The sequence below is a fragment of the Sardina pilchardus genome, chromosome 18 (assembly GCF_963854185.1).
Source record: "Sardina pilchardus chromosome 18, fSarPil1.1, whole genome shotgun sequence".
In the NCBI taxonomy this organism is placed as follows: Eukaryota; Metazoa; Chordata; class Actinopteri; order Clupeiformes; family Clupeidae; genus Sardina; species Sardina pilchardus.
Window position 1 is genome coordinate 12,719,460 of NC_085011.1, and position 144,179 is coordinate 12,863,638.

At 44.6% G+C, this 144,179-nt stretch overlaps 4 protein-coding genes across 4 annotated transcripts in view; 2 read left to right on the forward strand and 2 right to left on the reverse strand.

The window, feature by feature from the left end:
* Positions 1–466: 466 nt before the first annotated feature.
* Positions 467–59,577, forward strand: chrm3a (cholinergic receptor, muscarinic 3a). Its single transcript, XM_062520111.1, has 3 exons — positions 467–502; positions 18,469–18,586; positions 57,696–59,577. Exon 3 carries the CDS (start codon positions 57,715–57,717, stop codon positions 59,575–59,577), a length of 1,863 nt encoding a protein of 620 aa, XP_062376095.1. The 5' UTR covers positions 467–502; positions 18,469–18,586; positions 57,696–57,714.
* A 5,101-nt stretch (positions 59,578–64,678) lies between these two features.
* Positions 64,679–111,877, forward strand: fmn2a (formin 2a). The gene is made up of 20 exons (XM_062520376.1): positions 64,679–64,960; positions 65,195–66,899; positions 70,327–70,437; positions 71,287–71,450; positions 74,082–74,201; positions 77,509–77,845; positions 78,242–78,413; positions 79,907–80,051; positions 82,488–82,575; positions 91,546–91,607; positions 94,470–94,561; positions 95,121–95,250; positions 95,747–95,893; positions 96,349–96,408; positions 96,972–97,092; positions 102,209–102,301; positions 106,679–106,730; positions 107,782–107,931; positions 110,498–110,579; positions 110,822–111,877. Exons 1-20 carry the CDS (start codon positions 64,679–64,681, stop codon positions 110,846–110,848), a joined length of 4,140 nt encoding a protein of 1,379 aa, XP_062376360.1. The 3' UTR covers positions 110,849–111,877.
* A 1,040-nt stretch (positions 111,878–112,917) lies between these two features.
* Positions 112,918–118,202, reverse strand: grem2a (gremlin 2, DAN family BMP antagonist a). Its single transcript, XM_062520112.1, has 2 exons — positions 117,634–118,202; positions 112,918–113,540 (listed from the first exon to the last, which is right to left on the reverse strand). Exon 2 carries the CDS (start codon positions 113,537–113,539, stop codon positions 112,934–112,936), a length of 606 nt encoding a protein of 201 aa, XP_062376096.1. The 5' UTR covers position 113,540; positions 117,634–118,202; the 3' UTR covers positions 112,918–112,933.
* A 2,052-nt stretch (positions 118,203–120,254) lies between these two features.
* The window catches only part of rgs7a (regulator of G protein signaling 7a), a 40,069-nt gene continuing 16,144 nt past the window's right edge, over positions 120,255–144,179 (reverse strand). The window contains exons 3-18 of the mRNA XM_062520113.1: positions 138,933–139,029; positions 136,030–136,080; positions 131,630–131,736; positions 131,010–131,061; positions 129,769–129,833; positions 129,126–129,202; positions 128,839–128,920; positions 127,308–127,382; positions 126,944–127,042; positions 126,461–126,522; positions 125,818–125,928; positions 124,518–124,643; positions 123,948–124,134; positions 123,497–123,586; positions 121,698–121,735; positions 120,255–120,979 (exon numbers count right to left, since the gene is read on the reverse strand). Of these exons, the coding sequence (XP_062376097.1) occupies positions 121,715–121,735; positions 123,497–123,586; positions 123,948–124,134; positions 124,518–124,643; positions 125,818–125,928; positions 126,461–126,522; positions 126,944–127,042; positions 127,308–127,382; positions 128,839–128,920; positions 129,126–129,202; positions 129,769–129,833; positions 131,010–131,061; positions 131,630–131,736; positions 136,030–136,080; positions 138,933–139,029 (1,302 nt within the window). The 3' untranslated portion in view covers positions 120,255–120,979; positions 121,698–121,714. The remainder of the gene's footprint in view (positions 120,980–121,697; positions 121,736–123,496; positions 123,587–123,947; positions 124,135–124,517; positions 124,644–125,817; positions 125,929–126,460; positions 126,523–126,943; positions 127,043–127,307; positions 127,383–128,838; positions 128,921–129,125; positions 129,203–129,768; positions 129,834–131,009; positions 131,062–131,629; positions 131,737–136,029; positions 136,081–138,932; positions 139,030–144,179) is intronic.

Below are 144,179 nucleotides of genomic sequence, written 5' to 3' on the forward strand. Positions count from 1 at the left end.
AAAATGTTGATATAACACATGGCTAACTTTGATCACTTAAAACCACAAGGCTACTAGTCCCTATAAATGCGCTATTTAAAAGGACATATCAAAAGGTTTTAATCTCTTGTTAGGCATAGCGCTGCCAAGGTGGCATTTCGCGTGAATATAGCAGGCATGCCACCTGGTGGTTCGTCATTGACACCTTAACCAATCACAGTAATGCACCGGGAGTGGAGCTTCCTCTTGCGCGCACTGGGAGATTCCATCAGTCTGGTAATTAGTGCTCGGTAGCGGAACGGGGGTTCTGACCGACCCAATAACCCGACAGGCCATAGAGCAGCATACAGACAAATCAGCCCACCGCTGCCTAATTCATGCAAAATCTGTTACAGTAACCGGCGTGAAGGGACAGTTTGCGCATGGACTGGAACTGGCGAACGCGAGAAAACTGCTTTGACAGTACATATTCCCTGTGCAGAAGCTTCGCTCTTGAATAACTCGTCTCCAACAGTTTCCACGGGTAAGAATATACAGTTTTCCCATTGCTCTTGGAATGTTATGTTTTCTTTTCGTTTGTTATGTTCTATATCAGGTTTGTTTAAGCGATTACAGAGTCAGAAATAATTAACTTATTTTTTGTCCTGCGTAAAGGAACCGCAACCCACATTTCATCCATATAGCCACTTTGCTTATTAAAACTATGGCATGTGTGTCTATGTATTAGAATATCCAGTGTTCTCTATCTTCGGAAGTCACTTATTCTATACACTTCTGTGTTTGCCCCAAGTAGCCTACACTATTTTTTATGAACATTGTTTACGCAAATAGCAATAAGAATATTTTGTGTGCAATGCTTTCTTCAATGTGACAAAAGAAATTCACGAGAGTTGTAACGATCCGACTTTTTCAGAAATAGACTGAATAATCATTCAATATCTTCCTCCACGAGCTCTTGCAAACGTCTATTTTATCACGGTCAAATTTCATCAGTGACTAAACCTTTTTGACGGATACATTAATAATATGAAATTACTTTGCTATGTAATAGTTTTGTATTGTTATAAGCGGTAATATTCCACTTTTAGTCATGTCGGTCATAGTCAGAGCAGGAATTTGAACCCATGTGATTAATGAATTCTTATTGCTAGGAGATATTTCCTTCCTTGGTAGTTTGACAACACTGCTGCTGTGACAGTATGTGCGTGAATGTTTTAAGGTGGCTGCCGATTCTGAGACAGTTCAAGGCCGATTCAGGGCCAGTATTCCAAGACTGGTATTTAAACCTTTAAAGAGGTGTACAATAGCTTTGCTGTGTGTGAGGTAACGTGACTCTGTGACTGGCTGTGGAAGAAACCCCTCTCTCCAGCGGTTTGATCATGGCTCATGGGAGGGGGCATATATTAGATGTCTGTGTGTGGGTTCAGTCTTTGATTTGTGGTTGCTCCTGAGTGTTGTTTTCATCATAGCCTACACATGGAGGATACTTTCGCCTGGTATTTTTTTTTTTTATGTCATCATTGCCTTCAAACATGGTCTCAGAAGAAGCTATGGTGTGAGCTGTGAGGGTCTTCATAGGGATGTGCTGGTGTGTGTGTGTGTGTGTGTGTGTGTGTGTGTGTGTGTGTGTGTGTGTGTGTTTATATAAAGTGATTGAGTTGAGGGTGTATGGTAGCTGAGTAGAAGCAAAACATGTCACCAGAAATGTCAGCACATCTGAAGCATTTATCGTCAGTTATAGTAACAAAGAGTCCAAAAATCACCAGTCATATTGGTTTGTCAATGTCCACTCCAATAAATGAAATTGCATAGTATGGGATTCATCGTGTCAACGTGTAGATGATTGATGGTGATTCCCTTTGGTGTATTTACATTTGACTGTTAATCGTGGATGGAAGTGACATATTTCCAAACATCAGCACCTTTTGTCTATGGCCCAAACACAGCTTTTAGTTTGATTTTATAAATGTATTTATTTTATATATTCAGAATTTACTATATTATTTATTACCAGCCTCACTTATACTCATGTCATATTGTGTGTCATACATGGAGAGTACATTGCCATAACTGTATGGCTGGAGGCTAACTGAACTGTGACGTGTGTATAAGGGATGGATGACAGTTGGTCAAATGGTTAATCAACCTGTTGCCTTATGAAACGGAAGAGTAGTAGGACAAGTGGAAACCATCGGAGAAATAAGCTTCACATTTTATTGTTATTGTGCCAACGTAGCTCTTGGTTTGTGATTTAAACTGTCACCATGGAGAACCTAAAACAATGCAGGGAATGAAATGCTACCTCTGATGGTTGCAGAAGGGAGTAGGCTACATTTAATAACTGAACGAGTCTTCTGGTGAATTTATCAAATCCTCCTGATGTCACATATTTCAGAATTTGTTTTATTCATAAATAATTGGCTCGTACACAGAATTCATCCCCAGTAAAGCACAGAATGAGACAGTGTGCCTTTAGGAGTGCAGCAGTTGTAGATTAGAGAAATCTCTCTTCACTTACTGCAAATCCTAATGGATCTAGCCAGTCGCACAAACATTTGGCACACCAATCTTGTTGACATAAAGCAACTTCTAAACTCGAGTACGCTAAGCCATCTTTGAAGCAAACCACAGTATTTCAAATTAAGATAGTTAGTTGCCAGAGTTTTGACCTGAGAAGTCTCTGGATCAATCCCTTGGATTTTGTGGAAGATGACTGAATCTCTGGTCACTTCCTAGGGACATCTGAAGGGTTTTACTGGAAGACTTGACTGTTCTCCTTTTTCTCTCTGAGATTGATTAACTGAGTCTGACTGACAAGGGCTTTGGTGTGGTGGTGTTATGTAGCCTCGACTTTATTATAGGGAGATGGGTTTGGATATGTAAACAGCAAGGAAAAGCCAATATGACTGAATGTGAGTTACTGTTGCTCCATGGCTATACTAATGTGTAAATAGCCAGCAGCTACAGTGTAGGAAATTAAGAAATCTATGTGTAGTTTTCCAGTTTCACAACTCAGTTACTGTGATGACAATGCACCAATTCTCACCTCAACAGTTTCTCATCACACCTTCAAATTAGGCACATCATGGTAATGCAATTGGCCAACTGCTTGCCCTCTCTTGACACATAAATGTAGTTAAGTTCTGGCAGAGAAGCTCGTGACATCACTATCACCTGAGATAGCCTATGTAATCTATGCATCATGCAGTTAATCATAACCCCAGTGGCAACCTCTCATTTGCACAACCAATCATTTGGAAAGCAAGCTGCATCTGATCTTAACAAAGCATCAATGCAAGATGACAGGGGGATTGCCTTAAACTCTGTACATATTGCTCACAAATGGGCTCTTTATTTCAAAGCATTTTCCCACCATGTTCATTATTGCTTCAGCACCCTATCATCAGAGTTCCAGAACTGTTTATCATGCAGTATTTATGTGGATAGCACATTATACCATTCACTCTCTAATCTAGCGAGGGTGCTGCTTCACAGTCAGTGCCACAGCCGGATCCACACGCAGCCTCTTCTGCGTGCTGAGAGAGAGAGGGCATTGGACTAGTCGTGTGATCACCAGGCTTTACGTACAGCATTTAAATGATTTGAATTTTGTTTTTACGGGCAGAAAGGAGCTAGATGGTGTTATATTTGTGGTTGTTATGGTTGGCCTGGAACCAAGACAGAGAGAGAGAGAGAGAGAGAGAAAGAGATAGATAGAGAGAGAGAGACAGACAGAGAGACAGAGAAAGAGAGATAGATGCTTTTCATAGCTTTCGGCACTGTTGTGTTCTGGTCATTGTGAATGATTTAAGCTTAAAGGTTTCTGTATAAAAAGTTAACAGGTGAAATGAGTGTTTTGGGTTTGGTCTAACTCTATTCATTTAGTTTCTGTAATCAGGGAAAGGATTGATTTTTTGAAGTGGTTTACATAGTACATATTCCTTTAAACAACTGTGAACAGTTCTGTTTGTGTTGAAGAGAATGCTGCCAGGGAATACACATTTGGAATGATACGAATAAACATTTGAATTAGAGGTAAAACATAGACAGACAATTTACACAACTTCAATAAATTGGGTACGATAGTATTTATAAAATCTTTATTTATAATTTATACTTCTTTTTAACTTTACGTGATTGAGAATGTGCTTCGACTTGAGAGTGAAATACAAACTCTCAGACAAGAGGAAATGACATAGGAACTGTTATCAATCCATAATTGATGTGAAATGATAGCTGATTATGCTACTTCATTTTCAGTCTGTCTCTCCTGATACCGCTCTGTCTCTCTGACATACCTCATTAAGCACGTCACTGGGATCCCAAACATGATTTAAACCATCATGCTATAATGCAATAGTGTTCCGTCAGCTGTGCCATTGGTCCATTCAGAGATTCTTGGACTAAAAGGGGCTGATAGAATTGTTAATAGAATAATATGTCCCACATGTGCAGTATCAAGACAAATGCACCCTTCCATTACTTCCTGAAGAATGTTTTTGGCCATTTTTGATTTTACATGTTTTAAATGCAAAATTACAAAAAATGTTTGTCCGGAGAGCTTTCTCATGGCTATTGTATCATCATTTATGTGAACATGAAGCCAACTGTATTCATGTGTTTGTAGCATGTGGAAACTTGTAGGAAATGGCTTTGGGGGGTTTGAAGGTAGAGGTACTGTAGATGAGAGGATATTGTTCACAGTCTGACGATAGTGTTGGTGTATTTCCAAGCTTCCCTGCCTCTAATGGCCCGACCTCTGTGATTTGTTGAGGTACGGCCGCATGCTCCTGATTTTTGCCAATGTTTCGGCTTTCTCTGAAAATAAATTACCCAATCACTCAATTTCACAACACAGTTCACAGTTTATTATTACAAGTTTGAGATTTTTCACAGACTGCTTGTGTTTGACCATCTTACTGGGAAATGTGGGTGTCGATTATCTAGCGATTTTTTTTGCCTCACTAATGTTACAGGCATATTGTCAGCGACTGGATTACTAATGCGATGAGGTATTGTGGAGTAAATTTGGGTGGACCGTGTCAGACAGTCTGATGTAATTGTTGCTGTCTGTACTGTAGATGTACGCAGCACTGACAGGGTCCTACATCTGGTAATCACCTTCCTTTTAGTCAAACTGTAATGTGGCTTGCTTTCATCCAAATGTCTGCATGACGTATCTAAGCTTGGTGTTATGGTAAAACTAACACAGCCAGGGATAAGTTATCCTGCATACCCCTGTCACGTTCACATACTGGAAATACTCGTAACTCTCTCCCCACTGAGCATGGATCAGGTGCCTGTTGTGCACTTCCCTGTCTCAGGGGGAGAGGGGCCAGATGACTCCACTGGCACACTGGAAACTGATGGCCTTCTGCTGGGGAACTTCCAGAGGGAGTTGCAGGGCATGAACTGGGCCAGGGTGGCACACTCCCTGGGCTTACCCACGGAGTTCACGGAGAAAGCTGAGAGTGTACCGCCACACCGGTGTGTTTGGAATATCTGGGTTCATTGAATTCTACATAGAATTTTAGAACGTTGAATTGTTGCGGAATGGAATCTTGTGTTAGAATGTTCAAAACCCACCCTTTTAAAGGTTAAAATAACTTGTCACCACTGCCATACCTTGGAGCAGTGATTGTATGCTACTGCTATACTTACCACGTCACATGTGCACAGTTTGAGCAATCAGTGAAGTAAATATTATCAGCTAGCTGTCACATTCGAAAAGCATGTTTAAAAAGGGATGGTTCTGGATCATGGTTTGTCCCGAAGTGATCGTCATCCCCTGAGGATTCTGCGGCGCTCAAGTCGTGCACCAGTAACCATTGATGTTAGTTACGCGCACACTTTGGTTTTTTTGACAGAAGTTAGGATGAAGCTTTTCAGGTTCTGAGTATTTCCAGTGAAATATGCAAAGTTAGGCGAGGATTGTGGTGATGTGCAGACTGGACTATTGTATCCAAAAAGAGGAAGTGAAGGGAACATATCCTCTTATCTACCCAAATGTACCAAATGTACCAAAACCTTGTTGCTGTAAACGTGGATATACAAATACTTTTTCTCTGACCAAAAAGCTATTTTGTTGTCAAACCTAGAGTGGCTCAATCTAGCTCAATCTAGGAGGGAAGTTCTTATAAGGTGGGTGAATCAGCAAGTAGGCTAGTAGTTGTGAAAGAGCTCAAGATTGCCCTGAGCAGTGGCTCATTTCATGAAAAAGATAATTTTCTAGACACTTACACCATTCTAAATGATTAAGATAGGTAGATTGCCATCTTAATAATTTCATAAATCATTTCAAGATAATAATTGCTTTTCAAGGTATTACAGAAGCTTTCTAGCTGTCCTGATTGCCCATCCAAACTCTAATAATAGCCCAGGTGCCACTGACAAAAAGCTAAACTTGCTGACTGAGGTTACATATTTTTGACATACTTTGTAAGAAATATGTTTAAACAATATGATATGAGTGGAAGAGGAGTTGGTAAAGGATATCCTCATAGCCGTAGTAGGAACAGTTTATTTATACTTTTTGACAACTTACTTGTCTCTCTATGTACCGGCAGCTTGTTCTACTGTCCCCAGCCAGCCAGGAGCAAAGCCATCGATATCTCAAAGTTGCGACAGCCGTTGACTTCCATGTTAAAGCCAGATTAGAGCGGTCACGTGGTTAGTGGGTAGACTCAGTAGTTCCCTCGGTCCCTGGTTTACTACGGGATTGACAGCAGCGATCGCATTAATATTTACGGTAAATACTCGATGAAAATTACTATAAACTGCATTTCCACATACATATATTACTCAATGAAAATGAATTATTGTGCACACGACTATAAGTCATGTAGAAAAGTCTTATTAGATATTCATTCATTCTCAATGGAATAGTTCCCACACCAGTCCAGCCTTCAGACACTGTCCATTAATTAGGTTTCTCTGTTCATAAATGATCCTTTCCCCTGCACATTAAAAGCTCCACGTTTCCGTAGCCATTTATGTTTGATGTGATGTTTAAGGTTTAATTTCCATTAACTTGATGCCTTTTCAACTGGCTGAACTGCCATGCATAAACAGGCAACAGATCTGAAAAAATAAATAAATAAATAGTTTGCCTCCAGGCTGTATGATGAAGAAGCGGCACTAAGCATCCATAAGCGCACTCTGGGCTGGGCTTCTGAGCTCAATGCTCTCACTGGCCCCATGGTCTCATCTACATATGATATATGGTTGGAGTTCAGTGTGTCCATTAGTGAGATGGAATTAAGGAAATGAGAGCGACTGTCTCATGGAATTATAGTTTGATTAAATGACTCCTTTTCACTGCTTGCCATCTCTTACATCCTAAACATACTGTACTGTATATCCCCGTGCCTTACCTCTTGAGGACACCCTATGGTTCCACTCCATTTGTCAGGTTTTGCTTAAGCTATATCTGTGCCCAACCTCTCAAGGTGAAGTGAGGCACATCGTGACAGATTTAAAACACTCAGCAAGTGATACTAATCTGGGTCTTATCCCAGGAATGTGTATATCTGGCGCAACATGAAAGTGATTTTAGCACAGACGTAAGCCTTCTGAGTGGCTTACTCAATTTTTCTCCGAGCCATTATCCCTTTCATTAACAGCTCTTCTGTCAAATACAATGAGTTTTTCAAAATTACTAAAGTTTGCCAACAGGGCAATTTATTTCTTATTGTTCTGAATCACCTCACTAATTATTCTTCCTTTAGGGGAGGGGGGGTTGAAAATATTCCAAAGTTTTAGGATGCACAAAGGTATGATTGGCTGATGCACTTTTGACTCTCCCTGTTCTTTTGGAAGTCAGTGATGGAAGCTTTGGGACTCTGGGGTTCGGTCTTGGACAGTTTATCAGCTGCAATATTAAATTCTGGAAGTTCTCAAATGAGCAAAAAAAGACTCGCCTTACAACTTTCCAAAGTATCCAAATAAATGAATGATAAGAAGTATGGCGTGATGCATAGTTCATCTCAGGACAATACTGTAATATCTTTCATATATCCAGTGTGTAGAACAATCCAGAAGGTTTGAAGGTGATTTATCAGTCTTAATTATGACCAGTAGCCTACTTTGGAGCTCCTCACAGGGTGAAAAGGTTGTGGATGTAGGCTGTTATATCCTGTGAGACCAGTGAGAATAGTGTCAGTTACTTCAAACATATGTTGAATTTGTATTGATTCATTTTTCAGGAGATTGACTTCGAAGTGCATTTTGAAGATTAAAATTCATGAGCAGTATTTGGAGAATTATTTGTCACAGACCAAGAATAATGGCCCACTATTAGATGACCGTGAAGAGCCCGCCCTCAGTCAATTCCACTCTCCTTTAAAACTATTAAAAGCATTCAACTTGTCTAACTTTGACAGATAAAGACCCATTACAGTGGCAGTGCTGCCCTAGAGGTTTTAAACAATAACTTTCTAGTGCCTAGAATTTTAACTTCCAAGTGAAACCTAGGCTCTTTGAAAAATGGCCATTCTTCTGAGTTCTGAGAAACACATCACAGATATTGCGCGGAGAGCATTCATGGAAAGAAATGGAATATTCCACATCTCTGTGATGTTATCTGTGACTCATGAGATGAATCAGTAGTGTGGATCCTAGGTTTTTCGCCTCATGTTACAGTTGACATAAGAGACTTTAATGGTGATGTAAGGTCTTTTTTTAACTGTACATTTTGTAATGCACCCCGTGGTGACTTCTTTTAAACCTCGGCCCTATAACAGGAAAGGATCATTTATAACCTGACAGTAAAACTTGTTGTCTTCTCTTTCAAAAAGGAGCCGTATAAAATCCCTCTGACACAGCACAGTATTATTGTGGCCATTTACAAAATGTCAACAGTTCTTAACCTTCACAGGAACTTGCACAAATAGTGATAATCAATCTGTCATTGGCATCCTCCTTCGTGTAGAGAAAGCTATTCGCATCTGCTGATTTTGTTACAGACTGACAAGGATGTGTTAGGCTGACTTTGTTTACACCACAATACAGCTGACAGAAAAAAGGCACATGGAAAATATTTTGGGGAAGGTGGAAGAATTAGCACAGTGACTTTGAGCATCTAATTTGGCACCTATAATATTGGTGAGATAAATCAAGGTCTTACAGTGAGCTCTGTCTTATGTCATGAGTATTTAGATATTGTATTTTTGCTTTGTCAAAAAATTTATCTGAAAAACAAAGAATATACTGTAAAGCTTTCATAGATGGGCTGCCAGCCTACTTTTATTGATTTCTGAATTGTTGATCAGATTCAGATTAATATGCATTTAAGTAGCTATGGAAGGTATGCACACTTTCCCTTCCCTGGTCTTTCTTTATCATATTTTCATAGAGCATTTATGTCACAGCTTGTGTGGTGTCTTAAAACAGGGTCAATTGATCTATTCAGTGGCTCTGTCCATCTTTCAGATAAATGTGTCTCGGTGTCAGATACTATCTCTCTGTTTAAGTCAACTAGACTGGGTCACCCCTGAATACCCCCTCAGAAAAAAAGGACACTTCTTGAAGTCGCCAAAACATTTCCCCCTAAATGAGTGACTACAAATCAACTGGAAAGTTCATTTGGTAAAAGGTCTCCCACGTGTACTAAGTGGTTGGCTCCTTCAGAATACCGGTTGCTCCTTGAGTTATGAGGTAGTCTGCTTCTATTATTTTTGCTGGAGAGCATGGTCGGTGTATCTGCACCATACATCTGTGGGCTTCAGTTTCCAGCACGTTGAATGCGACTCTTTCTTGAATGGCGCAAGCGCATAAGTCAACCCCCCCCCCCTCCCCCCCAACCCCCCCACCCCTCCCGTCAGCGCAGAGCACAGTGATTTTGTTCAGTTTTTCATGGTGATGTTATGTCTGGCACGACCCCTCCAAAATTCATTTTCCACCATCAGAGGCTCTGAGAGTGCTTACACTGGGCGTAATGAGCCATTAATCCTGCGCTGTCTCCAGCCCACCACAGCCATCTCAAGGCAAATTAGCCCTGTGCCCAATGGAGAAAAAAAACACAGCCAGACTCGTGAGATGGGGTTTATGGCTTGCGTTATGCAGTTGTTCTAGGAAATAATATCTACCGGTATTCATTTAGATGTGGGGGGGAAAAAATCCTTACAAATATTAAGGCTACTTAGCAGAGCGCCTAATGAATGCTGAGGCTGTGGAATTCTATTCCACTTAAAACTCTTAAGTCTTCCCATTCATAAATAGTTCTCTATCCTTCTCTTGCTTTTATTGAGGCTATGCTAAATAGCTGACATTTGAGACGTCCATTATCATTCTGAAGATAATGACTTTGTTTCGATATTTTGCCCCCTCTTTCTCGCACGCACACATGCACGCACGCACGCACGCACGCACGCACGCACGCACGCACGCACGCACGCACGCACCTGATAATTTGCCCACTCGCAGCACTCAAAACAGTAAACAAGCGCACATGCCTGCATCCCATCTCTATCTCTGTCCTCATATGAGTGTGTGTGTGTGTGTGTGTGTGTGTGTGTGTGTGTGTGATCCTGGCCTGGGTGAGACGTCTTTCCGGCGCTGATCCTTGTCTGTTCCCTGTCTGTGGTCCTGAGCAGGAAACTGCCGCTAATAACGCCGTCCACTCTGTCATGTGAGGTAACAGGACCCAGCTGCTGCCCAGCACACCGGCTCGCCCCGTGCAAAGCAGCCGGCCTAATTAGGACCTCTGCTCACCCGTCACAACCCAACCCCAACCAAAATACAGGAACACGGATCGCCCTGGCCTGCGCTCACTCACTCACGCTCTCTCTCTCCATCACACACACAGTCTCGCGTCATCTCTCTCTCTCCATCTCTCTCTCTCTCTCTCTCTCTCTCTCTCTCTCTCTCTCTCTCTCCATCTCTCGCGTCCAAGAGAGCAATGGTGTGACAAATGATTGAAATAACATTCTAATTTGACCATTCAAGGGGAGAAATGTTGTTTCCAACAGATTCATTTCCTCTACGAGTTTCAAAAAACAGACGTGAAGTCTACTTTTCCATGTTTTTTATAAATGCTGTTCTGGCAGCCTGAATATAGGTTTTACGCTATTCCAAAAGGAACATGTAATGTGATACTGAATTAGGATCTGAAGATGCAACAATGTTTACGTTTCGAGGTTTTTGCAACACATAATGGTTAAATTGAACAAATAATTTGGACGTAATTGAACTGTACACTAAATGCTGTTCCCATGGTTGTCTAGGCCTAGACTCAAAAGCCCATCTAAACACAGGCTTGTGTCAGAGGACATGCTCTGAATACACAAACAGCATGTTGAGGCTCCACTGTCTTAGTCAAGGTATGGAATGCATATTATATGGGAAAAGGCGGCTAGGGAGCCGTGAGAAAATGTTGTCTGGCGACCGTTTTGTGTCGTCTGAGTTGTTTGTTTGAGTGACTGATGAGTGCAGAGAGAGGGCACTAAATGTAATCATTAGTTCTCGTCGCCCCGACTCAGCCTTTTGCTTCTCCACTCTTTTGGCCCCCTCCAGAATTCCAAAGTAAATGGCTGAGATTCCTATTTTGAAACCGTTTATCAAAAGGTTATCAGGCAATTAGAAATAACAAATTGATTTCCAATTTGGTATTCCTGTTAGTAATGCCACTGCTGCATGAAAAGGAAATGCTTTCAGAGGATTTTTTTTTTTTTTGTGCTGGATATTATTTCCTGTTCAAACCAAAATATTACTGAAAGGCTCACTCATTAAACTTAGTCACATTTTAGAACATTTTCACACTTCATAATTATGTCACATCATATAGCTACAATTTGGTATGCAAAGCCTTTGTGTGAATGTGTCAGTCTGACATTGTTTACAATACTCAAGCAGGACATGACAGAAACAGTCAGGCTGTGCAGTTTGTATGGGGGCCACTTATTGGAGACTTCAGTAAACTCAGCCAGACGTTCCTTTGTCACACTATCCAGATCATTTTTTGCTAATCATCAACACATACAAACACATACACGTAATGAGTCAGTCAGGGTGAGTGAGTCATCCAAACTGCACATGGTCACAACACCATGATGAAAGATTCAACGGCTCAGTAGAGGGTCAATGATCACACACACACACACACACACACACAACCATTTTCACAGTCACAGCCCAAGTAATGGGGCATGTAAAGTACAACCACATTTGTATCAAACCACTCTTTCTCTCTTTTTCTTGCAGGTCCAGTATAGCCTGGCAAGCCAAACTATACAGAAATGTATACAGAACCGGTGTCTTTCAAACTACTCTGCACGTAATAGGCCAGCACTTGTGACCAAATACTGTACATCCTTCTTTAAAACTAATGACTTGAGTGCTTCTTTCTGCTCAACCTTCAAAGAAAAGCCCAAGTCTAACTCTTCCAAAGCCGATTCAAACGAGCTCGCTTCGTTAGCCTCATCCATCTTTTGTTGTTCTCTATGGTTGTTGCAACACGGTCTCACACCCAACTCGTCGAATGAGGACGCATGGTCAAGCCCCTTGGCGTCAATATCGGAAGCCGAAGGTCTTCACCGTGCTAAGGCGGGCTCAAGGACTCTGTACACAGATACAGCTACAGTACACAGCGTTCTGATTGGACAGGCTGGCCTGGTGTCGAACGCAGGCTTGGCCTTAACAGTGCGACCCTAGACCATCCCGCTAGGCAAAAATATGTTTGGCCGCTAGGGTGCGTCTAGATTTCTAGGCTAGGTCCAGTACCTTCTTCAACACCATACATCTCTCTAGTACATACAGTACAGTATATGGTTTGCTTACACATTTTTTTTTTTTGTATTTGAGTATTCTGGAGAGACATGACAGAGAAACAAAGAAGACGGAATGATCCTAAGATCACACCACATGAGAGTTGGGATGGCAATTGGATTCCCAATCAATACTCCATCAGATGTAATGGCTGCTGCCCTGACAATTACACTTTGTCATGATCTTTCACATGACCCATTCTAATGCTCTCCCAGCTCTCTCTCTCTCTCTCTCTCTCTCTCTCTCTCTCTCTCGGAGCACTCAGATCTGTAGGTCCTCATTCAGATTCAGAGCGGGTCTCAAGTGAAGTCCAAACCGCAGTGTGAAAGGGGTCAAGGTGGCAAGTCTGTTTGGTGTCTTGAACAGCACTAATGCTCGGGTCAGAGAGGAGGCACGTGGTTCAGCATCTGTGCAAATCAAGGGGCTGATTTGTGTTTAGTCTCAAGGCTAAAGGGTGGCTTTGAAGCGTGGTGCATTAGCTAACTTTTGTTGTTTTTTTGTTTTGTTCTTTGTAACCAGTGCAGGACTGATACAATTAAATGAAGAAAAGAACACGATTACTTCTTTTAGAATTGACTTCTACTTATTGTCTTGAAAAAAAGACTTAACTTTTGACACAAACAACTGTAAAACTCCCATTGAAAAAAAGCCAAAAGCCCATCGCTCTTTGACATTCTGTGGCATTATTTACATTTTGCTGGAATGTGAGGTTTGCTGTGAGATAGCCTACGAGTGATTGTGAGTAGGGTTTTGGAATATACTGTGCATCTGTGAGTGTGATGTTAACTAAGGTCCAAATGCTTCATTGAAATATTCACTTTGGCTCTGCTCTGGTTTCCTTTCCCCCCATGAACTGCTGAAATAGCATGTTGCAGTTTTCTGTCTTTTCCATTAACCTTGGGACAGTGTGAAAAGAGTGAACACTGCTAATGATGACTTAACCCCTCTAATGACAGATTGCATTACATATTTTGGTTTTTATTCCATTCAGCTGAAATAGCTTAAAACAGAACATTACATTAAGCTGCACAAACAGACAGACACACAGATGCACACACACAGATGCACACAGACACACAGACACACACAGACACACAGACACACAGACACACAGACACACACAGACACACACACAGACACACACAGACACACAGACACACACACACACACACACACACACACACACACACACACACACACACACACACACACACACACACACACACACACACAACCATCCTAACTGCTAATGGATTTTGTCTGGACCCAGACCAGAATTAAAACCATTACATTTTTGTGCCTGGCCCTAACAGATCACCATAAACACTGAAATAGACTCGGGCTCAGAGGACACAATCAGATTTTCACATTTATACCAGCCAGGCCAGCGGTCACATTTACAGCAGTCAGACTTGACCCAGCTGTCAATCCAAAGGGTCCTCCTGGGTCCATTGGCTACTATGACTACAGTAATACAGGATACCCCAAAACTAGAAGCATTGATTTTTAAGGTCATATAGTGCTTGCCTTAATATATAGCTCAGTATTTAGAAACCACAAATCTGACCTGTAAATAGTTGAACGGCAACATTTCCATCTGTTGAATTTCGTTTTTGTCTCCATCTCTGTGCAAAAAAAGTGAACAGAAGAGTAACAGAAGAGTAATAGATCTTAACCTTCTCTAATCCTTTCTCTTTCCAAAAAAGGTATGAAGGACAAATATGGAATACTAAGTTATATGCTATAGTACAGTCTACTACTGTAAATAGTAATACAGTATGTAATAACTATATTGTCCTTTATATCTAATACAGAGAGCAAATGTCTCATTATGTAATTTAAAAAAATTACAAATGTAGGTCTCAAATATTAAATAAACTGGGATGCTAGAGTTTACCTTCAGAATAAAATAAGCTAGTGCTGAATAGGCATTTATCTTGTGATTCTGTAGCTCTCCTCTGAGACAGAAGTTTAAACAGTTATTGCATAATGTTAAACAACCCTGGACAATGGCGTCGGCTCCGTGAGTGAGAGGGGGGCTTCACTCCAGAGTCCGGAACACCCAGCAGAGAAGCCTAGCATCCCAAGACCCACATATCTGCATTTCATTTCATTACTGGATCATGGAAGTAGATAATAAAAAAGATAAAAAATAAAAAATACAATTCTAAATTTACTGGAAGACACAAAATGATGCTCTGATGAGGAGATGTGAACTGAAGTAAGTGGAATATTACCTTCCCTGCTGAGGGGAAGAGTGTTACATGGCTGCAGCTGTGTGGATAGGCACGGTTTCGTTCCACTTCAGAGCATACGATGCTATAATAATATCAAGATGATAATTACCGTTATCCTGCCATTTAGGTTTTGGTCTTACCACAGTTTTTCCCAAATGTTCCCTACTTGGAGTAGGCCCATCACAAAACCCCCACAAAAATTCTAAATCACATTTTCTCTAAAAACATTTAGCCTCTCTCTTTAGGCATAGACAGGCAGGAATCCGCTCGATAAAGATCTTGTAAATGGATTTGGATTATTAACTTTGGCTATTTGGATGGTAGAGAGCTTGATGGGATTAATTTGTCGTGTAAGGACTAGCCATTGACTGGAAGAACATTGCAGTGAATTATTTCTGCTTTTGCCTCTTTTTCTGCTGCTCTCCTTAACTATTAGATAACACATTTGTTGCCATAATAACATTTTAAACTGAAAGAAAAATAACTCAAACACAACAGAGTGATTAACTGAATAGAATTGAGTCAAATGGGTATCAGCCCATGCAAACTTACATGTCTATAATACTGCTTTAAATCATGTGTTGCGCAAAGCATGCTCCTTCGGCCGAAAAGTCATTTAAACCCCAATGATATTATCTAATTTTATAAAAGCTTTCAAGGGAACACAATTTGAAGAGGTAACTTAATTCATGTCATCAATTATTTCGTGATGATTCTATACTCAGTGCATGATCCATAATTAGAGTATATGTTATGTACTGTACCTGGCATGGTTCTCAGTTGCTGACATTGGGCTCTTGGGCTGATGCATACTTATGTGACATCTCCAGAAATAGTGTGTCCCGAATGATCAATCACAAGTGCTCCCATACATTTGCCACCTCATGGATTTTTTTCCCTGAGAAGAAGATAAGCAATGTTTGAAAGGGGATGTGACTGCGGGTGTCAGGCGCAAAGACATGACCAGACAGGTTTACATTAGCCTATGGGCCGTATAGATTGGAGTATGTTCACCCGGGGTGAAGGAATGCTGAGGTTAAATAAATAAATCTGCCGGGCCCTCCTTACACTCTCGGCCCAGCCCGAGAGGCATGGCCAGGCGAATGAACTGCCGTTTAACTGCTCGAGCTTCATTAAAACCAAGGTCCTGTCCCCCAATTTTCTCTGTGTGGGTCTGCCTGTGTGTGTGTGTGTGTGTGTGTGTGTGTGTGTGTGTGCACGGAGTGCCTACTGCGTGTCACTGAATGCTATTAACTTGAAGTCCGCGGTGCTTTGATGAGAGAGTGAAATCCTTTGAGAGCTGCATGGCGAGATCACATTGCACTCAGAAGAGAGGTGACAAGAAAACATGGCTGTGCCCTGCTGCTCACTTAGCAAAGCTGGTTTTGTGTACGCTTTTGGTTTATGTAGGGGTCAGCAACACAGACATCAGCACTTCACCAACTTCCCTAATAACTCCTTAAATACCCTAAAAAATGACACACACAAGAAAAATAGATTACCATTTTTCACATTGAGATTATGATTTTATTCAACATCCTCAGTAAGCACAGGTTGTGTTCCTGCGTTACCAAACTACCTGCAAAGAATGCTGCACAGAAATCTTCTTTATAACCTCATGAATTCTAAGGCAAAGATGTCTCATCAAATAAAATAATCGCTGCCAGAGAACAAGAAAGAACTAAACAATAATTAACGAGCTGAATGTTAGATAAGTACTTGCAATGAGTGACATTACCGTAAAAATGTAAGCGTAAAAGCATTTTGAAATACAGGGCAGGCGATGTATACTAAAATATGCAACCTTGTGCTCATCTAAGATGCATTATTCATTCATATATGCATCCATATGTCCATGACGATCTACATGGCTGTGCCTCTGTGTAAGCCTCTTAGCCAGAATAGAAGGAGACTTCAATGTCATGTTCCCCTTTATGGGAGGGCTGCCTACCACCACTATTGAGCCTTATACAATGCCATTATAAAATAACTGTACATGCTTTCTGTAGAGTGATAAGGGGGAGTACTGACAAAAGCAGGATCCATCCATTCTTCCATTAATTATCTCTGAGTTTCTGAATGTATTAGCTCTTTGTTATGGTGTGACGTGATGTCAGAAGCGGCCACTTTAGACTCTTTTGACCTTCACACACAAAATCTGTCACAAGGGAAGGAGATGGGGGGTGGAGGCATTGTTAGGTGGGTTTTCAGCAGGAGGTAGAGACATTAGATGAGTTTTTAGGGCTACCTGTTGCCTGGTGTTGACAGAGCTGTAAAATCTGCTCATTTTCCAACCCTTCCGCTGACCATTCTTACATACTTGCGTGGCAGCGGCACTCTTCTGCTGACTGGAAGTGAGGTCATACCTCGCCACAACTCATATTTTAGCAGACAGCAACACACTAGCAATACAAGAGTAAAAAAGCCAAATAGACCTGAGATGTGATCTAAAAATATGCCGGCGCAATATCATCCTGGAAATAGGCAAAGATAGCATCAGAGTTAAGGTGAGCAGTGAGAGTAGGCTACGTAACTTGAGTCTGATGTGCTGCTGTTTCCTGCCTCAGAATTCCAGCAGTAATGAGTTTCCTTTGATTCTGGCCTATAGCGCCATTAGCAATCCATGTGCATGAGGACACTGTGTTTGAAAACATTATATTTAGCTTGGGAACACATCATGGGGGGGGCAGGGCTCATATCCTCTGTCGGAGATTTTGGGAGGCAGTAATGAGCTTTGGTAACCTCTCGGTGACTTTGCCCATGCCATGGTACGGAGAGAGGGAAGGACGACCAGAGGCCTATATATGGAAAGAGGGGATTTTCTGTGGGGGTGACCGGTCGGATGTCCCTATATTCGTCAGTAGCCTCGTCTTGTTTGAGCTGCGTGGAACCTTTTAGGGTGAGCTACACAGGACAAAATGGCCCATTCATGCATCTAGTGATTATCCTTGGTGCTGGAATGTTGGCCTTTTCTTGGCTTGTCTTTTGTTTGTTTTTTTAATGAAACGAAAAACAGAACAGGAACGACCCGCTTGCCTATGAGCCCTGATCCAGTTGGGCCAAGGGTTGTTCACCTTGTGAAGATACACACACACACATATACAGTATATATATATATATATATATATATATATTAGGGATGCAACGGTACAGTTTTGCTACGGTTCGGTTTGTATCATGGTTTTTGGGCCACGGTAACGGTTCGGTTTCAATATAATATTATCTTGGCTCTAGCATACAGGAGGTTATATTTCTATTTCAAATCAACAATGTGCTCCTACTTACACTTGCAGAGAAAATATTAAATGCATATAATATATAATAGGAAGTGTCATTGAAGATGATCCTATGGATAATATATTACAGTGATGATTGCTGTACCATCAGGGTATAAATTTGCCACACATGTTACAGTAGGTGCTACTTATGTGTGTTTTATCAGAGACCCTCAAGGTGACATTAATGGTGTTTGTAATGGGTCCCTTTCCAGGCTCCCAAGGCATCATGACTCATCGCGAGGACCTGGTCTCACAGTTGCAGCATGCAGACACAGACCTGCGCTCTGCTACGAGGTGACTTTGATAACTTCCACCTCCACGCACCTGATGGTAAGTGTCCCGCATGGTTGCTTGCCCATATACAGCAACGACAAACTGCTTGGGTGGAGGGCAGGACTTGGTTATTATTGCAGCCTTGCAACAGGGTCGTATGTATCAGTCAGACTTGCGAGTATTAAAAAATACAGTGCTGAGCAGAGCTCTGCAAATCTGAGATTTGGGAGTGAGAAGGTTATCTGTCGTTTTGGCAAATCGAGATGAAGTTGTTATGCGGGCGGATTTATACCAAACTCCAGATTGAAAATACAAAAAGTGACACCAGCTTTGACCGAGTGGTAGACTTTTGGAGGCCTTATCAGCAGTGTATCCTGTCAAAACTTCAACATATTCTACATCTTCATCATGAACTACATACAAGGCCTATCTGTCATAAACAAGGCTAGTTTCAGTTTTCCTCTGAAATCTTCATGAATATTTGTAAATGTGAAATGATTGGTTGAAAAGTGATTGGCTCCCAATAATGAAACTAATATGGTGTCTACTTATTCAGGCCATACAGTATACAGAAAACCGGAAGTGAAAGAAATACCTTTTAATGCTTTTTTAAATAGCTTTTCAAAAAGAAACACCACAGTGATTTTCAATGGAGAAACCCTTCTTTTTGAAGCAGTTATTGTAAAATATTGATCAGATATTAACGTCTTTGGGTCCTTTTTGGAGGCAAATCCTCCGTGTTCACAAACATCATCGGCCTACACACTAATTTCAAGATGACTTTGGGTGTGCTTTAACAATGTGGCAGTGAAAGTTATTACGTCACCGCTGATATATTAGACTAGCCTACAGATAAAGTGAACATTTTGGGGTGTCGATGTTTGGATGTTTGGGTTCAAATTAATTACGAATTGCAATGCCTCATTAAATCATGATTATTACATCTGAATACCTTTTAATGGCCTTATTATTTGCCACGTTAATGGTGGGCATTGTTGTTTCCCAGAATTCACTGGGGCAGAACTGGGCCACACCTACAACATCCGTCATGGATCTACGTAACGAACGCGATTTGGCCTCCAAACACATCGGTACAGAATTGGTCTGGTTTCTGATTGACGGATCTGGTGCCAATAAGGGCCAGCACTGGCCTAGCTCTGTATGATAGCCTACTCTACTGTACACAGACATGGTCCGGATCTGCTTATCATATGCAATAGCCTATGGGTTCGCTTATTAAATGTGGTAGCCTACGGACCCGTTTATCAGATCTCAACCGGCCTCCCTTGCAGCAACACAGGAGAGGAATCTCACTGTCATTACAAATAGGCAAAGTCATTTATCACTAAATTAGCACCACAGATAGAATCAGGTTGCCAGAGACATTTTCCTTCTTGCTTAACCATAGTAAGCCATTCTATTAATGTAATTTATGCATTTCCTGTATAGCTTTCTGAGCTGATCTCATGAACACACTTTTTTTCGGAGGTCAGGATTTTTAAAGTCGGGTCCTGCAAGATCATGGTGAAGTAAAGTCAGGCACCCTGGGGCACAAGAGTTCTGCATCAGTCCCCAAGCAAAAAATCCCACCCGACTTTATGTTCAAGTAATTTTTCCTCTGTTGGAGGTCGGAATTTCCGAATATCCGATGTGGCATAAAGGCGCTAGAAGTCATTACTAGCCTACCTGGGCCTGCTGTGACAAAATGCTAGTATTCGTAATATTCGAATAAAATGCTATTCTGGTTTATTGCTGGTTTTGACCAAATCAGTGCTTTGTATTTAAAACACAACTCCTGACTTCGGATCTGGGACCAATCTGTAAACCGGTGAAAAAAACAACATTGATAGTAGAGCTGAAACCTTTATCTAGTGCAGATCTGGCCCACAGTCAGCTACGATATGTCCACTACAGATGGATCTAAAAGCTTTCATGTAGATCCGGCCCACAGGAAATTGCTACATGGGTTGTCAATAAGTTTTGTGTTGTTTAAATAGTTAAGTTGGTAAATTGGTTTGCAGCCAAATTGTGCCACTATGATAGTTTGATCTGAGTTCTGCATCTTGGTACAAACAGGAAATTAGTTTGTCTTCTGTTTGTTTCATCCTTTTACTTTTTTCTGTATATCTGATTGAACAGGGCACGTTCTCAAAACATTCAATTTTAATTGTCAGATACAATCACAGAGCTAAACCCACATCAAGATTACAACAGTCTGCTGCTGCTTCCAAAACCCCTTCACACTTCAAAGAGATCTTTATTACTTTGGTAGCAGAGACATACAAATATATAACGCAAAATATCACAAAACATGTAAAATCGTTATGTCTGAAGGTCCAAAGGCTTTAAAGCTGATTCACAGACATGCTACATACTTCTCTAAATAAGTATTCAGCTTGTTTTTTCATCAAACATTCCATGCCTCCTGTATCAACACTTGAGCAATTTAGTCCTTGCCCAGAAATGCATTCTGATTGGTTCAAGGTAAAAGTAATGCATTTGTATTGGATGTGCAGAGGCCTAGACTAAACTATGCTTGTCAGCTGTAATCCTCTGGATCTCTATCTCCCATCACATTCTTTGTCTCTTCACTGGACTCTGGCTGTAATTGAAATGTACCTTCTGTCCAGTTTTCTTATCACAGATCAGTGGACAAGGACAGAGTGAATATGAGAAAGTGAAAAGGAAATAGGTGAGAGAGAGAAAGAAAGACATAATCTCTGAAAAAGAGTTTGTGTTTTTTGGAATTTGTGAATAATTCTGTCTCAGGCTCCCCTGACCGCCCTGAGATTTAACATGGGACAGAGTGGACGTTTGATTTAACACGGGCCTGAGTGTATCAGGTCCCACATTGTCCGACACCCCACTGCCAGTGGAGACAAACGACAAGGCAGGACGGACTGCTTGTGGCAGCTTCAATTTTGATCCAGTTATCTGCTGCTTTGCTATTGCTGGTTAACCGGGAAACCAATAACAGCAAACACAAATAGAAATGCAGGGCAGCCTTTGAAGCAATTTATTGCCTTCTTTGGCCGTGAGAACTTTACTATCGATCGCCACTTGGTGAAACTGATGCATTATAAGATTTCTTCAGGGCATGGGTGTGGTGTGTACATCGCTTGAAAACGTGGAAAATATACCCCAAATGAAATGTTGTCAAGCTCTGTTGTTCCCATTCAGCTTGTGTGACTCTTGTTAACTGCCTGCTCCCACACCGTGTGGATGGGGTTAAGGGATGTAGCCCTGATTTCTGCTCATTTAAACACACTAAATTGATTTCTATTCCCTTTGCAGAAACTGCTTTTTCCTCCTTGAATGTCATGGTTGGTAAACACATCATGAGAAAATCTTTAGAACTTAATTAAGAGCTTGTCTTGAAGATGGGAGTACAAGTGACAGAGAGACAGACATTTCAAAGTCACCAGATGCATACATCATAATCGATTGTTTATCTCGCCAGATGTGTCAGCGGGAGTTTAAAACATGTCAATCTCTCATGTTTGTGTGTGTTTGTCTGTGTGTTTAAGACAACGCCTTATAGATGGGTGTCGATTAGACACGCTCTGCATTAATGTGGTCTGTTTATCATCTGTTTTTCTAGATCTAATGTAATGGCTATCATGGGGATTTGGTTCATGTTTGTCTCTCCAAGTTTGTCAACAATGCTTTTGGCTAGTGCTGTATTTTCCCCTTTTAATTGGGGTACTCTTGTAAATGAGCTTACTTTTAAAACCAAATTAAACCTACTTTATTTTACGAAATTGTATTGGAAAACTGGCCTAATATTTTGGGGGCAACTTTGCACATGGCACTAATATACTACCGTAATGCAAAAAGACACAGCTCTCTTTATGTTTGAGAACTGTACATTCAATATATAATAGTTACTGTTTAAGACCAGCCACGCTCCTTTTTTTAATAAGTGATTCCATTTTGATTCATTTGCTTTATTAGTTTAATTGTTATTTACAATCTGGGCAGGGATCAGAAAGCCGGGCCAGGGGTGATTTGTGAGTTCATGTGTGTTTACAGTGAAGAGAGCACAAGTGGCAGGCCAAACCCAATCATTGCCCTGGCACTCTGAAGTCATGCTCAGGAGAGGAAGAGCTGCAGCTTATGACAACTGACACCCAAAACCAGCACTGGGCTGAAATCCTATTCCAACCCACTGAAAAGTATGTCAGCAGGAGTAGAGAGAAATGCGATCTGACTCAAGTCCACTTGATGTCCCAAGACTAAAACCCGATTGTCTACATTGCCGAATAAACCTTATTGTTTGAATTCATCAGTTCCCTCGATTCTCCAAAGGCTATGTTGTTCGAATGTGCAATCGGCAGGCGGTGTTGTCATTATTGAGACATTCTGGAATAGTAGATGCACTGGACTGAAGCACTACACAGTCATGCCTGATTGCGCTGGTTGAAAGCACTGATCTGCTTCACAGTACTCTTCTGCAGTGTCTGTTTGTGTAAGTTCATCTTGTTTGAGGTTGCAGTTAATGACAGTCTTATTAATTAGTTTGTTGAGTTAATTGAAAGAAGGCCTGAGCAAGCAGGAATGACGGTGGACAAGGAAAATAGGCCCCCTTGAAGTGATAAGGGAAAGGTTCAGAAAAAATGGAAGAGAGAGAGAAACAGAAAGAGATGGAGGAAGAGAGAAAGTGAGAGAGAGTGAATATCTCTGGGATAGCTTTTTAATTGGCTCCTTGTGAAGGCTGCAGGGAAGCAGTCACCCAGTCGGAAAAGGCCACCAGAAATTCCTGAGGCATTCAACACAGATACATAGAGCAATTTGTCAAAGATCCCTTTTGTAGTCGTAAACCTGGGATTAAAATAGGAATGGATTACACAGCCACAGCTATTTTAGAGGTTGCACTCTGTGATTTAAGACAGCAAACCTGTGAGATTGTTGAAATGTTACAGAGCACACTACGTGTCAGTAATAAATAGGTCTGAAATTACAGTATATGGAAATTTCATTTAGGTTTCCCATTTCCCATACTACATCCCTGGATTTCAGTCAATACTGATAACTTAAGAAAGTGGTGATTTTGCCCAAAGTCATTACCATGAAATGATGTGCAGCGCAATTATGGCAAAAAGGAAATAAGTTGTGCAGCACTTATCTCATGCCAGCCATGGCACTGCTGCATATACAGGCCATGGTTTGCAGAGGGAATAACTAAACAGTGAGTATCCCTATCTCCTTCCCCTTCACATACAGTATGCTTTGCTTACATCAAGAGAAAATGTCTGTATGGTTACCCAGGGAAAGGTCTGTTGTCACTGTGTCAAGCTTGTACCAAGTTGTGGTAAAATAGGTTTCTTATTATGTCTACAATTTCCCAGCCTCGTTAATAAGTTTGCTGCTGCTTTTCAGCTCGTGCCAAGTGGAAAGGGTGTGCTCAGGCAGGGCTTAACTGGAATTTTAATTTTATGCACCCTGCCTTCTTTCCCTTGTATCTTCACGTTTCCAGAACGTTCTCAGGAACCGTATTAGAATGAACAATCCCGTTCCAGCATGTCCCAAGACTAACACAACCATGAAGTGAGGGCACAAGAAAAAATACAATAACTTTTTCAATTACAGAACTTTGTGGCTCTCCTCTGACAGGATAATATATTGTCCGAGGTTCTGGAAAATTAAATTTAATGAAATCTTGCATACCATCAAGATCGGGAACAATACCTTGTTGACCACCAAGTGGTTTGAAGTGGCCTCGAATACCCCAAGATTTCTCCTGCCTCTACAGTCTTTTCATGGCAAACAAGTATAGCGTATCGCTGGTGAAAGGCTATACAGGCCCCTTCTGGCTTGTTAGTGTGTGTGTGTGTGTGTGTGTGTGTGTGAGTGTGTGAGAGAGAGTATTGGTGGATTTTGCTTGTTCCCTCCAAGGCTTGATACCCTAGCAGTCTATTCATAGCTTCAAAGTGCATTTATAATGCCGGAAACTCTACAATAAACCATACATTGTTGAACTCTTTCACACCAAATTATGTCTGCTACTCCATGTCATATAGTATTGCCGTATATTCACACTACCATCAATAATACAGCACATAATAACATATCTGATTTTGTTTCCCCAACCCATATTGGGATGTGGTTTGAGCTCTTTTTAGGAGATCAGTCTGAGATCGACAGATGAGTATTCTTTCACTTTACCATCTTTGTTTAAATTATATTGTACCTTAATAATAAAAAGGAGGTCTTCCTATGCCATTACATAAATATTCAGTTGTTTTTGCTACCTTCCACCACATCAACCCTCCTGAAAGGAGTAGCAGCTACTGTCATTGGTGGGGTGAAAGAGGGATCAATGGTGTTTACAGCTGGTTTCCTTGTAATAAACCAACAAAGGTCAAATTCATATGGCATGTAGTAGAAGGGCAACGTGTTCTTGCAGATAGGTCTCTGAACTGCCTGTCTGGTTTTCATTTATTTGCCCGCTGCACTGCAGGGAACTGAAAAGCATCTGTAGGAATTGGTGACTGATTGTGACGCGAGGCAGAGGCCAAGCTGTTCATTTCCCCAGAGTACATGCACAAAGTGCTGACGGCCTTATCGGAAATGACTGATGAATGGGTAGCCAGTGCACACTCTCATACTTTGCATACTTCCATACTCTCTCTCTCTCTCTCTCTCTCTCACACACACACACACACACACACACACACACACACACACACACACACACACACACACACACACACACCTTGTGTGCACGGAGAGGATAGACGTTTAGGAAGGCAAGAACACTAGGTAATGGCTGACTACAGATTGAGTGGCAGATGAGCCCAATTTTGTGAGCAGTATCCCTTCTTCAACATGGATACAATACCTCTTAGACAATCTTAGACAAAATATTTAGTCTGTGAAATCAAGATGGTTTTAATGATAGAGGCTTTCAATCCGAATTGGTGAAGTGTGTAGACAGTGCCTGGTAAGAATACCTGAAGCCAGTATTCTAAAGATAGAAAACGTTAATGAGGCAGATATTTTTTTTAGAGTTTTCTGATGTTTCCACTTAACAAAAGCAGACACTTTATAAACGTATAACAGACAGTGCAGCCACCAAAACATGTACTGGATAGGATACACTATACATTAAACCTTGAGCTTATGATTAACTTTACTGTTCTATTCGCAAATCTGCGATGTGACAATATTCATGAAAACAAAAGAAGAGATATAATAATTGGTAAAAGAAAGATCCATATTCTGCCAGTAAATATACTGATATACAACCTGATTTTGAAGCATTTAAAAGTGCAAATGTACACTACCAGTCAAAAGACACACACAGCTACATTGGGTCCTGTCATAGCCTACTGTGTCTTCAGTTGTTAAAAGTCCTGTATGAATATGTAGCCTACAGTACATACATGTTTCATATTTTATATTCCTCATCATTTGCCTTTATGACTTTACATAGCCTACTTTTGGCATCAATAAAGGCAACTTCAACTGAATTAGGTGGAAGAAAAACAGCCAAAAAGTGATCAAAATGTATGGGAATTCCTTCAAGACTGTTGGAAACCCATTTCAGGTAATCAGGTATGTCAAGTTGGTTGAGAGACTGAGCACTGACTGAGACTGAGTGTCTACTATACTGTATGTAACGTTAAAAGTAAATTAAAATGGGCTTTGTTTGCTTAATGCATCATTTCATAGGAGCTACTGTATGTGTGCTTCATATCTTTCTGTTTTGTTTAAGTAAAGACAAAACTGGCTGGTAGTGTATGTATGTATTGTTAACAAATTCATATTGGGCTGGATAGCAAAAACAATGATGTAATTATGACGGAGACAATAAAGTGACATTTACATGTTGTAGCCTAGTTCTTAGACAGATGAAAGTGATGAGATGAGAAAGCACTGGGATGCCTCATGGGAAATATAGGTAGAAATGTTCTTGGTAGCTTGGGAGAGGAAAGAACACCAGACAAAACAGGAGGAATATCACTTTTAAAAGTGAACATGATGAAAGTGACTTTTCGAAAGTGGTATCCCTCCTGTTTTGTCTGCCGGTTTCCCTCTCTCCCAAGCTATTACGAACCTTTTCACACACACACACACACACACACACACACACACACACACACACACACACACACACACACACACACACACACACACACACACACACACACACACACACACACACACACACACACACACACACACACACACACACACAGGAATACTGTATGTCACTAGCATGTCTTGTAAGGTGTCAGAAGAAAGGTTTCCATACATACAATACCCCCGCTGGTTATCACTAAAAGAATAAAAGAAGATAAATACAAACCTTTGTATGACCGTTTATACTTTACCTAAAAATTAATTTAGAAGACCTCTTTCCCAGAATGTTTATCATGCCAGCAGGGAAGTGTCATTCTTGTAATCTATGTTGTAGTCTAACATGCTGGGCTCATATCTGCAAAGCATCAATCACTAGACTATCCACTCACAAGCTCATCAAACAGCGACATTTTCCTACCCTTTTTTCGATCAATGTTCTGTAGACATTTGAGCATCACAGTACAACCACAGCATCTACGAGAAACTGTTTTCTCTTATTGAACCCCCCCCCCCCCCCCCCCACATTTTTGATGGGCATCCTAAGGCAAAAACTCAATGCTTTTGCATCTATCTAGAACATTTCCCTGATGGAAATTGCTAGACTTCGAGTAAATACAAAATGTAGACAGTGATCGTTTCAGTGACGGAGAGCTGTGGTGAATTATCACCTTTATGTTTTGCAGCCAGAAAATCAAAGCTCTTCCAAGACACATTAAGATCACTTAAAGACAGCCAGAAAATCAACAGGCCTCATCTAGGAAGAGTTTGTAGTAAGAGAAACGTTTTCTTTTTTTTCCCATCTTGACTCATTTTCATCTAGTCCAAGAGTGCGTTGGTGGCCACATTTTAGAGTCATAAAAGACTTGACTGAAACCCAGCTGTGAGATACAATCTCGGCTTTTCCTAAACCCCTTCTGCAATCTGCAATGGCCCCACTGATTGAAGAACATTTGAGGGTTGATAAATTCTACTAATACACATCATGAACATATGTATGCTCATAACACCAGCTCCCAGTCTCACATTTCTTGCCAAATGTGTAACCAACGCCAAGAACACAAACACAATTGATTAGATGGTCCCATTTGGATTAATCTGTGTGTGTGTGTGTGTGTGTGTGCGTGCGTGCATGCGTGTGTGTGTGTGTGTGTGTGTGTGTGTGTGTGTGAACTATGACTTAAATGTGCATGAGTGTGCTTGTGTATATTGGTCTTTCTCTAGACTCATTGAATGAGCTTTAATATTTTATGGAAGGAGATCAACTGGCAGGTGGGGTGAGCATGATGCAAGAAAATGGAAATTTTTGCTTTGAACATGAGGTGTAAATTTGGCCCAAGGAGTGGAGAGAAAAGTCATTTATACATAGATGTATAGCCTCATCTGTCTGAAAGGAAAACAATAGCACCATAGCTGTGAGACATTTTCTTTGATGGTACGATACGAGCCATGAGGAAAAAGACTCAATTTACCCAGTCAAAATTTGAAGTTTCTTCTTCCAGTTTTGATATATCTGGTGTCATGCTGTGACATTGACCTTGTTTTCAGTAGTACTGTAGACATGCCTATGACTGTTGCAAAGCCTCAGATCTCTGCCGATGATAATGAAATGCATTCCAGACATCTGTCATTGACATTCTTTGATGATACATTATTATCTGTACAGGCTGTACTACGTGGAATTTCACATGCATTTGCTAAGGTATTTGTATTGTATTGCCTTGTGTAAAAAATGGCAATAAAAATACAGTTGCTTTGCTATGCAATCATTGACAGCTTTATGTTATAAAATGAAGTATAAAAGAAAGGAACAGTATTTGTTTGTATGTTTAGCATAGAATATGTTTGTAATATAAAAATGAATCAACTTTGTTATAAGTATATCCGTATCAAGTATGAATACTGTATATTATAATCCAAGTCTGGCAAGCACAAAACCAGATATATGGCAGTATATTCTGAATGATTCAACGACACTACCAGCACAGGTCGCACTCCCTGTTTTTTGTCAGGCCCATCATTGAGGCAGCTTGGCAGAAAGTGTCAGGTTAGGTCTCCCTAACTCACGGAGGACGCTGGCCAGGTGTGCTCTCGCCAGACCTGACCTGAGGCGGCAGCAGCAGCATCCTGGGAGAGCCGCAGCCGCATCCTCAGACTCACCCACAACTGGAGCTCCGCACTCCATTAGCCAAGTCCTGATTTATCCCCTTCTCCTACTCTCCTTATCGGCGTCCTCAGCCCGATGCGTAAAGTGAGCCCAGGTAGTCGTCGCCTGTCTCTGGCTGGTTGCAGACTGCCTGGGAGCCTTCGCTGCTGGGGGCCAGCTGGAGACTGGGATTAGGTGATGTATGTTAGCGGGAGTAATTCACTGTTGTGACATTAGCCTGATTAAGTGTCCTTTGGCAAAGAGCAGAGCCTTCAAGGGCGTTTGTCATTTAAATGCGGTCAGGAGAGGTCGAGCTTACATTGTGTGCATGTTCAGCGTGTTACGTGTTTGATACGTGGACTGTGATTTGCCAGATACGAGTATAATGAAATTCAGATATAATTTCATTTACAAACTTTCTGTTTATCTCATTTGCAACATATCAGGAAGATGCCAAAATACATTTTTATTATGTTCGCTGTCCTTCTGTCTCACATTAATGCCTACTGATGCTAACACAAAACCCTTCATTTGCAGAGGAACTACGTTTGGGAGAAACTAAAAATCAGAAGATTGGAATTGATGATTCTGGCTTTAATTAGTATAGCCTGTTTTAGTGATCACTTCAGTTCTTTACAGGCTATGCTAATCTATGCCAGAATCAGCAATGCATGTTGGAGCAACAATTTCCCAAGGTCATTGGACTTTTATGTTAATCTTATGTGGCTTTTCAGAACCACTGTATACTTGTCGTGTCTGCCACATTGTGTAATCACTGTAAATAGCAGCAGTATCACAGCAACCATATATAGTGTCGTGGTGCCAGACCCACAAAGTGTTGATGTCCTACAGTATGCACAAACCAGTTATGATGATGCTATCATATGAAACTCAATCTCTTTTTAACTTTGTCCAAAGTCACCACAGAGATAAAGCCAAGAAGAGGGAACACATTGCTGATCTCTCTGAAAGGTCAGGCTATTACCCAAGCTATTTCAGGATAGCATTTTGCACGGTTTTCCCTATCATACATCTACTTCCAATACACATCTCCCATCAGACCAGCTTTACAAGATCAGGATGGAATCCTTAGGGTAGTGTTTTGTCTTCATTTGTCGGATTTGCCAGGAACCATTTTGTGTTATGGGAAGAGATGGGAATGTCAGAGTGTTGATGCATGGCTCAGGTATTGAGAAGCTGATCTTGGGTCTCTCTCTATTAACCTGTGGGGTTAAAGGGCGGAGTGGTTGTATGTAACCTGTGGAAAGTAATTTAACAGCAGGGTGCGCCAATGACAACATTATTAACCACGTACAAGTTATTTCCAGGCGACCTGTTTGGGGAATAGAATGCCGTCTTCCCTACTTGAGCCCTAGAATTCTGGAGAAGCTTTGCATGGAAGCCTGTGCATGCACGTTTGCTGTTTGCCATATTTGACCAACTTTTATGAAGTGGGTCTAAGGTTATGCTGTAAGTAAAAAAAAAAAGATTTAATCTCTGAGGAACTCGAGATGAGAAAAGCAAGACAGTCACACAAACAAGCAAGGACCAAAACAGAAACAAAACCCCACAGTCTGAGATCCATTACAGACTATATTTCAAAGCAATTGGAGTTTCAGCGTCTCTTCTCTTCTGTGTGATTTGTGTTGACAAATGCACCTGGCACTGGGGGACTGACATTCTGGCGTAGCCTTTGAGTGGCAAGGGGAAAGGACAGGAATGTCTCTGGGCAACCAGTGGGCGCCCTCCACACCCTGAATCAGAATCTTAATGCGCCTCCTGATACCCACTAGCTCCAGCAGGTGCCTTCAAACCCAGGAGGGGGGCAGAGAGACGATTACCATAACCTGTCCATCACTTACCAACTTGTATCCCTCTCCCTACTGAACAAAAGAGTCTGTTCACAGTGGAAGATAGATGTGAGATATGCATAAATACAGCACATATCTTCAAGTATGTTTGGAAGAATGCTCTAATTTATTGATGAGTATTTGATTACTCTGTGGATATGGCCACAGGCTTACGCTGACATGAGAGAAGAGAACAAGTGTAGTGAAAGGGAGATAAATTCCAAATCCTAGGCAGTTGTCACCTTGAAATATACATTGAAATACATAAATATCTATGAAATACATCCTCTCATAATAAAAACGGTACTTAGATTCTCATTTTACAATGTTTGCCCTTAGAGTAAACTCCTCCTTGACCATAAGAGGACTTTGCGTCTGTATGAAGCACACTGGCAGGCGTACTGACTTACAGCCACACTAGAGCGCGTTGTAAACAATTGTCCTGCCCTCTCATGGTTGGTGTCAGAGAGGCGAGTAGAAGGAGGATGGAGGGTTTCCTAAGGTCACATGTTTTATGGTGTAATATCCCTGAGCTGCAGCAGCCAACAATCTAATTTAGTGAGATTACTGATTAGTGTCATCGCAAGATGGATAGGAGCTCGTTGCTAAAGACTTCGGCCTTATAAGGAATTGAACATGTATCCGACGCTCTTTCTAAATCTCCCGTCTCTTATGCCTATTTCTCTTCTTCCTCTCGCGCTCGCTCGCTATCTATCTCTCTCTCTCTCTCTCTTGCTGTCTTGCTTACTCTGCTGATAAGCTTGCGGTGTAAATTACAACATTCTGCACCTCTGCCATGAACAGAACAAATAATCACAAATTCCAACTCATATTTTCATATTTTCATAACTGGATGGAATCAGGAGTGTTTTGTGATGGTTGGCTTCTCCAATTATGCTGTTCCTCGTGTAAAATGAATAATCAGGATAATTGCATTTTTTACACTCTCTCTCTGCCTTTTCCTGTGCTTTACTTTTCCACTGTGGCTGAGGTGAATGTTTTGCACTTGACTGTGGTAAGCCATATTACATTACATTCAACAGTGATTAAAGTAATTATTTCTCTATCCAATCGCATGTTGAGACATGACACTGCAATAATCAAAGTTATATAAACGGGGCTAAATTTCATAATAAAACCATACCAGTATATGATCGATGTCTTGGGTAACGATTACTGAAAAACAGGTCATCGTCTCTCCTATGTTTTAATAGTAAATATATAACTTAATAACTTGCGTGTCCCAACCTGGAGACCAATTGAGTTGAATAATGAGTTCATTTGAATGGGTCTGATTGAGGCAGGTCCTGTTGCTCTAATTCTAATTCTAATGGAAGCCTACAGGATAAGCATTCTATTGTTCCCTCCTCTGCTCTCTCTTTTCATCCCCCATCTTTGCTTGAGTGATTCCGCTCCATCTGCTAAAATAAGTCATGGCACAATTTGTGGGGTGTATAAGCTGCAATAACATTAACCTCTGGTTCCTCTGTCAATTATTCAAACCATGAATCCCATTTCACCCCACAATTAAACAGGAGCCATCTACTTTCTCTTGAGAAGATTTTGCAGGCGTTCTGTACACTCGCTTCTCTTTAAACTCCATTAAGTTATCTTTACTATAGAGCCATCATCCAATGGCAGGCTGTGACTCTTAAACTTCATGCTTAAGAGGATAATTGCAGTGAAGAATGACCCGTCGTTGGCAGAAATGAATGAGCTGTCATGCTGCCAGGGAAGTGACTGGTCAGAAAGCGACACTGTGCAGCGCTGTAGCTGTTGTCCTTAATGACTGAATTTCCTTCCTTCCTGTATATTGTTGTTAGGGAACTTTCTTCTAAGCATTCATGTTTTTTTTTCTTCTTTCATTTCAACCTGTGGGCCTTCATCCTGTTAACCACTTTTATTTTGTCCATAAATCCAAAGAGAGACAATACGACACCCTGATAACTAGATAACTGAGCGCTACATTTGATTCACCTTCATTTCCCTGTCAGCAGTAAACCATGATCATGCCGACCTCTACTCGTGAGCGTCTGCTTGAAGTTCGCATCTCTTCTCAAGAAGGGCTTGAATAATAATTCAAGGGAAGTAGTCGGATCACTCTTTTGCTTTTGTTTTTCTCCCAACTTCCCATCAGCCTCCGTCATGTCGTGGCATTTCTGTCTTCTTTGGGGTGGGTCTACTCATCATCGGCGTCAAACACGGCTCTCTTTATGCAGTTTAGGCATTCAGGCAGTTGAAGTCAGCAAAGCAGGGGACAGATCAGCGCATGCTGTAGCCAAGCAGACAGCCTCTTCTCCTTGATTCACACCCGTCCTGCTCTGTGGCACTGCTCAAGGCTTTCTGAAGGTTGGACTCTCACTCTCAATAGGTGAGGGTGTGTGTGTGTGTGTGTGTGTGTGTGAGTGTGTGAATGAGTGAGTGAGTGAAAGAGAGGAAGAGAGAATAAAAAGTTAGAGAGGGCATAGCATGTATGTGTGTGTGTGCGCACATGTGTGACTGTGAGAAAAAAAAAGAGCTTGAATAAATGAGTGTGTGTGTGTGTGTGTGTGTGTGTGTGTGTGTGTGTGTGTGTGTCTGTGTGTCTGTGTGTGTCTGTGTGTATGTTTGTGTGTGTACCATGTAATGCAGAGTAGAACACATTAGTTCCAAGATATTTCACCTTCTAAATGGACCACTTAACCTCAATTGGACTGAAACCAGGAAACCCATTGACTTCATTTTGGAGCTGGCCTAATATGTGAAGACATACAGTACAATAAAGTATCTTAGTATGTACCACTTAGTCAACACCGATGCCACTTTGGTGGCTCGTTAACTATAAAGGCTTCTTTGGAAGTAATTCTGGATAATGGGTGGCGGGAATATGTGTGCCTGTTAAATGTCAAGGTTTTCATTTTCCTGCTCTGTTCGACCTACAGTACACCCATTCCTGTCATCCCAGCCCTAAATGAAAGTAATACGATACACAGTTGAGGATACATAATTTCTGCTTAACAAGTAATGTCTTTTAGTGTTTCTTTTGTTGGGGTAGATATGTCTCTTAAGGAACTGTAGCTGTGAATATTTAGATATATTACCTCTTACAGCCAAGACAAGCTTTCTCTTCATTTTCTCTCTCCAGAACAACACAATGGCTTTTTACTGTCCTCTCACTGTATTTAATGCTTCAGGAAAGTGAAGCTCATGTCTTGCGTGAACATAACCAAGAGCTCTACCTCAGTCCTTTCCAAAATGTCAAACCATATATTGCCTGACTGCCTGTTTTCTTTTCCTCCATTGCAGTTCAAACATGGCGAAAGAAAACACAGCTGTTCAATGTCAGGCGTTCTCATTTGAAAGAGTTTGATTAATACTTATTGCCAGGTTGAACCTCAGCATGGCCTTTTCTCTGGCTGCCTGTGGAACTTTCCTCAATCTGCTGAGAACACTTAACACCTGAGCCCTCGTTTCGAAGAGCCCATTGCTCTCCACTTTGCAACAGAAAACAATAAACCGAAATCACATTGAAATCATCCTGAAAGGATCAAATGAACACTGTCTCACATGGGAGTCTTCTCATGCTCAGGTCTGAAAGGCTCGTGATAAGGTACTTGTGAAAATGTGCTTGACGTGGAGTGTGAGTTTACGGTTTTACAGCAGTGCACCTGAACCTGTTGTCAGAAGACACCAGTCCTCGCTGTCCTTAGGAGCCCTAAAAGGAAATCTTCTCACTTTGCTACCAAAGACCTCTTCAACAAGAGAACAGCAAGAGCGATTCAAACAAAAAGCAAGAAGAGTAAATATTTTGTATTGTGCTAAAACTAAATTTGAGCACATTTTACTTGACTACATGTTTGTTGCTATTGGTAAAGAAATATATAATCTACTTTGAATCATTTTTGAGAGTACAGTCAGGCTATGAGCAAAATGTAGTAATATCTAATATGCCAAAAAAGATCAGCACGCTCTCAAAAGGTTGGCTCACATAGCCAGCATGCTCTGTAAGGAATTCAAATGTCAGGGGAATAAAAGTCCGTCAGCCACTGCAGCACTATCAACTATCAACACCTCCTCACAACCCAACGCCAGTCAGGCTCACCAGGAGAGAAAGAAATGATGGTGTCATGAGAGAGAGAGAGAGAGAGAGAGAGAGATGCAAGTTTTAAGAGGCTGTGGTTCAAACCCTATATATTGTTTTGTATATGTCAGTCACTATTGTACAGCTTGTGTCACACACACACATGTATATTACGTGAAAGTGTTGGATGTGGGAGGCTTTAACGAAAGCATCCGTCTGATTTACGGGCAGAGGGGAAATCTGTGTTCTAGCGGAGCAATCTGGGTAATTTATTGCCCACGGCAGTAAATGTCTGACACTGTCGTATTTCACAGACTAAGGGACCGCACTGACGCCGTGGTTAATTCTGCTCTCAGCCCTGAAAGCTCAGGTGCTTTTTTTTGTGTGTGCACATGAAAGACCCTTCATAATCTTTATCAACAGCTAAAATGCAGCCCCAGTGAGCAGTACGTCATGTTTCCAATTCTCAACCCACCTGATGACTGGAGTAACAGTTTGTTTAAGATGTAGCCCAATGGAATGAAAGTTTTTACAGGTTCACAACAAACATATTTTATCTTCCGGAACATGATTCACGCTCAAAGCCCAACCCCAATACAGAGGTGCTCTTCCACCACAGAGCTGTAATGAAAAGCTTTGAAAGTTAATAGAAGTTGTATATCTGATCTGTGTGCGGTGATGCATTAAAGTGATTAAAGTTGTCTGCAGAACTAATCTAAACGGCACTTGTGCTGTAGACCGACTCCAGCAACTGTCTCTGAGCGAATTTATCTGTTTACCTCTTTAGAAATCTATTCCTCCTTTAGCACTTACTCAGTTACTCAGATTCACCCGGTCATTCATCCACTCTCCCAAGTCTCATTCATCCTTTTACTCGTTTGTTACTGCACATGTTCATCACTACACCAGCTTATTCAGATACAGTATTCATTTGGCCACTGCCATTCATTCATTCAAATGAGTTTTCTTTATGGCATAGGACATATTACACAATAGTGGCTTTATGTCAATGCTGTAATTTAAGAATTTCATCTTACTGTTTGCCATATCTTGTAGCAGCTGTACCACATGTTGTACTGGCTGACAATATGAAAACAGGGTGTACTGTATGTCTGGACGTTGTCTGTGATTGACTACGCCGAGGGAACATGAAGGTTTGGGAGGGCTTGAAAAGATGATATTCTGTCTGTTATAAAGAGCTTTGTGACATGCCGTTTTATTTGACAAGGCATGTAATTCCACTCTACAGTATTTCCGCTCTATAGTATTTTGACTCTAAAGTGATTAAAATACATAATGCTGGATGCGTGTAGCCATTATAAATGAAAAGTGGAAGTGTAATGGCTGGAAGCAAGCACTCTCAAGCACAGAGAGACCCTACAGAGCAGTTAAATGGCTGAGCTTACAGTAACTTGTTGAAGAGGTCATTTGAATCAAAGGTTTTGCCACCACCCTCACAGCATGATCAGCTGTTTCAAATTGGTCCTGACAGCCCAAAGCCACTTTGCATATACATAACTTATCAAGCCAGAACCCAATGGGAATACTGTGAGAGGTTGATTGATGGGGAAAGTCAACATCTTCAGCTCTTTAATGAGACCACGGATTGGCATTATAATGGCAAATGATTGCCAAGGTGCATCATGGGAGCTCTCCCTGTCCTCTGCCTTATTGTGATGCTGGCTGTGGGAAAACTAATGGCCAAAATTCAAGGTACCGAAGTCAGTGTGCTACCTGCTAATGATCTCCTGCACTGTGTGTGCTTTACTGTAATGCCTTTCAGAAAGCACACTAAATCCATTGTAATCTCTAATAGAAGTCAAAGCCATCAAGTGCTTTCATAGCAGATCAATTGGACATCTGAGTCATAGTTTAGACCAACTTTTAAAAAGCACTTCTGAGGAAGGCTGCTCCTGCTTAATGAAATGCTCTCAATTTTGAAGAACAATGGCCCTTGTTTAAATAATTTTATTGTGATGCGGGAGCCATTCTCTTGCTCGGTATTTCAGGAGGGGAGGTGGTGTCTTAGTGCCAGAAAGGTTAACCAAAACTTTGGTACACCGTGTTATTCTGCTGTTGCCAGTAGAAGAGGTCTCTAATTAAGGGAAAGACCCAGAGAAGGTAAAAAGAGAGAGAAAAGTATAAGCGATTTATGCACAGCATAATTGGAAAAAAGTTACCTTTTCTGCAATAATTGAAAACTGTTATTGAGCTGTGAACCACTCACAGGGATAGGGTGTTGATGTCTCAAAAAGAGATGTACTGAGATGTGGCTGAGAGGGAAGAATCTAATTTTCATGGGAGGTTAATGGTGAGATATTTGCGATATGCATGCACGCACCACACACACACACACGCATTATACCACAGATGCATGTACACATACCTATTATTATTCATGGATGATGCTCTGTGACCACACGTTTATGCTGTTGTTTTAATGCAGATGTGCATTCAGGTGTGACGTTCAGTAATTAGTCAATAAACATGAGTGATGTAAGTATGCTGGTAGTCAAGCGGTAATCCTGTACGTGAATATCTCACTTTGGCTCCTGCTCATGTGTGTGCCATAATTTAGTGGACGTCTTTGGAAAGTCGCATGTGTGTGTGTGTGTGTGTGTGTGTGTGAGCCGTGTGTGTGTGTGTGTGTGTGTGTGTGTGTGTGTGTGTGTGAGACTTGTGTGTGTGTGAGAGTCAGGCCAAAGGGTCACTCTTCTTTGGAGAGAGACTCACAATGAAGCCCTCACCAGGCTGCAAATGCAGTGGAGCTAATCAAGCCAATAGAGCATGTCTGGGCATTATGCACGGGTTGATAAATCCCAAGGCTTCAAGCGTTAAGGATTTCTGGCTGTGCCGAGCTTGGATGTGCTCGCCGTAATTCAGCGACCTTCCAAGTTGGCATGAGTGGCCAGTGTTGACAAGGCGCTCTCGTTTAATTGCAATTAGAATGGGAAAAGCTTAGGGAAACGGACACATGCGTATTTATACAGTACACACACACACACACACACACACACACACACACACAGATATGCTTTAATGTGACTGATGATTGTAGCCCTCTCCACTTTGTCACCCTCCTTCACTCCCTTCCCCTCCTCTGCTTTATCATTCCTGTCTCATGGCTGTCTCTCTCCTTGGGGACGTGCCATGTTTATCAGGCAGCTCTGCGGCTACTGTAGGTTAAGTAGATGTATTCCATTGTCTCCGCCATGCCAAAAGCTCTGCCATTAACCTAATAAGGGTTTATTGGGGGGAAATTTGCTCCATGGACATGGTGGGGGGGTTCACTATTTAACAGAATATTCATGCCCGCTCACACACTTCTCACTGTGATCATACCCACTTCCTGTTTTCATATTCTGCTCACAGTTAGCATTCCTATGATCGGGCACTGATTAAACAGCAGCACTGACAAGTCTGCTCCTAAATTAGCATTGGGCGGTAATCCACCAAATATGTTTCCATTACCTCCTATAAGTGTTAATGGGTAGAGAGGCTCTGGGGAGCGAGTGCAACAGGACAGGTCTGTTGGAAAGTTTGGTGAGGGGAGGCTTGCAGCATGGAGTGATGGCTCTGGGGAATATCAAAGAGGCCTTCGTCTGATCCCAAGGTACCACAATTTGATATGACTTTCCAGATCATTTTGACTGGACTCTCTCCTTTGCTGGGTGCGGTTAAAATTCTTCAAAAATTTGAAATCATTAACATGGAGATTCTTCAAGAGAATGCCTTCCACTTTTTTTTTTAGGCAGGGCAAATTCCTAATAAGTTGAATCGAAAACTAATTAACCCCCAAGCCACTGTTTACCACAAAATCTAATTTTAAATGTACAAAATGCCACTCACAACCTTGTTACTCAGCTGGCAACTGTGCACTTGAAGAAAACTGTCATTGTGGGAAATATCATCAGACCTTGGGCAGCACAACCACATGGCAGTATTGAAAATTCTTACTTTAATACATTTTCATATTATTCAAACAGCGGTGCTATCCATCATGGAACAGAGTTGTATGTCTGTGGGAAAGATATGATTAATCATCATTTCCTGAAAATAACCCCTGGGTTAAGTTTTATTTTGTTGCCTATTTTTTTGTGAGCCCAATCTGTAAACATTCAGTCTATATACTGGGGCTATTCTCTGACTCCAACAAAAACATAATGGTAACTGAAATACGACCCTGACCAATTGTATTAATGTCAAAGTGTTGAGGGAAATATTTGTTTGTGTGTGACCACAGGAGTCCTAGCAAGATGGCGTTGACTAGACGAATTGGTAAAGTCCTGACTGCACATACAACCCTCTTTTACACCCTATCTTTACACTAACAAACATAAGAATTGTTGGTTTTCTCTCCCTCTCCACAATAGCATAGACAAACATGTAAAGGTATTCTGAGCCAAGTTTACTTTGATGAACCAAAATGCCCAACAGGGCTAGCGATATATGCAAATTTCCTTATATAAATGCATATTCTGGTCTACTCAAAACTACCATCAATGAAAGTTTATACTTGTTATCATCCAAAAAGGTTGTTCTTAGGCCAGACTGTTCCTTTAATCAACAAAGAGACACACTATAAATAATAATATACACATATATTTGGGTCCCACTCCCATGTTTATCGTCTAGATTCAAAATTCATCAATCACTGGCTTCCTTTTTCATTAATATTTACACATTCTCAATCTGGCAGGTAAGGCTTTCTGGGTGTGATGGCTCATGTAAAGCTTTTCTGAACTTGAACTGCGTTTAACTTTCATCATCATTATTTGATCTTCATAGTGTAAGCACACAATTTGGTGATTATTAGGAAAAAGCAATTTCACAATAAATCGGGATGTTTTCAGTGGACATGGACAAGATTGGAATAGAAATCAAAGGCGGATAAATTGGGTTTGAACGCATCAGGATTTCTCAGTTATTGAAATTCAGGCACCTCCGGGACAGCCAGGTTTAATTTCAGATTGTGAATTGCTTTTGGAATGAGTGTGTCACACAACCTTGTACCACATTTCAGCCTCCAAAGTGATGGCTCAGGTGCAAAGACCATACAATCGGGATTGTTCACACCTTTCAAACTATTCCTGACAAAGCAGCACCCTGCACCATGGGCTTATTTTTCTGGAGCTCGAGTCAAGTAGTCTTTAGTTAAAACATAAACAAACCGTGAACCGTGAAAACGATGGTTTGCAATGCTAATGCTCACGCTTGTTACTGTTAATGAATGCATTAATTCATGTTAATTAATGAAACCATAATGTACTGCCTAGCCAACCACTCAATGACTCTGCATCTTGGTACTTAGTTGGCACATGCATGATGTATTACATGTGCATTGTGCATATCAGATGTTATGGATTTTTTTTTTAGGCCTGTGTGGTGTGCATTGTATTCTGGGAAAGCACTGGGTTGCCTGATGCACTCCCAGGTCTGGGGAGTCGTCCATCAAAAAGCCATTTGGCCATTTAGGGGGTTAGTGCTGCGCTAAGCAGCCTTGCAAGGGGGAAATCTCTGCCTTCACCTCTTAGATTCACCTTACACACGATTGATGCCTCGCCTCTTAATCAGCCGGAGATCATCCAGCCCACAGAGGACACAACCAGATATGCAGACAAAGAGAAAGAGAGAGAGAGAGTGTGTGTGTGTGTGTGTGTGTGTGTGTGTATGTGTGTGTGAGGGGGTGGGAGAGGTGAGTTATGTGTGGGGCCGTAATCAGAGGCAGGTCTTTAGGTCTAATGGGGAAATAAGAGTTTAAACAGAGCGAGGAGCTGCAGATATCTGTGATTTATGGGCTTAGCTGCACTGGAAGAGGAAGATGCCCATTAAATTCAATTAGCAGCTATCAAGGCACACACACTCACTGATTGCAGCAGCAGCAAATTTAGCCTGTGAATATGAGTGGATAATTGCTCTGCTTTTACCATTTGCAGTGTTTACTTTTTCATGGTGGAGGGGATCGTTTTTGGGGGGGGTTGGCTCAGCTGATAGCCTAGCTAATTTTATGTATGTTGTGTGTGCATGTGTTGTGAAGGTGGGGCAAAGGTAATGGAAAGTTTGTGAAAATGATTCTGGCTCAGTGCAGAAAAGAGTGCTCCCTGATTTCCTCCAAGTAGAGACTCATAAATGCCTGTCACAGTAGCTCATGCAGGAAAAGAGCTTTTATAAGAGGGCTCATTTAATGGATTGGTCGTTTGTCGATCCGAGGTATTCTCCAGTGAATTTAATCAGCTGCGGTTTCAACAGTCTTGCTATTGTCCGTCCCCTGCTGTCGCTCCACTCTTTGTTGGCCTTCAAGGTTTTTAGGCTTTTGGTAAATTCATTATTTTGGCTGCTAGAAATACAAAAACCATTAAAAAGGTGCAGTCGACGATGACGTAGGGAGTTGTGTTTGTTTACATTTATGTTTAAATGTATTCAATAATTTTTGTCCAAAATAACATACATTTAATTTTAACCAAGGACCAAACAAAACACACAAGGTATCTCACCCCCTCAGTATTCCCAGAGAAACTCCACACAGGCTTTCATTTTTGTTTGGAGGACAGGCTGCTCCCACTGAGTTTGTATTCAGTGTTTGGGGCCTGGGCTACCCACAGAGACTTTCTTTTAATCAGTGTACTCACCGAATGGGCAGCCAGCGGCTTGTGAGGACATGATTGCTGAATGTGTCAGAAAATGTTGAAATGCTTGAAATACAATGCGTACAATCACTGATTGCGTCTGTAAGGCCATTCAGATTCTTCGCATCTTTTGCATATGACATTTTGCAAAAATGTACCGAAGTCCTTAAAACTACACCTTTTGATCTACATTGAGCCATTAGCAAGAGTCTTGTAGTCGGTAAATGTCATGGATCAACAAGTGTGTTTTCCAAACTTGAGGTTTACAACGAGTGTTTTTCCGAGGTTGTGTGTCCTGTTCCCCTTCAAGGGACCCTAGAGTGATATTCGATGGTGTACCATTCCTGGTGTCCGTTTCCCTTGATGTGAAGTTTTCTCCTCCCAGCACCTCAAGTGCTGAGTACGAGCTTGATACTGGTGCCTCCCACTGACCTCTCTGCCTGGTTATAGATCTTTCCTTACTATAGATTTTCCTTACTGTGAAGGGTGAACCTGTCCTGACACTGTAGTCCATGCGCGCGCGCGCACACGCACGCGCACACACACACACACACACACACACACACACACACACACACACACACACACACACACACACACACACACACACACACACACACACACACACACACAGCAGCTCAAAGTGGAGTGTGCACAACTGATTGGGTTGTGGAGGTGGATGCTGTGGTACAGTATATGCAGCAAAACCTGCTGAGCTGTCTCACAACTCTATCAAGAACAGTGAGAACAAATTAGACCAAATGAACTTGAGAAAGAATAAGTTCAAATGTTTTATTCAAGAAGGATCCTCTCCTACATCTACACCAGACTTCTTAAGGTGAATTGATAGAGAAAGTAGTGAGTTGAATTATTAATTTGTTTCTAATAATGGGGAAACAGAATGAGGTCACAATTTTCTCTCTCAACTAAATCCTCCTCCTTTCATTCCTTCACATTCCATTTCTCTCTTCCCTTCATTGTACTTCAATTCTTTACCTCGCTCTTTGATATTAGAGAATGATGCAGGCCTTTTACAGACCAGGAGATGAAAAAGCAGTTGGCTTCATAAAGTGGCATTGATCTGAGGTGACTGACCAGAGATGGCTTTGATCAGCACTGTAATCAAACCTAAGGCCAAATCTGCTTTTAATTCAGCCTGTGGTCCTCATCTGCACTGTAACACACTTAAGCGCAATTTATCACCTCTCAGATTCCTCTATTAATCTGCTTATTTGAACTGTCTTAGTTTTGCATAGTCGGTCTTAAAAGTAGCCCTAAGAACAATACTCAGTATATGAGGTGCGTATTTGCTCGCAGTGGTGATTTGGCCAGATGAATCGCTTGGCGGATGTGTGTGGATTGGTCTGTGCTCGTTTGTCCGGACTGTTGGCGGTGGCGAGAGCAACCTTGGTGTTGCAGCTGTCACTCGGCCTGATGGACTCCTGGCCCTGCTAACCCATCTCAGTGGTGGGCAATAAGTCTGAGGAATACTGGACCGTACTGCCCTCAGAACCAGTCATGATACTGCCCGTTCACTTTTTATTGCAATTGGATTCCCTTTTTTTCTGATTCATTCCTCTTTCATTGGTCCATTTCTTTGTTCATTCCTATAGACATTATTTGGTCATATCTCAGTCTTACAATTCCCTTACCTTTTTGAAGTATGGAACAGTGCATTTATATCAATTGTGCAGCATTTTTTTTATTATTATTATTGGTTTGACAATGTGTGGGATAAATGACCATCAAAGGGTTCTGATCCAGCAATATTTTTCTGGTCTAGAGAGAAATAATGAAATAAAATGCTGTAATATAAACAAACTGACCGTGGCTAACTATTATACTCTAATAGGAGTGTCAGTATGCATGATAAATGCTGCTCCTCATTGGATACTTCTGAAACTTTTAAACACGGTGTGTCCATCGGTAAACATGACATGTAATGCATTCCAGTCTCGCTGATCCTCAAAGAAGCACCTTGCTGGGGTGTGCTTCATCCCTGGATGGATGCACATGGCTGGTGAGAACAGAGAATCGTCTCATGACTTTAGGAGTCTTTCAATTTGACCTTGTTCTAACCCACATCCTCACATATCCTCATAGCTTTTTGACTAAAGATTCCATGAAGTGACAAGCACACACATTCATGCATGCCTGCACATGCCAGTGTGCGTACACATACACACACACACACACACACACACACACACACGTACGCCAGCACGCACACACACTCTCTCTCTCTCTCTCACACACACACAGCCCTCCCAGCTGCGTATCAGCATGAAACAGAAGTCCTGTTAATTCTTTTGGAAAATCTCTGAAATTATTCATGCTTGCATGGTGGTATTATTTCCTTCAAATAAACACAGCTCATCTCTCGATTGAATATTCATTAAACAGAGCCATAAGGGCAGATGACAAATTAGCTTTTAAAAGTGTTAGAAAGTCTGTAAGTCTACTGGTGTTAGTAAAACATAATGTGGGGGACATGGTTTAGTGTATTGTTTGAGAGTTTTGATTAGCACATGCCTGGTACATACTATATGATGTACATAGGTATTTCTATACATTACTGAATGTAGACCAATCAGTAGCCTCTGCCTGATCTCTGTCAAAACAGGAAGCATGATCTTCCCATCCATATGTTTTCCACAGCAAAGCGCATCAACAGTGCATCGAGTCTTGTTTTCCTGGTTATTTTCCATCATTACACAGTCAATTAATATTTGATTGGGGTGAACCCTTCCTATCTTTGATGTGGGCTGCAGATGTCAAATCAGCCCGTAATGAGCCTTGGTTCCACTCTAAAATGTACAGCATCTGAGATTACTCACGCAATTTAAGGCACTCTCTCGGCAGGCAGGCAGATGACTGCATCAGCAGCAGGCGTCCAAAACAAACGAGAGCCCCAAAATGAGTGGGGTTTGAAAGGAAGCGAAAGGTTATGCCGTGTCTGAGATGGGTTAACACAGGTGAGGGTGTGCTGAAAAGATTGTTCTTCTTTTTATCTAAAATCATTCCAGAATAATTACACATCTGTGATTGTCTGTCTACCTTCCTGCCTGTAGATGGAATTGAATTCAGCCTGGTCCCAATAATTGATCAGAATGGACTATGCAAACACTCTCAAATGTCAGTCTTCTTAAGGCCGATCTTAATTTCAGTCATGGGCTGCTTAGGGGCAAAACTATAGTTTCTTGATTGCGTTTCAATGGCCAATCTCTACAGTGGAAAATTTCAGCTTCTCACAAAAAGACAGTGAGGCTGATACTGAGGTGTCGGTAAATCGAAAGATGCAATCATGACAGTCCCCGGGAAAGTGTGTGAGGAACATAACCTGCATTTCCAGTCAGTTTATTTTGTAGCCCAGCGAGAAGGCAGACTTTGGATGATTATAAGTAGTGGATATGAGATGATGGCCAGCTCTCCCGTGTGTATGAGTGAGCGTGTAAGGTTGAGTTTGGGTTTCATTTAGTTTCAGCGAAAGGCGGCTTACCCTTGCCTCCGTCTCCACCACATCCGTTACTATGACGTCTGAGCGGACCTTGGATCGATGACTCTGTCGGAACAGTGCTCTGGCCCTTGGCAGTGCCGTCTAGCCCCAGTGAAACTGATCGGTTGTTTTGGTCTTGTTTGGTCTCAATTTTAAACTCTGTGTGTGGCTCTGTGAGTAAAGGAAATCTAAGAAGATAAGATTGTGTTTCTGCTTTTGTCTGTGTCTTTTATTTTCTTTGTTCCAAAGGCAGATTGCTAAATGTTTTAGGGCTGAGATTCTTATGTCGCCAGTAAGGTCAAAACAATCATTTTGTGTGTTAAGGCCTTTGTTGTTAAGACAGACATTTCTCATCAACAGAGGGTTTGAGTCAGTTGTTTGTGAAGTAGCAATTTGTTTTCTACTTGGAGTGCCAATCAGTGAAGCAGCAAGTGTTTTTTTCTTTTTTTGGGGGGGGGGGGGCTGCTCTGCTTTTAACTCTTGACACATCTTCTTACCAAAGCCTCGCAGTAGCAGCTAGACTAAATTCTATATTCATCCACCTGCATGGATTACATTTTTATCGTAGAATCTGTGAATTTATCTACAGTTTGTTGTTTTTTTATTCAAATAAATAACCTTCATTAATGCAAGATGCAACTGTACAGAAGCATAAACAAGAGCTAGCGAGGTGTGCCAGCTTTTACAAGTCACCCCATGCCTAGGAATTCATTATTACTGATTAGAAGATTGTCCTTTTACTGTCATGCTTTAACACCCTTCTCATTTGAGAAAACCAACAAAGCCACTGTGGTGGGTGGCATGGCAATGAGGCGTTCATAAACATTCCGTCTTTAGCATGCTTACAGGACGCTCTTGTTTTATCAGCCAGTGTCAGCAGTTCCGGACGTCACAACAGCATTGCGTGTAAAGAGATATCCTCATATGGAAAGTGAACCGATACCGGCGACACGTGAGCCCATGTGGGCCGAGCCGAGCCGAGACGAGACGGACGTCTCCAGCTAAAACCGCAGCACCAGCATGATGTCATGCACGTCGGCGAAGGTGTTTTGCTTGTGATCCTGCTTTTCTTTAGTTTCAGGCCAGTGCGGGCATCAATGACCTACTTTGTGTGCCACTGGAACGGAGGGTGATCGGAATTCAATTAGCACATGTTTGTGTGCTTGATATATATACACGACTCTGGACATGAGTGTGAAGTGTGCTTTCGCTCAGGGGGAGACAAGCAACTGTTGGCGGAGGGGCTGAAAAATGTATCAACACACATACTCTCACTTGCATATTTGCTGTACTACTCACACATACACACAAGCTTACATCATGGGTATCCGAATGCTAAGCATTAGCAAAAGGAGATAATGACTGTAAGCACTTCCACTTGTTTTCAATCCAGCCGCTAACAGCTACTGATTAGGTTTATGGGCACGGAAAATGGCACCTTTTCCGTACGTGACACCTGCCTGCCTGTTAGTGAGCAGTTCTCTGCTGGGTGTGCTGCCCTGATTGGCTACCGCCGTTCATTCCGACATACCAGCACTCCGACATTGACGTCCAATTGTCGTAGTGGAGGCATGTCTCTTTATGGGAAAAAGTCCCACCACTCCGACATTTTTTTTTTCATGGTCGCAGTGGCGGTATTTAACTTTTTTTTCAAACAACTTGCCATTCTGACATGAGGTCATTAATAGGCTATTAATGTCATAACTATATCCAATTGTGTAAAATAATAAAGATTCACATGTAAAATGTCATTGTGAAGACTTCTTGATATAGTTATGTGTCTGTTGCGTGCGCGACTCGGGGAAGTGAAAGCAGACATGGCAAGTTTTCGTCACATTATTCGCGGACTAAGTGGAGCCAAATTAAGTTATTATTTTGCTGTCGCTTCGTCTGTTTGATGGCCTAGAAGGTTATATTTGGTATCTGTGGATAGCTCTAGCTCTCCTCTTTTATCTGACATGCAAGCCTTATCTTTTTGACCACGGTTTCACGAGTAAATCAAACAGCGGTAGCCGAAGCTATATGATTCTTATTTGTTTGTCACTTCGTCTGTTTCTATAACACAAAAGGATCGATGTGTATGGTAGCAATGGAAAGCTCTGTTTCTCCTCTTTCATTTGATATGCGTGTTATGTCTGTGCGATGCCTGGTCCCGGAGTAATTCAAGCGAGAGCAGTGGCTGCGTGGTTGAACGCAGAGCAATATAGACTGTAAATATGATATACTTTGATTTAAATTCATGATTTTATTTTATTTTCATACTTGATCGTACAGACACGTGTCTAGTCTCGTTGGAAAGCCCTGGTTCTGCTCTTTCATGCAATATAGGTCTCATCTCGCTGTGACTAATAATCGGGAGCAATGTAACAGAGAAGAATGGGTGTGTTTTTTGACGCACTTTGCGTCCGTCGGGCTCATAGGGTCCGTTAAATTGGCTTGGAAAAAAGCAGGCCAAAACTGTGTGCTGATTGAAGGGATTGTTTTCTCCTCCAGTAAACAGGCTATAAGTTGCCTGTGCAGACATTGTTTCTATTCTCACATCGTAGCCTATCAAACATAGGCTACCATGTTTATCAAGAAACAAATGCCCCTTATGAGGAGAAAACTTATCGTAGGCTAGGCTATCAGATAAGGAGTGGAGTGCCTATCTATCCGCTGGACCCTTCTCTATCTATCTGCTGCCTCTTCAGAACCATGGACAGCTGTCTGAATATGTAATGGAGGGCATTCACAATATGCGTAATGCAACATAGGAGTACAATGAAAACGTATGCGGGATACCATTATGAGTGCTTGTTAATTAATGTTTAAGCTAGCCTACTGCCGGGAGAAAAACATATATTTTCTGCTAGGTTACTCGAAATAAGTCAAACCTGCTTGCTTCGTCTCTCCTCACTCAGCGAGTCACGTCACTTTTACTTCTTGCAGCCTATATTAACTTTTTTTTCCTATATGGATAGATGTAGGCCTATTCAAAGCTATCCATAACTTTTTTATGTGACTAAGCTGCAAAATAGGCCATATTATGACAAACGTTGTAGGCTAATATACCTGCTATAGCAGGGGGTGCGCTGCGCAACCCTCAGCCCCTCTCAGCACCCTTCCCGCACCATTGCCTACGTGCTTCTCAGGATGTTGGAATTTGATAGGCTAAATCGTCGAAATGGCAGTACTAAAATGTGTCGGATTGGCAGCATGTCGGAATAACACCATGTCTGAATAGCGGCATGTCGGACGAAAGGGATGTCGGACTGGCAGGATGTCGGACTGCCGACATGTAACCGCCCTGATTGTGTGTCTGTGGATAATTTGATCAGCTCCTCACATCTGGGACACAGACAATGAGCGACAGCATCTTGTGCTTCCCCCCACTGGGCTCACCTTCCCATTATCGTCACATTAGAGTCCATTATGGGGGGGGGATTAACGCAAAAGGGAGCCACATATAGCAGAACACCACGGACACCACTGTCAGCAAGGCAGATGAAAGAAAGGCCCAGAATATGTAGGGACAGAAATGTATGGCACAGAGAGAGAAGGGTGTAATCTTTGAGCGAAGGGTCTCTCGGTAAGCCCCCAGGCAGCTGTGTAATACATTGGTCTGCACTAATATGGGCTCTCTGCGGAGCCTTTGCTCTGTGTGAGGGCCAGAGAGGAGCTCCTCTCCAGAGTGTCCTTAAGTAGAGGAAATTTCACTGTTGATAGAGAAAGAAGTGTTGCCAAGGCAATCCTACAGGGAGATCTCCTGCTCTCTCTCCCCCCCTCTTCTTCAATACCTTCCTCTTTTTGGAAGTGCTTAAACTTGAGTTGCATATAAATACGAGACTGTTATTGTCTTATTCATCCAATCCATATAAATCCAATCACTTTTTAAGCATTTACAGTACACGCTGTGCATGTGTATCTATCTACCTACAGTATACATATTGTGCTAAAGCTTAAACGTTTAGGGCCCTATCGTGCACCTGGCACAAGGTGGCTCAAAGCCTGACGCAAGGCTTATTCTTATTTTACGCTCAATAAAGTGAGGAACCTTGCGCCAAAGGGTGTGGCAATTAACAACATAAGGTGTGGTCTGGCGCATGATCCAAAAATCGCTATCTTACACCCTCTAAAAACCTTTACGCTACTGACCAACAAAAACCTGGTCTATAGGGAAAGGGGCACATACTGTAAAGCACAGCTGAAGATGCATGCTCAGGAGATGTACAGTAAGCAGCAACTCCTCTGCAGGATAAATATCCTTTGATTTTTATTCAGCCAATCCAACATTATTGGGTTAAGTGTTGCTTTTTTCAAGCTATGTTTTCGATGGCAACCCCTTGACAAACAGGTTTTAGTAAAGTAAAGTTTAGTGGAATCCTTGCTCCATACGGTCTTGCGTGCCAGCAGATTCATTCAAATGTGCCTCTGACTATCAAAATACCAATGCGCTGTTTGAAGTTGCACTGCTTGCTGTTAAAGGGAATGACAATGTCATTCTCATTGGTTTAAAGGATGTTATGGCCAAAACATGCCTATGCCTGATTAAGAAACATAAGAACCACCAAGGGCCCAGTGTTTGATCACAACTCACGCCATTAAATTACTGTGAACTGGCCGCGCCTTTAATGTATAAACTTTACGCCTCTGACCATCCGTTTCTGATTACCAAAATAGGGCCCTTAAAGTTTAAACCCACATACATGCAAATCAGTAGCGACTCATTGCATGCGATGTATACATTTGTCTGTATATGTAAAGCAACCATCACAAACTACAATGAGCCTCCACCAACTTCTTTTCTCCTTCCCTTGTCAGAAGTCTCTTGCGAGGCGATGCAGGTTTGACTCGTTTGCCAAGTATCTGTAGAGAAACCAGATGCGGCAGACAGGAGTTTTCCCTGTGTTGGGATTTGGTGGGGGTATTGTTCTGCACATGTTCCCTGCAGCAGCATGCTGCTCGGAGCTGATATGTTACCTCAGCTCATCGATCAGAGACCGTCGCCATTAGTATTCGAGGCTCATTAGGCAGCGAGCAGACTGTGATGTATGCAGTCGAAGGCAGTGAAACCCTCACTGTGCTACTTGACCGCAGGCATAGTGGTCATGTATCAATTATAATTTATACTACTAGATCATGGACTCCCTATACCCACTATGGGGTTTGTTGTGTGTGTGTTGCGAGTGTGTGTGTGTGTGTGTGTGTGTGTGTGTGTGTGTGTGTGTGTGTGTGTGTGTGTGTGTGTGTGTGTGTGTGTGTGTGTGTGTGTGTGTGTGTGTGTGTGTGTGTGTGTGTGTGTGTGTGTGTGTGTTTAACTCCTTGAGGGGAATTTGACTTTACAAATTCAATTTCACACAAGGATGCCAATTTGAAAAAGATTAACATTAAAGAGGGTGTTTCTCCTAAGGGTATTATGTCTAGGACTAACTTTGGTGGTTTTGAATGGTTGCACAGGTCTGTCTGGCAGTGTTTTTGGATTGTATTTTCCCTCAATGAATTTGAAGGAAAAAACAACCACTGAGACATTCAAATGAACACACAATTATTTTACAAACACACACACACACACACACACACACACACACACACACACACACACACTCACAGTCATTGTAAAACCATCAGAACATCAAAACAAATACAAATCCCAGGATCCATAAGGCAGTATTAGAAGCGAATGCTAGATGGCCATAGTCACACACACACACAAATGTCTTTGTTCCAATTGTTATGTACAGCTGCAGTGTAGAAATCAATGACCATGGAACAGATTCTCAGGATACAAGAAGCAGAACAGCATTCTGCATTCGTAGGCATAAATGGGCATGCTCACACAAACACACACACACACACACACACAAATATGTGTGTGACTTTCTCTAGGTGATGGACGCCTTCACTGGTGCGTGTAGTGCGTGTAGTAGAGCTTTCTCCCCTTGTGTCAGAAGTCTCTGTCAGCATACGCAGTACAGGCTCTCAGAGGGGGGCACTTACAGTAGGCTACACATTCAGCATGATATACTGTAGACTGGGAGCTGGGCGAGTACCTTCACCAGTAAAGCTTATAGGCAGCTACTGTCACAGTCACTGACAAGGTTCTATCGGCCCTCTCAAGGAGGCGCGAAGTTTATGTTCCGGCCTGATATGTGTGGGTATCAGGTCTGTTTGCTGACGGGTGTTGCATGGTTGGATCGCTGCTGATGATGGGGGGGGGCTGGTTTATTTACGGATCCACTCGGGCTGGGGACTGTCCCGGGGGCTGCAATGTGCCGTAAGGCCAGTGAAGTGGAGCTGTGAATGAGCCGTGAAGGTCCCTCCGTCATGGCTCTCATCTGTGTGTGTGTGTGTGTGTGTGTGCGCAACCCCCCCCCACACACACACACACACACACAACATCACCCTCCACGCCCCCCACAACACCCCCCCCACACACCACATCACCCTCCACGCCCCCCACAACCCCCCCCTCCAGCACACACACACACACACACACACAAGATCACTTTCTCACATGCAAATACTATTTTACTCACTCCATCTCTTGTACGTTCATGTAAACACGACTGTGACTGAGTGAGCGTGTGCTGAACAATGTGAGCGTGCAGACACACACCCACGTCCCTACACACCACGTCTCCATACACAAACACAGTCCCTCTCTCCATGCTGTCTTAACTCGCAAATCCAGTCGGCCACACTTACTCCCATCCACACGCACGCACGGCACACACACACACACACGCCACTTTCCTCCCATCCACACGCACGCACACACACACGCCACTTTCCTCCCCTCCACACGCACGCACACACACACACACGCCACTTTCCTCCCCTCCGAGGCAGGGACAGAGCCCCGGCGAAATACACACAGCTGTGTGTGAAACACATGAATCACGCACGCTGTGAGGGCCGGGAAGGAGACAGACGTGTGGCCTCTCACAATAACCCCACTCGCTTTAAAAAAAAAAAAGATTCCATTCTCTGCGGACTGTTTACACTGGAGCCAGTGTGCGTTTCATCTCGCGGAGGTGTCTACTCCGTAGACCAGGGGCGCACACACACACACACACTGCCTTTTATGGCCTGTAGAATTCAGTATCATGAAGTTCAGCAGCAGTAGGAACTACAGAGGGAGGATGGAGCGAGAGGGAGGGAGGGAGGGAGGGAGAGAGAGAGAGAGAGAGAGAGAGAGAGAGAAAGGGAGAGAGGGAGAGAGAGGGAGGGAGAGAGAGAGAGGGAGGGAGAGAGAGAGAGAGAGGGAGGGAGGGAGAGAGAGAGCAAGGGGAGGAGTGGTGCTGTTAGTTGATTGTGTAAGCTTAGATGATAAGGGAAACATCGGTGTGAAAGTGAAACTGAGCTTGCAGAGGGTTTTTTTTGCATATGTTGAGCAAACTTGCACAAATGTTGTCTTTCAAACACTTGCACACTCTTTAATTTGTAGGTAGAAATACTCTTTCAGTGAGAGGATATAAGATGGTAGAGACATTGATGTATTTTTGCAATGTAAGGGCTTTCTGTAGTCGAGTGAAGTTGTATTGGTTGGAAATAGTCCATGGAAGTAGAGTTTACGGAACGTTTGGGATATCTCTGCATTTTAATATGAGCCAATGCATAATGCATTATATTAAATGCCGTCGGGGATATTTTCAGAATGCAACAAGGGTACTCAGAGGGACACAGTGACAGCACTTGGAGAGGGGAAGAAGGGTGAATACAGTAGCTGGTCATCCAGTTCAGTTCTGATATAGTCTCCACGCTCAACCAGGCTGCAGGCCATACTACAGGATATGACCTCTGTCTACAGGAAATGTTAAATCCCATGATCCTTCTGGAGTGGTCAGGAATGAAACTTGAAACCTGTTTGTGTAATCATGCACACTCCCACACTCATGTATATCCTCCCACTCCTACACAGCCTCCCAAACCCCCACAACACACACACACACACACACACACACACACACACACACACACACACACAGGGTAAATAATATTAGTCATCGACGGAAAGAAGCTTTTGATTGCCTGTCATGTTTAAACTGATAAAAATGCTGATATCATTCATAACCTTGTCATTTTCTCCTAGATCTGTAATAAGGGAGAACAATGTTGATCTTCAGTGTGTACACCATACAGCCACAATAGCTACTGTTGAAAAAAACAACAAAAACAGCCTCATATATAATGATTTCCAAGCACCGCTAATTCATCTCGGTTGGAAACAGGGGCATTTGAAAGTTCCTGTTTATAGAAGCCGGTGCCAATGTAAGCATTCCTCAGAGACGTGGTTCTGGTGAGAGGGTAATATACTCAATCACTCACAAAGCAGCCCCAATAAAGACATGCAGCCTCACAATGCCTGCTGCAATAACAGCAGATGAAGAAGGTTAAGCAGAGAAATCACAGTCTACAGTCTCCTGGAATCAAGGTATGGCAAGACCCAGCCCAGCTTCTCTGCTGACAGCATCAGCAGGCTTAGCTGCTCCCCCTCAAATACAGGACAAGCTCCGCTCTGCTAACTCAACAGCAGAACGCAGGAGTTAGAATATCACCGTTTACACCAGGTGAAAAAAAGAAACCCACACCTGAACTCATTTTTGAACTTTTCGAAAACAAACACTCTGATCAGATACACCTAATGGCTGTGTACTTTGAAAACAGCTCGGCCTCCAACAGATGTCGAAGCGCTCCGGAGAGAAAATAATGTGAGATATCTCGAACGTGTTTTTGTTGTTGCGGGAGAGCAGCGCACTATGCCGAGCAAAGCCTTTCCCTTCTGCCGTGGCCAGCTGAGATGGACGGCCTCCAAATTCCAAACAAGGAGCATTAGTGGTGAGTCAGTGGTGATGGACTTAGGTTGCCCTTGCAGGAGGGGAATGCGTCCTGGCCATATCTCGGGAGAGCTTAAGTCCCGCTGGCCTCGCATTACAGTATTGCTTACATAGAGTTGATATAAAACACAGGATCAATGATTCCACCACAGGCCAGGGGCAGGAAGGCCTGTTCACATGCACTTACTACTGCTGCCCCCTGCCTCTGCATTACGCAGCTCTCCCTGTATCGATCACTCTACTATCACACTCTCCACTTTCCCTGAGTGTTGTCATTACTACTAGTAGGAAGGTGACGGGTTTGTGTCAAATGTTTTTTCCTGAAAATAGGCGGCAAAAAAAAAAGGAATCAATTCAGTGACAGTGCAGCTAACGAAGAGGAAGATATAACATGTCTGACATGGGTTTGTCATTCCGGAAGCTTCCCGTTCATGGCGGGAGTAAAGGACTATGCTTTTCTACTTTTGCTGGTTATGTTTTCCCCCCGGAGGCACCTGAGGAGACACTTCTAGCTGGGCCATAAGGAATTGAGATAAGCTCGGAGATTGGAGAAGCTGCTGGCTCCTTGATCAGGTGTCTTGTCACCTGGCCGTGACAAACGCCTGAAATGTCAGCGCGCAGACTGTGTCGGGATCCAGAAAATGAGTATTGATCGCCACGCTCCCCAAATATATTCCACTGGTATTAAACACTGGAAATGCCAGTGGAACACAAAGGCAAAGACTACTGCTGGTTTCACTACTACAGCAGGACAGGGACATCCATGCAGGAGCAGGGGACACAGAGAGATTAAAAACAAGGAAGCCAGAGACGTGTACAAGAAAGGCAGAGAGGGAGAGAGAAAGAGAGAATAGGGAAGAATGAAAGTAGGGCAGAGTCCATGTCAGCTGGAGTCAGCATTAAAACAAGCAGAGGAGACTTTCCTTTCACCGGTCGACTCATCAATTATTCTACTCCTCAGCTTTCTCTTCAGTTTGAAATCGATTACCTTCATAGATTGTCTTTTGATTTATTTCCCAAGATCTGGGGGATCTTTATATTACCTTGGCTTAGTTACTCTGCTCATAGCTACTTAAAACATAATTCAGTCCCTATCTATTTTATTGACCCGTGTTGGAAGATATTGACAAGATGTGCCATAAAGGCACTAAAGATCAAACTCCGTAACTCATTCCACATTAGTGAAGTGATTAATGAAATTGTCATTAATAGAATTGATTGCCTGTGTGTGTGTGTGGCAGCATTTTGTGCATGCGTAGGTGACAGTGTGGGTGCGCGCGTGCATGTGTGTGTGTGTGTGTGTGTGTGTGTGTGTGTGTGGCATTTAAATCATGACATTCTCTGGTCTCACTCACTGACCCTTGGAGGCATGTTATTGTGTGTGGGTGTGCACTGGTGAATGGAGATGATCCCTTTTTCCCCTCCAGAGGAAGGGAGAAAATGTGCACAGTGACATTTAGGTGTCTCCCTGGGGACCAGAACATAGATCTAACAACGCCTCTGAGGGAACAGGGCCAAGAGAGACACAAGTTTCACAGGGTGTTTTCTCATTCCTCCTTGTTTCCCTCTTGTGCTTCACCATTTAAATATTAAATAGCCTAATAAATAAGTTGTTTTCCGTTTTGTATTTATTGTTCACCAAAGTCTAAATTTACAAGTGTGTACACTGCAGTGCAACTGTGTCTGTGTGTGTGAGAGAGAAGTTCTTTGTGCACTCCCAGAGGGAGTATGCTACAAAGGACAGGTGGTGTTATTGATGATGGGGTCATCACTGGTGCAGCTCCCCGCATGCACACTAAAGCTTGCACACACACACGCACACACACATGCACACGGACACATCAATCTAGGATGGTACATTACCATGACTGCAGACTTTGAGTAGTCATTGATGCAGCTAATGTATGTACAGTTCAGCTTCGCGGCCGTGCCTCCGATCGAAAGCCCAGCTCAGTCAAAATCCCTGAGTGACAGGAAGAGGGAAATCCAGCGACGTGTCACATACATCTTTTTTATGCAATCAATGAATCATTTAATCACTCAGCCATCCAATCCATCAATGCACAGTCACACAACAGCTGTTAGAAGTGCCCAATACTCAGGCCACCAATGCATTTGATCCCTTTTACTAAATGAAGTCATGGATCTGTGTGACAGCACACATACCTGTGTCCATAGATTATCGCTAAACGAGGCCTAGGCAAGATTCTTGATACACCTTTGCACGGCTATTTGCACTAAAACTAAAAGGTTAGGTGTGTTCTTTAATAATGACACATTTGAGATATGAATGTAATTGCAAACATTTTTTTAATTAATAGGACTGAATGGCCTCTATGGAATTTAGCTATTCTGTGTAAGTATTATGAAGATGCACCATTTAAAATCAATGCCATGCTTAGATATGCCCATGCATAGTCGGACAACAGACCCTACAAGGCATCAGTAGGTGTGTGTGTGTGTGTGTGTGTGTGTGTGTGTGTGTGTGTGTGTGTGTGTGTGTGTGTGTGTGTGTGTGTGTGTGTGTGTGTGTGTGTGTGTGTAAATCTGTATGACAGGTCATGTCCATCATAGCCAGAATAGTTAGAATATAATATAACCCTGCCCTCAAATCAAGTTGATACTTGGAAATTGATTTCTGAAAAATAGAAGAGCCCCCTTCTCAGCACCCTGCCAATTCTCCCTTTCTTCTCATCTCCCCTTGTCTACGCCTCTCCTCTCATCTGTTCTCAACTCTTCACCTTCGTCTCCCTGCACTTAGTGAGCCCCTTGAGGTGAGAGCCTACGTAGAACATTTGGTCAAAAGTTGCTGCGAGTTTGACTCAAGGTTTATGTTCTTGTGTTGAGTTGGGTTATAGTTTATTGTCTAAGTTGTCTTGAAGGTCTCTTCAAATATGAATATACTATGTGTTCTTTCTCTTGCTCTCTCTCTCTCTCTCTCTCTCTCTCTCTCTGTGTGGACGTGTCGTGTATATACTGTATGTGTTTTTTGTGTGAGCTTAAATATTTTTCTTCTGGAGAGGGAGGTGTCATTTTTAAAAGACAAGATGTTCCTCTGTCCTTGGACTGAAGCCAGGCACATTCTATTCTCTGCCTCTATCAATAAGATTAACACTGGGTCTGTGAATGGATGCCGAGGAGGACATCCTCCAATATAGTAGCCACCACTGCTGAATTTTAATGAGGTGCGCATAGTATACACACTTGCATGCTCTCACTCCAGGATACTCTTTTGGCTCGTCAGTCTTGAATTGTATTGGTATTGAGGATTTTACAGGGATATTTCAAATCTTTTTCTTTTAATTTTACAATCTGAAATCCTGTGATATGTCCTTGTCTGATATCTTCATGTCAAATGTATGAATATAGAAATACTTATACTGTTCATGATTTTGCATTAAATATTCATTAAAACAATAATGTGCATTACCCTTATCACAACTGAAACGTATCATTATTTTTGCTTACAATGCCTTCAGAGAGGACTGACTAAATTAGACTTTTAGACTACTTTTAGACTACAGTGGTAAAAACTTCTAAAACGGATAGTTCCGGTCCTTGATATGATTGGCTGAATCACATTCGATGCCGTTGCGAAATCCAACAGAAACATACAGAAACATACATCTCGACTGCATTTCATTCTAATGCGCTGTACCACAACTTACACAAAAGTAGCTGCGTCTCAATGTAGCATGGCAACCAATCAGATAAAGGAAATATATATATTGGCGGAAGAATGATTATCTATGAATACATTGTTACATTTCTTGTTGCTGTGCCTTTGTTTCAAGAAATCCTGCCAGATATATGTAGTATGCATTTAAGAAAAGCAATAAGCCACTCAGGAACAGCTAAGGGGGATTTTAGGCACTCTACTTGTGTGTCGTGCCTAACAACGCCCCTTAGCTGTTCTAAAGTCAGTGTAAACTACAGCCTCTCGGGGCTTATTGCTTAGTTTTATCACACTTATTGACCGTCTTGCTGTACACAAAGCAAACTACAGAAGTCAAGTCAGCAGCTACATCTAATGGACAGAAGTGCAAACTGCATTTCATTTCTCTGAGCTCTTCTCTCTGCTTTGTTTCAGAATATGCCAGGATCTCACGATGAATGCCAACAGTACAGACCCTGGCTTATATCTCGCCCCAAGCATAGCCGAAGCAGCCATTTACTCCGAGATCAGCTCCTGGACCGAGGTCCCCGGTAGAGATGACAATATCTCCTCCCCTCTCCTGCACTCCTTTCCCAACCTGACCGCCCTGGTGCTGCAGAACGGGAGCAGCAGCAGCAAGGCACCGGGCCCGCAGGATGACCCTCTTGGGGGTCACACCATCTGGCAGGTCATTCTCATCGTGTTCTTCACCGGACTCCTCTCCCTGATCACCATCGTCGGAAACATCCTCGTCCTTGTGTCCTTCAAGGTCAACCGTCAGCTCAAGAGTGTGAACAACTATTTCCTGCTGAGCCTGGCTTTCGCGGACCTCATCATAGGGGTGATATCGATGAATTTGTACACCACCTACATCGTCATGGGGCACTGGGTCATGGGAAGCTGGGCGTGTGACTTGTGGCTGGCCATTGACTATGTGGCCAGCAACGCGTCCGTCATGAACCTACTGGTCATAAGCTTTGACCGTTACTTTTCCATCACCAGGCCACTGACTTACCGGGCCAAGAGAACCACCAAACGAGCAGCTATTATGATTGCTCTGGCGTGGTTGGTGTCTTTGATGCTCTGGGCCCCTGCCATACTGTTCTGGCAGTACTTTGTTGGGGAACGGACGGTTCCTGCAGATCAGTGCTACATACAGTTCCTGACAGAACCGATTATAACCTTCTGCACTGCCATGGCGGCTTTCTACCTGCCAGTGACGATCATGAGCATTCTGTACTGGAGGATTTATAAAGAGACAGAGAATCGATCCCGGGAGCTGGCGGGGCTCCAGGGTTCAGGGGGAAGGGGTGGCAGCGAGAGGCCGCGCTTCCACCTCCACTCCACCGGGGGGAGCGCCAGGAGCTGCAGCAGCTTTGAACTGAGCCGACCGATGCAGGGACGCGGCTCCATGCTGGGACTCTCTGGGCGCTTCCACTGCTGGTCGTGGAGGCCTGGCCGCTGGGCCAGAGGCCGAGGCGAGGGCGAGCAGGACCACAGCAGCAGCGACAGCTGGAACAACAACGACGCCGGGATCTCCGCCGACCACTCGGGCTCGTCAGACGAGGAGGACAGCAACGCGCCCGCTGCGCGTGCCATCTTCTCCATCGTGCTGAACTTGCCAGGCATGAAAGCTGCCGTCAACTCACAGGTCACTTCCTGCGAGGATTTCGACGAGGCGTCAGAGGAAGATCCGCTTCGGATTGGGGAAGAAGAGACCACGGAGACGGACAGCGTCTCTCAGTCGGTCAACAACGGCAGCGGCAGGGACGGCAGCGGCTTTCAGGGCTTCTCCACCAAGATGGGCAAAGTCCAGTCTATGCCCGCCATACAGTCCTCATCCGCAGCCTCAGATTCCACTGCCACAGCCCACACCAGCACCACCACCAAATCACCCTCTGTGCCAATCTCTTTTAAAGAGGCAGCTCTGGCTCGACGCTTCGCTGTGCGAGCACGGAATCAGATCACCAAGCGCAAGCGCATGTCTCTGGTGAAGGAGAAGAAAGCGGCGCAGACACTGAGCGCCATCTTGTTGGCCTTCATAGTGACATGGACGCCGTACAACATCATGGTTTTGGTCAACACCTTCTGTAAAGAATGCATTCCAAAATCCCTGTGGGACATAGGTTACTGGCTGTGCTACGTCAATAGCACCATCAACCCCATGTGCTACGCCCTCTGCAACAAGACCTTCCGCACCACCTTTAAAATGATCCTGATGTGTCGCTGGGATAAGCGAAGGCGAGAAGGAAAACAGCATCTACAGCAGAAACAGACCGTCAGATTCCACAAAAGGTTACCCAGGGACTCCACATAGACTCGTTAACTCTGAACATACATACAACAGCTGCTCTGCAGGATTAGGCTGAATGTGGATTACCATACTGTATATTTGTGAGTTTAAGGCTGTGGCCTTAATGGATGAACGGAAAAAATATTTTTTGGACTCTGTGACCTGTTCTCCTTTGTCGTGTGACTTTGAGGCCAGGAACTACTTCACTGTACTGTTGCTAAACGGAAATACCAAGAGAACAAGAAAGGGCTTTTGACATTGTAGAGGAAAATCTGCTTGCTGTCTCTACCTGAAAGGATTAACAGATTTCACTTTGATGGGGATTATTTTTGTTTCATCAAATTTTCAGCCAAGTCTCCTGAAGGTGTTACTTTTTACGTCAAGCTCATAAAATATTGGTTTGAGTCGAAGTAGATTTACTGACCGAAGGCTAGACATTAATACCACTGAACATAAAAGTCACAAACTCTTTTTAGGCTCATGTTGAATGGCACGATGAAGCCATAACACTTCCCCATGAGTTTTTTTTTTAGGGAAAACTACAAGGAACATTGTGAATTGTCACAATCACGATTGTCATGATTATGGACAGATTTTAAAAAAATACTTAAACATTTGATGGGTAAATATAATGTGTTCTGTACATCTCAAGCCATGTTAGAGCAGTTTATGTATTTTTGTTGGTTTGGAGAAATCTTTGAATTTTGACTGTACTCTGTACAAGCTGCTCTGGTGTTCTCTGTGTTTAGCTGTTTACATGGTTTGAGGCAAATACGTCAAGTATTTTCAGTGACTGTTTATGTATCAGAAATTTGTGTTGATATTGCTGGTATTTGTACATTTTGGGTGATATGTATTTGATAACTTGGATAGATTATACATTGACTATGAAGTGTACTCCCTTGTTTGGGAACTAAGTGTTTTGAACATAATATTGATGACCTTGCAATGTTTTTATTATTGGGCATATTCAATCAAATGAATGCCATACATCAGCCAAACATTATATTAAATATTTTATTAGAAAGGTACTTGTAGCTAGCTGCCTTGACAAAACAAAATTCCACCATATTCAAAAATGAATACCCAAGACATTATTTCTATATTTTCATTTTACCATGCTTTAAAGCACATGCCATATAACTCTTAAATTTTAAAAAAACGGTGGGGGGTAATTGTGTAGAATGTAATTAATTACAGATCTTGCCAGCCTGTGAGAAATCTAATAACTGCTCTGAAAAACTCCCATGACACATATTTTCTACGATGTGCATTATTTTGACACGGACCAGTTAAATGGATAGTGCATGCCATCTACAGTACATTAACCCTAGATGACATTAGCTCACTTTCTTGCATAGTTAATTATATATGTATTTATGTATCATTCCAAACTGCATCTTGATACCCACCCAGCGTAGAATTAATTTTGCTTGGTTCGACTGACCGAGGAATCTCTCTGTACAACTCAACTAATCAAACAGTGTTTATGAAGAGTAACAGTGCCCTCTGCTGTGCAGAAATGTTCCTGCACTTCAGTATGCCATTTTCATGGTTTCACAGTTGTCACAGAGGCAAGAGGTAAAAGACTTGGGAAATTAAGTAGTCCATGCCTTAGTCAGTATGAGACATTTGATTCAGCCTTACTTAGTGGAAGAGTGAATGCCTTAGAATCGAAGTCAACAGCTCTAGTGAATGTCAATTACAGTGTACAGATGAGGCAGCCAATTCATACCAAAGTGTTCAGTATTACAGTACACGTGTTTTGCCCTGGTGACTTTATTACTTGATTTAACCAACAGTTTCCATTGATTGGTTACAAATGTAGATACTTCATTCCTTTTCATCATTTCATTGCCTTCTCAGTGGCTCCACAAGTAATTAAGTTTTCTGACAACAAAGAAAGACCAGAATGATCCAACACCTGTTAAGACGTGGAATATAACTGGTTTATGTTGTTGATGTGTGGTCCAATTCATGTTTATTATGGGACTGATGTGCATTTATCAACAAATATTTCTGAATGTTTACAGAATATCATTTTGTGGCAGTTTGTGAAGTGTACTGAAATGCAGTTCCAATGCTAAGCATTTCTATCCAGCAGTCTTTCCTTTTTGAAAATAAATGTCACAGTTTTAATGTGATGACTCTGTCTTTAAAGCAACACAATGTTTTTTTCAATCTTAAAATAATGGCTTCAAACTCATTTGTTCTGACATTGCTGGTGCACATGCAATATGGTATTGGTATTGCACTGTGTGATATTGTCGCAGGTAGGAGCATCACCTTTTCCTCAGGGTTTACACCATTAGCACTAGATGGGTGTCCAGTATGATTCCTATACAGTGTTATTTTAAATATAGAGCTATAGCATGTGCTGTAAATGAAGCATTGCTTGGGTTTATCATGCTGAATCAGTGTCTCTAGCATTCACTGATGCTATTCCAATTTAATGAAAGTTGAGTTCTGTATATATTTAATTCATATTTCATTAACTCTTTCATAGTTCAGGTCACAGACATATAATATAGAGGCCAAAATAGTTGAAGTCTATCCAGCTGTGTGATGATCCCAAAACCACTGTATACTGTATGTAACTGGTCAACTATGGAACACATTAACCTCCAACACCCCCCGAAGTCAGAAGAGACTCCTTGAATGCAATTAGTCAATAACACTGTGCAGCTTTCCATTTAATTGCACGTTCAGCGCAAAGAAGCAACAATAACAAATGTTCATGATGAGGTATGGAGGTTGACGTTCAAGCTGGGCCCTGTACCTATTGATATGCACACTAAAACGCTGGGGTACTGTAGGTGCTAATTGCATAAAGCTGAATTGAACATAGAGTTAAATGTGTATGTATTTGAGAAGGATACCTTGTCAAGACATCAGCATCCCTGATAAATATACATTTACTGTCTGAGGCAAGCTCAACATTTTAGAAAAAAGAAAAGAAATACTGTTAAATTAATTTTCCACACTGATTTCGGGAAGCAGATAAAAGAGGATAGACTCATGGGACATGTACTATTACGCTGGGTTACATAGGGTTCACTAGTATTCAGTATTGAGTACAACATGACTTTTATATCTTATGCTCCAATGATGGATTTGCATGCCTCTGCAGGAGTCACTAATGGAGTCATCCAGCTCATACAGTATGTTTGCATGTTGCAGCGCCATTGTACATCTCAATGTGTGTGTATGTGTGTGTGGGGGGGTGTCAGTAGAAAGAGAGCTAAAGGGTAAAATGGAAGAACGACATGTGATGATACACACCCATCTTCATGTGACTGAGGAAGAGGAGCGGCCCAGCATTGATCACAAACACTCATTTGTCCTCCTCACAATCTACGGAGACCACAGTGGTAAGCAAGTTTGCCTTCACTCCTGCAATCTTTATTATCATTGTCAGTTTTCTTCTATGGGATATGCTTATATTGTAAATCAAGCTGTAAAGGCAGTTTTGCCTTTTGACTTTTCATTTTGATTCAGTCTATATTTGGTCGTCATACTACCTCAACATACTGTAATTACAGTTTTTCATAACTTCTAAAATATTCCAATTATAACTGAAAAGTAGTATATGTACAGTAGTATGTACTATAGTCAAAGTAAATACCCCATTACTGGAGGCAAATACATGTCACTAGTGATGGTGCTAACTGGTGATGTTGACTTTGTTGATATTTTGTGGTCGTTAGGGAATTTCTCCCTTCACTGTAAAAGCACTTTAGTGGCCTTGATAAACTTGCTAAAGTTGACTAAAAGAATATGAAATATTTTAGAAATTGATGAGTAACAAAATGAGGAAATATCCAACCTTTAAGGACACAAATGTTCTTTGTGAATGAATAATGTATCGTAAATTAGCTGGTTTGATTTGCTTTGAGCTCAGTGGGAAAAAAAAAAAAAAAAAACACCATGCCAATCTCTTGATGAAGGGTATGTGATGATGTGGGGCTATTTTAATTTCATAGGCCAATAGAACTTTGTCAGAATGCATATATCCTGGATCCATGAAATAAGTGGCCTTTTAAAATAAAAATCTGCCTGCCGAATTTAACAAAGGGGTGTAAATACTTATGACCCCTGTATTTTAAGGAAGAAAATGTATTTATTTATCAATTTATGATACATTATTCATTCACAAAGACAACTGGTGTCTTTAAAGGTTGGATATTTACTTATTTTTTTTAGCTAAGGCATTAAGATCAATCTCCAAAAGATGATTTAATATTCCTCTTTTTAGTCTACTTCAGCATGGGTTCAAATACTTACATGTTACGAGCCCAACTGTAAATGTAGTTGTTTTGGAAGGCATGAAAAGATGAGAGTGCACCTATATCTCTGTTGATATAGGTTTCAGAAATCCTGCTGAAGAAGCATAGCCTCAGTGCATTGTCAGGGCTCTGTGGAGGGCCACATCCTGTTGGCTAAATGATTCATGAGAGCACCTCCGAGAATCCATTTCCGTGATGCAACTTGATATGCAGCCTTTTCTGGAATGTTTGTTGAATTGCATGGAAGTGCTTGGGTCTGGTTTCTGAGTCATTAGATTGATTTACATGTTAATTCACTGCAATGGTCTTTCAAATGTTATTATCCAGCATCATGCACACACTCACAGAGGGAAACACCCAGGCTATTTTTAGCTCCCCAGTCTGGATTGAGGAAGATTATATTCTACCCTGAATCCTCCTCCCCCTTCACAAATACTATAATAATCTGTGAGGGTGGATTTCAAATCCCAATAGCATGTGATATTGCTATCAATGGAATGTGGATGAGCATTTATCGCCACAATACCTTCAGCGATTTCATATTTTTAAATATTTAAAATAAATATGTTAGGTGTACAGAATACAGATGTTTTCCTAACAGCTGCAAAAAAAGAAAAAAATATTTATTTAGGCAGAAATATCCCAGGGATACTGCTGTTTAGATTCTTACATTTCATAGGAATTGTTCCCTCAGTAATACCACTAATGACTTTGTACTTTGACTTACTTTATACTATGTCTGTGCATGTTCACGTTCATGTTAAGTAAATACTGCTCCATCTCTCTCATTGATTCCAGATACACTGATACTTGTGTAGCGATAGTAATGTGATAGGAGGATGCAGACAATTCAGACCATCGAAACTCAGCTTCCTGTGCTCAGGGAGAGCTTTGTCACCACTCCCTTCAGGCACACAGACAGGAGGAAGAGCAGCTTAACCAACCTCATCCGGAGACAGCTACAGCAGCAACAACAACAACAACAACAACAACAACTCACATTAAAACAACAGGGTTATCAGCAGACTTCGCAAAAGGAGAAGCATGTCATAGAGCATGCTCGGCTGCGCCGCTCAGCGAGCAGCCCGTCATGCGACTCGACAGAGCGAGCAGATGGGCAAGCGAGGGAGAGGGAGCGTGGGGGGGGAGGGGGAGGAGGGAGGGAGAGGGCGCATGCCAGGCTCTCTGCTGCAGCGTCAGAGGCAGAGGCAGAGGCGGCAGCGGCAGCAGCGTCACAGCAGCTCCAGTCAACACCAGAGCGAGCAAGCGCGAGCGAGGGGAGAGGATTAGAGCGAGGCATCGGGAGCAGCGCGGCACAGATTCCGCTCCCACAGCATCCTCGGCCACCGCTTAAGCCAGAGCTGCACCCGCTTCCCCAGCATGGCCTGATCGCAAAGGGAGTCTGGCTGCTGAAAAACATGGGAAACCAGGAGGCCAAGCAGAGGAAGGCAGTCACCACAGGGGCAGAGGGGACAGGCAACGGGGTCAGGGTTGAGGATGGGGAGCAGGATGGATCCAGGAAGGGAGGCTTCCACAGCAAGAAGTCGCAGAGCAAATCCAGTAAGCTGGGAGAGTCCGCCAAGAAGAAACCCAAAGCGGAGTCCACCAAGACCTCAGTCTTCTCCAACATCAAGAAAGGTCTGTCACGGGCGAAAGGGGCTTCCAGGGAGAACATCCTGGATGGTGGAACCTCCCAGGCATCTCTTCTCGACGGCTCGGGGATTAAAGCTGCTGACGCTAGTCTCTCTGGTGATGAGCTGGGGGCGCTGACTGACAGTGACCCTGAGCATGAGCATGGACAGCCAACGCCGGGCAGCAGGCGGTCAACTGTGGAGGGTGAGGAGGGCAGGACATCGGGGTCAGGATCTGACACGGACATATACAGCTTCCACTCGGCCACTGACCATCAGGACCTCCTTGCGGACATACAGCTGGCCATACGTGAACACCATGGCGACAGCATCCCTGACGACCTGCTTAAGGACGCGGACAAGAGCACTGCAAACTTGCCCCGAGCCCCCACAATCCCAGACGCCCTTTGCGACCTTCCCCTTGATTCGGAGCCAGGAGGTGAAGAGGGTCTGGCAGAGGCGGGCGAGGCCAAGGTGGAGTGGAAGAGAAGTGACACTGAAACAGAATTACATGCGAGTGAGGGCACTGCCGCTCGGGAGTCAGAGGAGCCGGATCAGCTCAGAGAAAGCGGCCCGGTGTCTGTATCCGAAGTTCCCCAGCTGACCATCACCAAGACACTCAGCACTCACAGTTTCCCCGACACCAACACAACCACCACCACCACCAACACAACAACTAACACATCCTACGAGAGCGCCGATGAGCCGCCAGACGAGGAAGCAGGAGGCTTCGCCGCTTCCCTTCAGGAGGGCCTGGACCGTCACCATGATCTCTCCGTGGTCTTACCTGTTGGGCTGGAGTCTGTTTTGGAATTGCCTGACCCCAGAGTGAAGGTAACTAGAGTCTCAACCGGCTCACCTAAGAGTATGAGCAGCTTGGATCTAAACGTGTTGAAAGACGAGAGTGAGGAGGACGGTGTGAGCGCTGAGGAACTGGGGTTCCTGTCTCCACAGCGGAGGACCAGCAGCAGCATCACCTTCACCCAATGGGCCTCCGAGAGTCCGCAGGGATCTCGAGCTCGCCGTGCCTCCCCTGCCAGCCCCATCGTCAAGCCTTACCCCACCATCCATCCAGCGTACGTGAAGACTACCACCAGGCAGCTGACCTCGCCCACGCACTCTCCAGTGGGTTCCCCTGTACCGAGCCCTCAAGTCCACCGCAGGGACTGCTCCAGCTCCAGCTCTGGCCTGGGGCCCGGGAGCTCCAGAGCGGAAAGATGGAGGGCCCAGAGGCAGAGGTCCAGCAGCATCGCTGGCCCCATCAGCTACCCATCAGACTGGGCTGGTCGGCTTGCGGGTCTGCGGTCTGGATCAGAGGATGGGCCTGACCCGTCGCAGGACAAGGGCCCGGAACAGAAGCTCGGCCCCAGGCGTACCTCCTCATGTCTGCAGACGTACGGTGGGGGGTTTTCTCTGGACGTCTTTTCTGGTGAGTCTGTAGCCTTTCAGTGAAGTATTGGGTATTTCTATTGGTTATCATCCATCAAAAGAACCCCGTCACTGGTTCATGAGGGTTAGTTAATCGTCTTTTGAAAACACAATGAATTTAATGAAGATCATTAGAAAGAATTAAATGGAATGGCTAATGGTTCTGGAATCACAATGAAACGATTCTAATCTAATCTGCAGAGAGCCACACTAGCCGGCCGCTCACGTGTAGAGTACAGTGACCCTGCCCCAGGTGTTTCTCTCCCTCTCTCTGCTCCACGCCGCCCCTCCCCCCCTCTCCCTCTCTCTGTCTTCTGCTCCTGTGATGAGTGCTGGAATGTCAGGCCACTCGGTGGCCGCCGGCTAAGAGGTCTGGGTTTCTGCATGGCTGCCCCTCTATGCTACGGGAAGCCTCTGCTCAGCACGCACATGCTCATTCTCATGCCTCTGTACGGTAACACACACACACACACACACACACACACACAGAGAGCTTGGTGAGCCAGCCCACACACATGCACAAACCAGACCCTCGCAGGTCACACAGGAGCCTTAAAAGGGGTCACATGAGGACCACAGAGAGACAGGGAAGGGAGGAGGAGGAGGAGGAAGAGGAGGGTGGGAAACAGGGAAAGAGCGACAAGAGGGGGAAATGATCTGCTTTCCTTCTACTGAGATTTTAGATTCTACTGAGATTTGACAATTACTAGTCATAGGTTTACAAAACATTAGCTTACATTTTTAACATTGCAATGCATTTTTGCTCACTTATTGTCTACTAGTTGTACAACTAGCTGGTCAGTGCAGCTATGTATGCACCTACAACAGTAACTTAGTAGACTCTCAATTTCAGAATTCTTCCAAATTCCTGTTATTCTTCTAAACCAGTTAAAAAGGGATATCACTGTTGATGCATTTGTCCAATAACTTTTGTTCTTTAATATCTAAAAATGATTATCGAAGGTACTCGGAGCATGCTAAGAATACAGGACTATATACAGTAGTATTGTAATACTGGTCAAACCTTCCCGCATACAAATCCAAATGGATTACTCTATTGTAACAAAATTAACAGGCAGTGCTGTCACATCCACTATAAAAGCCTGTCATTTTCTTTGACCTCCAAACTTGTACTCCTTTGAATTTCCTCACTCTAACATAATTATGGCTCTGATAAAGTCATCCAGAATGGTAGCGAGAGAGACCATCACAGGCAGATTTTGAAACAGAGGTTAACTTCCACAATACAAGTATTTTTCTAGCATGATGTAACCATAGGCTATCAGTTGCACTAAGATGACTGTTGTTAGCAACATTATAGATAGCATGTTGTCCACATTATAAACATAGCTGATGGGAATTTTCAACAAGCTCTTGGTCCACTCTTTGGCAAGTTGACCGCAGAGCACAACAGTTGAACTGATCAAACAAATCTGCTGCAGCTCTGGTGAATCTCTTTTATTAGGTCTCATAAATGCCTAATTCCTAAATGTAACACTTTCCAGACGGAAAATAATCCTGTGTGATGAGCTTGTCATGCACAGAATACATTGTATATATAAATGATATTGTTAGTGCAATGTGATAATTTATGTGTCTATAAACTAACAGGGATTTGTGGCAAGCACTCCAACTGACTCACAATGCAAGGACGTAGGTCCAAGACTATTTAATCTATTTTATTTAGCCACTCAAACAAAACTTTGGATCAGTGAAGAATGCTACAACAAAACATCAGTCACATGGTTTCCATTGCTCCCAGGCCAGTCAGAGGAGTGTAAGGTGAACGTAAACACCCACCCACTACAGTCTGGGGCCAGCGGCAGCATTTACAACCCGGGACCGTCAGCTGAGGCTAATCCTAATGCTAACTTGGCCACCTCCACATGCAGAGGAAAAAATAATTGAACTAAGTATCTGGTGGAACTTGTTATTATATTAAAATAAAAAAAGATCTGCAGGAGAATATTAATAGTTTGATATTAAACTACCGTTGCACAATGCAATGATATGAGAAATAAAACATATACGTGGTTTTATTAGTAGGCCTAGGCTATACTGATAAGAATGACATGTTAATATCATGTTCAAAATAAAAATAGGCCTACATTCATCATTTTGGTTGGTTAGTTTCACAACACTGACAATAAAGCAGTGCTTGACAACTTTAGGTGGTGTAATCACGTTGTCTGGGGTCTCTCAACCCTTATTGAGTGGGGTCCCAACTTGTATTGAGTTAAAAATGAGCAAAGTCATGTCCCTAACTCAGACACCAGGTTAGAATGATGACTTGGTGGTCCAGGAGGAAATAACCCATGAATGTCTTGAGGTATGCAGATAACAGTCTGTAGAAATGAAGATAGAAGTAGGCTAGCCTACACAATGGTTGAGACAACTTTGTTGTTTGTGGCTTTCAAAGCTTAACTTAAACAGTCTTCAGTGGCGCGGGGTGTATGTTTCTATGATCGCCTAGTTTGACATGGTCGAAAAAGACTATGGTGGAAGACAAACAAATCGTGTAGCCTAATCTGCATAGGCCACAAGGTCACGGGCTGCAAGCTCTCTTCATGCATGAACCAAACTCGTTGTCTCATTCATCTTACATGGCCTTTATGTACAACAAATAGTATTCAAAGGCAGGCTGAAATGGCTGGGATTTCTCATAAGCAAACCTGAACAAATCACCTCAGTCACGGCTCCGCTTGGTGCTGGACCTAGGCTACCTGCCTGAACCCTACAGACACCTTCTAGCAAGTTTGCCCTGAGATCTGAATATTCCGATTAAAGCTTCAGGTAGGCCTATATGATCTCCTCTCTCCACATCAATCACGTATCCTGGCGGTCTTCAATAAGTAAGCTAGCATAGTCTGCAGAGAGTTAAAGTAGCTAGTCTGTAGTCCAAAAAACATTGAAGCAGAACCATAGTCTGGCAGTGGCACAAAGAGTTAGAGACGTGGATGAAAAGTCGCGCTAGATCCGATTTCTGATGCTAAATATGCTAGTGGTCAAAAATGCCTGCCTGTTAGAGCGAAATATTTCTGCGCCAAATTCATAAAATACTAACATTCGTGTGTTCTTAGGGCTTGAGGAAAGGATGGGTAGCAAACTATACAATTTGCACTCACCTTGTTTTTTTCTTCTCAATTGATTCACCCTTTTCTTCACTTTCCGTGTGCTGCAGGTTAGGCCTAACCAAAGCCATGAGATATCGATGGCTTTGGGCCTAACGTTACCACTGAAAACAGGAAGCATTCCGACCTGGTGTAACCATAGACCTAAAAGAAAGGTTGTAACGTTATACAAACTCCCGTGTTGCCAAACTGGGGGGTAGGCCTTACTGTCGTGTGTTGATTTGTTTAAATGAATCATGCATAAAATAACACAAGTCATTCATCTATAATACTATCACATGGATTTAAGATGACAGTGATACTGCCCCTACGTGAGTAACCGACGTTTTGTCGCTGGCCTAATCATAGCCATGGACATCACTGTAGGCCACTATCATCACATGAAGATAGCCTACCATCAAAATTATTGTAGGTTTGGCTATAGGCCTATCTTTTCGTTTGTTAGTAGTTTATTTAGTCTGACAATCTGTCATTCTATGTATATTAGCATACATCACTCAGACATAAGAAATCTTTCATTTGCAGAAGTCAGACATTGACAGGGTCTCTGGGTCTGGTCAGTGGTCAGAAATGTTAATCTGTCAGATTATCAGAGTTTTATATTAATCCCAGTCCATGGCTTGTCTCATAATACATTTTCTTGGCATTATGGCAGCTTTATTTGGCACAGCTGTTTTATTGCTTGTTTATTTCGTAAAGGCTATTACAGTGCCATGTGTTTAGTCCAGCTTGATGTTGCATGGATTTAGAAAAATGAGAAACTGGCATCTGTATTTAGTTAGTTCAATATTGAGGTGTATAATTATTCTATCATACATGCTAATGGATCTTGCCAAATGGTATTTGGCAATTAGCCTCAATAGAACCATTATGTATGAGTATTTAGGCGTGTTCTACCGCCGAATCTGAAGAGAATATTGAGTTTGTGCTCAACTGATAGATGAGTGATTTTTGTTTTATGGCGCTCTGAAACTGCTCACTCATGGTCCTCTCTCCCTGTGGTAATGATGCTGTTATGGATGAATGATTGCATTGGTGCATTAGTCTTCAGTCAACCAGGAGCTTTCACTTCTCTTTGCCCAATCCAGTGGGAGGCATATTCAACAACACCAAACCTCTCAGTATTATTTTCAGTTTTTGCATTGTATCAGGCAGACTCTGATTTTAAAAAGACAGTCCTCTTTAAAAACAAAAAATGACTGGCCTCTCTCTCTCTCCCCCTCTCCCTCTCTCTCTCTGTCCCTCTTTCCCCCTCAGGTCGTACTCTGCTGGATCGTTGTTTGGCTGGGCAAGAGGTGCCACCGGAGGAGGTCGAGACGTTGTGCTCCCGCTTCCTGGCCCTGGGGATCCTCCAGCCTTTCAGCCACTGCTTCAGGGAGCAGCTCCAAGAGGGGGACTTGCCAGATATGATCACCTTCAATGTAAGACTAACTGCACTGTCTTTAGTAGACTAACATGCCACAGAGGATCCAGTTATTTATAGCGTGTCACCAGATGTATCGGTTTCAGCCGGTCTCAATTTATGTGACACAATGATGTACAGTGGTCTCCACCGCCGCTAAGAAAATAGTCTGTGATCCTTATCTGCGCTGCCTATTTTTCTCCTCAGCGTTCTCCAGGGGAGGGGTTTGTTCTTGCCAAGAATGAGCGCATGCATATGTAGCGCTGAATAAAGTCACAGGTTCTCACTTCTCATCACAGTTCATTAAACACCTCCTCACATCCAGCTCCGCTCTCACCAGCATGCAGCATATGATGGCTGTGTGTTCTCCTGTAGCTGCACGGGGTGAGAGAGAGAGAGATAAAGATTGGATGACAGAAAGAAAGAAAGAAAGAAAGAAAAAGAGAAAAAGAAAAAGAAGTGTGTTTGACTAATGTTTAGAGATCTTGTGTCACCTCAAAACCCACTGCAGCACAAGATTTATATTCATCAGATACTGTAAGTAGGGAGTGAGAGGGAGGGGAGATAGATGGATAGATAGAGAGAGAGAGAGAGAGGGAGAGGGAGAGAAAGAGGCGGAAGGAATGCTTGAATGCGTTCGCCTCATCCGGTCCTCAGAGAGCTTGATCGTCACATTATGAAAATGATGCTGAGGGGCACTGCTCTGTTTCTTTCCGAGCGATTTGTAAAAATTAATTAGACTAAATGTTGTGCTGCAAAACATTATGTTGTCAGTCAGTGTTGAAGTTGCCATGGTGACTGGTTATGTTCCAGGGTTGTCATTAAGTAGACCCATTTGAAAATAGCCTGATGAGTGTAGGTCCTTGCCATCAGCCAGATCGAGCTCATTTGTATTTGAATAGATGAGTGTTTATCACGCACGCACGCACGCACGCATGCATGCACGCACACAAACCTGCATAATAAACAAACAGAAAGATATTCATTCTTGCTTCATTTATTCATTCAGACACTGCACAATTACACACACACACACACACACACACACACACGCACGCACACACATCTGCTCTCACAGCTCATCTGCTGACACGGTTACGTAAGAGCTCCACGTGCCCTGCCTCTCTGTGGCTCGTGTCCAGCTCAAGGCGCTCTGTCTCTGGGTAAGCCGAACATGCCAGAGCCTCCCTGCTCCAGCCCTGGGGCGGGGGGGGGGGGGGGGGGGGCAGAGAGCTGCAGCTCATCACAGCACATGACAACAGGGTTTCTCACTGCTCTTTATGGGGGCGGTTGACGGTCGGCTCTCCCCCTTGTGCTGCCCATTTCCCATAGACATACAGGGACACACATACCAGCGCGATGCACGCATGCCCACGCGCTAACATGGACATCATCATCGCTCATGCATACTTGAGCGCTCACACATCGACACACATACAGTAGCCAAGGTGGATATGATCGCTCATGCATGCACACAAGCTCTTGGATACAAGCATGCACATGCTGCACCGCTTTTCCTATGGTCATCTCTCTTTTTTTTGTATCTTTTGCTCTGCCCTTTGAATTGCATCACACACGATAACCCACTCAATTGCTTCTGTATATGGAATGGATTAGATTGAAATGTGATAGTCAGCAATCATGTCCTCCATCCTTCTATGTTGTCCATTGTGAAGGGATGCACTCATCTTGCTTACCCATGCTGCTTATGCATTTAATGAGAAGAGTTTAACTGCCTTTTAGCTTCTGTCTACACAGGCCCAGCATTGATCAGCCTTTTTTTGAAGTATATAACCTTTGTACTTGAAACTGAGTACTGAGTTGAAAGAAATAGAGCGGTTAAAAAAGCATATCTCTCCAGGAAGACCACTTTTATCCTTAAAGGAGAATTGTGTATTATGTTACTAACATTGTCACTTCAGAAGGAGAGCAGTTTCACTTCTGTCGAGTCTTTATTAGCCTCTGTCTCTGTATCCCCCCTCTCTGTGTGTCTCAGCCTGTCTTTATCCCTCCTCCACACACACACACACACACACACACACACACAGCCCACCCTTTTTCACAGCACTGCTACGGGATCATGGTTGTTAACGCGGCTGTTTATTTTTGGAGCCCGCTGATTAGACACACATTTAGTTGAGCACAATGGGGACTATGTGTCATGCGAGCGCCGGGAACAACTAGCCGTCTCTGCTGAGGAGTGACTGCCTCATGTCTGTCTGGCCTGCGGAGATGTCATCACTACGGTGATGTCATGATGTCACTTCTCCTTGCCAGTCCCTTGTCCTCCATTGTTACACAGAACATGCTTTCTTCAGATCAGTAATGTCTTTATTACTTCAGGCCTCATTTCAAGTGAAATCCATGATGTTTACGATAAGATACAGCTAAAGCCTACCTTGCACTGACAGACTTTGAAAAGATTTGGGAAAGATTCTTGAAAGACGGTAGCCGTTTAACGATTGCCCCTCATTCAAGCTTTATTCAAAAGAATCTTTATTTCAAGAATCTTTCCCACATTTGGTCAAAGTCTAGTCAGTGTAAGGTAGGCTTAAATGTGATGCTGTATACGAGATGCACGCCTGTCTTATCTCTCCTCCCTTCTCTCCTCTCTCCTCTCACCTCCGTTCTTTCCTCCTCTCCCCCCCAGGAGGAGCAGCTGTACACCTGGTCTCCCATCAGCCCGCACCTCCAGCAGTGGGAGCAACCCACGCGGGCCACGCTGGGGAGGAGACACACACAGCGCCGCCAGAGCCTCAGAGTGGAGCAGGTGTGTGTGTGTGTGTGTGTGTGTGTGTGTGTGTGTGTGTGTGTGTGTGTGTGTGTGTGTGTGTGTGTGTGTGTGTGTGTGTGTGTGTGTGTGTGTGTGTGTGTGTGTGTGTGTGTGTGTGTGTGTGTGTGTGTGCGCGCGCGCACACGCACTTAAAACAGCACAATGAGCACATGTTTGTATATCAATGCTGACAGGCTGAAAGAACCCTATTCATGTTCTGAAGTTGTGTTTGACAGCATGTGTCTGAGGCTTAGTGTGCTTTGGTGTGAGTGTGTGAATGTGTGAGTGTGTGCGCTCATGCACACTTGTGTGCATATGTATGAGAGAGTGATGGAGAAAGAAAGAGAGAGTGTGTGTATGTGTGTGTGTGTGTGTGTATGCTCTGCATGTACATTAATCAAAAGTGCCCTTGCCTGTGCCAAGTGCTATTATATGATCCCGTGATCCTGTGATAGTCCCTTTTCAAAGGCATCGGTGCAACCCCCCCCCCCCCCCCCCCCCACTGGTCCAACATTCTGTTTATGTTACTGTATATTATGCTACGCTTCTCACATGTGACGGCTTCGGAGCGAGCCATCTGCGGAGCAAATGTGCCTCCCTTTCACACACTTTAAACAATTCTGCCGCCCCTACTTTTAAAGCTCAATGATGAATGAGCCTGTGTATTTTATGAGCTGTTGTAAACAGTCTCATTTATTTCATTTGCGACCGTTTGTTCTTCAAGTTGAAAGTGAACCCAGAGGAAGTTTCTGGCCATGTCTGAAATTCTTGGTAACACTTATTACTAAATGTCTTACACCTGCGAGTGCCGCTTGCAAGCAAGGCATGAACGTATGACTGCTAGCCAGAAAGTTTTCAGACCCTTTCAAGTTTTCCACATTTTGTTTCAAACTCATCTTAAAATGGATTTAATTATTTCTTTCCCTCATCAATCTACACACAATGCTCCAGGTCTCCACAACAAACAGGTGTTTAGAGTGTTTAGTAAATTAATGAAAAATAAAAGACTGAAATAGCCATTGACATCAGTCATTATGAGAATCCATCATTCTCAAATGGAAAAGATTTGAAACAACCAACAGTCTTCCTAGATCTGGCCTCCCAGTCAAACTGAAATTTCTCCAGATCTGTGTCTTGCAGGTCTGTGTCTTACAGGACAGTTCTCTCGACCTTGTTGCTTGGTTTTCACTTTGACATACACAATCACTTGTGAGATCTTATACTGTATAGACAGATGTGTGCCTCTCCTAATTATGTCCAATTAATTCATTTAAGCACAGATGGACTCCAGTGAAGTTGTAGAAGTATCTCAAGGACCGTTGATAGAAGTATGATGCACCAGAGCTCAATTGCAAGTGTCACAACAAAGGGTCTGAATACTTAAGTAAATGTAATATTCCAGTCTTTTATTTTTTATACATTTCATACATTTTCTTTGGAATATTGGAGCATTGTGTGTATTGATGCGAAAAGTCAAATTGATTTAATCCATTTTAAGATGTCTGAAGCATAACAAAATGTGGAAAACTTGAAAGGGTCTGAACACTTTCCGATTGCAATGCATCAATGAGGCATAGATATTGTTCTTGAAGTTATTGAACGAAAACTTGTTCCTCAGTAATGCTTGGTTGTGTTTTCTTGTTCTAATTGAACAAAGAATTAACTCTGAACACTTAACTTTCAAAAGGTATAGCTTGGAAAATATTTGACAATTTTAACATTAACTAAATATTAACTGTCACAATTCGAAAATGGAAAGTTATGTCTTCATGTAGTAATTTCAATGTGACATTGGTTGCTTTTGGGACATGGTTGTGTCTGCCAACAGAGGGCAGCACTTGATCAGGATTCTGGTCAGCTTGGACTTGATCATGCAAAAGAGCTTGAAGACATATTTCTCTAGAGAGTCACCCTACTATTCAATACTCTTATTAATCATTTAGTTTATTTCATTTCATTAATTAGGCAAGTGCCTACACAGTGTTTATATCTGATCAATAGTCAATTACTGTAGGATTCCACGTAGGCTTAGACATTTAAAATGGAAGCACCCATGAACCCATGGAGACTTAAACCTAAACACACACACACACACACACACAGACACATACATACAGTACACACACACACACACATACACAAAAATACATTCCCAGATGTAAACAAGTAGAATTTTATTGTCATTGTCATCAGGTAGCAAACTCATCAGACCCAGCAGTGGCACCGGCAGTGACAGAAAATTACCCTCTTAACGTCATTCTTAAGGCGTTACATGGGCTCAAAGTGAACACAGACCTCATAGCAAGCAGCCTAACTGTATCCAGACCTTTGTCTGATGTGCCTGTGTGTGCTTGCATAAATGTGTGTCAGGATTGTGTGTATGTATGCACACATATTGTGTGCCTCTGGACCCACATGTGCATGCACACAAAATGTGTGTTCATATGTGTGCCTGTCTAACCACATCTGCGGACGTATGTGTGTGCGTGTGTTTATGCATGTCTGTCTAACTGTTAGCACGGCGTGTCTCTCTCTCTCTCTGTGTGTGTGTGTGTGTTCACATGTGTGTCTGTTCAGCCACATGCGTGAACATATATGTGAGTACAGTACGTGTGTGTGTGTACTTGTGTATATGTGTGTGTATACTTGTATGTCTAGCCATATGTACATTTGTGTGTGTGTGTGTGTGTGTGTGTGTTGAACTCCTGGCTCTGGCCCGCTCTGCCTGTTTGCTTTTGAAGCCGTTTGAAGCTTTAATCGCGCGGGCCCATGCTCTCCACGAGACGCTCTGGCTCGGCTTTATGGAGCCCGGGGAGCCAGCGAGCGAGCGCGAGTCTAGACTTTTGGACTTCCGTGACCCTGTCTCATCTGGGTGTGCAACCCAATCGTTCCTCTGTTGTGTTTTTCCGCCTTTCTCTCGGGGATGTGGCGAGTTGCCTTAATTTGGTTTGTCTTCATTCCCCCCTTCGTCCGGGAAACGGTGGTGGATTTCCCGATCAGGCAAAGTGTTTTTATTTGCTTGTGGGTCACCACATGCGTGCCTCGTTCCTGTTGGGGGAAAATGAGTCCCCCTTTCTCACTAAAGTATTAGTCTGCTTCCTTGGGGAAGGGCTCCATCCTCTTTCAGCTGGGTTTCTATTAAACATGACTGTCTGGCAATCTACTGCCTCGTGGTGGCTTCACAGCAAATCTTGTTGAAATGTTTTTGCAATTGGCTGCTCTCTGCTGTGAAAGCCTCACTGAGATCCTGATATTCATCTTTTTTTTTTCTTCCCCTTCCCCGTTTTTTTTTTTCCGTCAACAGGAGGAGGGCGCGTCGGGAGCTGGAAGTGTCCAAGGTGGAGATTCCGGCATGATCCAGCAGCTCGAGCGGACGATACGGGAGCTGCACGATAAGATTTCCGACTTGGAGAAGCAACAGGTGTCGCTGGAGAGGGGGATTTGCAGCCAGGAGGGGGAGGAGGGAGGCGAGGATGTTACGGACTCGAGTGCGAATGACTCACAGAAGCCGGGCAGCCCGGCGGGGAGCAGCCAGCAGGCCAAGTCCAGCCAGACCTCACCCGTGGAGGGGGCCTTCCCATTCCCAGTGCCTTCATCAGACAGGACTGCGCCTCCCACTCAGCCAGGGTTCACCTGCACCTGTCAGACCTTACAGCAGCCCCCTCCTCCTCCTCCTCCTCCTCCTCCACCTCCTCTGCTTGGCACAGATCCCTCTCTCTCTCTACCTCCACCATCGTCTCTATCAGGACTCACCGCCGGGCCCCCTGCTCCTCCTCCTCCTCCACCACCCCCTCCACCACCTCCTCTACCGGGAGCTGCAGCCGGTCCCCCTCCACCTCCCCCGCCCCCTCCACCACCCCCTCTCCCTGGACAAGCAGCGTGTCCTCCTCCCCCACCCCCTCCGCCTCTCCCGGGAGCAGGCCCTCCAGGACTTCCTCCGCCACCACCTCCCCTCCCTGGCATGGGCCCTCCTCCTCCTCCACCTCCGCCTCCCCCTCCTGGTATGGGGGGACCCCCGCCACCCCCCCCTCCACCAGGCATGGGTCCACCACCACCGCCTCCAGGCCCTGGCTGCCCGCCCCCTCCGCTCCCCCCAGGAGGCTTTGCCATGGCCCTGGCCCAGGAGGCCGCCCCCCTGAAGGCTGTCATCGAGCCTCCCAAGCCCATGAAGCCGCTCTACTGGACCAGGATCCAGCTCCATGCTAAAAAGTAATTACACGACTCATTGCTTAGCTCTGGTGTGTGTGTGAATATAGACTTTTTGAGTGTGTGTGTGTGTGCTTCTGTGTGTCCGTGACTGTGTATGCGGGGGCGAGATGGGGAGTGTGTTTGTGTATGTGTGTTTATTTTTCCTTCTCTTTGTGAGTGTTTCTGTCATATTGAGATTGATTCATGTCTGGAGTAGGCTTTTCTCACTGTATGTCTGACTGGAGTCAGCACTATTAAGTTCAAGTCACCCTAGCAAACACTATGAATGTGTATTGCTATATGAGTGAGTTGCCTGTGTGTGTGTGTGTGTGTGTGTGTGTGTGTGTGTGTGTGTGTGTGTGTGTGTGTGTGAGTGTTTGTGTGTGTGTGTGTGTTTGAATGTGCCTGCCTGCAAATGTTTGTCTATGTCTCCATGATCTATGATACATAAGCATTTGTTTATTTGGCAGAATCTCCCATCCAAAGTGAATGAGATGTGTGGGAGCACTGGGTTCACATTATGTCAATTTCTCCACTAAGCCCAGAGAAGCCAGCAAACCCCATCACTCACGCTGCACAGCGCCACGCTCTAAATCAAGCCATCCGCTGGGTAAATAGTGGGGTATAAACGGCAATATAAATACAAATTTCTAATAACAGATCACCAAATATGTCCACCGTGCACAGAGCCTCAGTTTGTATGCTGAGCTCCAATAAACACGCTAATAAGTAAATTACCCAGCCAGAGGCCCCGGAGGCTTAGAGGTGCCACGGATTTGCTGTAGCTGATAAGGATCAGTGGTCGTCGGCCCTAGCTGAGGGCTCCTGAGCTGCGGAGGAAGGCTGACTGAATCACAGTGTAAAATGAGGGGAAGATGTCGGGCGCGGTGTGGTCAACCACTCGCAGAGTGGGAACAGATGCTTGTGGACTCAGCCTTTCACTGCGAGGAGCTGCGCATTAAGAGAGCGCTCTTGTGTTCGATCCGAAGAACGCTGCAGAAAACAGCGGTGGGCTTTTTTTAATAAGTGAGTTTGGCTTAGCCGATAATGACTTTTTTTCCTCAAAAAAAAAGTCACAGCGTTTGCAATTTTGTGCTAATCGGTGCAATATACTCCAGCACAGCACTGGAATGACTTTGCTCATACTGTGGTTCTATATTCCTGAGTCCCCTCAATACTTTGTGTATAGTAAATTGAATAGCCTTGTTGGCAATTCCTTATCCTATACATTTTAGTCACTGCAGAAGTCCATGTTATGTCATCACAAAACTCTGTATCCTACCAAAAGATTAGGCCTTGATTTCGAAATATATAAATGATCGGTGGTCCTCAAAACTAAGTGCGTTAAAACAAGGCCGGCTTATGGTTTAAACATAACCACACAACCTAATATCACAATAGCAATGACAGTGTCTGTCAACTGATGAGTTTGACGACCACATACAGGATGACTCATGCCTAGAAGTGATGAAGCCTCTGAAAATAAATATTCTCTTTTCTGTTTGCATCTTTAGGGACGCGAATGGAGCTCTTGTGTGGGAGAAGATTGAAGAGCCATCTGTGGACTTTGATGAGTTTGTCGAACTTTTCTCTAAGAGTGCCATGAAGGAAAAGAAGAAGCCCATATCAGATACCATCACCAAGTCCAAGGCTAAACAGGTAAAAGCCTCCAATTCCTCTGTCCCAAAAGACTACTCTGACACAGGCTGGATTGTGGAAAACAAAGACGACCACAACATGAGCGTGTACCCTCCAGGGGATGTTTCCCATCATATTTTCATCTTACTCACATTGCTGTTCGTGACAACAAAGTGAATATCGCTGTCCGTCTGCGTCTGGTGGTGGTGAGACACTTTCATAAAAGTTCCGCCGCTCATTTTCAAAGTCTTTTCGCCGAGTGCCGCGTCGCTGATCTCTGGCTCACTAGCACGCCGATGTGTGATTCACTCATTTCGACACCATCGGCGTCCCAGCCATCAAGCGAGGCGGCGGGCCGCAGCCGCGGCAGCTTTGAAGGTGCCGATCAGCACTCCGGCGCCCCGGGGAGCATGGCGATGGCGAGCGGGGAGAGGGGGGGGGCGTGGGGGGGTGAGCAGGGGGAGCACGCTGGGGAGACGGGCTCTTAACGATGTGGTAGATGCTGCTGCAGATTGGGTCGGGGGCACAGAGGGTCGGTTCCCTTTCTTGTTGTCGGGGGGGAGAGCGGCTGCGGTGTGCGGGGTGGTGGATCTCCTGCTGAGAGGTGGCTTGGGGTCCGGATGAATGGGATTGGGGGGGGGGGTACGTTGGTAAAGGGGTGGTGGGGGTATGGGGAGGGGGGTTGGGGGGGTTGGGTGGCGAGGTCGGGCGCCAAGTGGCTTCCATGTGCAGCGAAAACACAAGAGAGCACAGAGGCACGATTATGTGGCCGTGTTTTCTGTTTTTCCCTCCGCTGCTGCCGCAAGCGCAATGAGGCGCGAAGCCCCAGCGACTGGTGTGCGGCGTGCTAATGGCGGTTACGAGCGGGGACGATGAGTCGGCGCGGCGGGGACGTGATTCACAGCGTGCCGCTTTTTCTTCCCTTTTTGTTTGTTGCTTTTTATATCCGCGTTCCCTCGTGACTTTTTTCTCGTGTCGTTTTTCTTGTCTTTTTTTTTTTTGTCTTACTGGCACGGCCCACGTCTCTCTCTCTCTCTCTCTTTCTCTCTCTCTCTCTCTCTCTCTCTCTTTCTCACCCTTGTCTTTCTCACTCGCCCGCTTTCTCTCGCGCGCCGGCTCAGACAGGAGGAGGGGAGTGATGTCACTTTGCGTCTGAGTCTCGCCGTTGAGCATCTCTATGTCCCTGTTTTTCGCCCGCTTGCGGTCGCTCTGATCAGAGCAGGCACGGGACAGATCTGTGTCGACTTTAGCCTTCAACTCGCGCCGCCGCCTCGCGCGCAAGCGTGTGCCGTACAGCGCCGTGTTTTTTCGGCGTCTTTTGAACACACACTTCTGGCTTGTTTCAGCAACACAGCTGAGCACTCCCCTCATACCTCATAACCGAGACACAAACAGCCAGATGCTGCGAAAAGCAAACGGCATCTGCTGCGAGTTCCGGACAGTTCCGTGTCTGCGTTATGTAATTTCTCCACAGTATTTCACAACTGCATTGCAAACGGGGGGAGAGTAAGAGCACTGGCATGCCTTGCCTTTTGCGCCCCCAAAACAGTGCGCATTCAGCTCCTGACCCCCATAAGGACTGAGTAAGCGAAACGCACTGGTAATGTGGAGTTTGGTTGTAGTTAGTGGTCGGCGTGTAAAACACTCCCCCCAGACGGAGGCGTATGGAGGCAATGACTCCCTCTCTTTCGGTGCCAGCGGCTTTCGGATAAACACCTAATTATAGAGAGAGGGGAGCGCAATGCATCACATGGACTTAAGTGCGGCCGTGCTTTGAATGCATGCCTGCACTTCCCATGCAAACCACATTATCAGGGTCTAACTGGGGGGATTTTAAACCCCCTTTTTTATTGAGCATTAATGCGCTGTTTTTGTAAATATGTTCCGATCACTCTCAGATCTCGGAGCAACTTTGAACCACCTTCTCCACACAAAGTTGCCTGATTTGGGGAGGATATCAACAAAAAGCGACCCTTCACGTCAGCTTAATTCAACGGGACAGATTTATCATTTGCATAATGTTTGCGGTGACTCCTTGGCAGGGTCGTGTGGTACAGAACATTTTTATGTGAGCGCCGAACATGAGAGAGAGAGAGAGTGGAGGCCAGTCTTTTCTTCCCACATGAGGGCGAACACATTCCCTTACCCCCCGGAGGAAAAGAAAACAACCTTTTGCCTTTATTATTATCAGACTGGATGAAATGCTATGCGATAATGATGCAGTTTGTCTGGAAATGAAATCTGTCAATCACAGCTGTCTTCTTCAATTGCTGTCACTGATTTCTTCCCTTCTCCTTCTCCACTCTCTCACCTTATTTTCTTCTACCTCCTTTCTTCTTGTCTCTCTCTCTCTTTCTTTCTTTCTTTCTTTCTTTCTTCCTTTCTTTTGTTCTGTCTGTATGCCATTCTGTATGTCTATCTATCATATATTTTCCTCTCTCTCTGGCCACTCTTCAGGTTGTGAAAATCCTGAGTAACAAGCGTTCCCAGGCAGTCGGGATCCTGATGTCCAGTTTGCACCTGGATATGAAGGACATTCAAAATGGTGAGTTTGTGCACACCACACTCAGATATGCGGGGGTTTTTTTTTCAGATATACACAGGAGCGGTGTTACACAGCGGCATATCAACAACCAAGCCTTTTAAACATGAAAAACAAAGCGACAAACAAAGCAACCTTTGCGGGCAAAAAAAAAAAAAAGAGACCAACAGAGCAGCTTTGGAGAGCATTTTACTTGGGTTATCTAATTCTTCACTCATTCCTTTTCGTTGCTGTGGCCGTATATGATCCGGTCAGCAATATAGCCAGACAAACTACAGACCCTTGATGCGGGCACCCACAAATAACCAACAAATCCTTCAGTCAGGCCTCTTCATTGCTGTTTCTGTTTAACTTGAGTTCACGAGGTACGTTCTCACTGTGGCTTGGGCTCATCTGGTGTCCAGAGAGCTTTTTTGGAGTTACAAGAACACATTAACAACTCAAACAACTTTCTGATAACCACCTGCCTTAAAGAGACTCCGTGCGCTGATCAGCCTCCGAGCATGCTGGAGATGTTTACTTGTATGTGTCAGTTTCAGCCACACCGCAGGGAAACACAAAGGGCAGTTCTCCAGAGCCCTCCTGTCTTATGTGGCGGCGAGGGGTTCTGAAGTGGCTGCAGTGCAGTACATGGCCTATGCTGTTTGTTGTTCTGCATTGTGGTCTTTGCTCAACTGAGCTGTCTGCGAGGGGAGCTGCTGCATTGTGTTGGGTTGCGTGGCGACTTAATGTGTTGTGTTGTGTGTACTATGTTGTTGCGTTGCATGGTGACATGGTCTACTGTGCTGTGCTGTTTTGTGTTACGTTGTTGTGTTGCATAGTGACATGCTGTGCTTTGCTTTGCTTTGCTCTGTTGTTGTGTTGTGTTGTGTTGTGTTGTGTTGTGTTGTGTTGTGCTGTGCTGTGCTGTGCTGTGCTGTGCTGTGTTGTGTTGTGTTGTGTTGTGCTGTGCTGTGCTGTGCTGTGCTGTGCTGTGTTGTGTTGTGTTGTGTTGTGTTGTGTTGTGTTGTGTTGTGTTGTGTTGTGTTGTGTTGTGTTGTGTTGTGTTGTGTTGTGTTGTGTTGTGTTGTGCTGTGCTGTGTTGTGTTGTGTTGTGTTGTGTTGTGTTGTGTTGTGCTGTGCTGTGTTGTGTAGAGAGTAGTAAAGGGGCCGTGGTGGCCCCTGCGTGTTCTCCATCATCGGGCAGCATGTGGAGCTCTCACACAGAACCTCTGTGTGTGAAACGAGGTGATGACAGGACTTTTACGACGGCCTGCGGCCAAGAGACCCCTCTCCTCCCCCCTCCTCCTCCTATGTCTCCACGCTCTCGTCTCCTGTCCTCCTCCATCCTGCTCTCCTCCACTGTTCACCACTGACTGGACTCCTCCACTCCTGACCTTCACTTATCCATCCATCCTGTCTTTTCATCTCGCGTTCCTTTTTCCTCTTTATGTCAGTTTTATGCACTGGCTTCTCAGTTTGTATTCCCAGTCATTCAGTATCGGGACTGAAAGACTTCCTACTGGTAGATCATTCACTCTGTGTTTGTGTGTGTGTGTGTGTCTGTGTGTGTGTGCGCATGTGTTTGTGTATGCATGAGTGTGTGTGTGTGTGTGTGTGTGTGTGTGTGTGTGTGTGTGTGTGTGTGTGTGTGTGGCTAAGCATGAGTGTGTGTGTGTGTGTGTGTGTACGTATTCCAATCACCACTGTCTCCATCCTGACGGCTACGGGAGATCACAGAGGGAGTGGGCCTGGATGAGCAACAGCCCAAATGTTCAGCAGACGTCCTTCTCCCATAAATCATCATGTACACATCGGTCCCCACGCTCTACTTCTCAACCCTCTATCCTCCAGTTCTCATGTGTGAGCATATGTGGAGTCTCGCGTCTGTGTGTGTGTGCGCATACAGTATATGTGCATCACGTGGAGTGCGAACGTTTAGTAAGTGTGTGTATGCAAACATAACACGAGCGCTCAAGATAGTATTAAAACGCCTTTTAAAAGCAACACTAAAGCACTTTTCCTCTGTCGCACACACGCTATTTGTTTATCCAGCAAATAACAGAAAAGGTAGAATATGTAGCATAATTTTATGAAAGTATGATGTATTGCGACATCGAAGCAAGTCAAATTTGTAGTTTAGAGTTGATGAACCGCTGAAATGATTTATGAAACATTATCTTAAGGTACGAAAAACTCTTTAGTGTTGCTTTAAGAAAAATCATTCCATCCTCCAGTTCTCATGTGTGCGCATATATCGAGGACTGAGAACCAAAGGGGCGTAAGTGACATTTCACCAACTTTACAGGAGAGCCAACACAACTCTAACTGCTTCTATATGTTCACAGTTAAAGACCTTTGGTTTTTGTTCAATAACGTTATATTTATAAATATTTCACTTCTATAATTTGTCAGCTAGAAAGAGCTCATCAAGACCTTTCAGGTGATATATATAACTCAATTTTGACCAAAATGTCACTTACGCCCCTTTTGTTCTCAGCCCTCGATATGTGGAGTCTCGCGTCTGTGTGTGTGCGCATCACGTGGGGTGCGAACGTTTAGTAAGTGTGTGCATGCGAACATAATACGAGCGCTCAAGATAGTATTAAAACGCCCCTTAAGAAAATCATTCCATCAACATGAGAGATCTTAGGTTTAGCCTATTCCCCCCTAACCTCATCTGTATATGAAGCAATCAGCAATGGGGAAGCCAACGAGACGTCCTATCTTTGCTCTCTGGGGGTTTATTATTCTGGCTCTTAATTTCTCTGTGCTTGTTTGAAAGTACAGAAGGGCAGCACTAATACAGTGGCATTGAGTTAAGGGCCAGGAGGCCGTCCAGGGGAGAAGGTCAGCAACAGGTTTGAGTTAGGAAGGTAACTCGTCGGGCCTCCCCTCTCTGTCTCTGTCTGTCTCGCCCCCTCCTCTGCTGTCTCTCTCTCTCTCTCTGGGCTGTTTAAAGTGGAAACACAGGGGAGGTAATTAGAACACATCCTCTGTGTGTTATCATCTCCTGATTGCGGCTCTCGCCATTCCTCACCGGCGTGTCTAAACATTCGTTATGAGATCCATGTTTGGCTCACACTCGCGGAGACGAATGCTCCTCTGCTTGCCCTCGCTCGCTCGCTCGCTTGCCCGTTCGTCCGCCGCGCCGAGAAGGAAATTAAGCCATCCCTTCACTTCACTTCACATGCTTTAAATATTAGTCTTTTCTTTCATCATGCCCTGCTATTCATTCTTGTGATTATAAGGTAAAGGTATGCAGGGCAAAGTTTATGGGTAGGATGTGCGGAATATATTATTATATATTTATTACTATTATTATTATTATTATTAGATTATTATAAGTATTATATAAGTATATATAATAAGTATTATAAGAATAAGTATTATTACAAGTTTAAAGATGCACTATGTCCAAATTAAACAAATACAATTTTAAGCCTTTGCTTTGGGTGTTTGATTTGTTTTTGAAACTTGAAGTATTTTCAAAGAATTTTCGGGCAATTAGCGAGACCTTAAGTGGCAGTGTGGCGCAAAAAAACGAGAAGGCATTGATTTATCGATCCCCTAATTTGAGATGATTTACATCGGGGGAAAAAGGCCGCGGAGCCCATTTGAGTTTTTTTGTTTTCCTCTTGTTCTTTTTCCAGCACAAGTATATTATTTATGGCTGTTTGCTTCGCGCAGACTCTCGCTCTGGATTTTGTAGACTTCCTCCAGCTCTTCAGAGAGCTCGTCACCGAGGCAGGCGCCAGTGCTGGCAGCGACCGGGGGACGCTGGCAAGGGAAGGCTTGGGCTCCGTCAGGAGCCGAAATCTGAAAATGATGATATGGAGTCATTCCTTCTCCGTCAAAAATTCTCCGGCCCCCATTCCGAGCACTGATAACGAGAACCAAATGAGCACGAGCGTAAGCACGAGTGTGAGCGCGGGGTCGATTTGCATCTGCAAACGGGAATGAGGAAGAGGGAAAGAACAAGAGGAGAGGACAAAGCCAAGCAAATGAGAGGTGCAAGGAGGGGGAGGGAGCGACTGAGGGGGGGGGGGAACAAGAGGGGGAGAGAAGGGGAAAAGCAGGGAGAGGAAATCGAGGCCTGTCTCCCCGAGTTGTGGGATTTCTAGTGGGATCTCTCTTTTCAAATAACATGAAAACATGAGACGTGAAGAAGAAGAAGAAAACACAGCAGAGAGCTTGCGTACAGTGGTCTAATTTCTCGTTCTGAAACTGAAAGGTCATTTCCAAAGCAACGGGCAAGTCGTTAAAAAATGAGCACTCTGCTATTTTTCCCTTTGGAAGGGTCGTAAAACAAAAAACGAAAAAAAAAAAAATGAGGAGGAGGAATCTGTGGATTCCTTTGCCCTTTGCGTGCACCACCACCACACCCTTCGTGTCATCAACAAACCAAGAGTGCAGCAGCGGCTCGATGAGTGGCATTAACGCCGGCCACCGCACTCCGCCACATGTGCCTCCCACAGCCATTATGCACCGTACCTGACCTGAGGTCAGCTCCCGGGGGAGACACCGGCACTGTGAGTCCTCCAGCAAGATGAAACCGCACGAGAAGCATCCAAGCGCTTCCTCCTCTTCGGCTGCAATTTGCCCATCATGCACGCATTCCTGCTCATGATGGAGGCCCACGCAGAGAGAGAGAGAGAGAGAGAGAGAGAGGGATAGAGATAGAGAGAGAGAGAGAGAAGGATGGGGGTCACTGGAGAGGTAGGGGGTGGGGGTGGGGCGGGCGGAGTGTTTGGATTTGGTTTCTTGAGCGCTAACATGACGGAGAATCCCCATTTTTCATTGTGTGGCCAGAGATTTCCGAGGGATCTACAAGGCCTGCTGCAGAGCCTCGTCACAGAGGGAACGCACCTCAAAGTTCGTGCGTAAAACGTTCAGTTTCCAACTGAAAGCAGCGCCGTTACAGTAGGCCTAGGAAGCCTTGTCAGATCGAGTTACTTTAACAGTCTGCAAACTCTGTGTGACCTCTCCGAGCTGTTTTTACTCTAAACAAAAGAACACAATTCAAAAAGGCTGTACATAACTGTTGCAGGCAGAAGGCCTTATTTTTTTTTAATGAAAGCAGTGCTGAGATTTCATTTTTAGATATAGGTTTGCTGGATTTACAGGTGGCTGTGAGGCTTATTTTTGGGTTGTTGTCCTTTAGTGTAGATAAAGTTCATGTAGAGTGGCCAGAATACCTTTGGTTATGAAATGGGCTAGAAAGAAGATTGCAGGCCTGTTTGTCAGAAAATGACAGATTCAATAAACCATTAGGCCATAGACTATTAGAAATGTCTGGGTATTTGTAACTGCTCACGTCAAAGGGAATCTGCCCATGTCACATCACGTGAACATCTCCATTTGCAACTACTTAGTTTCACTTCACAGAACTTTGCACCTCTTGCAACTAAGTAGTCTTGTTCACTCAAGCCCACTGAAAGATTGGGCTCAAAAGCCCTTCATCTTCAGATCACCCTTCATGTTGATGTCGTAGACTGTGTCTTAACTTAGGAGCTAGGCTGTTCGTTAAACCTAGTGTACAAAGAATTGGTTGAATGAGGCATGCTTGTATTATATACATGCCCAGATCAGGGCAAGGAATCATCCAATGTGTTTTTAAGACATCATTTATAGTGAGTTTATTTGCGAATATTTGTCATGACTCATAGATAGCAGGCTATGTACAGATCTCACATCAAAAATGAATAATATAAGCTTTGTTTCATAAATGTGATGGTGATGTTAAACCTATGTGTCAGAGTCTCTAAAACGTAGGTGGCAAAGATAGGGATGGACCTAATGGAGCATGATCAGTGAAGTTGCATTATAACGTTAGTTAGCTTCATTATTAAGGGAAACTTTGTACGACCAGACATCAAGTTGTGGCGTTATTTGATTGGGAAGCGTGATTTGTGGTTTAAAAGGAGTAGTGAAACAGGGTGGTGCGCACATCCAAAGAAACTCTGCACAAGTGCTGGGCAATTGTAGTAGACGGTAGAGAGGAGATGGTCCGCACACTGTTATAGCTCCAAAAATATATATTTGATTAATTTTAAAAAGGCAACGTTTCGATCCATGTGGATGAATGATGAAGATCCACATGGATCGAAACGTTGCCTTTTTAAATTTATAAAATATATGTTTTTGGAGCTATCACAGTGTGCGGACCACCTCCTCTCTATGGTTGAAAAGGAGTAGCAGGAGCAAGGGATGGAGAGAGTCTGGGAAACGTGCGGTTTTGTTAGCACTTAGCAGGTGGCAACACCATGAGGCGGTCAGATCATGTGCCTTATGGTGCATCTGCTTCAAGCTCTGCTAATCGATTCAGCGCCCGTTGTCAAGTAATCGTTCTGCACCTCACATGCAATCATCGGCTGATAGCGACCAATGCATCAGTTAAAACCTAAATGTTTTGGTCTAGCTCTAATCAGGGCCAAATGACCAAACCGAGCATCTCTTTTAAGTGTGTGTGAAGTGAAACACGGCACTTCAAGATGCCTGTCTGGGGTGGCCGGTTCCCCCAAGGCTCTGGATATCTGAGCTGCAGCTCTGGTCAGTGGGTCACGTCGCTTGCATCTAGAAGGTTCTACACCATGATAATCAAGAGCATCCGCTACTCTGACCTCCGTCTCACCTAAGGGTGTTAGTTTACACTATCCACTCAAAACTATTCAGATGTGTAAGAAATGCAGCTCAGGCAAGGGCATGAGCCCTTTTTTGCCTGAGGCTTACTGAGTCCTCTGTAGAGAAAAAGCTGGAAATGCCTGTAGGCATACATGCCCCCCTTTAAATTTAGATCACTCAAGCACTCTCCTGTAGACCAATAAGGCAGTAAGGGCATCTTTCCTAGTGATTTCAACAGTGTAGCACTTGAGTGGTGCTTCCATGTTCTCAGCTGCTCCTGCTGATTCCCTTATGTTCAAACACATTGACTGTTTAACTCGTGCCTTTGTATGGCGTACCCAAGCAAAGTCTTTCTTTCGCAAACATGCTTTCTGACATGTCTTTGATATGTGCCTTCGGAGATTCTCCTTCTGTTAAGTGTTTGTGCTTGTTTTCGTATTGCAAGCATCAAAGGATGACGCATAGCATCATCACTGATTTTGTTTTGTTATTCTACTTACATTTCAGCATTTCACAGTCTCTCTCCCCCCCCCTCCCTGTCTCTCTTTATGTCTCTCCCTCTTTTTTATTTATTCCTCTCACACATGTGTAATTATTTGTTCTGTGCAAATCAAGGAAGGAGAAATGAATAGCTTTTGCTCATGTTGTAAGATGCACGTCTAAAAAAAAAGAGTCAGATTTAAGGGATTAGCAATTCAATTTATCTATAATCAAATCATTCTAAAATAATACAACACAGGAAATTATTTAGACTCACCAGTGATTTAAACAGTTTGTCATGTGTGAAACATTACTGGGTCAGGAATTAATTATTGATTTTACTTTCATGTCCTGACAAGCAGTATGGCAATTATAACCAGATACTCGATGGAGAGCCTAAGCTCTAATTTGTCCTTGGCTTTGACTCAATACTATGCATCAGGCATTAGTGGTAACACTGTTGCTACAAATTAAATCACGGCTCGCTAATTTGCATTCGAAATTAATTTGTCTCACTGAAGATGGAGAAATGAATTGCACTGCGGCGATGGCTGTTTCTATCAGGAAGGATGTGATATTCTAACACACAAACACCTTAATCCTATTCCTGAAAAGTGACCTCATGCTTGAGGTATCGGAGCCTTACTGGCTCCACTTTGGTTCTTTCAGTTTCTTTTTTTTCTTTTTTTTTCTCTGTCATGTTTTCTGTGTGATTTCCTGCAAAGTGGTCTGATTCTTTGGGAGCCCAAACATGACTGTCTCTAGCCAGCCCTGGGCAGTGGAAATGGGCCTAATGATAGTCAGAGCTCGATGCAGCCCGTGTAACATTGCACCTCTCCCGTTAAGCAAGCAAGGCTGTCTCCCGTGTTTGTGTTTAAACATTTGGCTTTGAGAGAGTAACTCCCCTGGGCGCCAGGTCCTCACACAGAGACAAAAAAGGCGACGTCAGGAATTCAAACACAGGGCCTTTTGTGCCCTGACGGATTATTTTAGACTGCATCTGAGCGTCAGAGAAACTGTCATTTGTTTTCATTTGGGCCTTGAGTGGAACAGCCTCACATTGTTATGGAGACAATGACATGGAGATGTCAGGTAAAGTCTAACTATGTTACGTCGTGGACAGGCCAAGGGTTTGAGTTCGTACTGCTGATCCTTTTAGGGCACAGTCGGTGGGTGTTCAGAGAGATGGTTTAAATATCTGACGCGATTGCTTGAAAGCTATTTTCAGTCCTGAGCCATAACATGCCAAAGTTTGACATTTTGCTTATTTCTCCTGCGGTTTCCAAAACTAGCCAGTAATCAATTTCCTTATTTCCTAAATGTGTGTGTACTCAGATGTAGCCAAGCCAAAATGCTTTTTAACCACGCGGCGTATTAGAAGGAAACGCACTATCACAAAGTTTAACTTATCTATGATATGAAAAATCACATTTACAATTAAATGCTATTGGAACTCTGCCCTGGTTTAGCTAAAAATAGCGCTGTTTGGGATACAATAAAAGTTCTGGCTTTTTATCAGAGTATAAGTCCCAAGCGAAGCCAATAATAAATTCTGCTATAATTCTGTCTTTGACTAAAAGTAGATTTTCAACTAAATGAAAATACCACCAGTTATCCCAATGCGCAGTCTGTGTTATTTTATTCACGGCAATCTTTTCCAGATCTGTTTTTGTTATTGCTTGTTGTCAATGTCACTTTTTTTCCTCCCCTTTGTTGATGCAGTTGTTGTTGTCTTTGTGAAGGCATGTTGGGGCTTATTGGCTTGGCAGCAGCATTGCTGCGCTCCATGTCTGTATGGACTCATCCATCCCCAGCACCTTATGACGTAAGCAGCCTGCTCAGTTCTCTCTCTTTCTCTCTCTCTGTCTCTCTCTCTCTGTCTCCCAACAGCTATTCTCAACATGGACAACACGGTGGTGGATCTGGAGACCCTGCAAGCGCTCTATGAAAACGTAAGCCAACGCTGCACATGAAATGCAACATTCTTAAATCCACTCTGACATTTTTGTAGTTTTGGCCCATTTTCTGTTTGTCCTTAAAACGCTTTTTGCAAAAGCCTTATTAGCTAAAGTTGGGCCAAGCGTTTTCTTTTTTTTTCTTTCTTTTTCTTTTTTTTTTCTTTTTGGTTTTCTCTTCAGTGTTCTCGCTAGTCCAGCGTCTGGACGTAGAGCAAGATATTGTCTCTTACAAGACAGAGAGAGAGTGAGTGAGAAAGAGGGGGGAGAGAAAGAGGGAAATGTGCATTAAATACCAAAACAAACATGCAAACCACAGACCCCTGCTGGAATGTGTGAGGGAAACTGTGGAGACTGGGTTCTTCCAGGCCTCGCTGGGAGAGAGACAGGCATCTCACCACTGCGCACAACATGTATTTTAATGATGTTGGGGTTCCCGAGTAGACAGGACATGGAAATATACATACTTGTGTGTTTTGCCTGTAATAAGATATTATGCTCACTATTTTGCAACAGGCCCATGCTCTAGTTGCTGAAGGATTGTGGTTTCGTCTTTGATCTCTGAATCATCATTTAAATATTGGCCAGTCTACAATTAATCTTTCAATGGCATCCGCGGGTCGGACTTTTAGTACATGGAGGCTGATCAAAAGAGCGAGGGGTTTGTGCTGAGTTGAATTTTGCACTCATAAATCTTACTGTCAGAGTGGCACACACCCGTAACCATGAGATAAAGACAGGTTCCCTCGGCTATGCATCTTCATCAGGCGCGCCTGACGCCAAATCTGTCTCAATACGGCGAGGTGAAAAAAATACCGTCCTTCCCACACATCATCATATCAGCGGGAGATCATCATGAATTAGCACGCCATGCTTTTTTACCCAGAGTGACATCTCTCAGCGTGGAGGAAATGTCCTGAATAGTTTTGGTGAGGGGCGGAGCCACATTTTAATGATACTGATCGTGAGCAAAAAAAAAGTCAGGACACATGGATTTGTCTGCTGATATGTGCCATAAGCAGGAGATCAAAAGCTGTTGTTGTCTCACTTCACCCTTTTCTCTCTCTCCCATTGTCTATCTCTCTCTCATTCTCTCTCTCTCTCTCTCTCGCTCTCTCCCTCCCCTCCTTCCAGTCGTAGCCTAGGGGGTGTTGTTAAGTTGAGACATTTGGTTGTTTCTCTTTTGTGTGTGAGACTCCGCTCTGTCTCCGGCTTTCTTGCCCATAACCACAGTACACATAATGGTGAACCCTCCACCGCCGCCACTGCTGCCGCCGCCGTATCCTTCCACCCCTCACCCAGCCTCCCCGAGACCACAGTGCGCAGGGTGGTGCCACACTACCACTTCCCCCCCCCCCCCCTTCTGTGTGGGTTTGGGGTCCCACTCTCCCCCACTCTCTTCCCCTGCATGCAGACACCCGAGAGCTTCCTTAATTAGTGCTCGGTTCCCATGTTCTGAACCCTGCACCGAGGTTGTTGCGCAATAGGCTCAGTGGGGAGGAGCCAGCATCTTCGGCAGCAATATAGAGAGTTCATGCTAAGATCACTCTTCACTCTTCTCGATTCTCTTGATATTCTCCCAAAGCAGTGTTCATTTTAAGTGTCAATAAGGGTAAATGCATGTGGCTGTCAGAGCAGAGTACGGGCTCTGCTTTTCATCTGGACTATTTACACTTTTGATGTGCTGTAAATGGAAAACAGAGCATGCCCCTGTCAACCAATGGCAAAGTAAGCGAAAGGCTAATCGAAGAGTGCTTGATGCCCCCTCCTCTCTCTGGCATGAGAAAGTTTACGAGAGTTCATAGTTTTCCGACGCTTTGATTGCTATTCATTTATTTAAACAGAAATGTTGCTTATTCCCAGTAATAGCAAAGATTCTTGCTAACTTTTCGCTCAGGGCTAATGATTCACACTTGTGCCTTCAAGGCCATGTCTACCAGGAAACACATGGACTGTTATCCCTCCAAGTTGAGCTGTTTAAGTTGAATAAAGTATTTGTGCCAATATAGTTGATATATGGAGACACTAATGTTTTGCCAGTTAATTATTGTGTGTTTTTTTTTCTCGCTCACGGGGTCTGGTTCACACAGGACGTTCTATCGCCCTTCTCTGGACGGCTCTCAGTGTATATCCCCTAAGAGCACCGCTCGAGAGGTCAGCTGAGCCACAGTCCAAGGTCGAATGGCGTCCGGCTCCAAAATGTGCTTTGAATGTGAATGCTTTGAATGTAGCCTACTTGATGAGATGCTTTGGAAAAAGATGAAAATGCCAAGACCGAGGAGCTGCTTTATCTCCCCATTACGAAATTCCTTAGAGTTCTGGAAATGTCATTCTCAGGCATTCTCCCTCAACCTAGCAGCACATAAATGTCCGTATTTTGGCAAACAAAAATCTCAATGTCAAATGGTTTGCATTTTCACATTAGGAGCTGTTTCTTCATTTTCTTAGTAAAAACAACACTGATTGTTGATATCATCGACAGGTCAGTCATGCAATCTTGGGTGGCGATCAACCCAAATAATCAAAACTTGTGACATGACATGATAAGACTTGGACAAGGGTGTGCTTATGTTTTAAAGCAGAACAATGCTGGTTACCACCCACAAACACGTATTATCCCGCATGCTTTGTTAGTGTTATGAGGCAATAAAGCTTAATTCTTTGTTTAGCCATGGCCATGCATAACGATGGTGATTTATATGTGTGGATGACGTGCTTTGACACAGGATTTGAAAATGCTAAAAGCAGCTGTGCTTTGGCATCAGTGTTGTCCATTTGTGGCCGCAGTGCTAAAACATGGCCCTGTCCTGTCCACTGCACCACAGTCCTCTCACCACACCACCTCTGCTGCCGTTCCAGAGAGCCCAGCAGGACGAGATGGACAAGATAGAGAAGCACATGAAGTCCGTCAAAGATAAGGAGGACCCAAAGCCACTGGACAAACCTGAGCAGTAAGCACTTTTCCCGCTCAATACTGCACCGCACTGACTGTGTCGCCTGTGGGTGACCGACAGGAACCTCGAGAGTCCTGCAGCCGAGTGCATATCTACAGTAGTAGTTTAGCATTTCTGATGAAACCTTGTCAAAATGGGGTCATTCCTATATTCCCCGGGTCCTATGTTCCCCGTTTTTTCCCAAAAGGGTCCCATGTTCCCCAGTTGCAATACAAACTGGGGGAACATAGGACCCTTTTTGGGAAAAGCGGGGAACATAGGACCCTTTCTAAAATTTAAGAAAAAAAGAGTCCTATGTTCCCCGGTCCCATACAAAGTGGGGAACATAGGACCTGGGGAACATAGGTTCGCTCCCGTTAAAATGATTAGAATAGACTCATCCTAATTATGTGCTCAACTACACATCACTTCTCTGCTGTTTAGCTGTATACTGTAGCTGCTTGTCTTGTGTATCTATTATTGTTTATTTTGCAAAGGTGAAGGAAGGGTGAAGGTGAGTGGATGACAGAAAACCTCTCTCTCTCTCTCTCTCTGAACTCTCTGTTTGGTCGTAAAGGTTCCTGCTTCAGATTTCCCAGATCCCCAATTTCTCAGGGAGGGTGTTCTGCATCCTGTTCCAGTCCACGTTCATAGAGTGCATCGGCTCCGTCCACAGGAAGGTGGAGATCCTGCAGAGGGTCTGTAAGGTGAGGGGGGTGGGGTGGGAGGAGGGGGGAGATTTCATTTGCATTTTAATTGTACACACACAGACACTACTGGTACATAGGAATGAGGGGGGGGGGGGGGGAGTCAAGATTCCAGAGATTTTATTTGCATTTTAATTGTACGGGTACAAGATTTTTAGAGTCAACAACAATGCAACACTCGGAGTCAATACAGTGAAATAAGTACAACTAAAGAACAACGATCAAGTCCAATACAGGTCCCTTCTATATCCATACCATTGTCATAATCACACATTTAATTCTGGTTACTTTTAGTCATACAGAATATCAAAATGAATGAATTGTATTGAAGCATATTGTATGTGAGTTATATTTGAATACGAGACAGAACAAGCAAATAGGCAGAGCTTGTTTTCTTTCCTTTTCTTGATACATTTGGGTTTATCTTTTTTTGTAAATTACTTTTTAAACTGCATTTATTGCCATTTAATGATTTGTTGTAACGGTGTCCTGACAGACTCTGCAGACCGGCACAAGCGTCATGCAGGTGCTCGGCCTCATCTTGGCCTTTGGCAACTTCATGAACGGCGGGAACCGAAGTCGAGGGCAGGCGGACGGCTTCGCCCTGGACATCCTGCCCAAACTGAAGGACGTGAAGAGCAGTGTGAGTCTACAAGCTCGGCCCATTCCAGCCATCAGCACTCTTAGCATCAGAATGGCCTATTTTACTAGCGATAGTAATAATGATAATAAGGACAATCCTGCAGCAGTGATTATGGATAATAGCGGTAATTTGGGTGAGCTACAGCCATGTGAGTAATAGATCTGACAGTTGATGAATGACTAAAGTATTAGTGGTTGCAGTAGTAGTAATCATGGTGGTAGTAAAAAGTGGTGATGGCAATCATTGGCTTTTAGCCGCACCATGCACTCACATGTCTTAAGTACCCTTGTTCGTCTGAGTTTTGCTTTTGACTGAGTTGTTCAAATAAATGATTCTCTCTTTCTCTTGTTTTCTATCCTTTAACTCTCACCCTTTCCTCAATGTCTGTCTCTCTTTCTCTCTCTCTCTCTCTCTCTCTCTCTCTCTCTCTCTCTCTCTCTATCTCCCTCCCACAGGACAACACACAGAGCCTCCTGTCATACATTGTTGCTTACTATCTCAGGCACTTTGATGAGGTAGAGTATGTTTAAACTTCCTGTTTATTTGATTCCCTCGTTTTTTCCGTGCGAGGACTCCTCAGATATCCCGCCAGGTTTTTCATCATCGTCTCTGGCTCGGCGAACAACATGGCATGTTTTATATTATATTTATTTTCCTCCTGTTCGTTTACTATAGTAACTAATGGTTCCCTGCCTCCACAGACCTGTAGCTTGTTCCATGTGCTATCTGGCAGAGGATCCAAAAGAGATCTATTGTAAATACGTCGCGGAGCCAGATTAGGTGAAGTCAGCTAAGACGCTGTGGCCAAGATCAACCAGGCGACAGGCTCTCTTGGGATAAACTTCCACTGATTGAACTTATCATACTTTACACAGCATGAGTTCCTGTCCATGTGTTTGGGAGTGCACAGCTAATTGAATCTTTCAACACTATCTAGGCCCGGGAACATTTTCGAAAATGTCTCTTTCTCTCTGTCTCCTTTTGTTTGTGTGTGTGGGTGTGTGTGGGTTGGTTGGTGTGTGTGTCTGTGTGTGTGTGTGTGTGTGTATGTGTGTGTGTGTGTGTGTGTGTGTGACAGGACGCTGGCAAAGAGACGTGTGTCTACCCGCTTCCAGAGCCACAGGACCTTTTCCAGGCCTCTCAGATGAAGTTTGAGGACTTTCAGAAAGACTTGCGCAAGTTAAGAAAGGATTTAAACGGCAAGTTCCCTCACATACGCACACACACACACACGCACACACACACACACACACACACACACAGAGACACACACACACAGAGACTACGTTCTGTCAGCCCCCCCACACAAGTGGCCTGCCTGGTCTCTGATGTTTGGTTCTGATGGAGAAACACTACTCCACTGGTTTCAACCCCACTCCCAGAGCGAGCTGCCAGTCCTGCCACATATCGGGTGAAAACGGACGTCTATCTCTGTCAGTTTCTCACTGTCCCCCTTTCCTGGAATCATTTAACCGGGACACCCGCTGGTTCAGATCAATGTTGTCTATTGGCTTGCTGCAGGCCCTCCAGGCAGCATCGGGGCCAATCACAACAGCTAAAGAGAAATCGAAGCCAGTTGCCCCTCAGTGGATGTAGCTGAGCTCTTCTAAACGAGAGGTGATATCATGGGCGCTGTGATGGGCTGTGGTGTTCCAAATGCCTGTGCTTGCACAGAGGAATAGCCAAATTCAACCAATATCGTTAAACTTCAAAGGGCCAATGTACCTCGCTGAGTCATGGGTATCGTGGTGGGTTCCAGCGAGGGCACACCGAGCATCGCATGCGGTAATTGACCGTCTGTGGTTGTACGCGAAGGGCGGGTTTTTTTGCGTCTCTGTGTGATACGAAATGCATTCGCTGTCACCTCATGCAATGAGCCAGTGATGTCAGAAGTGGGTTAACAAATAGCATGTGTCTCTCAGTCAGACAGGCAAACCTGAACCAGATGCGGAGAGCCGAGCGGACTCCAGCCTCTCTGGATGTTGGGAGGTTTCACCGCCGTCCTTACGGGCTGTACGAAGCAACATGAGATTTGCATATCCTCATCTTCGAATCGTGATGGGTCTCATTTGGAAAACAACGCTGAACATCCTTCCATCTTTCTGTCTATCGTCTCTTGAGGGGAGGCCGCACCATGTAGGGAGACGTGCGTTGAAGGAGTGTGGTATTTATGTATAGCAGATGAGCAAAATGGATTCGGTTTCTGTTTGCCAGAAATTCCTGTTTCTGAAGGTTGCCAGGACGCTTTCTGTCACCTGTCAAATTCAATCTCCGAATTGTTTTGGGGCTTGATGCTTTCCGATATCTTTTCTACCGTTAAAACTCCAAACCACAGCGTGTGGACAACATAAGTGCAAACACATATGCGGAAAAGAGAGGTATTGCATAACCATACAAGCCAGCAGGCAAAATGTGTTGGAGTAAAGCATGAATAATAATAGAGACAGACAAACGTATTGACTGAGAGGAATGCAGACAGAAAGACAGGCCTAAGTCTATATTATCCGCTATGTCCTCAACTAGCAGCTATAACCTTTTATTGCATTCGTGACTTTTTTAAGGCATAAGCCCTGTGCCTGGGTGTTCAGTTTGCCAGTCATTGTGTCGGGGGGGGGGGGGGGGGACGGACACACCACGAGCTAACCCAAAATTAGCACAGTGTCACGACCTCTGACCCCCTCGGCACATTTGGAACACATGGACCCCGCCGTGCCCCCCTCCGGCTGAGCGGCTCTCCATCAGCGCGGAGATCAGAGGGAGGCAGGCCGGCATTAGCCAAGGTGTCATAGGTGAAATAGCAGGGATTAAGCACAACAACTAGTGTGAACGAGGTGTGGGAATCCGATTACACACGATCCCGACACCCAAACCCACCCCCACCCCCACCCCCCACCACCACCACCACCACCCCTCCACCCCTAACAGCTCGGGGCTCAGGGGAGGACCAGCTTTGTGGATGTTGGTCCGCTCCGTGGAGCTGAGCTTCTCTATTAGCAAGAGGAATCGGCGACTTTTTCGAAGTTGCATGCCGAGTCTGTATGTATGTATGGATGGATGGATGGAAACAGGACGATTTGATGATCAAATAATGTGGCCCCATCTCATGCACTTCTGCTTAAGAAATCAAGCCTTTGTGCTCTTCCTTGTCATTCAAATATTGCTCTTCTCTGTAATACAGATCAGTTCCTGAAATGATCTCTGGAGGCCATGCATCGGATATAGTTGATATTGATGCTAACGGCGGGCAACACCAATGTCTCATCGCTGGCCGCCACACAGCCATTCGAGGATAAGCTCAGGAGCAGATGTTGGCATTGCGATGGTGCATGGGGGGGGCATGGGGGGGGGGGGCATTCGTTTAAGGACACAGCGCCCGCGTGTGTACTCTTTTGCTGGCCGCAGGTCAAAAAGCTACCCCCCTCATGGCCAGATGCTAGTGTAATTACCATCGCGCACACAAGGGTTCTCTGGCATGCGAAGCACCAATCCATCACAGCCACTGATGAAGCGTGACTCAGAAGCATCCCCCAAAGACGCTTCGGAGGTCCTCGAACCAAGAGCATCACTCATCAAGCGGGAAAAGGAAAACAGGTGAACGAGACGGGACACATTAGCATCTGTGGGTGTTTAGCCTAGCATCATCCAGATGGCCTGCAGAAGAAGACTACTGTTTCACAGGGCATCCAAAGTGTATGAGGGGAAAGTTAGCATGTCCACTAACAAATCGATGGCAGCCTTTGTGTTCTCCAGGCAGTTCTTCTTACCTTCAAGAACGTATTGGTTACCAAGAATTAAACATGCCTTGGGCCCCATTTGTTATGATTGCTGCTTGTGTTAGGTTTTGTCAGTTTTTTCCTGTTTTAGTTTTTCGCAGAACAACTCACCAACCATTGCACCCAAGATTACAAAGGTTTTGTGGTATGTTGGTCTCACGACATCAACCAAGTCCACAGCGGTTTTACCACAACACGGTACACCATCATTTGTGTTATAGTGCCACGTAGGAAAAATTGGGCACTTAAATCTCCAGTAACCTATGGCGAGAAAGTGTGAGCTACAGGAAATTTGATATGAAGGATCACTACAACCTCTGGTACCACAGGCACAAATACACGCATACACATATGTGACCCTGTAAAGCGGAACCAGTCGTTTCGGTAAAATTTACTAAATTAAGTTATTGTACTCACGTGAACGGCCATAAACTAAGCTTTCCAACGATATGTTTATCGAGGGTATTACACAAGCTATCGCTAAGATAACCGCATCCAAAGTTGACATGGTTCTCCTGTCACGATATGCCAGAAGAGGAAAAATCACCTTTTTAAGCGGCGCGTGCACAACGGGAATGACAGCAAATGTGTTGAATCCTGGCGGGTTTAACAGTCAAAACGTATGTTTTTCCGTGAAATGCGTTCACGATATGAAACTGTAGACTGTATACAGTCAAATTATGCGAAAACGTGAAATTCAACATTTTAACCCGGAAGTTTGTTATTGTTGATTTTCTCAAAATAACGATGTGCGCAAAACGACTGATTTCGCTTTGAATGGTCACATATATGCAAACACACACACACACACACACAAACACACTGGCATATGCACCTGCACCTGCACAGACACACAGACACACTGGAATATGCACACACACCTGCACAGACACACAGACACACTGGAATATGCACACACACCTGCACAGACACACATGCACTGGCCCAGGGGGTTAAAGATGACAGGGGGCCAGAGGCCCTGCAAACCTGCACAGATGAAGCCCCACGGACTCACCCTTCATGCCTTCATGGCTCCCATTGTGAAGTCAGTTGGAGTCTGAGTTTAGTCATAGCAGTACTCAGTGACTACTGTAAGCAAATGTTGCATGTGGATGTGGGCGTAAATAATGGTCCCAAGCCAGATAGCCTTGGTGAATGAAGACATTCAGTTTCTGATTCAGATTGGAAGCGTTTCTGTGCGATTGGAGCAGCGATTGGAGGATCTTTTCATCTGAAATACGCATTTTCCCTATGAATTAAGAATTGTGAGTGACACATTGTTTATTTCAATGTGGTATGTAAGTGCATTAACAAGCGTTGTGCAGAATGGCCTTTCATCTGTATCCTAAGATGTGGGTTTAGGATTTTTCTCACTTTCTGTGCCGAAGAGGCTAATGAATTGTATGTAAAACTGCATAATTGTGATCTTTCATCGCCAGTAAAGATGACCCCCAGTAGATACATAATACTTTGTGTAGTTTCCAGTATAGCCTACCTTGCAAATAGAGGCGCAACGTCATTTGTTTCTGCCAAGAACTGCCAAAGTGTGCCAGGTCCTACAAGTAAGCCCTCAGGGTAGTTGGAGTATCTTGGACTGGATTGATTGGAGTGCACTTGCCATCTGTGTTGTGGTGGGGTGCCAGGAGACTCTTGAGCTCAGGGGTCCTTGATTTCACAATTTATCCATGCATACTCTCTCTCTCTCACACACACAGACACAGACACACACACACACACACACACACACACACACACACGCACATTGTCAGTGTGCACAACTTTGCACAGGCACATACATATACACACACAGACAGACATGCTACACTGGTGATGACACACGCAACATATATATTGACATGCACTATGGTGTCACCAAAGTATCCTTTCAAATTCAAACGCCTTTGATAGCATGACTGCTCTTTTTACAGTGTTCAGTCACCTTGCTTCCAGGTGTTGTGTGCACCTTGCAGTGCACACAAGTTTGTATAGACACATTTGAACTTGATGCCCAAGCATTTTAAGCAGTAAAGACCGTCTTGAATAATTTAACACTGATTGAGTAACCAAGTGGAGAACTTGTAAGACCTGATGCCTTACAAAGAGTAGCAGGAGTAGGGCAGGGAAAGAACATGGGAAATATACTGCCACCTGGGTGATGAAAATACACTGCTTCTTACTTTTTTACCAGAGCTTAATTTCTCAAAGCCATAAGTCTATACTTTACAATTTATAATTGCAATTTCCAGACATTTCCGTGTACTGTAGATACTGCAGTGAGAATAAAAGCCTCAGTAGTAAGAAGTCTAAGGATGTGAGAATGTACCAAGTTACTGCTGTGGAACACAGAGGCAGTAGTATGAGTCCTTTTTCTACTACCTGGCATGAAAATGCCTCCATTCTAAATTGTTTCCTTTCCGTTTAGGAAGTTTATGCTTTTCAGTTTAGGCTTTTCATGTTGTTTACACCACGCACTGCCAGTCAAAACAAAGACTGTTTGTCCTCATGCTCCTTTCTTCCCTGCCTTCTTTTATCATCTCTTCAGCGTGCGAGGCGGAGCGGGATAAAGTGTGTAAGGTGTCCTCCGAAGAACACCTGCAACCTTTTAAGGACAAGATGGAGGAATTTCTGACTCAGGGTAAGGCGTATATACCCAGCTCTCTGCACCCAAGCATGCAGACACACACACACACACACACACACACACACACACACACACACACACACACACACACACAGGCATACACACACACACACACAGGCATACACACACACACACACACACACACACACAGGCATACACACACACACACACACTCACACACATGCATGCACGCTCAGGCACACACACACACACACACACACACACACACACACACACCACGCAAACAGTACTCCCAGCCTTACACAGCTCTGACATATGTATGAATGTACTGTATGTGTGTCTTGTTGGCTCTCTTTATCCGCACTCTCCCCCAGAGCGGTGGAGCGCCGTGTCCCAGCCTCCTTGACTGATGGCCTGCGCTCCACCGTCTCCATTATGTCTGAATGGGCCGCCCCATGCCCAGATGCTCCATTGATCATTGATTACCCGTCTCCAGTCCCAACCGAAGCTGCTTGTGTGTGTGCGCGTGTGCAGCGGTGACTAATGCTCCAGCTATCCTGGTAATGAATATTCGGTATGGGCCGACATGACAACATAAGGCCTGAGATATGCCGGCTTACGGCGGGAGGCTCTGCTGATACAAGCCCCCATATATCAGATAAAGGACGGCTTCTGTTTCAACATCATCCATTTTGGCTTGGGAAGGGAGGCTCCGAGCGGTGTCACCGCGAGAGGAGCGCAGGGGAGCCCGGGCGGCGTCGGCGGTTTCACCTTATGCTTGCAATCACGCGGGACGCACCCTTCTTCGCCTGCACGCAAGCAAGCAAGCAAACACCCTTTGTAGTCGCCCTGCTCGCTCTCTCACCTCATCATCTTGTCTCATCCGATTTTCCACCTATTTATCCTCTCCCGAGGAGTCTCCCCTGCCCACCGACGCCCTTTCCATTTCTACACCCTGGCACCCTCCCATCTTTTTATTCTCTCTCTCTCTCTCCCTCACTCTCTCTCTCTCTTTTCTCCCCCTCCTCCTCCTCCTCCCTCACTTTCCTTGGTGCGCCCGAGCTCAGGAAATCACATAAACACTTGCGCGCCGAGTGTGTTTACCCCTGGTGTCGCTCAGAGCGCCGCCGATGATGAATTAGCGTGGAGAGCCGTTTGCATGATGAAGCTGTGATGCACTTCCTGCTCTGTTTGTTTTATTCCTCTCCAGCGTGTTTATTTTGTACTCCCCCTTTCCACCCACCTCCACCAGCCCCCGTCACCCCCCCCCCCCCCCCTCCACCGTGCGACCCACTCGGCGGCCCGACATGAAAGCCCAGAGCCGGGCCTTGGCGTCGGCCGACAGCCCCTCTCCCCTCTCCCCTGCCCTCCTCCTTCTCCTCCTCCTCCACCACCCCCCCCGCTCTCCTCTCCCTGCCCTGCAGCGGGCCACTGCGCTGGGGCTTTTGTATTCAAATGGCCCTCGCGTAATGACTCGCACATGGAGCTCAGCTGGCCCGCTGTCCTTGAGGAAGCCGCGATGAAAGCAACCCCTCCGACAGAAACATCGGGATCCTCGGCGCTCGCTTTGATCCCCCACACACACGGGGTCTCCCTCCAGGGCCGAGGCTTTTTTTCTGCCCCCCACGCCCCCCACACCCCCTCCTCCCCCTCCTCCCCCTCCCCTTCACCCTGACATGTGACGTGAGTCTCTCAGAGGCTCCAGCCACATTGACCATGCCTCTCGTTAGAAACATCTGAGGGGGAGAAAGCCGGAGGAGGGGGGGGATGGGGGGATTGGAGGAACAAGAATGTCTGAATTCTTTTTTTTTTTTTTTCTCATTATTTGTATGATTTCAAACCCTGGGGTATAAGCGTTTCTGGCTCCACAGTACCAACCACTCTTGTTTATTTTCTCGACCATGAAACTAACCGCAGGACAGAGAGGAGGCCGACTCCAAGGAGAGGAATTGTTTGGTCTACAGTGATTCTCTCCGCTCGCTTTGCAAACTCTCATGCATGCTAGTCACTTTGATGGGGTCTCGCTGCCTCAGAAAACGGGGCTTTGGACGTGATGATCTGTTTCGCATTGATAGAGAGATTGGCAATCCTCACAGCCCGCCGCGTTTCTTCCCTCTCGCTGGTGACTACTGCTTTGGCAAAGGGCAGGGGTGTGGTCACTGCCGGGTCGAAGTTTTTTTGTTTATTTGTTTCTTTTCCAGGAGACTTTGTAGTCAGATTAATGGAAGAAAAAAATCACTTTTATCTCAAACGGTATTGTTTCATGAGAAGTTATGTTTATGTAATTTATAGTCTTGCTAGTTGCATCTTGCAGTGGTTTACCCATAGCAATGTTTCAGTCAACCTCAATTCGACTTCAATTAGAGTTAGATCTTTCCCATGCTCTAATTGGTATAAAAATAGTCTGACACACATCCATCCATTTCTGGTTGGCGTTGCACTTAGAAGTAAGACAGAGATAGTTGGAGAGAGAGAGAGAGAGAGAGAGGGGGAGAAAGAGACAGAGGATCTTTTTTTGGTCTGCTGTTTTGGAACAGTACATAAAAATGTCGTCCCTTTATTGGTCATGCCAGGGAAGCTTAGCGCCAAGCCTGTTTTTGATTATGGGGAATGAATTGATATTCCCGGGAAGAACCTCTGGATATCCAATCTGTTTCTGAGAAGTCTTCCAGCCGGACTGAGGTTTGGGGAAGCTGTTAATGGAGCAGTTGAGGCAGTTAAACGGTTTTAAGACACTTACGAGGATTGTCGTGCTTTGAGGCATCACGATACATTTGCTCTAATGTTCATGGACATAGGAAATAAATGGATCAAATGGCTGACCTAAATGCTTCTAGAACCCAAAGACGTGAAAGTGGCTGGACAGTGTTATAGCCCGTCATTACAGTATTTTATTACACAGGCATGACTGCACCATGGTAACTCCACAGCAGGAATGGATACATTCACTCCAACGCGTAACATGCTCCCTCATCGGGGATGCCGCAAAAACACAGACGGCTATTCAACGGATTTCTGCAGAGTAGATGTTTTGTGGCATATTTGTAGTTTCTGCGCAATTGCCCTAGTTATTGTATTGTGACTAAGAGAGCTAACATGATTTTAATGCTGGAAAGCAACTCTTTTTTTCTCATCCGTAAAAGTGAGCATTGGAAATCCTTCCTTCTTTTGAAGGATGTTTTGCAGGAACTAACTGTTGACCGTTCATCAAAAAGGTTTTCACTAAAGCCGTCTGGGCTACTTCAAAAAAGACTAACCCAGAGATGACCGGAGAACTCAGATTACTTAACAACTTTTTATTGTGGTGCACAAAAGACTGACGTTTCGACGCACCGACAAGGCTTGAGCGCAAGTGACACCCTTTCTACAGGTTTTCACTAAACTTCACGAAACAAAAAGGTTTTCAACTGTGATTAAATACAGTGTCATGTAGAGACATAGAGGGGATTCTGTGCTGCTAAATGTGCTAAATAGAAATCAGTCAAACAGTTGCAAGTACTACAGTAGGTAGGTATCCTAGGTGTTCCAGTCCCAGATACCCACCCCCTCTATTTCACTTTCACTCTGCTCGCTCATCGTTCTCAACTTGTCGTTTGCACAAAGGAAGTTTTGTCTACTGCCTCTGTCTCTTTCACACATTAGTCACTTGCACTTTAAACGTCAGGCTCAGCAACAAGCATCGCACTATACAGGCACACACATACACATTCACACAGACACACAGGCGCACACACACTCACACAGACACACTCACACAGACACACAGGCACACTCTCTCACACATACACATACACACACACACACACACACAGGCACACTCTCTCTCTCACACACACACACACACACACGCACACACACACACAGGCACACTCTCTCTCTCTCACACACACACACACACACACACACACACACACAGACACACAGGCGCACATACCCCAACGCTGAATTATGAGGACGTGTGAAATCTTGTGCAAACCGTTTGAAAGGCTAAGGCCAGTGTTCCTGAGGCCACTATAAATGGGCACTGAAGAATGCTGTTAATCTCGGGAGCGGACAGCGGCGTGCCCGAGTATTTCTCATCACTGGGCCTCGCTACTGACATCCAGCGCCTGTCCTCCTGAGCAGGCCTGGGAGATAAAGGCCAACATGTTAGAGAGTAAACACTATCTTGAATGCTGGAAACCCCGAGTCACTTATCATGTATACTTAATGCCCCCCCCTGTCCTCCCCTCTTACAATGCTCAATGCTCTGTATTCTTCTTTTCCGTATTGTATTACGTTATTCAGATTCAGACTCTTTGCCACCATGGTCGTAGGTGTTCCGTTTGAAATCCAAACAGAGAGGGCTATTAGACCGAGGCTGTGGACTTCATGCATATACAGTACATTCTTTTCTCTTTTCTCTTTCAGCTAAAAGCGATTTGGAGGCCGAGGAGTCGCAGCTTGCCGTGACGCATAAAATGTAAGTAGTGGGTGCTGCATGTCATGGCCACGGGTGTCAGTTCGCGGTATGAGGGCCGGGTGACATGTTTTGCTCTGGCAGCTGACAGGTGACCGGCTAGTCCAGGTTGTTTTGGGGATCCCATGGGAATGTTTGTCTAGCTCAGGTCCGATTGAGTTTGCTCTGGCTGGCATGCTGTGACGGGCCATGAGGGTCTCCGGTGCGTTTCCATGCATGTTTGGAGTAGGTGTGTGTGTGTGTGTGTGTGTGTGTGTGTGTGTGTGTGTGTGTGTGTGTGTGTGTGTGTGTGTGTGTGTGTGTGTGTGTGAGAGAGAGAGAGTGTGCCTGTGTGTCTGTGTGAGTGTGTGTGTGTTTGTGAGTGTGTGTGTGTGCGTGTGTCCTAGAGCGAGCGAGCGCGTGCACGAGAGAGAGAGTACGAACAAGCATGTTCGTGCGTCAGTGTGTGTGTGTGTGTGTGAGCGCGAGAGAGTGTGTAAGTGTTTATCCAGACAGCAGTGGCTCCAGAGGTCTGTGCTGGGGAATGTGTTCAGCGCTCGGTGGAAACTCCAAACAACCTCCGTTCTGGATCGATCGCGGGCCTCACGATAACACGCCCCCCTTTCATCTCCCGCGCACCAGTGCTGATTCACTTACTGCACGGCTCCTCGTGTGGGAATTCAAAGCCTTGGAATAACGCAACAGCGCTCACTTTTTTTTTTTTTTTTGCACGGCTGTAAGAAGTTGATCTTTGTTTGCACATTAGAGAACAATGTGATTGGTACAGGCCAGTGTATTTCAATATTTGCCCGTGTTATTGTTTTATCCTAAGCGTATGCTTTTGTTCGTCTCCACTTTGCATTCCTGCGATCACAGCTTGTAACACTATCAGGGCAGAATTATCCATCGCCAGGCCTTACATGACGCTCGTATTTGTATTAGATGAACTCGCGATGCATTTCACATATTAAAAGTCGATCGCTTTTCACAATTCCGCAGTGTGGATTCCCCCCTCGGCCTTGTTTTCACAATATTTAGCGCTTGATGTCATGTTTTTCTTTTGAAACGTTTGCAGTTTCCTGGAGCTGGGCGTGTTTTTCTCCGTCAAGCCGAAGGCCGGAGAGAAGGAGGTCTCCCCCGGCACGCTCTTCTCCGTGTGGCACGAGTTCTCCAGCGACTTCAAGGAGCTCTGGAAGAGGGAGAACAAGCTGCTTCTGAAGGACAGGTGAGATCCTCCGCGTCTCCTTCATGTCACCGGTCCCTTCACTGTGTCTCGGCACGTACAGTACAGTAGAATACAGATAGATGCCTGAAAACACTTCAGGAGTCTGTCTGCCCGTGTGTTGTTTAAGTGGGGAGCGTAGAGAATCGTACAGGTAGAGAGTGGGTTTTGCTCTGTTGTATAAGTTCTCTGAAGTGTGATTTTTTTTTTTAGGGTGGTCTGGAAGAATTTTTCTCTGCTTGATCTTTAGATTTATTCATCTTTAAATATGACAGCTGTTGCGTGAACATTCCAATTCTCCTTGGACTTTTTTGCCCCACAGTTCTGGGTAAACCCTTAGGGTATGCCCACAAAAAACACACACACACACTCTCTCTCTGTCTCTCGCTCACTCGCTCTCTCGCTCTCTCTCACACACACACACACACACACACACACACACACACACACACACACACACACACACACACACACACACACACACACACACACTCCTTTTCATGCCCTAATCCATATATCCCTGCCTACTGGCAGCAGATCAGTCAGCCTGAGGGCCAGTATAAAGAGCTTTGGCCAGGGTCAGATGTGTCCCCATAAGCCGTTCCTCTGCCTACCCCCCAGGCACCCACACACACAGGGGCCTTTGTTGTGGCAACCAAGGGCACCATAGCAACAGAGCCCCTGACGACAGAATCTTGACTCCAGAGAGACAGCATAGGTCACTAAGTTCCAAAAAGGCCATGCAATAATTAGTGCGTGTTCCCTTAAATCCTGAAACTGGTGACCCAGTGATGTTAAGTGCTCTTCCCCCAAAGTCAGACGACCTATAGTGAGGGCACGTCATGATCCGTGACGGAGGGGACAGACACTGTGCGTTTTGATTTATCAAGCTGCATTAGAGACTGGTCTGTCAAGTCACATACTGATGCAGGGATCACCCCCCACCCACACACACACACACACCAAAGCACATGATTATAATAAGAACCTATCACAGTCAGGTATTACACAGAAGGAGACAGTTTCAAAGGGCTGCCAAACACCTCCAACAGAACCATACCATATTTGGACCCTCTGATCTGGCTCCAGAGACTTTGAAGCACTTCTGACATGTCTGAGAAAGATATATGGAGAAAAAAATGTGTGTGTGTGTGTGTGTGTGTGTGTGTGTGTGTGCGTGCATGCTGAGAGTGAACTCGCTGTGTGTCTGAGTGTGTGCATGTGTGTCCAGAATGAGAGAAGGAAAGAGGGAAAGTGTGTGAGTGTGAGTGTGTGTGTGTGTGTGTGCGTATGTGTGCACGTGTGTATGTGTGTGTGTGTGTGAGTGTGTGTGCGTACGTGTGTATGTGTGTGTGTGCATCTGAGTGTGTGTGTGTGTGTGTGTGTGTGTGTGTGTGTGTGTGTGTGTGCGTGTGTGCGTGTATGTGTGTGTGTGTGTGTGTGTGCGTATGAATGCATGTGTGTGTGTGTGTGTGTGTGTGTGTGTGTGTGTGTGTGTGTGTGTGTGTGTGCGTGCGTCCGTGTGTGTGTGTGTGCGTCCGTGTGTGTGTGTGTGTGTTATTTTACCCCGTGAGGTGTTGGGAGCCTCTAGCCGCAAAAGGAGCTGTGGTACGGGCTGATTGTAGCGTGATGTGGCCTGCCGACCCTGACACTGTTTTATTGGCGTCTCATAACTCTCCCCTGAGTAAACATGGCGGGCTGGAGCACGACCCCGGGAGAGGGAGAGCTTTTCCAGAAGCATCCATCTCTCATGTACAGCCAGCCGCCCCCCCGCCCCCCCACACGCCCCTGGCCTGCCCTCGAGAGGGAGGGAAACCAACATCCCATCCTCCCAATCACTACCGCCTCTCCATAGACACCAGGCTCAGGAATTACCTTATGAAGAAAGCGAGATCAATCTTCATGAGGAGCACGAGGGGGTCTGGCAACCATGAGGAGCCAGTGGTTACTTCAGGAGGCCATTTGAAGCCATTCTTGCAAACCCGAGCTGATATGTGATAAGCCCAGAGAGTGTAGCTACCAGACAACAGCAGGATGTCAGGGCTAATGACAAGATCGGGTGCCTGCGGAGTTCAGTGTTGTTTTGCGGGGGGGCCACACGGGGCCTCGGGGGTCTGGACATCTGCTTACAGTAGAGGCCCAGCGGCGCACCGCGCGGCCACTTATCGACGGGCCACACCGCGCCACGCCACACTACGACACGACTCGCTCGTAACCTCGGCGGGGCCGGGCAGAATGTGGCGCTTGAGTGAGCCGGTGTCATTTCTCGGGTTTGTTTTGTCACGCTGAGAGTTTTGGGAATGCGTTCCATATGGGCGGCCGGGGCCCCGGTATGCGGCGGTGGGCGGCGGGCAGGCGGAGGGGTGTTTGTGGCGCGAGCGCACGGCGGTGCGGACAGCTCCTGTTACCTGGGCCGCACGCTGATGATGACGGAGCGGGCGACTCTGTCACGAGGCCATTATGGTGATGAATACGCCGCGTTTGGGTCTGAATGTTTTTTCACTTCTTTTCTTCTCAAACCCCCCCCCCCCCCCCCCCTCCCCACCCACACACCCCACCCCCCCCACAGATTGAAAGTGGCAGAGGAGAGTTTCAAGCAAGCGCGAGAGAAAGCCTCCTATAGTGTCAAACCCAAACATGCCTCTGGGATGGTGAGTGCTCTTTTTCACCCCCACCCCAACCCCAACCCCTTCTCCTCTGACAGCCCTCCCTCCGTAGCTGCCCTCTCCTCTACCACTCCTCTCACTCCATCTTTGTCTTTCTTCTCCTGCTGTTTCATCATTATTTAATGTCCATCCAGTCATTTGCAATATAAACACTGCCTGCTGATGTGGCTGCGTGTGTTTGCGCTGATAAAACATTTAACACATGGCCTTTGATTTCTGTTTCCCAGAAAGCCAAAATCGGACAGAAGACTTAACAGATTGCAACAAGGACAGCTTCAGTTATTTTTTTTTTAATGAAAAAGACATGGTGGTGACGCCTGCCGGGGGCAGTGTGCGAAAAAAGAAAAAAAAATGGAAGTGTAGCCATTACCCCCTCCATGATAACCAGCACTTTTGTTTTTCTCTCTCTGTTCAACTCCTCATGTTGTAATCAAAGAGCATTTTCCTTCAGGCTCAGCAAGGATTTATATTTCTAAGCCCCTCTGTTATACACTGTTACACAGACATGATTCATTCGTCAGTGGCCCCACGAGTCCATTCAAGGCAAGACAATCTCTCCCAGTCACAAAATTGATGTAGCCATGTGGGATTTGTGCTCCTCCAAAGCTTAGCGGCCCTTTATAAGGAGACGCAGCAGGTGAGACAGACCCATTCATCTTCATGGAAAAGCTGGAAGTGCCTTAATTCAAGCACACTCTTTTCTATCGCCCTGTTGCCCGGAGCCGGCACCGCCACCACTGCCAGGAGGCGCCTGACGTCCCTGGGCATGAACAGAGGACAGAAGTACCCAACGAACGCGAATCCTTCGCTCAAAGAATCATATCTTACTACTGACCTTACTGCCTCCCCCGACCATAGAAATCATTGGAGTTGTTGAATAGTTTATTCAAAGCCAAAGTGCTTCCCTGTGTGTGTGTGTGTGTGTGTGTGTTTGTGTGTGTGTTTGTGTGTGTGTGTGTGTGTGTGTGTGTGTGTGTGTGTGTGTGTGTGTGTGTGTGTGTGAGAGAGAGAGAGAGAGCGAGAGAGGAAGAGAGAGAGAGAGAGTCTGTGGTGGATTGTGTAACAGATCCAGCTTTGTGTGAATAAAATAAATATGCTCTTGGGGAAGCTAAGCATGAAGACCTTTATGTAACGACGTCTTCCTTCGGTAGAGTGACTCATGATAAGCTCTAAACATTCCGCGCAGCATCACACCTCTCTCAGTCCTGCCTCAGACTCAGACCTGGTAGACCAGTGACCAGTTAAACCCCATTGTGCAATAATGTGTGAATTAACTGTTTATTTTGAATAAATTCCTCAGAAGATTATCTTCATTTGCAGTGTCTTCTTGGTGGGCAATGTTTTGAATGAGTGAGAAAAAACTCTTTGTGAGCATATTGTAGAATAGATTTATTATATAATAATACTTTAAACTTTCAACATAATATATTTAAAATTATTCAGTACCTTTATCATATATAAATTCCTTTATCTATCAGGATACTCTTGTTAAATATATCTGTGGTACAAAAGAAGAAAGTACATGTGGTGGAGAATGTAGTGGCTTTCGACAGACAACGGTGCTCTGGGATTGCAACCTAAACACTCACTGGCTACACACACACACACACACACACACACACACACACTCACACACACACATACACATACACATTGCCCTGAAAGGCCATTGGTGGAGCCGTTGAGCTCTGTCTATTTCCTATCACAGTCTTAGTTCTATTGTCCTTTTGCTCAGACGTCCATCTGCCTCCATGGTTATGGCTCATGTTGAGGTCTTGTTCTTGTCTCTGAGCTCCGGGGGGGGGGGGGGGGTTGGAGAGAGGGCCAGACACTGGGGATTCCTCTTATCTGCGTTGCCTCAGAAAGAGTGTTTGGACTCAGGCCGAGGAGGAGGGAAGAGGGGAAGGTTCAAGAGACAGTTGACCTCCGGTCAAGAAGAGGTCAGAGTTCAGAGCGCTCCTCTGGACACTCTTGTCCCCTACAGGCGAAGTTCAAAGCAAATCAAAACATTTGTCCTAAACAAAAAGAGGTCCCAAAAAGAGGTGGATTTGGTGACAGCAGATTCAACCACCAGGATTAAATAAAAGGTGTGTGCACGGATCAACCCGAGAGGTGGCACGAGACCAGACACTGTCCTGCGAGGGAGTCCTGCTCAGTAATGCCCGTCGTCTTGCGTGAAACACGTTCCATGGAAACAGGAAATGAGTCAGCACTTCCTGTAGAATCAGGTGAGCCCCCCCCCCCATGCAACAGAGAGAGACTCATTTCTATGGTCATTTCTATGGTCCACATCAAGGTTCCTCTGAGCACTGGGACGCCCCCCCCCCCCCAATAGCGCCTCACTGTGTGTCGTTGACGCTGACCGACACACACCGGCACTGTTTGACGCGCTGCACCTTCCGGTGGCGGAACGGCGGGTCCAGGCCCGGGCAGTGCAGGCGCAGCGTCACCGTGGTGACCCGGTGCGGCCGGCAGAAGGCGCAGGACTGGAAGGAGGCTCCGTGCGCGGGCTGCTTGCGCCTCTGACGGTGCTGCCGCTGGCCGGACGAGGAAGAGGAGGAGGAGGAGGACGATGGCGACGAGGACGGCGTGTGGATGTGTCGCGGGATGTAGAAGGAGTTGCACTGGCCGTAGCAGAAGCGGTTGACCACCGTGCGGCTCACGCAGCCCTCCTCGCTGACCGTCTGCCGCAGCGGCTGCGTCTTGCACCAGTCACTGCGCAGGTACTTGCGCTCGGTGACCACCAGGGCCTCGCGGCTGGACGCCAGCACCTCGGGCTTGCCCATGGGCTGCAGCAGCGCCGGGGTCTGGGCCACCGCCAGGCTGTTGCCCTTCAGCTTGTAGGGCGACGGGATGGAGCCCTGTGGCCCCCTGGACTTCTTAGAGTCGGCCGTCTTGCACAGGCTCCATGCCAGCAGCATGGCTAAGGCCAGCTTCCAGAACATTCTGAGGGGGAGAAGAAGAAGAGGGTTAACATTCACCAGACCTTGTCCTTCAGATGCGTGCAAGCGTCAGTAGTCAGCGTGATTGCTCAAACTTTAGCCCTAGACGTTGCCTCTGGCCCGCAGCGTCGGCAGAATCAACAGCGCTGGACAGGGGGGGGGATAATGAGCTGATGGGCATCAGTCTAGTCTCCCTGGCGATAGCTGGCTCTGTTGTGTTTATGATGGATCTGTTTTCCCTGTTTGGAGTCCAGCGTGGCTCGGGCCAAAGCCCTGTCTGTGCTGTTATGATGGAGCCTTTGGGTCGAAGCACTTGGCCTTTCCCTCTTTAAACAGAGAGACGGACTTACGGAGGGGGACTTTGTGCCTGTGATAAAGTTAATGCCGCATTTAGTCCCAGTCTGTTCCTTCATTTTAAAAGCCCCAAAATGGCGCCCACTCTAAAGTCCTCTGTCTACGAGCAGATAACCTCTGAACTGTTGTTCACATTCTCAGACCTGAGGCTCGGCTCTTTTTGTCTGTCTGTCTCTCTTTCTCCAAGTGTGTGCTTGTGTGTGTGTGTGTGTGTGTGTGTGTGTCTCTGAAATGACAGGGGGTAGTGGTCATTTTAGTATGGCACCACGGAGACATAGCTAAAGGGCCAGGCCAGCCCTACAATGGCTGTAAAGAAGAATGGATCCATCTTCCGTGACTCCATTCATCAAAGTCCCTGAATCATTTCTTTTATTTGCTTTTTTGTCAGTTTGCAGAAATCCCTAAAAAACAAACAGGGGTGTCCTTCAAAGGGAGCACTTAAAAAGCCATAAGGCTCAGAGGAAGTTGGCTTTATTGCTCTCGTTGCGGGCTAAAATGATTAGCCATTTGCTTACTTTAGACATGAAGCATGCTACAGATATGTAAACAGGCTGTATGTTACTTGGCCATGTGAATGTTATTAAGTGCAGGATGGAAATATTTGTGTGTGTGTGTGTGTGTGTGTGTGTGTGTGTGTGTGTGTGTGTGTGTGTGTGTGTGTGCGCTCGCTGGCCACAACCTGACCAGGCAGCGACCCAGAGAAGACCAGAGAGCCAGACGGACAGCAGAGACAAACCCATAAGTTACACACACACACACACACACACACACCCACACACACACACACACACACACACAGAAAAACACAGCCTCAGATTCAGTTGACAGACAGTCTCCAATTTATTTTCTTCTCACACTTTGTTGGGTTAATGATTGATATGGAGCCACACAAACGCACACACAGACACAGACGAACACATATACACACACACACACTCGTGCACACGCACAGACACAGAGGCGCGCACACAAACACACACACATGCACACACACAAGCACAATAGCATGGTCCCTGGTCACTTTGTCTTTGTAAAGACCTGCAGATAGTTGGATCAAATCCCATGGGATGAGTTTCCTGCCTCTGTTCCCTGTCCCTCCCTGCATCAGTGAAAGATGCGATCGCCACATGACTTACAGCTCCCAAGGCACAAGAGTGTGAGTGTCAAAGATGACAGATGTACAATAAAATTTCCGTTTGAATTCATAAGTATGATTGAGCTCCAGCTGAGACCATAAATTTCACTAGCATAAATTTCTCAGTCTTTCACACACAGACAGACAACCTCACGCAAGCGCACACACACACACACACACAGAGAGAGGGCTGACTGCATACTACACATGTAATTTCTTGAATCTCTCTGGAAGACAAATTGCAGTTTGAGTGTAATGATAGTGCTCTCTACACACACAGAGAAAAATAAACAAAATGTCTCCTTTTCCCTCCCTTCTTCCTCTGTTCCTTTCCCCTCTCCCCCTTTTCTCTCTTGATCACTGTCTTCCAGTTGAAGTGAAAAGAAAGTGCACCGATACACAGTTTAGCAATAAAGACAGGCTTTAGAAATGAGCGATGAGTCAGATATTTTGAACAGCCGTTGAGCTCTTGTCCATAATCTCCACCATACACAATTACAGTCTTTGGCAGGGCAAGTCATTTGTCTCAAATTATAACAAGAGACATCACCCCTGAACACGTTTGTCACATGTCCTTGTTCTACAGCACAACTCTGAGGATTCAGGATTACTGATCTTGAATAGAATCCTCTTACCAAGCGTTTCTGACATGGTCGCCAGTCTTTTATTAGTATAAATTTGTACGCTGATTAATGATGGCATAAACTAGTGTTCATTTTCAAAATATTCATATAATCAGTTTGCTGATGATAATCCTGTTTCCTCTGCATATCATAAGACTTTTCTGTATGTTGCATACGCTCAAACCCTAAACTGCAGGTGAGGATGAGATCTCCAGTCAGGAAAAAAAAAAAAAAAAAAACGCTCATTTCAGTCGCTTCAACACACATCCATCCAACCACCATCATCTCTCCCAGTACCAGCATCTCGATTCTCTCTACCACCAACACGGGGCGAGCCTGCCAAGCTCAACAAACACGGAGGGAGGGAGGAGATTCTTGCCCTCCCGGATACCAGCATCTTTTTGATACTACCATAACAAGGCGCGCTGGCGACCACAAGGCAGAACTCAACATGGCGCCCCTCTGCTGGCGCCAACGCGCTCTGCCATGTGACAGCCCACTTCCCCTCGGAACTCATCACAGCAATTATGACATTTACGGGTAAATCTCTCCACAGCTCCAGTGGGCTGAGTGTGTTATTATGGACAAATCTGCCAGAATTACCTGCACCACTCACACGGGCAGAACTTACACACACACACACACACACACACACACACACACACACACACAGGCAGAGAGACAGACACACACACACACACACACAGACACACTTTCTCACCACACACAGACACACTGATGATGTTTCTCAGCTGAATGCAAACCATGCAATTAAAGCCTATTATGGTAAATGCTGGTGGTTTAATCTCCTCAGGCTTGCGGGGTAAGCTGGTGTGACAGGCAGGCAGGCAGGATGTGTGGGGGCACTGATCTGTCAGGACCTGGAGCCTCGCGGCCCCTCGCAGGAACACCCACTGATCCAGCGCACGCCTCACCCTCACACGCACACACACACTCACACACACACTCACAAACGGACACACGCACACACGCACACACACACACACACACACACACACACACACACTCACAAACGGACACACGCACACTCTCTCTCACACACACACACACAGACACACACACACTCACTCACTCTCTCTCTCTCTCTCTCTCACACACACACACACACACACACACTCACTCACACAGGGAAGCACGCACATCTCGGACTGCCTGTCTGTCTGTCTGTCTGCGGTCTCAATTGCCTGTGTTAGTCTGTCACTGGCATTAAAACACAAAAGGTATTTGTGTGTAATGCTCTGAAGTTGGGCAGAACGAGTCTGTCCCGGTCTGTTAGTGTCATGTGCCCCACTACTGCAAACCCCACAGTCGTCAGTCCTCGTTTCAGCTCCTCAGATTTAGATTAGAGTGAGCATCGGAGAGCACTCGGCGGTGACTGTGCACTTGGTATGCCAGAGGTTTCACAACATCCCTTCGGTGGAAAGCACGGAGGGATGGAAAAGCCCCCTGCTTTCATTCAGACTGAAATCCTCTTTACCAAAAACAGCTAGTGGTGTACACAGAGGTATTTCTCTCCACAGAGGCAAATTACTGCCAAACCCACCAGGAATGGGCACCTAAAGCTGGCTCAGGTTTGTTCAATATAACTTTTTCTTGACCACATACATACTTTATAGACACTTTCTCATCAGGTAATATTGTAATTACAAAACGATACGAAAACTAGTATTCTGTTAACAATGACTATAGTATTGTTTCATTCCTTGGGTCATTTTCCTTACCTCTCCATTATACTGACCAACCAAGTGACCAGTACTGAATTTTACATCGGAGGTCACCACTGGTTCACATCATGTTCAAACCCGAGATCATAATTCTGATCCGCTTAATTCATGCTCTTCAGTTTGCGCTTTTATCTATAGACATGAAGTTAACTTTCTTTTAAAAAAAATATGTACAGTATCAATAGTGATATTGACTGAGGCACACTAACACAACAGAGGGAAGGGATGAGCGTACGGTACCTGTGCTGAGTCCGTGTGTCCCAGGTGAGGGGGCACTCTGAGGGCTCTGGAGTGGAGGATCAGGTGAGAGGTGACGCGGAGGTTAAAGGTTAAAGGTGAGACGAGAGGCTGTCCCGCTGGCTGGCTCCTGGAGAGGGGCAGATATTGGCTGCCATCAGAGCAGCTGGGACAGAAGGAAGAAGGGGATGAGTAACAGAGAGAGAGAGAGAGAGAGTGAGAGAAAGAGAGAGAGTGAGTGAGAGAAAGAGAGGGGATGAGATGAGATGAGAGAGAGTCCAGCAGTCCCACTGGGTCCTCCCCCTTTGGCTGCAGGTCCTCAATTTGTTCCCCTGTCACTTTGTGTTTAATTTCCAAGCGGATGAGCTGTCATGTCGGGAGCGAGCGGCGCTCGGAGTCGCGTCCCTGGTGCGCGGTCCTGTCTGGATCTCACTCCTCGGGTGTCACCTCTCCACGTCCACTCGTCACTTGTGACACACCACCGCAGGGGAATTCCTCCAACAGAGCCGACAGAACGCTATCATGACACACTTTTCCTCTCTCTCTCTCTCGCTGTGGTGCTCTGTCTGTCACTGGGTGCTGTGTGCTGTCTGGTGCTCCTGCCTCCTTCTGTCTCGCCCTCTACCCTCACTCTCCCCTCTTCTTCATACAGCACCTCTGTTCCACCCTTTCCTCCTCCTCCTCCTCTTCTCTTCTCTCTCTCTCTCTCTCTCGCTTTCCAGCCCTCCTTCCACCCTCCCTCTGGTATTACTCTCACTTGGGCTAATACTCTTTCAAACTCACTAAACCTCTCTCACTTTTACGCACTTCTTCACTGCTCTCTCTCACTCTCACCCACCCCACTGAGGGTGAAGGCGTGAGGTTATTGGAGCCTGTATTTGTTTACCTGTCTTTTCTCTCTTTGTGTTTACTCTTCAAGTCTCTGTTATTTGATAATTACTTCTATGCTTACGTTTGCACTACAGCACATTGTACAAACTCCTTGTGATTTTTTTTATGTAACCTATTTATGTTTTTTAAGCTGTCATTCTACCCGTTTCACTTTATGACACACACACACACACACACACATAATTATCCTCACACACTGACATTGATTAGAAGCCTCAATGCGAATGAAATCCATTCTTGTTCATCTTCTGTGTGTCCCACCTCATATTGAACGCACGCAAACCCCACACTCACTCAAAGTGAGTAAGAGAGTGTGAGAAAGAAGCCAGAACAAGCCAGAGGACAGACAGACAGGCATCGGCTCATAGCACACTCATCGCTTCCCACCCAAAAATGAGAGCCATGCATCCATTAATCATATTTCAGAGGGGGAACATTCCTGTCTCGTTGTGTTGTTCCGTTCTGTTTCTGTTATGAACTTCATTCTTTCATCCTTGTGGTTTGCAGCTCACACTAGTCTGACCACTACAACAACAACAATGTCTGTCACTCACCAAATGACAAAACACACTAAAGCCCCCACTTACACACAAGAAACGCATTCACGTTAGTACACACACGCACACGCACACACACACACACACACACACATTCCTTTGCCTCCACAGACCATTACTGGAGCTTTGGCACAACGCTGTGCGTGTCTGTAACTGTAACGAATGTCTCCATCTTTTTTAATCAGCCTGATCTGGGCTCAGCAATCACAAACACACCCCCACCACCACACCCAAGGCAAGGCTGGCCGCTCCCCTACTGCGTCGCCTTTGAACGAGACCCTGGCAATGCTGTGCCTGCGCCTCTGTCACTGTTTGTTCTTATCACAGAACGCAGTCAGTGAAAACAGCTTCAGGAACATATGAAGTTTTAAAAGAGGCCGTTTCCTTGTCCTTGTTTTTTTCCCCTGGCGAGACTCTTTTATCTCCTCATGAGAGCAACAGCATGTGTGCGTAAATAGCATCGAACATCAAGCAGGCAGGCGCACACACACACACACACACACTCTCACACACACACATGCATTGGCAAACACATGATAGAGCATTTCACTTTATGATTTGCTGATCAAAAAGCTTTGGATGAAGCTGGACCTGGGCTGCCTAATGGGGTGTAGGTACAGTAGTGCCCTCCTACTCTTCACCCGTTTACTGACTCTACAGGATGTCCTCTGGTCCTCTGTTCAGTCCTCTTGATCATACACATTCACACACATTTCATGTAACTAACTGCAGTGTGATGTGTGGGTCATGTCACCCATGAGGTTTATTCAGCATTACTGGCTATAGCCACCTGTGTCAGGGGATTGGCGAAGCAGGAGGGCTCATGTTTGGAGAAACTACAGAGAATCACTTATTACCATCCAGTGGCTTCGGGAGGAACTGCAAGATCCAAGAACAATCACATCACACTCACCGCAGTGAGCCTTTGGATGGGTTTCATTGCAAATCTCCCTGGCCCCAAATCTGCTTTAAAGTTATTTCTCAAATACACATTTACTTGCTGACAGAGTATTTATGCGTTCTTGTTGAGGGCTTTAATTAAACTGTCACAACTCACAACACTAAATGTCAATGCTGCGCGGAACAATGCTTAAATAAACAGTCTGAATCAGAAAATCTTAAAAAAAGCGAAGTAATAATACATTGTCCACCATTAGTTTTCAGATAAAGGGCTGACTTTAATACATTTTAATTAAAAGTGTCTTTAAATATGGTATAAAAATAAATGAAGAAGAGAGTAACAAAGAATTAACGACTACATAAGACAAGACACAGCCTGTTGTTGGTGGCATCATTTCCATAACATTTTCAATGTGACTTCACAAGTGCGATGGTAAACTGTGCTAAGTTGTGTGATTTTTTTTCTCTCATTTTCCTTAGTGCAACAAACGAAATGCAGATGAAAACAGGTGTCATCTTATGCGTGCCTCGTTAACACCTCCTCTAGTGTGACTATTTCGTTAATCAATATTTGTGATTCTCACAAGAATTAATCTATGCAGATTCTCTTGACTATGATGTTTTTTTGCCTTTTTTTCATCTCTATTTTAAGTTAAGAATGGACAAAGCTGATGTCAAATCCCTCTGATATACATGGAAGGGATTGAGCATCAGACAGCTTCAAAAGGCATTATATCCAAGTTTCAAAATGTCTCCGGAAGTCCAAACAAACACAAAAAATGTTGTCTTCAGATTTACTGAAACAAAACCAGAATAAGGGATGTAGAAAATCAGTCCCTTGGACATGCAACATCTGGTTCGGAGTCCATATTGTCTGTAGGTATGGACCAACCGGATGAGATGGAGAAAAAAGACTGTCCTTGTCCAGTGGCTTCAGAGTCTCTGGGTTTTCAGCTTGACGACACAAGAGCAGCTCACCTTTTGGAGGTGAGAGATTTCCCCTGAGAGACAGAGGAGAGAGAGAGAGAGAGAGAGAGAAAGAAAGAAAGAAAGAGATTACTGAGCAGAAATGTCTCATATTGAACATGATGTTACAGGTTGGGTAGTAGTAAGCAATGGATGGATTAAGCATGTTGATGACTTGGCCTATAAGCGATTAGAAAAACTATGCATAATAAAAACATAATGGCTAGAAAAGGCTTCTCTCTCTATAGTATAGGCTGAAATGATAACATAGCTCATGTTTAATACTGTAGGTAACAACAACACGACACACACACTTAAGCATGATATTGATTAAAGGAGCACAATTATAGAACAATTAAGCCTAATTTCACCAGTCAACACACACACACACACACACACACACACACACACACACACAGAAAGAGAAACATTCAATATACCATCTCTGCAGTAATTGTTTTTGAGAAGCAATGCCTACAGTACCAATTTCCAATGATATCAATATAACCATTTTATATGAATTATGAATTAGTATCTGAATGTATAGGACACATAAGATCCCTGGAGAAGATGTAGCCTATCATTCCACAGCAATAGCACATGCTGTTATGGAGAAAGCGTTATACACACACACACACACACACACCGCTACATACAGTACAGAAGAGATACAATGGAGAATGCCACCACGATACACATGCAGCATGAGGACAGAGCGGAGGCGTGTTGGGCACTAACCACTGGTCATATTACCTGGAAGCAAATATCCCTCAAAACAAGTTCTTACTTTTCTGTGGACAAGGAGAGAGTAAAGAAAAATAAGAGGGAGACATTTTGGCGAGGGAGTGACTTTCGAGAAGCCAAAATGTGTAACAAGCAAGAGAAAAAGGGAACTCTAGAAAAGTGCATCTGTCTACTCAAGTGACTACTCGAATCCTCACCTGAGCACGTGCAAGCTAAACCCAGCTGGCACAGCTGACAAATGCACTGTTTTCGTCTTGTAATGACTCAAATAAATTACAAGAGCCCAAGTTCAATCTTCTTGATTCATAATTTCAGATAAATTATGCAAATTAGACCCTACTGGAAACAAATTGTCATGGGGATGAAACCTGCTAAAGAGACACTTCACTCCCACCCAGAGGGAACCCTGTGAACTCACTTAACATTGAACTGGTGAATGAGGTCTGCAAATGCATTGTTATGGTTTTTGTCATCAAGCAATTTCATTTAGAAGAAGCAAGCAACATCAAAGACCAGAGTCGAGGAGGGAAGAGGAGAGGAGAGGAGAGGAGAGGAGAGGACAGGAGAGGAAGAGGAAGTTAACTAGGGTCAGGAGAGGACAAGGCAGAGGAAGACGAGAGAGCAGGGGAGGGACAGGGCTGTTGATTTGAGGAAGTCCTGAAATCAAAAGAGTTTTTAGACTGCCTACACGGACGTGATTGAATGTGACGTCACATGGGGGGTTACGGACGGATAAAGCCCGACGCGGACTTTATCAGACCAAACAGAGCGTCTGATTGGCTGTTCAAACTGACCACACATGGCGAGCGCGTTCCACTTACCACACTGCGTGAGAACTTCTCAAATGAGGTTCTGCGGTCCTGTATGATGGCCGACTTTAACCAACACAAACAAGAGAGAAAAGAAGCAAAAGCAACCGAAAGAACAGACAGAAAACAGAAAAAAGAAAAGAAAAGAAGAGAGGAGAAGCCAGAAAGAAAAAGAAAAGACTGCTGAAACAAAGGAGTGTGTGATGGCGGAGACAGTGTGTGGGAGTCCGTACTACAACTGATAACAGTCGACTGACTTCAGTGTGCAGCGCTTGTGTGGATGCCAGAATGAATATAATGGAGATGGTCAAATGTCTGTTATCAGTTGCAACAGAGCATTGTACAGGAGAAGAGCACTTTCAAAATGATGCAAATGAACTTGAACATAAAAGCTAATGCGTGGTCAACACAAACAGTGGTCCTTTACCGTCATTCAGATGAAGCCCAGTTAACAAATCACACTGATCCTGATGAGGAACGCTCAGACATTTTACTTCATATATGGGTCTCGCTTACCCCCCCCCCACACACACACACACCTCCCACCTCCCCCCCGCCCAACAGCTATCATTTACACATGAGATGAATGAAGTGAAGGCAAGTTAACTCAGAACTCAGTTTCAAGTCCGACACAGTTTGTCACAGTTTGTCTCTAGAGCACCAGTCACATTCAGACATTCCCTCCATGCTAAGAATGGCACATGTGAAAGAAAGAGCGCAGGTAGCACTGGCAGTGAGGTGCTGTGCGGGCAGCCGGCACATGCCCAGCTCCTATGGCAAGATTTCAAGTGTGGCTGGACTTAGAGGCATCGCGCCACCCAGGGGCTTACAGTACGCCACCTTGTGGACGGTCCAGGAGCGGAGCGTGTCTTCAGGCTTACTTGAGAAGGCCACGGTGCCCGTGGGACGGACGGGCGGGCGGGCGGGCGGGCGGTCGGGCAAGCAACCGGACGGACTGGGGGGTCAGATACAGTGCACTTTTGGACTGGGAGCCATTACCTTTTTCTTGGCCTGCAGAAGCTCCTGGTAGGCACTGGATCGGATGAAGCGGCTGTAGGAGTCACTTTTCATCAGCTTATATATGTGCTCCTGAGGAGAGGTGGGGTGGGACAACACAAGTGGACACACACACACACACACACACACACACACACACACACACAAATTCATGAACGTATACCATCCTCATAGCAAAAAATGTCTGAAGGTGCCTACATTTTAAAATGTATAATCTCTATCACCTTTAAAGTACTTTTATTCTCAGATCACTTTTAAACCTTAATGTTATATATATATCAACATTCTGGAATTCAATACAGTATCTATCTATCTATCTATCTATCTATCTACTGTATCTATCTATCTAACATCAATGTTATAGGCCTGCATTAGAAAAGTGTCTCCACAGGCCTGGAATCAGCTAACAACAAGCTCAAATCAGTCTTTGCACCTGTGCGTCCTCAAAGGCGTAGCGGCCAGGGTCTTTGACATTCTGAGTGGTCTTGGCGTAGCTCTTGGAGTCCACGTTGATGGCGCTGGCCGCCCCGGACGCCAGGAACTCCTGCCAGATCTCCTGTACCCGCGTGGGCACCTCCCGGATGGGCCTCCTCTTCAACTCCTGCACCGCCAACCAGAACCTGTGTGTGTGTGGCGCAGACTGTGTTATTATGGACAAATCTGCCAGAATTACCTGCACCACTCACACGGGCTGAACATATACACACACACACACACACAGCCGTGTTTCATTAGGTCATTTGATACGATAGAAGGTGTAAACGTCTGGCTTTAACTCGTTTATCATGGAAAACAAGGATAATGACATTCACTGGTGATACTTGTAATTTGATAGTAGTTGATCACGGCCACCAGGGGGAGTAAGAGGAGTAAAGATGAAAATCAGCTCCTGTTTTTTCTGTGTGTGCATGTGCGTGAGCGAGTGTGTGTGTGGGTGTGTGTGTGTGTGTGTGTGTCTGCCTGTTCTCTGTCTGAGCAGGCGTGTTGTATGTGCTCTAGTTACCTCAGGTTTTCTGAGCTGAACTCAGATTCCAGGAACTTCAGGAACTGCTCTCGTCCAGCTGGGTCCTTTAGGACTTCATCGATACCAAAGCCCCAGCGCCGCACTCGCTGCTGGGTAGGCTCCTTACTGTAACACACACACATACACACACATACACACACACACACACACACAAACAGACACAGGCACAGACACAGACAAACGCACACACACACACACACACATACACACACACACACACGCACACACAGACACACACAGACACACACACAGACAGACATACACAGACACACAGACACACACAGACACACACACACAAATAAATAACCACAACCACTGTATGCAACACTGCACTCAATCCCTTAATATCTGGACATACTGTATGCAGTATCCCCATCTCTCTGTGTAATTCCATGCTATCCAGACAGACAGATGCAGACAGACACACAATCACAAATAAATTCCACCACTGCTCGTGTCTGAAGATGGACACTTAATAACTCGCTCTTGGATTATCCCCCAAGGCATGGTTCATAATTAATTCATTTATTTAATATATTATTTACCAGCATCTTTAAATATAACCTATGCACATCTCCATGATATTAATGCAAGTGAGTCAAGGCAGCAGCAACAGATGCAGAGAATTGGTTCTGGCTCTGTGCCATCCAACCACCTTTCAGGATCCTTCACCCATCAATAGGATTAAAGCTTACCACTGCAAAAAAAGCCCCATGCCAAATATCACACACACACACACACACACACACACACACACACACACATACACACACATGTTACACGTATGCACACGTATGCACACACACACACACACACGCCCACACACGGCCACATACACACACACACACACACACATACGCACACACACACACACACACACGCATGCGCACGCACACACACAGACACACTCACACACACATTCACATATCATTCACTCCAGATTAACTTCTGTATGATCATGGAGCCTGTGCTGAATTTTGCATGGCTAAATACTGTCTCATACGCTCTGAGCACACAGCTGGAACACCGAGAAACACAAACACTGGAATAACCATCAGCGTTATTCTTCAAGCACAGCCATCCTGTGTTGACAAATATTTGATTCATATACGTGCAATCTGTCTGATTTCTCTCACTGTTTATCAAAACGGTGACATCTGGAGGTGTGTTGGCGTGTGTGTGTCTGTGTGTGTGTGTGTGTGTGTGTGTGTGTGTGTGTGTGTGTGTGTGTTTGTGTGCATGCACATGTACATGATTGGTAATAGGAGCAGAATCACACCTGGCCTCCAGCTCCCAGAATGTTGCATCATCTGAGATCCAGGGATTTGAGGGGTCGGGAGTGGTGAGGAAGGGGTCGTACTCCACGTACTGCTCTGTGTAACCCAGTAAACTGGAACAGAAGCGCAGAAGCTCATAAAATACACATGAATCAGTGACTCAAAAGAAAACCTGCAAAAAGCGCATTCTTCTAAAGCCACGTCGTCTACCCGACTCCATCGTATCGCAGAATAAAGCACTCCACAACTCCAGTTATTATGCAATAGTGCTACTGAGTGCAGCGAGGCCCTCCACAGTGGTCTTATGGGGCCATTAGCAACAGCGCTCCAGCGCTCTGGAGATGAAGGCATCAGCACGCTAGTAAAGGCCTCGTGCATACTTGCGTCGGTCAACAACGGATAAATGGACTGTCAAAATACAAGAAGGACAAGCTTCGACACGCAAACACGTTTCAAAGCTCTTTTTGGAAATTGTTACAGTTTACAGGTCAAACCGGAAAACCTGTAAAAAATGTAATATTGCCAGATGCAAACGACGAGAGGCTAATCTAGAAATCAATAATAAACAAAACATTTTAACATCATTAAGTAATTAAAGTCGGACTGACCGACCGATCGATCGACAAACAAAGGAGCTCCACTCACCTCTCTGCCACTTTGGACATCTTCAATCGATGCCGGTCTAATTGCGCTTGCCAAAATTTGATCTGAAAAGGCAACGTTAGGGCAACAATGATACTGCATGATTGTCTGGCTGTGGCAACAACTACACCGTATAAGCATCCATATGCATGTTTGCATGTGTGCATGTGTGTTTGTCTGTGCGTGGTCGTGTGTGTGTGTGAGTGTGTGTGTGTGTGTGTGTGTGTGTGTGTGTACTGTACATATATGTGGGCATGGACTCGCCCAGGGGTAAGATGAGAAAATGCTGTAAAGAGCTTTAGAGGAGATTACTCGGTAATTGATCAAAGTGCTTATTAAGGATTTCCGCACTGCCTATGACTCAGCTCGCTGCCTGGAGTTTTATCGTGAGTTTCAGACGTTTGGGATGACTGGTGAAGCCGGTGTGTGTGTGTTTGTGTGTGTGTGTGTGTGTGTGTGAGAGAGAGAGAGAGTGTGTGCGCTTACCTGTTCCTGCAGCTCCTCCACGGTAGGCTGCTTGGCCTCTGGAGCAGGTGTGTGAGTGGGGCTGTGGCTGCGGATGTCATTCTGAAGACCGTATACAGACTGAGGCGGAGCGGCAGCCGCGCATACAGAGAAGCAGACAGGGACACAAACATCGGGGAGAAATAAGACATTAAACATGCATTATGAACATAAAGCTACGAGCAAACGAGATGCAGTTTTGCTGTGAGAATGAAGACCTAATTATACCTCCTGGGCTTCAGTCTTCAGTATGTTGACAGTTACATGTGCTGATTTCTGCTATCTCGTTGCTCTATGGCTCTATCTGCAGACTATCGTGTTGTGAGATTGTGCACTGCACTTGTACCTTTCTTGTTTTGTGGGGATTCTTCATTCTGGAGGATTTCTTTATGTCCACCTCTGTCGTATTCACACACCCTGGCTGTGAATAAGAGAACAGATCACAAGATATGGTTCTACTTTTTCACTTATTTGATTCTTCAAATTCAGTCAAGTCAGCCCTCTACAGTGCTGGGATCATAATATCTCACTGACTGTAATGCAGTAGAGAGGCACTGATCCATGAAACACTTAATGATTGTAAAAATAATTGTCTTCTTTCTTGCAGATGTTTTACATTTACTAACACCTCAGTCAACATCCCCTTTCAAACAACTCTCGTTGGCCCCGTCGTTTCCCTGATGGATATGAATGATATTGAATGTAAATCGGAGCCAATCACCATTCTAATCATCTAATCACACCTTCCTCGGCTGCTACTCTCTACTTCTTAACGATGTCTGCCAGAAACAAGAAATTAGCACTGAAGTATGAAGCTGCAGTCAGGCTGAAAATGAACCAGACATTTCCCTTTTAACACCCTTCAAGCAAAGACTTCCATTTCAACACCCTTCAGGGCAAAGACACGTAATCAAACGACTGTGAAACTACATTTACCATGATGCCTCGGTGCCCACGTAAAGGGGCGGTAAGCTAGAAGAGCGTCAACAGGCGGAATGGGACCGAAGAAACCCTCGAGACCATCTTTTGGTCTCTCCTATATGAAACTCTGCTGATACATTTCATCGACTAGGATGCCTCTCTCATCACTGAAGTCTAAAGAGCACGATTGCCTGACTGGACTCTGGAGAATGGCGCTCAGTGGAGGACTTTAATAGCCTTCAGTCAGCGCTCTGTTAATACGCAGCCAGGTCCCAGCAGTATGTGACATGGGGCTAACGCTCTATTCACTACTGAGAGCATGCTAATGAGAAAGGGCCAAACGAGGACGCTAAACTCATTTCCGCTATGTAAATACGCTTCAGGTTTTCGGGGCTTTCTGTAATCACAGCACTTTTTGTTTGGTGAGTATCTTATTAACGCCCAACAATGAGTTTACAGGGACAGGAAGTCACACTGTCTAATAGTCTAGCCGAGTTCAAAAAGTGATGGGTACATTTTGTTTATTTCTTTCAATACTTTTTATTTCAGCAACAAATATTCATAATGTGAAACAGTCTATCTCTGCTTTGAAAATACAACAATACATGAAAACCCAACGGACTTTGAGGATGTAGATGATTTGTTCCGATTTCACATTATATCTCCATATATTATGGAGATAAATGCAAACAAAAGGCAACAAATAACTTCAGGTCTGAAAATTGGACAGGCTCCCAAATAGTCATATCTCACCTGGCACAGAGGAAGCTATTTATTTTGTATACTGACAGAACTATGCCAGGTTGCGAACAGCCTCTATCTCAATAACTCCACAGTGTGATAGGGGAAATGGATTTGGGTGACAGACATACTCTCAAAAAAACAACAGGAAACAACAAAGAGAGGCAACACAACAAGCAACAGCAGCTGAAGCGAGAAGAAGCGAGCGAGCGTACCACTGGTCTGTGCACATCCCAGAAGGCCCTTTCTTGACTGTCAAGAATTTTCCTCTCAATTTTGTCTCGCTTTTTATCCACTCTAAATGCAGAAGAGGAGGAGAGGGAGAGGGAAAAAGATCAGCTGGCGTTATCTTTTTTTTTACCGACAGACATCCACAAGGCATGTGCACACCCGTTAGATATTAATGAAGGTGTCGTAATTAGACAGAGAGAGTGTGTTCGTCTGCGAGGAGAAGCCGAGAAGCCTTTGGCAGGCCTCATCTCAGCAGGGCCAAAGTACTCACTTTGCTTGTGCTTCGGCTTGCATAAAAATAAACTCCCATTTCCTGGCAAAGGCTCGCTGTAACCTGGCTAAGCTTTCCTGTAAAAAAAAAGAGAGAGAGAGAGAGATTCACGAGCCAGAGCTTAGTTATGACCAGAACTATTCACATCGCACAACAGTTTCATTAACCTACAGTTTGTGGCCACGCTTTTAACTGTATCAGGCCCATCTTGTAAAGTGAGTCGTCCCCCCCTTATGCAAGCCCCCCTCAGCCCTCTGTCCCAACACTGAAGCAGAGCCCTCCAGAGCATGTGCGGTGAGCACTAGTGCACTTGCACAGCTCGGATATCGGATATCACAGCTCTGATTATGAGAGAGAGAGAGAGAGAGAGAGAGAGAGAGAGAGAGAGAGCTCAGGAAGGGGAGAGGAGAGCTTCGAAGGAAAGCAGAGAAGAACTAATGATGAGCAGAGAGACACTGACAGAGAGAGACAGAGTGAGAGCGAGATAGCACGAGAGAGAGAGAGAGAGAAACGAGGGAGAGGGAGAGAGAGAGTGGAAACTCGACAGGAGAGAATGCGATAGTCGGAGGCAGAGAGATGAAGGAGAGGAAGAAGAAGAGGAAGAAAAAGGAGAAGAAAAAGGAGAAAGGCCAAGTCATCTTACAGCCTCATAATCAGCCAGCTCCAGACGTGCTTTATTTTGCATTGTTCTCTTGCACAGGTAAACAGCTGTGAGGGAAGACAGAACGATAGAGAGAGAGAGAGAGGGGAGGGGGAGAAATCGAGAGAGAGAGAGAGAGAAGGAAAGAGAGAGTGAGAAACAGGGAGGAAGAGATGGGATTCTTCATTTCTCACATTCAAAGTGTAGGTGAGGGCTTTCACACATGCTGCCTCTTAAAATAGACAAGGTCAAATACATCTGAGAAGTCATTTAGCACAGGTAAAGAAACACTTCACAGGTAGTCACATCTGTAAGAAAAAATATTTGAAGCAGCATACCTATGTTATAACCTGCGACAGGATCTCACAAAACCCTCTCGACCTGAGTTCCTCCTCTCTAGACTCGCCTCATTCAGAAAACACACCCATTGTGTAAATGGGCCTAGTGAGTGTGTACATTTGTGCATGTCGCCCAGCATGTACTGTACCTAACACCCACCCCCCCAAACACACACACACACACACACACACACACACACACAAACACACACACACACACACACAAACACACACACACACACACAGACACACCTCCTCTGGCCAATCTCCGACCATCTGGAAGGATTTCATTAAGCCTGGTTCATGTTCTCATTACAGGGTGTCATTCTGTGGTGTCACGCCCATCATCTGAGGCAATTAACCGGCCATCGTCACCGCTCGCGCGCGCCTCGTTCATTAAAGCGCCGCGACGCTGCGGAGCGACAGAGGGAGACCAGAGGCTGTGCGGCGTGTGCGCCTAATTATCTTCATTTCGTCTAGGTCTCATTGTTCATTACAGACGTCAGACGAACGCTTCACGACCAATTTCAACCTAAACGCATTTAGGACACTGTCATACTGGCGACGTATACAGGACACACACAATAACACGAATAATGGCCGAACAAACACTGGCCTAAGTGTGTTATCCATGTACACTTTCCTACACAATTGGGAAACCAGAGAGACAAGTGTCATCTTGACCCAACAGCACAATCATTGGAGTTTAATGAGGAATGCAGATACATGGATGGAACCATCTATTATTGAACCTGTCAGTCAATAGGTCAATAAATTGATCAAGTAATCTGGCAACAAAATTGGACCATTTCAATGTCATATTGGCTGCAGAACATATACTGTATATGCTCTGAATTTTGATGGAATTGGGCAAAAAAAGTGAATAGTGATTATTTTCGTACTCACCATAGTCAGTGTTCTCTGGTTCCCAGCAATTTGAAGGCCAGAAGTATGGTGTCTGTGGAGGGACGAGAGCAGTTGCAAGATGGCTGTGCAATGATAGGGCATTTACATGTGCTGAAAATTGTAATGAATTAGATTGAAAATGCCCAACTTTGAAACAAACAGATACACACAGCTTCTGAATAACCATGAGAAACCGCACCATCCATTTGGAACTAATTTCCATTAATTAGATTTCCTCGCATGTGCAACAGTACACACACCCACCCTTGTTATGAGAACTGAAAGGCCAGTAAATATGAATGGCTTTGTTCTAAATGCTTCTTGTCCATGTGAAACCTACTTGAGCTGTTGGGAGGCCCTTTTTGCACAGACCCAGACTAATTCTGGCCTGCTTACCTACAGTACTACCGAGCAGACCTCAGTATGTCTGAGAGAACGTAGAGGTTCCGCTCCGCATACTTATGCTTTAACCCACACAAAAGGAGGGGAGCATATGCAAGAGAGGCCAGAGGCTACCGTGGGTGAGAGGTGACCATGTGGCGTGATGCCCACTGGCCCTCTCTTTTCTCTGGCCTTTTCGTTAGAATGGCACACGGAGCGGGCGTCGCAAATTTGCGCACCTGAAATCTGTAGAAGGTGTTGTCGTCTTTGAGCGTGAGCACGTGATCTGAGATGGGGAAGAAGTATCCGTGTGCGGCCATCAGAGTGCCCAGATGCAGCGCTTCGACTGGAGGAGGGAGAGAGAGAGAGAGAGAGAGAGAGAGAGAGAGAGAGAGAGAGAGAGAGAGAGAGAGAAAAAGAGAGAGAGAGAGAGAGAGAGAGGGGGACATCAGAGACAGACTCTAGCCCACTGCCACACACAAAACACTCTGAGATTTGGAGCATCCTCAGTGGTGAGAGAAAGAACCAAGAAAAAACCGTGACAGCATTGACTTGAACAACAGGAGTTTAATTTTTAATAAGGTCACTTTCCCCTTTCCGTTTCCTCACAACACCCGTGCCACCACCTCCTAGTGCACGCACAGATGCACACACACACACACACACACACACACACACACACACACACAAATAACATACTCTATTTTTATCCTACTTAAACCACGTAAACCCTCCAGCCCCCCACCTCTGTTTGGAACGTACATCAGAGAGCTTAGAATGAATAAATAAAGACATAAATTAATATTTCAGTATATTTACCAGCCACCCTGTGATAGAGTGTGTGGAGGGCCAAAGTGTGGGTGTGCGTGTGTTTGTGGCTGGTGGCATAAAGAGCGCGCTGATCAAGGAGGCAACACCTCTTCAGATTTGCTAGAGTGACACGTCGGTGTCCAATAAGGCTCAGTGGAAGGCTCGCGGAATAAACTGGCTAAAAAGAGAAGCCACCCAGGCACGGCTGTACTGTAGCGACCCTACGGAAGAACTAGGTCTGCGTGTTATTTGAGGAAGCTCGGAATAATTGCCACTGGGTCATTGCTAAGAGGGTCACAACCCAGGCTGACATTAAGAGACAAGCAGCACTGGGGGATGGGGTGCGCTGCAATCCAGGAAATGTGTCCCATCCACTATCTGATGAAGGAGCAGAGGATGGCTGGAGGATGGAGAGCGAGAGAGAGTCTTAGTCTAGGGACTGTAGAGAGTGACCCTCTTGTCCACTCACTCCATTCTCTCCTCTTCTCTTTCTCTCTCTCTCTCTCTCTCTCCATCCTGCGCACCTTTTCATGCTGATTAGCATGAGAACCTTTTTGGCAGGAGAAGCTTCAAACCGGCGATGCCACTTGTCCATGAGCAGCAGGCAGGGGACTGAGAATGAGAGCGGGCTTCAGAAGAGAAGAGAAGAGAAGAGAAGAGAGGAGTAGCAAAGTCTTTCTGGAGAACTAAACAGCTGAGCCGTAGTGCTCCGTCGAGGAGAGGAGAGGAGAGGAGAGAAGAGAAGAGAAGAGAAGAGCAGAGAAGAGAAGAGAAGAGAAGAGAAGAGAAGAGAAGAGAAGAGAAGAGAAGAGAAGAGAAGAGAAGAGAAGAATAGGGAAGAGAAGAGAAGAAGAGAAGAGAAGAGAAGAGGAGAAGGGGAGAGAAGAGAAGAGGAGAGAAGAGAAGGGAAGAGAAGAGAAGAAGAGAAGAGAAGAGAAGAAGAGAAGGGGAGAGAAGAGAAGAGAAGAGAAGAGAAGGGAAGAGAAGAGAAGAAGAGAAGAGAAGAGAAGAGAAGAGAAGAAGAGAAGGGGAGAGAAGAGAAGAGAAGAGAAGAGAAGGGAAGATAAGATAAGAGAAGAGAAGAGAAGAGAAGAGAAGAGAAGAGAGGAGAGGAGAGGAGAGGAGAGGAGAAGGGAAGAAAAGAGAAGAGAAGAGAAGAGAAGAGAAGAGAAGTCTTTGTGGAGAACTAAACAGCTAAGCCATTGTGCTGTGGATGCAGTCTCAGCTATACTGCTCTCCATCGCCAGTAGGAACAGGGGCTTAGCGACCACGGTCCCATCAGACTGCTTAATAATTCAGGTATTTATCGCAGCGCCAGCCTCTCTTCACTACACCACTGGTGCTCATGATCACAACAGCACTGAAAAAAAAAGTCATGGAAAACCCAGACCTCTAACAAGAGAAAAAGATTTCCCCTCTCTCTTAATTACAGACACAAAACCGTGTTAATTCGCATACTGCTTGACTCATCACCAGCCTTTGCAAAAGGTGAAAACGCACTAAGGTGTCTCGAGCTGACAGGCGCACATCCACACACATCCACCCCAGTGCTTTAACGCCAACTCACTAATTACTATTGCATAATACCCCAGTTCTGTTTTCCTAATTACAGACAATAACAACATAAAAAAAAATAACAAAATCAAATCTTGATTCAGTAGGCACTTTCAATGGACAGTATAGACTAGAGTATTTGAATATCGTTTGGAAAAAAAAGTGGTACTTTAGTTAATGCTTCTCTGTTTATGAGACAATTGAGATAATATGTTTGGTCAAAGTCAGCCATTACGCGACCAACAACAAGATAATAGCCACGCTATTCTCCAGGAGAAAACACACATTACAAACAAAGAAGTGCTTTCTGTTCAAAAAGAACAGGAGAGAATATGGCTGGACTGGGTGCTTCAGCCATGGATTTTCTTCCAATGGCAGTTCAGATCCCAGGTATAGTATTCTTAAACGTGATAATATACAACAATATGGTAGAACCTACACAATATGATGTATCCTTAAGGCGCACCATTCTTTATTCCTACCTCTCTGGCATAAGGCTTGAACTCTCCGTGTAAATAAATGTGTTGTGTTCAATGCAGGCCAACACAGCTGCCTCCCCACAAGAGCCTCACCCCCTGGGGTTAGCCGGAGAGCCCTAAGGTCAAACACCACTGATCAATTCAATTTCACTCTATTTCATTCCCTTCCAACACTCATCTATTTCACCTGCCAACACCCTGTCTGGAGCCCAATGAAGCCCGGGACACCGAAAACGCCTTCCATTAAATTATGGAGCTGGCCTAGATAGAGATGCAACCCATCTCCAGTTCAACTGGTAATATTCTAGCTGAGAAGGAGGTAGACCCCTTTTACGCTAAATCATACAGCACAGTTAGTGGAGACAGGAGGAGACCAGGGCGTTGTATTAATCTATTGTCTGAGATAGAGACCTGTGTGGAGAGAGGCAGCGCAAATAAAACAACTCTCTCCAGGTGCTTCTTTAATGGCACTGACGACACAGGGGCTCGTCTTGTCCTTGTCACTGATAGCGCAGCAGAGACAGGAAATCACTCTTTTAATTCCAGCCCGTCCTTGAGAAACCTGACCTCATTCGCTGCCTGACAGAAGAGGGTCTCTCAAAGAAACATAAATGTGCACGCGCGCGTGTGTGTGTGTGAGAGAGAGAGTGTATGTGTGTGTGAGTGTATGTGGGGGTGTGTTACACAGATGGAAAGAGAGAGAGAGAGAGAGAGAGAGAGAGGTAGAGAGAGGGAGCCGGAGATGAAGAGAGGGTGGATACTGACGAGAGAAAGAGAAATAGAGAGAGAGAGAGAAATAGACAGCCACAAAGAGGTTGTGTGGGAACATGTTGAGTCAGCTCCGTGCTGGAGAAACTTGCCGCCGTATCACAAGAGACACAAACGCATGCATGCACGCACGCACACACACACACACACACACACACACACACACACACACACACACACGCACACGCACACGCACACGCACACGCACACGCACAAAATCATACACAATCGCACACACACACACAATCATACTCAATCGCACACACATGCTAGCAGCTCCACGAACCACCCACACGCAGGCAAACAGAAGACACTCAAACAGAAACACCCTCACAGACATACAGTACCATGGCATAAAGCACAGAGGACAATCCACCAAAGAGTTCAAGACATACAGTATGAGTATCTGGTCATGCTAATATATGCACACCTCTCCAGAGCTACAGCACACACCACTCTTCTCCACAGGTAGAGCACACACACACAAGAGCGCAAAAATATTCCAAGTATGTTCTTCTCTGCTGGGTACGGTAGCCTCGAATACTCTCAGTTACGCAACAGAAATCAATGCATCACTCTCTATTTCAAAAGCAGCTTTGCTCACCTTACCTGTCGAAAGAACACCTTTCCCGGCCTAAGCATCTCGAAAGAGATGGAGACTATAAGTCCACTTAAACTGGCATTAACCCCAAAGAGTTGACACTTGTGTGAGGTTCATACACACACACACACACACACACACACACACACACACACAGCTTTGTGTCTCATTTCATGGATGTTTTTCTCCTGCCAGCAGGATGAGTGGGAGGAGTGGGTGCGTAGTTTGAGACTGAACGCATGCCCCCCTAGGCGTTTGTCAAGTGATTGTGTGTCTTTAACTGTGAAATGTGAAAATCCTGAGGAGCTGAGCCCTCATGCAGACATGTAGACATGTCTGTCACCTGCATTACCATTTTCGCAGACTGGAGGGGCTGTGGGGGAGTTAGTTTAGCTCTCTGAGTGGAGAAAAAAAACATTTGCATTACCTTGATCTTCGATGCTCAGGTTCTTCAGCATCCACTGGACAATATCAGAACCTGGGGTAGGAGACAGATCACAAAAGCAGAGAAAGATGGAACTCTTCAGCTGTCTGAGACTGGTATGCTCAAAGGATCATGTGTTTGATAAATAAATGATAATGACAGATGATCGACTGTCAGAACCAACCAACCCCCCCCCCCTCCTTCTCTGACACACAGATGCTTTTCAAGTGGAGGCGTGGGTGTTCAAATGCCAGCCCTGACAAATTATATGGATCACAATCTATTTCAAACCACCTACCTCTCCCCCATTAGCTCAGATTATATGTTAACAGCCTCTGACTGAAAACACTCTGCAACAACACACTCTCCTACACAGTACACCACGGAACTGGGCATACACACACACACAAACACAAACACACTCTCCCACACACACACACACACACACACACACACACACACACACACACACACACACACACTCTGCCTATCCCTCTCTCTCACTCACTCACACACACACACACACACACACACACACACACACACACACACACACACACACACACACACACACACACACACACACACACACACACACACACACACACACACACACACACACACACACACACACACACACACACACACACACACACACAGAGAGAGAACCTTGCCCTTTAGTACCGTGACCGTAGCAGTGCTCACAGTATTTTAGTGTAAATGTTGCTGTGGGATGACTCATGAATATCGGAGCAGAAGAGTAAGAGGATTGGCCCCCTTCACCCACTCTCTAGGAGGATGCAAAGGACCTTCTTTCCAACTTTGCACACAGCGCATTCCATACCAACCAGCTGCATCCAACACTATCAGAAAATACTGCTCATATTGAAGCAGTATGCCTATCAGCAGGAGTGTTGGCGTTGTTTTTCCAGTACGCACTGTGACATTTTAACAAAGTCGAAACTAGAAATACATTAATTAAATGCCCAAATTTGAATTGGGAGACCTGAACTGATCTTTGCCATCCAAATTAATTAAATCCAAACATTAATTTTTATTTCAATCATTAATTCATCCACTTATCATTTTACCTAGATAAATTGCAAGATATTTTATAGAACCGCTATCAATGTACATTACTTTGTGCTAATCCCCCAGCCGTTCTCTTTTATGGATTTCCACCTTTAGAAACCCCACTAAGCTCCTCTTGCTACAGAGGGCTTAGCCGGAGCTCTGACGGCTCTCATGGTAGACTCTCCAGCGCTGGTGTCGACCGAGAGGAGAATGGCTGCCGGTGTTTTATGAGGGATTGTTATTGCGGCACATGCTAATCTACCCATGTCTGCCAGAGTGCTGGAAACCATTAGCAAAAAATCTTTCTCATCCCAATCTACCGTTCCTCTCCTCGCGTTCCCCTGTCCACGCGCCTCCATTAAAACTCCGCTACTCTAACACCCCTCTTCACGTACAAGTGGCCAGTTTGGACTCTGCATAAGGAATTCATTTAAACACGAGTCGCAATCCAGTCGCAATTTAGAACATCCAAACACTGCCACTGCCATGACAAAGAGTGATTGGAAATATCTAGATAGATAGATAGATAGATAGATACTTTACATAATTCAAGATGTCTAATATATAGATAGATATATAATGTTAGATGTCTAACATGAATGAAGCTACAAAGTTGTGTGGAGGCGAGTCAGGCACTGTTTGAAGAGACAGTTTTGTTTTCACCTGTAACCTGCTGCTCCAGACAGGTGGTCCCTGGAGGAGAGAGCATGTGTAGAACACCACCACTAAAGTCTTCCTGCCTGGGAGTGTTTCTCCCTGTCTGGAGCAGAGAGACCTAGATAAGTGAATTCCCAAAGCCCAGCCAAAGATGGCGGTAGCCTCTTACTCCAGTAAGCAGGCCAGCTTTCAGCGCACATTTGGCCTCTCTCTGAACCCCCCAAAAGACCCGGGGAGAAGACCCCGCTCTCTTTCAAAGAGCTCCTCTCCCATCTCCCAAGATGGCGCTTTTTACCCCGACAGGAAGCTTGCTTAGAACTCTCTTCAGTTGCAGTGTCCCAAAGGGGAAACTCATTTCCAGAGCATAACTCAATCACAGACAGGGGCTGGGAAGACATCTAGAATATGTATCTGTCTTTTCAGCTGCTCTGGGTGGGTACTTTACATCTGCTCTAACACATGAGACTCTGGCGATGGTGCACACTTAGGAATATTGATCCCACTCAGACCAGCTTAGAGGAACTTCTTCCTTTATAAGAAAAGGGAGAAGTGAAAAGAGAGAAAAGAGAGAAAAGAATGTGAAATAAAAACCTACCTACAAATTTGCTTTTGTACTCTTTGGTAAAACAAGTTCTTGTGTATAGTAATGGGGAGGGATGTCTGCAAAATTACATAATTTGTTGTTTGTTCAGAAATAAGTGGATCCGCTGAGAGAGTTTCAAAATAAACTAAAACATTGGAGAATAATGTGTGCAAATCCTGGAAGCAAGTGTTAACAAATGGAAGTCTCTTAAAGCCTCCCTGCTGCGTAGGTGACATGAGGACTTGATGACTAGCACACTCTGAGTACATGGTGAGTCTATGAGCTTGAACAGCTAGCTAGGAAGTGACGGCAAAGATCCTAAAGGCGGAGCAAGATACTTCGTCCTAGTTCATGTCTATGGGCGCAAAACAGGGATCACTTCCTCTGCATAAAGGGGTGGTGTCATGCCCATAGACTTCAATTGAACAGCTCTGCATGAAAGGGGATTTTGCCTCCCCCCCCCTCCCTCTTGCGATTCGGGTTCCAGGAAGTGGCTTCTCATGTGAAGTATCTTGCTCCGCCCTTAATGATCTTTGGTGACGGTCATCCTCTCGGCAGCCATTTTCTTTCTCTAGAGGAAGTGGGGTCCTACCGGAGAAGACACTGGGGATCTTGGTTAGAAAGCTCTTCACTGTGCGTATGGGTATTCCACTCTTCTCCTCCTGCATGCGGGCTATCACATCCTCCATCTGTGAAGGACGAAGAGGGGGGGAAATAATGGACATTAGAATTAAAAATGAAAGAAATCAATGAAATATTCAATGTGACAGAGATGTGACACAATCAAATATTTAATATAAAAGGAGAAAAACATGACTTGGCACTTTAAATTACATCCTACATAATTGAGTATACTTCTAAGGGTAAAGGATTGCATTGCACTGTAATGTGTATCACAATAACACTATAATTGTATATAATAATACAGTTTTCTGTATGTACACATACTTAACATATATTCTATTGATTCGTATTTCGACGTGCTTTGCACCGTAAATCTTAAAGAAATGAGTCCTTTGCAGGGGCCATCCTATAACCCATCCAGCATTAAACCCAACTTACACTTTGCATGTGACAGCTCTCACAATATCTACTGTCTCTTGCACAATGAAAAATGACAAATCATCTAGTCGGTTGACATTGGCTGTCCACAGTGTCAATCCAAGGTGTATAAACACAGAAACTATGCAAGCACAGGTTGAATTAGTGCGCTAGGAAACAGACTACATTTGACCAAACCAATTACACTTGACCAGTTACATCACAAGTGCAACCTGCATATCAGACCACTGGCATTTCATTCTGGGTTTGACTGCCCATAAACAGCACACAAAAATCAACGAGCTGTGGCTGTTGTATATGCAAGTCAATCGGGTTATCTTGCCTATGCAATTACACCATGGCATCATTACACACAGTCATTAGTTTTACTTGTCACTGTGATCAGATTTCTTGTCCCATATAACATGCTGAACATGCACAATTAAGAAATCAAAAACATCCACAGTTGTGCACACACACAGCGCAGACCGCATTTACTCCTACAGTCTGTAGGATCCAGTCACGACGTGAGCCAGACAACCTCTAACGCCAGACATTTCCTAGAGTTTTCTGTCATCAGCCATATCTTCCCCCGTCCATCCCGTCCAGGCCCATGTTTATAATCCTGCCCACTACATGAGGCAGGCTGCAGTGTGCTCCCTAGCCAGACAGTAATTATAGCAGCAGCCTTTTAAGGCAGAATTAGCCTGACACTCCCATGTCAACCCCCCCCCCAAATTAATCTCTTAAAAACTTTCTGTGAGCTGACCTGACGGAGATGATGAAGCTATTGTAGTAGGGATTGACATGGATACTATACTGACCTCATTAAAAATAACCCTCGGTGAAAAGAACATAATGTGGGGTTGTGTCAAATGATCTCCGCAGGACTGGATCTGTGAATCATCTGTCTGGTCCCATGAGGCAAAGCCAGAGTTTCCAGGAACACACCATACTTCACGGATGAGCACCAAGTGTGATATTAAATAATTTCCTCTACCATGAACACACACGGGGAGGGAAAAAAAAAAAGAAATGACTCTGCCTGTCCCAGCTGTTGTCTAAATATGAATGCATTTCCTATCAACTCATAACACTGAGTTAGACAGAGAAAATAACCATGTGGCAGTTGATGTGCCCTGGTACATCTGGGAAGAGATGGATAAAGCTATTCTGACAAACAAGATTTTACAGCCTCTGCTTGAAGGGATTCTTGAGCGATATCAGTGGTAGGTAGGAGTAAAAAATGCATAGAGGATGAGGTAGAACGAGAGAGCAGAAGGGAAGGGAGGAGGAAAAAGAAAGGAGGAGGCTGAGCTTTGAGGCTTTCACTGGCATCTGACTAGAATAGAAGAGTGAGTCAGAAGACAACCAAGCCCAGATATGTCATTCTTCTGATCCTCACTGTACTGCTTACAGCACATCATATCTAATACATGTCCAATACATTCTCAACAACTCTACGCACTCAACATTTGACAAAACTAGTCGTCACAATGCTGAGTACTTTTATATTTATTTAAAGGGACACTTCACCGATTAGCATCAAGCTTTGTATCTTTAGAAAACCAGTCATGTTTTTGAATGGTCGTGCATCATTCCCTCAGTTTGCCTTGGGAGAAATACAGATTTCAATGAAGCCCATAAATAGGACTTCCTGCTTTCAATGATGTAAAATGATGATTTTTACATCATTGAAAGCAGGAAGTCCAATTTTGAAATCCGTATTTCTCCCATCTCAAGGCAAACTGTGGGAATGATGCACGACCATTCAAAAACATGACTGGTTTTCTAAAGATACAACGCTTAATGCTAATCGGTGAAGTGTCCCTTTAAGAGACAGAGTAGGCCTACTAAGTAATGTAGGGTACTGATCTCCTTTTCAGATCACCAGTACAATTACAATGTGGTGGGAGTTCAATTGAATCCAAAACTTTTTTTGCTGCTACCTTGGCGGTATTCTAGAGGTTGGTGTAGAAAAGAACAGAGAAATAATGATGCAAAGCCAGTGACACAAATGCTCACAGCGGTGCAAAAGTAGGGCTGACATCAGAGGGCTTTGGTGACCAAAATCCAACAGAGGACAAAAAGGTGAAGAGACAGAAGCCGAAACGAACTATGACGCGAGTGTCTTCCATTATCTCAAACCACATTCACATCACAGCATCAGGAAAAGAAGAAAGAAACATACTTTTTTTGTGATGAGATTACATTTAAAAAGCTTAGCCTCAGCAACCATAATTTAATACATTTTCCAAAGACAGGAACTGAAATATGATGCTCCTCAAACCACACACTGTACCAGTTCTGAAGTCCTGACTCGAGAGAACATTTCTTGCATTTGTTATTTTCTTATCAAGTCTACAAAGAGTCACGCCAGGGCCTCGGGGCCAAACAAAACGCAGAGTCTGGGGAAGTGAGCGAAGCAACCTTTTCATTCTCTCCATCTCAAGACGGAGCGCGATCCCATCCACACTCAGCTGCTAGGTGATTACCGAGGACAGAGACGCTTCCTCAGCTCACTTCCTCACAGAACTTTACTGATAGCTTTCACTAAATGCTAAATGTCTGTTTGGCTGCCACAGATACATCCCTAAAGCACCCCTATAACCAGCCACTAATGAGCAATACCCAGGAAATATGGACTGTATAATAACTCCTCATCACAGTCCAAGAGGATATGATACACTAAACTTTGTCCCAATTCTTCTTTTTTTATACTAATTTATAATAAGGGTCCACAGTTATACACACAGTACCAACTTCAGTAGTATTTGGAAAGAATATCAGCAACACTGTTTAAGGAAACGTGTAGTCCATTTCCCCCCAATGTGCCCATTAAATCCTTGTCTTGTCTGCTTCACAATTCCCACAGAGCTAGACTGAGCCACAGTTTAGACACTGACATACTGGCAAGTGCTGTTTTGTGTTGCACAAGCTTGCAGTGCATAAACACAAAAACCCCCTGCAAGCCAATACAAGCAACGGAAAGTCGAGTTAATGGTGGTGCATGGGGCCCATTAACATCAAACAAACAACACCAAAAAGCAGTGTTTAAACAGCCAACCTGCGGGGAGCGAGCGTAATTGCCGGACACATAACACAGCCGACCAATGAAATGCTGGGAAAGGGATCGGTCTGAAGACTGAACAACAAATGACTTGTAGAGGTACCATAACACCTCTAATCTCATATATGGTATAGATTATTAATTACCATATGTTTTGCTTGTGCTATAACCACCAAAATGCGCTAGCCAAGAAAATGCATTTACTTTCATCTTCACAGCTAACACAGCAAAACCACAAATTGTATCACTTTAAAAGGGGATTGCAGATCAAATAACTTTGTAGCAGAGCAGAAAGCCATGGCCTAAATAATATATGTTGACTGTGGACGGAATGTGTTTTCCAGATTCAACCATATAACTACATCTCTTTACCATACATTCCAGTGTCAAGGCAAAATGACAATTTGAGAAAAATGCACTACTTTGCATTCTGAGGGCACATAAACCCTCTGAGAGACCAAAACAATCTGTCCTCTCATCACAATAACAACGAGACGGTGACAGGAAACAGAAATAAGACCAGAAAAGTCTAAACCTCAATGTCCAGGGTGATTGTATAGCTGATATTTGATTTGTCAGACAGGGCTATGGGGAAAATAGCCACATTTCTGTAATGGCATTCAGCTCAGTTTTGGTTGGCTTAGCTTTTCTTGCTCAAATGTGTACTGTAGTGTCTTTGTATGTGACAAAAAGCTATTTTATTTCAGATTTCTTTTAAATGTACATTCTGCTTTTCTGTTTTGTTTCTCTCTAACAACGTCATCGGGAGTATGTTTACCTGTTTAGTGTCTATGAAGGATGGCCCATTGTGGAGCTTTAGTATGTTAGCTATCAGAAAATGATGGCCCAAAACAATTTTACACACAGCTCCTGTTCCTGTTCCCTCGCCCCTCTGTTACTATGGCAACCGGTGGAGATAGTGATGACGCCACTGCTCACATCTCTATGTCACCCTTAAGGACACAGAAACAAGGAGAGACGGCGGGCACGGTGAGTGAGAGAAGGGGGGGTGGGGGTGGGTGCTGGAGAAAGTTATTGTATTGTGAAGGACAAATGTCGTGGCGGGGAAAAAAAAGACGACTGAATCATCTTGATTCATGTGGCCCTCTTCTGCTCTTCAGCACAGTGCGCTCCGAATCTCCAGAACTCCTCAAAACTTCCCCCCCTCGTTCTCTTCAGACCTTTGTGCTGCAGACAAACACCCTGCCCTTCAACCAGAGACTGCGGATCATTCCGGGCGCTTTCGACCTCTCTCTCCGAGGCTCATTTCCAGATCGGCTGCCACACATTACGCACTCCCCACAATGACAGACATCATAAACAGCCACGTCTACAGCCCCCACCTATGGGAGGCACAATCTACAGTCCCCGGGCTCCTCCGTCAGCGCCTGTTTAAACTCCAGTGGGAGTCGGACGACAATTTCTCTTTCACGCAGTGAAACTCCGAGATTAGATAAGTGCAGTATACAGAAGGGTTGGGTGAATACATGAGCCGCTGTCAGATTTAATCAGACTGGTTAACTGACACATGGTGTCAAACAGTGGCAGACGGGTAAACCGTACACTTACACCAGCAAATTAGCTCGAGGCAAACACATTGTTACCAGCGAGGAATTAGACAGAACAGAATGGGAGACTTCACAGAGAAAAAGAGAGATCTTTGCCATTTTGAATATGCAAGCTTTTTTTTATCTGTTTAAACAATGCAAAATCACAGTGTATGCCAAA

Coding starts and splice junctions, on each gene's coding strand:
- fmn2a (XM_062520376.1), top strand. CDS start 64,679: ATGCAGACAATTCAGACCATCGAAACTCAGCTTCCTGTGCTCAGGGAG. Junction 64,961..65,194: donor CAGAGCGAGCAGATGGGCAA/GCGAGGGAGAGG, acceptor CCACCGCTTAAG/CCAGAGCTGCACCCGCTTCC. Junction 96,409..96,971: donor ATCTCAGGCACTTTGATGAG/GTAGAGTATGTT, acceptor TGTGTGTGACAG/GACGCTGGCAAAGAGACGTG.
- chrm3a (XM_062520111.1), top strand. CDS start 57,715: ATGAATGCCAACAGTACAGACCCTGGCTTATATCTCGCCCCAAGCATA.
- grem2a (XM_062520112.1), bottom strand. CDS start 113,539: ATGTTCTGGAAGCTGGCCTTAGCCATGCTGCTGGCATGGAGCCTGTGC.